This window comes from Columba livia, chromosome 4 (assembly GCF_036013475.1).
Source record: "Columba livia isolate bColLiv1 breed racing homer chromosome 4, bColLiv1.pat.W.v2, whole genome shotgun sequence".
NCBI classification, from domain to species: Eukaryota; Metazoa; Chordata; class Aves; order Columbiformes; family Columbidae; genus Columba; species Columba livia.
This window is the reverse complement of record NC_088605.1, coordinates 61,005,835-61,150,013: the sequence shown is the minus strand read 5'-3', so window position 1 is coordinate 61,150,013 and position 144,179 is coordinate 61,005,835. Positions and strand designations below refer to the sequence as shown.

At 35.2% G+C, this 144,179-nt stretch overlaps 1 long non-coding RNA gene across 1 annotated transcript; it reads right to left on the bottom strand.

The window, feature by feature from the left end:
* Positions 1 to 55,007: 55,007 nt before the first annotated feature.
* LOC110357083 (uncharacterized) lies at positions 55,008 to 58,011 on the bottom strand. The gene is made up of 3 exons (XR_010472624.1): positions 57,022 to 58,011; positions 56,149 to 56,248; positions 55,008 to 56,032 (listed from the first exon to the last, which is right to left on the bottom strand). It is a non-coding gene; the product is annotated as an uncharacterized LOC110357083 (long non-coding RNA).
* Positions 58,012 to 144,179: the final 86,168 nt, after the last annotated feature.

Genomic DNA, 144,179 nt, shown 5'->3' with positions numbered 1-144,179 from the left:
TGAAAAAAGGCCCATTTGTGTGTTTCAAGTCTGGAGAGCATGTGTTGCTGCGCCAGGGTCCTAGCACAAAGAGTGAGACACCACACATCTTGAAATTTTTTCCTGGATTACTTTAAAAAGCTTTTTGCAGATGCTTTCTCAAATAAACCTCAGATCTAAAATTCAAACAGTATAATTTTAACCAGCAGTCCCAGTATGCGCTCAAATATGCTCAATCCCTGAGGAAGATTTTTAATAGAAGTACATATGAGCAAAAATAAACTGTAATGAGGGACCTACTACTTTTCAGTTACTGTCTAGCAGATTCAATCCAATTCTACTTGTGCCAGCAAGAGGCACAGGAACTATCTTTATCCTGCTGCAACTTTTTCACATTGTATTTTTTCCATAGCATTTTAGACAGATTTTAGTCTACCTGGCTGATGCAGGACCCTCAACTATGCATTCCTATAGTCACCTTGTTGTCACAACAAATGCTACTGTGACTTCATAGGATGTCAGTTAAGGGAGCTTTTTCTAGATGGAAATTGCTTTCTTCCTCCACCAACAGAGACACTCTCCACCATCATCCTCCTAAAGCAAACACGTGTTCAGCTGGGTAGCTTTCCTGAGCTGCCTCACGGTGCAGCCACACAAGTGGTGGTGCTAACACATGCTTCAAGGTGGAGATGATCAGGACCACAGAAGTCCTGTAGAAGCCCTCAGCTAAACTGTCTTCAGTTCTGCATAACCATATTGTCACACACGTTTTTGCTGCATCTATGAGGAACTAAACCCCCTACTTCCCTCTGGGACTTCCATTCTTTCTCTGTCTACCAAGTTCCCTTCCAGCTCTAAATCCTTATTTCTAATTCTATGATTATAAGTTGCCTTGGAAAATTGTTCTATGGTGCTCACACCTCCATGCTAAATCCAGGGTGGAGGTTAACTCATTCAGCCTTACAGCATGGAGAGTAGAGAAACTGAAGTCTGCATAAACATCAAAGCAAAGTATTTAATCTTCAAATCATTCAAAACTTTCATGCAGATGATGGCTAATCAAGATCGCAGTTTTAGTAGTTCACAATAATAATAAAACAGCTCATTAGCCTCTGTTGAAATCAAAGAAAGGCAGAGTACCAGAAGAGAAGAGGATATTTTGAAACCAATACCTTCTTTAGATCTTCCCAAGTAACTGTCAATTTCTTTTCAAAATTTGCTATCAAAATCTCTGGTTTTTCATTGATAGTAATTCCGTACAAAACCACAATAATTAACTTAATAGAATCCCTTATTACTGATTAGTGTTCTCCAGTGTTGTTGATCTGTTCTTTGTTTAAAGCAAGCTATATTTTATAGAGCAAATAAAAAAGCCAATATGGGTTTGTTGAACAGAAATGGATTTCCTGAGTTACTGTGTCACATCAGACATCCATGACACAAAATTGCCTTAGTGAAACGATTGATCCCTGTCTTAGAAGTCCCTTATTATTTGACTTTTGCTTCCTGTATTTCCAGTGAAATACAGATTTTACTTTCTCAAAAGCTTTACTAAGACACTAAGGGCCTTTAATTTAGTTCTTTTTGTTTATGACTAGATTATAACTATTCATTTTTTAATTATTTTTTTTGTTTAGTTCTTTCCCTTTCTCAGTGAGTAATGCTGTTTGTATTTATAGACAGCAACTATTCAATCCTTTTTCCTACATCCATCATGCCAAGTTATTCACGTATACAAAAGATATTTCCCTTCTTCAACATTTTTGTTAGCAAATTTCACTTTCCTAGGGTGTCAAGACTCTGTACACATTTAATATACTACAGGATACATCTTGATGAGGTGGGGAAGGAGAAATCAACCACAAGCCCCTAATCTTGGTGCTTGGACACCTCTCTATAATTAAAGTTTTATGCAAATTTCTTACCCAACTGAAATGTGACATCTCACAAGGACATCACAGATGACAGTCAAGGAGCAAGATTTTGTGAAGGAAGATGGTGAGTAGACTGCATGGACTGCAGATTCCTGGAACCAGCCTACTCCTCTGCAAAGGGAGGGCACTGGACCTTTGGTTGGTACAAGTGGCAGGTGGCTTCTCCAAAGGCCATCCTCCATCAACAGCCCCTGTCACGAGCGGCAAGATGCAGCCACAGAGTGCAATGACCCTGAAAGTCACAAAAGCAGGTAAAAAAAAAAAAAAAAAAGTTATTTCTTTCTCATAATTACAGCTCTTAAACCTACAGCTGCTGTTGGTTGAAGTGGTGGTTCACAGGTGTCAAATAGATTTGAAAATCTATTTGCCTTTGAAATATTCTGAAGAAGCTTGTTTTTTTCATTGGTGATAAGCAGCCTTAGTGAGTATACCTGTGTTGACTTTAGCAGGTCTGATCTCATTAAATTATGCCAGATTTTACAGAGACTTCGGTGGTAACATATTTCATTATCTTTTTTCTTTTTTTTAGTCTACAGAAGATTAAAAAACAAACAAGCAAACAAAAAAACAACACGAGCAAATATACAGTTTATCCTACTCAGAAAAGAACACTCTCTATATTTGTATCCAGAATAGAGAAACTCAATTTTAATAGTTCCAGCCAGAAACAGGTCATGATAGTCTGTTGTTTTGTCATAAGCCTTATTTTTTAGAGGAATTCTTACCACAAGCAACCCCTTCATCTTCTGCAAATAAATTTTGATCACTTCCAAAATTATGGTGATAGAATATTTATTATTTTTTGTGATCATCAATCAACAATAAACAAGTCTTGATGCAATCCAGCTCTCCAGAGGTACAAGTGTATTACAGAGAATAAATATTGTGCTGTTGCTACATTATGAATAATTCTTCAGGAACAAGATCTCTTCATCTTTATTTTCCACTATGCCTCTTACAAAACAGTCTTGAGAACATAATTTATCGGAAGTATACATTTCTTATGAACTTCATCTTACTCTTTGTAATGTCACTCTACTTCAAACACTGAAAATGGTAAGCCCATTAAATTTAATTATAAGCTATCTATTTTGATAAATATATTTAGAATCTATGTGTTTATCAATATGTTATTTGACATTATCAGCTAGAGCAGTATGATACTTACGTGTATGACCATTGTGTTTCGTATTCTTTCTTTACTGACAGTGCCCATGAAGAGCACAAAACCACACATAATATAGCAAATAAAATAATAAACATAAATTTACTCAGCATCTAGTCTGTATGCTACCCAAAAGAGAAATGCATGTCACTTAATGTAATGATAGTTTTTAAATATTCCAATAAAGGAAAACACAGTGAAATTTAACTTGTGCCATTATTTTAAATTCTATACATATTTTCAGAAGAGTCATTTCTTGTCTTTACTTAGTGAGCTGTTTATCATAGATTCGATTTTTCACTCTCCAAATCAAAAATGCTTTTTATTGAAAGTGAGATTTATATTGTTACTCTTCACTTAGAAGATCTAAGTCTTCTGTTTCCTACATCACAGTCTGTGTTTGATCAGAGGTCTATTATTAAAATGCACTTTTGTTTTATGTAAAATACTTGCAATCATAAATAAAGTCACAGATATTTTACTATAAAACAATTACTCCGAAACAAAGGTGCTTTTTTGTTGTTGGTTTGTGGGATTTTGTTTCTTAATGTAATAAACAATAAACTTACCTGTGCTGAATTAAGAAGATTCAGGTTTTCTATAAAAAGAGAAAGAAAACTTTGATGATATTTCAAACAAACCTTCAAACCAAGATTGTATCAATTTTTATGGGAGAGGTTATTAGCTGTTCAAGCTGCATATCTTGTTTCAGATTTGATGACTCACTGAATTAAAAAAAACAGCACCACAGTTAATGATAATTGCTCAAAAGCTTTCCTCATTTTTGGCTGCAAATATTTTAACTCATGATAAAACACTGATTAACTACAGAGAAAAATTTAATCTAGACTTCTGTCCAGGACAATGGACTCTGCATTTGTACTTATGAGAAAACAAGGTAAATTGCTTCAGGTATTGGTACATTTGGAAACTGATGCTTCTAAACTAGTGCATATAAGAGAAATAAATGAGAAATACAAGTGATTTTTGGTAGAAACTGTAGGTTAGTGAATTATCTGTGTAGGTTAGGAGTGCTACCCTATGTTTGAATTTGCCTTTGGTCCTTAGCAGAATGTACTGATCTCAAAGCTGTCCTAGGCAAATGAATAAACAAGAAAAGAAAGATCAGTGTGTGGCATTTGAAAGTCAAAGTACTTCATTCAATATAGCTTATGAACTCAAAGGGGAAAAAATCAGAATGGAAAAGGAGAAAGGAATTTTACTTTCTGCATTGAAAAAGTAGCAGAAAAAAGAACCCAGAGATGTTTTAAGACGACACAGTAACTACCGATCAAAGTACTGCTGGGTGCATGGAAAGGAAGATGGCATTTAATTTTGAATGAAAATACTAGAAACAGGAAAAGAAAGTGCTTAGAATTTACAACAAATCTGAAAAAAAATGCATTTAATGAATGTCTAACAACTAGGGAAAATTCAAAAAGGAAACGTCTTCAGAATCTTTCTACAGTCATTAGGTGGGAGTTTCAAAGAAGCCAGGTGGCGATTGTTGCTTTTTTTTTTCCTGTTTGTTTAATAGAAAAGGTATTTAATTCTGCAAATGTATTTTAAAATCACACCCAAGAGTTTTTCAGCATGTTAAAAACTAAGACCAGAGCTGCAGACAAAGATCTCAGCAATGAAAAAAAAAAATGACAATATTGAAGATGAAATTACTAAAAAAAATAAAAGTAATTAAGTGTACTGAAAGCTATCCATAGCTGGGCAGACCTATTCTTTTGTATATGATAGTCTTTTGTTTCAGGAACTCAGCCTGTACCAAGCAATGGAAAATCTGACTACCCAAAGGATGTCTTCTTGCACTTTTAACTGCATTTTAAATAATTATCTAGTAAAAAAAGTCTATACAGCACTGACCTACACTTGCTGTCCATGAGAGTTATTTAAATAATAAAAAAACCCCACCAACTAACAAACATCAAAACAAAGCAAAAAAAACTAAACCAAACAAAAAGCCCCACCAGAATACAATATGGTCATGAATAATTTTTCAGGGATATCACTATTGTTCCATGTTAAATCTGAATATGACAGTTTATTTGTGTAACTGGAGAGATTCCTTATGCTTATAATCTCTCTGCCTTTAACAACTATTTTATCATGCTTCACAGGATGGGGGTATTGCTTGCAGCTGTGTTCTTGATAAAAATTTTACCAATATATAAATATATAAATATATTTTACCAATATATAAAACAGTCTTACTGCACATGCAGCAATGGCATTCATCATGATTTTCTCATCTGAGCTGATGAAAGCCTCATCTGTACCATCAGAAAACAACAATAATCAATTATGAAATCCCATTAAAAGTGAAAATGAGGATTAACCTCATGTTACAGCAGCCTCTCTGACTCATACAGTTAATGACATTTTATAAACAACTGCCAAATCTATGGTCCAGTATGGATGTGGAAACCTCCTCACAAAATATTCAGTGTGCTCACTAATTTCTTTCCTTCTGTTCTGAATATAGGAACATGTTCATATTCCATGTTTTATAGATTTCAATTTAGAAATCTGGAAAATCCTGGGATAAAACACTAATTTGAGTTAATGAACCAATAATCTGTTTATCTCTTCACAATTAAATAGTGTGGGTTGTATAATATTGTTTTTGTAGACAGAGATGTATTTTTAACTGGATGTCCTCAAAGGAAGTAAAAGCTGTACTTGACTTTTCACCACACTTGGCTTTTTGAAAAGTTGATGTAACCATGTGTGAGTTCAAATAGCTCCTTCTCAATCATTTTGTGCCTCAATCATAAAGGAGCTATGATACAGAATTGTAATGCTAGCAATTGTTAATACCACAGTGGAAGACCTGTTACACATAGACCAAGGGTGTCACTATGAGCAGGCAAACATTGAAGTAGTGAAGGGAAGGTAAGAGATGCCTCAATATAACATTTTTGATTTACTCTTGCCAATTTATTGGGAATGAAACAAGGGCAGAATTTACTTGGTTTTCATAGGAATTACAATTCTATGAGAAACTCAAAATCTCTTTCTACTTCTAACACTGGAAAAAGTGAAAATGATCTGTATCTCTTTGAGGTCTTCAAGCTCCAGGTCAGCCCACCTACTTTGGCTATGGCTTTTCCAGAGATAACCTTAAATAACCTGCATAAAGGAAAATGGAATGCAACTGAGAGTCACCCAGAAAAAATAATACTGGATTTTTACTTGCAAGCTAAAAAGATGCTTTGATTTTGGTGGACATCTTCATGTAACCATTCCTGTCCAGCTGGATGCCATTAAGAATCACAACCAGATTGCCACAGGGCACCCTGACAATGATATTTAAAAACTCATTAAGACAAACCTTTAGTGCAACAGTTTATGGAGTTAAATTAAGAAGAAAAAAGGCTCACTTCCAAATTAAAATAGCAGAAAAAGAGCTTATTTTAAAATTGTTCCAAATATGTTTTTATGAGGCCATTAGTCCTGATTTTTAACTTTTTACAGTTATGAGCTTCTGAGGAGGGAAAGTGAGGGGAGAAAGGGAAGAAAAAAAGCCTAAAAGTATGTTTCAACTTTGTAATTAATATTTAAATTACAAAAATACCCTGAAAGATATCATTAATTACCAAGAATTTATTTAAATGAAAGAGGATTATTCAATTATTCTTTTCACAAGACTATTATAGAAGTTATGGTCATACACTGTTTTTATACGTTTCCTCACAGGTAAACTATATTACAACATTATTGGATACATGACAAGTCAATAACACAGAGAAAGATGTGGTAGATTCAAAAACTTGAATTTATGAAAGTACGATGTAAATTTCTAGTATGGGTAATTTGAGGTATAGGGACCCTTAGTTTGGCCCATAACTCTTCTCTTTCTATGCTTTTTCAAATTTATTGTTTTTTCCATGTCAGGCTTAGACTACATTTTCTCCTATAATGTTTTTGGATAACTTGGATAAGAGAGCATACCAGAGGTTCAGCTCTAAAACACAGGCAACACAAACACATTTAGATGGATCTACTTCATACATAACATTCAGATTTATAAAGCTAGCATAGTTGCATTTCTTTATATCAGAAGCTTCCCCTGTAAGGCATTCAAATCACAAAAAGAAAGAGCTCTCTTTGGAGCCTTTTCTGCATCCCCTTCCTCAGCTTTTAATTCATATTAATAATATTTACCACAGAGGTTTCTACTGATTAACAGATAGCCTGCAACTTCTGTTTTTAGTGAACAAATGAACTCACAGGAAGGAAGTAGTTACTCAGTCTTCTGACTTCATTAGCACACACACTGCATGGAAGTGTGAGATGTAATATTTACCATAAGAATGTTACAACAGGCAGAAATAATGATGCTCTGTTTATGCTCTAGAACTTTGAACACAATATGGTAAATACCAAGGGAGGATAAATACACCAATGAATTGAAAATAAAGAAAACATGAAAAACATAAAAGGGCAAAATACCAACAAAATACTGAACTTGACAACAATCTTTATTTATATATATAATAATCTATTTATTCTGAAGTGTGTATAAAAAAGAATACCCATTATTATTTGTCAGAAAACTATTTTAAATTCATTTGTGATTATTACTAATAATCAGCACTATTAGAAAATGTTGTTGGTTATGTCATTGAAATATATTTCAATTAAACATAATAGGTTGAATATCATTCGCAATATGAAAATTGTTTTATTCATGTCTGTCTGTGTAAAAGCAAGTATGCCTAGGCCTACTAATTTCAGAAGCTGCGTAACTAGGCTTTTATTTTGTCCAATTCGCTAAGTACAGAAAAAAAAAAATAATCATTTATTTGTATCTAAAACTAGAGTATAGAAACAGCTTAAGCTGTGTATATACATAAAATCAGTTTATGTCTTGCTACAGACACAAATTTCAGTTCTATTAGACAGTTTTAGCTTAAAAAATGATGTGGAAATATCTAGTTTACATTTTCAAACAGATTTTTGAGTATTCTGCTTCAGTATTTCCAAAGTGAAACTTAGCTATTTATTTCAAAGCATTCTTCTTTCAGATCCCTGACTTAAATTAGAATAACAACACAACATGCAAACAAACCAAACTATTTTAAAGAATTGGTCAAATACTTCATTACATCCCCTTCTCTTTTTTTTTAAACTGTACTATCTTCCCCTTCTCCTACAAATAGCCTTTACACCTCCTACCAAAACTATTTTCTAACTTTTCTTGCTACCTATATTTACCATAACCTCTGGTCTAAAGAATTGCTCATCTACGCAGTTGTCCAACATGGTGAACTGGCAAACAAAAGTTTGAGGTTACAGGCAAAGAAATAAAGATAAGATGAGCTCTAAGTGTCTTTTTCATTTGCAATGACTTGTAGATTTTTTTTAATACTCTGCCTTACAGCATTCTAATAAATGCTTAATATTAGCATCTTTTATGCTGTTTCCAATTAAAAAAAAAAATCCTATGAAAAAGAAAAAGCTACAAGCGTTTGTCTATATATGTTACATATATATACATGTATATATATTTTTTTAGTCCAGTGTGTCCCATTTAAAACTATAATTTATGAAAATAAGGTTTCACATTCGCTGGTTGTTGTTGTTTCCATATTTTCATTTAAGAGTTTATATTTTATTATTTAAGCCCTTTGCTCTATGTGTTCAAAGGCTATGTATAGCTTTCACAGATGGAGACAAGAAGCAGTGAAGCATAGAGAGAAAGCAGGAGAGATTCTCACATGACTGACTCTGCTCTGCTTCTCATTTCATGTGAAACATCCCATGATAAGTAAGAGCTACAGAACGTGCACATCCATATTCCACTTTGACAACATCAGTATTTTGATCAGCCCACAGAAAATTCAAATACAATTCAAGAAACTGGATCCCCAGTGACCTATGGTAAGGTGTCAGCATTCCTGCTGTTTATTGGCATAAGACACTTAGTTGAGTAAAAACAACAGGATGTTTTCAGTGAAGACAATAAAGTAAGACAGTAAAAACTCTGCAATTAATTCAGGATAAGGCCCCTAGTTTCAGATATTTTGGAGGCCACAAGCCATTCTGAAGCTATTTATTTTCTCTTTAGAGTGCTAGAAAACATTGGCTAGTCCAAAGAAGGGTTTATTTCATAGCAGAGAGCATTCAGCAAAATATGGCTACCACCACCAAAGAGCTTGTCATCTAATTTATCAAAAGATGTAGCAAATGAGAATGAAAACAGTATGAGCAACAACATAAGTGAAGATGAGAAATAATTATAAGGACAGGTTAAAGTTTGAATGACTGACAATACTATAAATTACATCTTAGAAGGTAATAATTTGCTACGTACTAGGATATGTTTCAGCTATAAATAGGAAAATAATGAATGTCAAGACTGTTTTTCATCTGTATAACTCCATTTTACATCTCTTTCTCTTTTTACAGACCACAGCTTGAGCACTGAAGCAGCAACCTCATCTTCCACCAAAATGACTTTATACAGTCTAGTAAAATAACTAATTTTCAGGGACAGTGAAGTAACAATGCAAGTCTTCCTACATTTTTATAATTGAATATGACAAAGTCCACTGTCTTTAGTGAAAATTTCCTTTATCACCCCTTGCCAGCCTCCTGGAAAGGAGACCTTATACTGTGAAAGACATATTGTATCTTATTTGAAAGAATCACTCAACCTTTTCTCATCAGTCTTTCTTGCTACCTGCATCCCTCAGGTCATTACCAATATAAAGGGAATTTCCTACAGCTACATGAGGAATGACAAACAGCGGAAAAATTAAAGGTGACACCTAAAGAAAGGAGTCTGGACCTTCAAGGAGTTTACCAAATGGAAGTCCACCATTTTTTACAGATGGATTGTATGACAGAAAAACCTTATAGCTGGCTGCACATATGTACAGGTATTTGGAGTTTACTGAGTACCTTTTTAGATTGGCAGTGGGGAGGGGATGCAGGAAAGACTAGAGCTGAACTTTTCCATATCCTCATGTACTGTTAAGTCAGATCCTCCAGTAGTGTAAAGCATAATAACCCCCTTTATGGCCACAACATTAAGCTGTTCTATCCCTAAAAATAACCTAACCTCTTGTTCTCATTTATGTTCTACATTCAGAACCACAGTCACTCTTAATTTCTGGTCATCAGGAGATTCCTACTATTCTCTGTAAATCAGAGATTGGTTAATTAGACTGAAATAATAAGAACACTGGTACTACTGATTTTGAGACTGATCTTCGATGCTTTCTTAATTTCTTTAGAAAAGGCAGGGGGGACAAGTATCAATGACAATCATTGTTCTCAAAGAAGGATGTTTCCCTGGATGCAAGTCAGGCCCAAGTCTCTGCTGACTTTCAGATGGGATTCTATAGATGAAAAAGGTCTCAGGGAGTGAAAGGTTATAGAAAAACTAGTGGGAAAACATCTAAACTGACCAGATCCACCAAATAACCCAGAAAAACTCAGTGGCTCTAAGAACATTGAAATAATTTTATGGTGACTTCCTAGTATGTGATGGAGTACTTACATTAATACAACACAAACATAACGTTAATATTGTATATCAGGTTTAGACAGTGATTGAACTCAGAGTGATGACCAGCATGGACAATTTTTCCTAATTAATTCATTAATTATGGCCCCTAACACTAGCACTTTTTCAGAGGCTTCAGTCAGGAATATATTTCTCAGTTTTGTTGATTTAATGACAAAAAATACACTGACTTAATTATAGAAGATAATTATAACCATACATTAGAAAAATAGGTTTTAAACGTTACTGCTGTCTAAATTAGTGCCTTCAGTGCAGTTAAAACAAATATGATTTTATCTTTTCTGGTGTATTTTCTTGTTTTATCTTCTTAACGTGCAGTGTGCATACACAAAAGTTTCTGGTAAAAATATGTAAACCTGAAGTTTATTGCTGCACTTTCAATTAGTATCTTCAGAAGACTAATGTTTTATCTGCCTGTATGAGTCCAGTTCAACAACGCACAGGGTGTATCTTTCTCTTAACTGACAACAGAAATATTTGTTTTACTAAATGGTGACTGAAGCACATCTACTTGTTGTCCATTAAATCTTTTTTCAGTAACAGAGTTCTTTCTATTCTAATTTCCCCATAAAATTTCTAGAAGTCAAGACTTAGGAATAAACTCATTGTATCAAAGATAATCCTTCCTATTCAGTCTGTGATAAAGAGGTTGTGAAATTACCCACTATATAACTTTCTCTTGATTCCTGAGGGCTTAGACTTTTCCCTAATGTTCATCTGTTAAATCTAGTACAGCACTGAACCCTTATAATCATAACATCTATTTCCTAAGGTTATTTTCAAGTGTCTTTGTTATTAATCATTCAGACTCTTGAGTGCCACTTTCTCCTCCACCTATTCAACACTCCCACACACACGCACATGGCTTTCACATTCCACAGTTTTGCTTCAGTGTCTATTTTTTTAAGTTGCCTCATATTTCTGACTAGTTACTCTTATCTTTGATACTGCTCTAGTCATTTGCTGAACCGCATCAACTTACTGGAGTGAACACAGGCTATCAACTTGAAACCTCTCCTCCTCTGAGTTTATTTCAATCAGTTTTCTTCCACTTGGCCTATGGTCTAAGTTTTTTCAAGTTTAATTTCAGCTTTAATATTACTGTCTCAGCAAAAACAACAAAATGTATTTCTAAAGGGAATAAGAAACAAAACTGTAGAAATCGTAGAAAAAAAATGTAGAAGGTAGATGGATGATAGGTAGGAATGATTCTTCTTTGGTTTGCAACATGTCTCAGCAGGAAATGTGAGAAAATAACTTATCTTAGCCTGTGTTAATAACTGCTTTTCTCTGTGTCTGGTGTGTTTCGGTTTTAGTTTTGTCTTTTCTTTACAATGGGGGTTTTCTTTTTCCTATCCTACCCGACAAAATGAGAAAGGATAGCTGGAGGATTGAAGTAAACATTGCTTAAGACAGTAAAAATGTAACGGAATACTATTCTGGCAAAAGAACCAAACATCACACAGCTGATGTAGACATCAAAAGTTACTGTTATGTTGTTGACAACAAGTATTACCCTCTTTGAAAAACACTGACTAGCAAGACAAGAGAAATAAAATTACTTTGGGCTACTTGCTGTTCTGATGTTGTGTGCTACTTTTCTCTGACTGGTTCACAAGAAAGTCCCAGACTTTTCTACCCAGGAAGAAATGTGTGCCTTCTTTCACCTATACTTGCTTCACTGAGCTTCTGACCTTGGAGTTCAACACCATATCCCACAGCAAAGAAACACAAAAACCAAGCTTTGAACATCCAGACATCACACAGCAGTGCTTTTTATTTTAGACTCATTCCTCCACTGGATAGAGTAAGCAAGAAGAGAGAACAAATAAATAATTCTGAATTGGAAGAATCAATCAGGATTACAGATAAATTCAAGCCTTATGTAGGAAAAAAAGACAGAACCTCTGAAATTTTGACTAGGGATGGGAGAACCATACATGAATCAAGGATATATCTGATACTTTGCAATGATGAAATTGCAGGCAAAGGAGGTGGGTGGGAAAGGCTACAAGGATTCCCTGAAAAATAAGGCAATAAAAGATTGCATGCAAGGGATCTGAAGAAAGAAACATGGAAACAGAAATCACTGGTATGTACAACCAACCTGACATTAGGAAGCAAAAGCCTGTCCACACCTTTTAAAAGGACATGTATGTTTACCAAAAGGTTGTGACCTTCAACCATATTTTATATGAATATTTCAGTGAAGTAATTGGTTTACTTTTGCAAAATGGATATACCATTATGCACCAAATTTAGTGGTCTTGTTTCCCGAGAAGTGATTTTGTTTGATTCTATAATGTAATTAGATCAATCCAATATTCAGGTATAAATCCCTTTTCCCTTTTTAATATTTGTACATTCATTTGTGGAATCAGTGTATGCAGCATGCTTTTATCCAAAGGCAAAGTAACATTATTAAAAAGACTAAGCTGCCATAGCCTGGAAGGACTGTTGGAAACCACAGAAAACTAAACAAGCGTCACTGTTTATTCATCTGCGTCAAAACTGCAGGCATTAAAACTGTATTAAAGTGCATTCTTAATTTTTAATTTCCCTACTATCTGTCAATACATTAAAAGTCACAACTTTTTTTTTTTTACCAATACAACAAATATATACATAAATACTGGAAGAGTCTGCCTATATGTAAGTATATTTAAAACTTCTTTTAAATATTGGCCAGGAAAAACAATGTTGAAAAAATCCAAGGTTTCCGTGACAAAACAAAATCTGTACAAACCAATTTTGTTTTGCATCTCATTTAGAGATCTATATGCCCTAAAGTGCAAAAATGCAAGCAAAGCAACAAACTTCACCTCTGAAAAATGTCTATTGTTTTGTGACTTGCTTCAACAGTAAAATTTATGCCTTTCTTTTTAGCTTTCTGACTACTTCTTGTCTCCCATTCTCCATCTTGTGTGAGAAAAGATGACAACTAGGGTGCAGCAGGCAGGAAAGTGAATGTTTTCATGTTTTCATTGCAGTGTACTGTACATACTTTCTGAGGTCTCCTTAATTGCCAAAGGAACGTACTCAGAGGCTGTGACAACACTGCAGCCTTTTCTTCTGTCAAGCACATCTGAGTTATCAAATAAAAGATTTGAGATAACTGTTTGAGAAAGAATATGAAAGCCTTACAGAGGAGCAGATGCTACAGCATTATATATTCCAACTGTAAACTGCGCTACGCATGGCCAGTTGTAGCAGGAAAACTGCTTATTTTAATGTAACACATTGGTCTCCTGTGCAGTGTCACAGCATTACAACAGCTGGCTTTCCTCCCCTGTCTGCACTATTTGCTATAGCCACCCCATACGCCTACTTATCAACATTTTCTGCTCTCTGGAAGTAGCTTTTGTTGAGGGAATATGCATCTTGTTCTGTTTGTTTACAGGCACTACACACTTCATAACCACAGTTGCCCCTCAGCACAATTCAATTTTCTCAAATAACCTTAGTGCTTGAGCTACCAGTTAGTATAGAGATCATTTTTACTGTTTATTGAAAAAAAACAAAAATAAAAAAAAAAAAACCACAAACAACAAACAAAACTTGACATTAAACTATAGTATTTTGAGGAAGTGTTACAACAGGGAAAACTGAATATGAAAGCATGTAGGAAATAGAGAGTTTGCCTATTGTTTTCAATAGTAATTAGGAAGTGATTCTGCTACCTTTTTCCACTGTAGCTATGTACAGTAAAGAACATTACGCATAACCCTGCACAACCTTGAAACAACTGATTTTTATAAATTTGAATTCCGTCCATGCATGGATAAGCTTAATGGCAATTTTCTCAGTCATATTACAATCTTAAATAGGAATTTAAACCAAACCTTATTTAAATAAGATGAAGAACATCACATATGCATTTTGTCTTGAAATTTCTCATCATCTTGTTCATAAGAGTATAATCTTTTTAAAGATTATCATGTGTGGGTATTGTAATCTAGAAAATAAATAGTACAAAAAGCTTTTCTTTTAAAAAAGCTATGATCATTAGCCCTGCATATGTAAGAAGAACTTTTTGTTTTACTTACACCATGCACCAGGTTGGGTTGTTATTATTATAATGCTTTAAAAAATATATCCTGCCCAATTTACTCTTTCAAAGTACTTTTGCCAAATGAAAACTTTCCTGTTAAGTGATGTTAAGAGTGGACACCACCTGCAGCAGCTCTGGCCCAGGACTTGCTCCTGTCCAGACACTGGAGCCAACTCACATGTGGGACAGAGAGTGAGATTATGCAGAGAGACAATTAAGAACGGATGTAACAAGAAGACAGGACAGGCAGTGGTGACCAGACACATGACTTTGTCAGAAGCATAGTGACTGGCCCCGTTATACAGGCAGCCCCTTCTATCCTCCTTTCTGCCTATTTCTCCATTGCTCCTCTTACATTGTCTTCACCTGCATGTTCCCTCATCAGTTTTCATAGTCCTGCTGGGCTCCCTCTGCAACATTTTGAACCCTCATTTTTCTATCCTAATTGGTTTACACACAATTTCTTGATAGCCCATCAATTAGTGTGACTGACAAGGTTCCATGGTTTTGTCTCCGTTAAGTTTGCCTGTCAGGTTTGTGTCCTTTTGTCTATGCCTTATCCCTTTTTCCTTATTATTCTATTCCACAAAGTCCTCGATCAGATATCTTGTTTAAATAAATATTTCCACATGTAGGAAGGGGATGAAAGGCCTGTCATGTGCTTACACTGTCACTGTCCTCTGGCATCCAAGCATCATGAAGAAAAACGTTGCTCAGTTCAAACGGAAAGAATAAAAAAATTGGTCATGGAGAGGAACACAAAGGTAAATGGAATCTATGGGAAGAAATCTGGTGAATAAGAAAGAAAGAGAGCAGGGAGCTGATGAGTGAAAACTGAGACAGACTGCAGAGGAAGAAAGCTGATATTCAGACTAAGGAGAAGCAAGGGGAATGACAAAGTCAGTATGTAGCACCTGTAACCTTCTAATTACACTGAGTTCCCCAGTGAAACCTGGTACTCTGAAGTCCTCCATCAGCAGTGAGGATGTGTGAATCCTTCTAGCAACATATATAGTTCATGACTGCCAAAGAATGGATACACCCAGAGAATTAAAGCCTCTGGCACTACATCTGCTCTGCTAGCTCAAAGGCCAGAGGCCTATGTTGGGGATTTAAAGACTCCAGTGCTGTCAATGAACTGGTTACAAGATATGATGAAATGCCTTTCTGTGTCCTGTTTCAATATATGTCCAATATATATTTATTGCACTGACTGTTATTTGACATTAATGTAACCAATAAATATAATAAGCCCTTCTGTCCCAGCCATAGATACAAGCTTACTCAAAGATCTACAGAAAATCAAATGTAAAGCAATAGAAAAATTGAGATAATGTCCACAACTAAAATTCAATCTCATTGTATGTATTTGTTATTAAGCTACTTCCTGTTGTCTGTTGATATTCCCTTTACTTCAGAAAAGCACTCTTATTCACAAGATCTTTACCAATCATAAGCATACATGCTCTTTCTTCAATCAATTTACTTTTTGTTGAATATGTAGTGAATGGAAAAAGGTGTTTCAGAATAAGAAAATAGGGCAGCTGTATCTGAGCTGGAGATCTGGATTAGATGGTAGCCTTTCCTTTAGTGGCCCTGTGAAAGATTTTATTCCAAACTATAATGACTTTTAAAAGTCTTTGCTTGTTCTTACACTTTTGTTTTGTAGGTTTTTCCACTACACATCCCAAAACAAATTCCTGAGTATGTAGAAGAAACAGATAATTCAGGAGAGCCCATAACCTGAGTGTGTACACCAAGCACCCTGAAGAACAGGAGGTTACAGACACACAAAACTGGGCACACAGAACTAGTGAATACATGAAAGCTTAATTTCTCTGCATGGCCATTACCCGTCTTTAAAATTGAGATAATAAAATCCTTTAAATGTATGAGGATTTTGTGAATATAAAGTAATGCCTGACTTCATATTAATGAGTTCCATTTAAAAAATAGCATAGAAAAATCAATAACTTCTACTTTAAAAGTACAGTCTGAGCAGTTTGAAGTCACTAAGGCGTGTTCACACATTGAACAAGAACAAAAGAATGAAATTCTAAACATTACTAATTAAGGAAGTACCATCCCTGACTGAATGAGTCAGAGATCCCATGCAAAAAAACCCTGACACTGTGATGATGTAATTAAAGCCCATTGAAATGCATATGCTCACGGGAGCCAAATGAAGGTTGCACTGATAACTTTAATTTTAATATTTTTTAATTTGAGTGCTTGACTTTGTGACCTTAATATTTTTAATACAATTTTATGAATATAATAATAATTACTTGACTAGGAAGAGATAAATTAAAGAGTTACACAAAAATTTCAGGTGTGAGCTAAAAAGCAATGAGCCCTAGACAACAATGAAGAGAGCTTGAAGCTGGCAGGCATTTCAGAGACACTGAGGAGACAGCAGAGTTGCAGTTAGAAGATAAGAAAAGGGAAAAGGGTAAGAAAAAGATCTTCTCAGTCACCTGAGTTTTAAGTGTTTATGACAATGACATATGAAGTATTTACTGATTTTTCTTTCCCAACCACATCACATTCAGTCAGAGTCCTGAAGCTTCATCTGAAAGTCAAATTAAAGGCTACTCACACTGCTATAAAATGAGGCATTTTCAACAAGGCTTTTTCTGAGGGGGGAACAATTATTGTTTGTCACTAGTCTTGGTTACCTTGTAAAAATGATGGGACACTGAGGAAATTTTCATTTGTGACTTAGAACATTAATGATGAATGGACCTTACAGAGGAGTTTTCATGAACTCACGATTAGCTTCAGATCTTCTTCTCTGATATATCACAGATTTTTATGTCTCACCACAAATGTGATCTCACTGCAAAAATGCAAGGTGGAGTGATCAGTCCACTTTTAGTGGCTGTCTTTTTTCCAGGAACCTAAAAAGACAGAACAATTTATTTTTAAAAGTATCTTATATTTTTTCAAGGTAAAAAACTATTACTTTGTAGAAGAATAAACAAAAAACACAGTTATGCTACTCTGTATTGTTCAAAGTTCAGATGAGGCTTTAAAAAGAAGCAGATATTTAACAGAAGAGTCTCAAAGCTACTTCTCAAACATGTCTGGTATTTACAATACTTCCTATATTTCCAGCACCTTCAAATGCCAACAGCATATGTTTTTTTCCACTTGGTTCAGAACTGTACAGCATATATTAAAGATCAAGTCTAATGCTGATTCCTGGCACACCACTGCTAGCTCCAGACAAACTGTGTAGATCACAAGCCTTAGAAAACACGAGTCTGTGCGACATCTGTTCCCCAAGCAAAGTCAGCCCATGGCTGTGCGAACAGTTGTGCCGAGACTAAGACAGCAATGCTGCACATGACATGAGGAGAAGCCTGTATTCCTGTAGTTCATTTTGAGGTACAAAAAGTAGCCAAATCAGTTCTTTCACCTTCCCTTCTCAATTCCCTGCCCTGTGTCCCCCGGCCCCTACTCCTCCCTCCCAGCAACTCAGAAATTATTCTTTCTTTCTTCTATAGTACCAGATTACACTGCATTAGAACTTTCACAAAAACAGACTGAGAATCACAGCACCATGAAAAAAAGCCATTAGATTAGTTGCTATGATTCATTCTTTATGAATTCTCTGCACTAAACAAAGATTCTTGTACAGGAAATAGTACTCTCAGCAGTAAACCAGAAGGGTTGCTACAAATGTTACAGGTGAACATCACATACCTATTGGATATGGCAGAAGGAGATTCCAGATTTGAAATGGGGTGAACTCAGCCTAGACAGGCACAAATCCAACTACAAGCAGCACTCAAAATGCAATGTTCACTCTTGAATTAAATTGTGCTCACCACATGTGTCTCCTAAGAGTTCTGTACTTAAGATTTGTGCTTCTATTAGCAGATACTACTGAGGTAGAAGAATTTCCTAAACAAACTGACAGCATACACAGATGAGAACATTGCATTTGAACATCTGTCCTGGTTTTAGAAGCTAGGAAAAGTAGCTAGGGAAATATTTCAAATATTACAGAAATTATATAGAGGATGTTAAGACCCCAATGTAGTTATACACTTACATGTGTCAATGCAGACACAAATTTAGGTCCTCCAGCTTTCGACAAAAGTGAATTCAAAAGATGTCCTGAATCTCTTCCAAATAGCGAAATGTTACTGACATGTATTAATGTTCCTATTACATTTTCCTCTTTAGGAAAAGGAAAGATGTGGCTTTCAAACCTCAACAGACTTAAGCTGTTTAGAAATCGCCTCAGTTCTCATGAAATATATTCATTATGACAGTGGAATTCTTAGAAGCCATATCCTAAAGAAAAAAGAAAAATCCACATTGTTTTGACTCCTGCACAATAAATCCCATCCCAATCTATGTCAGAGCTATAACAGGTAACTTAAGATGTTAATTCATCTCTTAATATTAATCCATTTCTCTTCATGAACAGTGTGAACAATGCAGAAAAAGACTGGACTAAAAGACAGCAGTTAGAGGCATAATCCTGGCTTTGTAAATAATGCACTGACTGGCCATAAGCACTTCTCTTAACCTTTTCACAACTCATTTTGCCCACCATTTAAAGAACACCAGAATACTTACTCACTTGTTTTGAAAACAATGTTGCAACACAAGCACTTAATATTTTCTTTCAAATTTCGGCACTGTTTCCTATTTAGGGATAACTATTTTTTTTCTATTATGCTAAAAATGTTGTGGGAGCAGAAGGTGTACTCCATGAATAACTAAAGACTCAGGAGCAGCTGGTTTTATCTAAGTGAAATCATACATGAAGCAATTCATGTCAAAGTCACATAAGATAGTTTGTGAATTAAAAATTATTGCAATTAAAAGTATCAAGAAAGTGAAAGGAATACAGTTTTCAGGATCTCCTAAAGCCAAAAGCATACAATATGCCTTAGACAGTTTTGAAATCTTGGGATGACTACCAGCATGGCGAGGCGAAGCGTTACTCTCAATCTTCAAATACAAACTTTGCAACTGCACATTTCTTGCAGTTTGCTCTTTCTGAGGAAGGCATCTTTACAACAGCAACATCTGATAATTAATTCAGATGGTCCTAATTGAGAACACTATCATGCAGATAGAAAACTAGCTAAAAGGATGTAACCAGAAATAGCACTATAGCCTGAACAAAGGGGAAAACACCTTTCTGATTTGTGTGAGAATTGGTATCAGATTTTAAGTCCTGCAATAAGGAGTGAATAGCATATGTTAGTGACATTCATAATTGATGCTAAGCTGCAAAGCTATGGGATCATTACTGAAGATGGAAAAACTGTATCAAATAGATCTAGTCATATTGGAAGCCTGGGCAGATAGTGAAATGGGAATTTCTTATGAGAATGCAGCTATGGAATATTCTTAGTTCTATGAATATATTTTTTAGAAATAGTAATTTATTAAACGTCAGATATGATTCAAATAAGATAGGATCCAAATAACACTAGCTGCTTTCACTTCATTTATCTCTCATTTGTCACTCTGACATATTCACAAGGAATCATAAGTTTACGTTAGCAGAAACCAGAAGACAGAACTATCTTGAAAACAAAAACAAACAACAAAACAACAACAAAACCACAAAAAAACCCCAAACAACTGCACACAAAAAGACCCCCATGTGTTTTCCATTGTGGTTTGAGCATTTAATCTTCTTTATAATAGTCCACTAGATTGGGTTGGCTTAATCACCTTAGTTATGCCTTTTATACCTTTGATTATCATCTTTTTCAAGGATGATACATATCTAACTCTTAATGGATACACAAACCACTCAGTTATACTTATGTCAAATTTAATCAACAAACATTACCTCAGCATGATTACAGTATTAGAATTGAATTTTACAGTTAGCCAAAATTAAGTCTACCAAGCAAAATAAGTACTACCATATCAAAAGCATAATTCCTCATTTTTCTTTTCATAATAAATAAAGATACCATGTCCTTCTTAAATGTATACATTTTTCGATTAATTTATCCATAGCAAACTACTTGGATCTTTATTTCTTTTGCTAAAAATGAACAAGAGTATACAGGATCACGAAGAATATTAACAGTTATCTTTGAAAATAACAATGGGATCCAAATTAGAAATGCAAATGAGCAAAACTAATTAGATGATGCCATGGGTACTATGTAAGGTCTTGTCTAGTTGATAAAATAAGAGTATGTACGTTGGACTGACTAGCCCAAGTGGAGTTGCTCAGGGCCTAGGTCTAAACGTGTCTTTTACATCATATGAGAATATGCAGCTTAAATAATAGTGGTGTTACTGCTAAAAATTGCCTAAGGCCAGAAGTCTCTCCTGTGTAGTGTGGCTAATAGGGACTGTGGCACTGAATTATAGAAAAGGATTGTGAGATTCTTTTCCTATCCACTTCTGTTCCCTAAGATGTCTTATCTAAGACCAATATCTGCTTTTCAGTTCCTTTCCCATGCTCGGATAGTAAAAAGGAGAACTTGACAAGAAAAATACTTTAGTTAACTTGGCAGGTAATATTTTAATTTCTAGTTTCCTGTGGCTTATTTACACATTATAAATTATAAATACATAATTAAACCGCAGAGGATCAGGTACAATGTGATTACAGTTAAGGATGAGACTATAAGGCAAGAACCTCAAAAACCGCATATGTAATTTCAAGATTAGTCCAGTGACTTGTAACAGCACAATATGTGTCATGTTGGTCCATCCACTCAGTTCCATGTTTTAATTTTGGTTTCCATTTAGAAGATCTTTTAAAAATCATTTCATTTTCAAAACAAGGCCAGCTGACCAACAATAAGTTACATATTTTGTGTTTGCTTTTGACCAGAGTTTTGGACTTCATTGATAAAATTTGTTTTCTTTGTGGCAAAGAAGGTAATTAAACATTTGTTTTGTCTGTGCTTAACAACAACAAAAAAAGATTGGGTTTCAGCTTAATTTAAAAAATGTCATAGAAAGATCTTTGAAAAACATTATCTGAACTACTATGTAATGTAGGCTGCTGAGAAATAATATATTATCAAGGCAATAAGATTTTTTTTTTTTCAAATGCTAACATTTATAAGAATTATTGCATTGTTTTTATCAATTTGTTAAATCTAAAAAAATTTTTGCTTCTAAAGTACCTTGATGCAAAAAACATCAAACAAGCAGGTAATAATTACCTTCATTATCATGACACTTTCATTTCACAATTTTGTATCACATTTCTCTAACATCCCTTTCCATTACATAACTATGAGCTAGTAGGTTTGCTTCAAAGGGCTTTTTCTTTTTTTTCTTTTTTTATTTATTTATTATTATTATAATTATTATAATTATTATTATTTGGTACTGGATTCAATGACACTATATGGATTTTTTTTAATCTAAACTAACGCAACGACAATAAAAACCAATTCACAGAATTTTTTTCAGCTGATATGCTGAGGTTAGTTTTCAGTAAAGACTGATCTTAAACAAGACCATTTCTACCTTTTACAGACCCAGTAATCCAAAATCAGATAAATCTCAGTATCACAAACAGGATTAAAATCTAACGCCTAGCCTTCAAGACTGTAATAATAGAGTCTCTGTACATAAGGAGACTGTTTCATCTCATTAACTGTAACAAGATGTCTATTACCGAGATCATCAGCATTTAAAAGGATTTAGGGTTTCCATATCCAAGGTGGTTGGTTAATAACAGTCCTTAGAGATTATGTTAACTAAAACTACAGTAGTGTAGTCTTCTGTTAGTGCAAGGAGAGAAAAAGGCACTGTGATTCACAGGATTAAGGACTGGGCATAGTTTAACTTAGAATTTTGGTTCTGAGGCTTTTTATGAGCAATTCTGTCACATTCTATTGAAGTCTTTTAACGTAATTATTATTTTACCAAGAGGACTCTTTTGAATAACCATCAGCACTATGAATCCCCTCTAGCTCTGTCTTCCTGAGAAAATTAATATGAAGTTTCAGAAAAATTTCTTCAACTGTTTCTGATTAACTACCAAGTAGGCATCACATAAATGATGTCTTTATAACACTACATTTTACATTTACGAGAGCAGCTCCTCCTCAACAATAATTTAGCCTGGTGACTGAATCAGGCTCTGTGGTAAAGACCTTCATTTTAGCCCATCTACATCAAAACTCACATATAATTAAGCAATGAAATAGACTATTGTAACACTTTACATTTAATCACGAACAACAGCCCTGGCTGTTAGTATGTGGATACCTCTCTTTAAAAAGCTTTTACTGTTCACAATTCTGAAGAAATATCTAAAAGCTTTGCACAAATGAATCTAGAATTACAAGGAATTTTTAACATCTGTTTTCACAATACTGTATATTGATCATGTACTATTACCAAAATCACAAGGAAAAAAAAAGTGAAAGGGTATGTTTGCTGGAGGAGGCAGAGCATGATGGCTTTAAATAAGGGCCACAAAGATTCAGTTCAATGCTTAGTCTGGAAATTCATGACATATTCTTTCTTGGGAGATACCGTTACCAAGACATGGTTAAAAAAACCCCACAAAGCACCTCCTACTTCTATTAATCCATATAGCCTGTTACATTTTCTTAAAAGATAATGTAGTAGGTTTAATTTGATTTCTTCTTGATGTTCTCTGCTAGCTCTTACTCAGAATCCTGTTTTTTTTTCCTAGGTGCTGGCAAGGAATTTAATTGTTCTCATAAATTAAGTTATATTGATGGGACTATAATTTTCTTGCCATTCCTTTTTAAATTTTCCTTTAAAGAAAAAAAAAGAGATTCTTCTTCTAGTTTTCTGGAACTTTTCATTTTATCTTTGAATGATAAACAGCCTCTGAGACTGTTTCAGTCATACTTTGAAAACCTTTGAATCAATTTAAACAGATGTAGCCCATTCAAATCACAATTTGTTCAAGTATCCGAATCTATCTTTCTTGAGTCTGATACAAAATATTTGTCATTTTTAATAATTGTGTTACTCATATTGTGAATGTCCAACTGCATTATTTGGAGAAGACTGAACGAGAAAGTATTTATTCGTTTTGTTGGCATTATCCTTCAAGGAGCTTTCCTGGACCACTGAGCAACAGACCAACACTTTCCTTAGATTGCCTTTTACTGCTAATGCACTCATAGAATTATTTATTGTCTTTCATGTGCCCTGCTAGTTGTATTTTATTTTGTGCTTTGGCCTTTCTTTGACTTTGTCCATGCATGCTCTTAAAACAGAGATAATTCCAATACCAAGAAGAGTTTTATTATTTCTACATGGTCTACTTGCATTTAGGTAGTGGTAGGGGGAACAGCGGTGAGGTGAGGCAGGGAACAGGTACATTGGCTGTGTCCATCAGAGAAAATTCTCTTTCCCTCTGAAACAAGATAGTTGTATCTGAGCTGCTTACTGCAAATGGTCCTTGGCCTGTGCTAAACCCTCATGATTTATGACAACGGCCACTGGCACAGGCTGCACCTATGGCTGTAAAAAACAATTTAACAGATCTGTATTTGTGTAGATCACCATATGTGTGTATTCTGGACTATGCAGCCTCTCACTTTATTAGTGTAGAAATAAGTAGTTATTTTCTTATAAGGATGTTTATTTTTACAGTAAGAAGTAAGAAATAAAGAAAATCAGATTTAAGATCACCTTTTTTTTTTTTTAACTTATCAGGCCTTACACCTTGCAAGAAGAATGAAGGACCATTTTGAAGGCTTTTGATTGTATATTGTATTAGCGAATCTGCACTGGAAGTTTACAGAATTTCTGAGACTCATTCTTGAAAACCAAGGCTGAACAGTATGAACAACTCATTATTTCTAGGTTCCATTTACAAAATCACTTATTCTACAAGTTGAGAACAGAGCAGGTTATTTACCTCTTGTGTCTTAAATCAAACTTTAGGTCCCGAAGGACCTCTTAAGTAAAAGAAAAAAAAGAAATAAATTACACTTTTAACTTCAGAAATCATTAAATAGCAAGAAATGAGACTGTTATAACACCCTTCTGCTTTACCACCCTGGCCTTTTCTGGAAAGAGTCTTACAACTAGAAAAAAATTAATTAACAGAAACAAAAAGCATCCATACATCCATAGTATGACAATCCCATAATTCTCACTAGATTTCTGCCAGAACTGTTGAAGAGCAGAATGGATTCTATATAATGCAGTCTAGAAAATATTTCACAGACAAATAGAAATTATCCCCAGATTTCAGCTTCAGGGAAAAATAAGCATACAAAGAATAACAGAAGGAAAGAAACCCAAACCCTCAAATAACCAAAACCAACAAACAAAACAAAACCAAAAAACCCTACACCAACCAACAAACCCAAAAGCTAATCTAAAATACACATCAATGGAAATGGGTAAACATAGGTCAAAAACCATAGTGTGGCCACTCAATTTGGTCTACAGTCTGAACTGTCACTGGACCCACTAATCTTTCGTTAGGTACACCAAAAAATCATTAGTTGTCTAAATTTCAGCTAGGTGAACCTACACGATGCACACATTTCTGCCACAAATCATATGGATAACGCAACTTTATGCTGCTGACACCACTGAGCAGCTTGATATTCATCTTATTGCTAAGTCTCAACAAGGTTTGAAAACCAAGTTACTGTCAAGTACAGCACAAGTCATTAAACATTCAGAAAGTACATTTAATGTCTTCTATCCCAGTCTCCTTCTACACCTCTCCTTCTGGAAAGCCAGAATTTAAGTGGTCATTCAAAATCGACCTCAGGGGAAAGCTCAAGCCTAGCAGCAGGGAGATTGATTTTTGGTTGGTTGATTGGTTCATTGCCAAGGAGAAACGAAAAAAAGTTCCTTGTATTAGGCTGAAAGAATTTCACAGTGGTGATTTCCAAAGTGGGAAAAGCATTTCTGCATGCTCAAAAGAATGAATCTTGTCTTTTGAGAGTATTTTGCTGTTTCCTCCTGACCCCTATCTTCAAAGGCTCTCTAGCAAGTTCCTTGATTTCCATGAACTCTACTTAAGTTTCCCATGTAGTGGATAGAAGAGTATGGGCACTAAACATAAATTTAGAAAACAGTTATGCACCTGAAATTAAATTTTGAAATGTAGAGGGTTTAATTCTTATTGTCCTTCGTATCAACCCAGTCCATAGAACTTAAATACTTGATTTGCATAGATACAGGTTAATAAATGGAAAAAAGTGCATGCACAAATTGAGGCAAGCTTGGAATTGTCTGAAAATTGCTCTGTATCAGTAGAAGTTAGACCCAGACAAAGAAAGTAGCTGTAGGAAAGAAAACAGAATGGAAGCATATGCTATCCAAGCGCATTAAAAAGGCAGACACAGAGATGCTAAAGGAAGAGAACTTAGTTATAAGAAAAAAGCAACAGAAAAAAAAATCAAACTGTAATTGAAGGAGAAAAAAAAGTTTTAATAAGTTAGGCAAACAAGATCAAAGATGGTATTAATTATGCCTAGCATCATAAATGGCAATTAAAAAAAGGAGAAACGGTGGATGTAATATAATTGTTTTAAGTTGATAGTGTAGCAGAAACTATAGCACATCCTATCATCTAGAAACAATTACCAGCTGTTGCCATCAGGGAACTTATCCTTTCTTCACTATCCTACTGTACAAAACTTATATCCAAAACAACAAGCTGTGATTAAGAGGGAGAATGGAACTCAAAATAACTAAGTGGTTTTTTGTTGTTGTTGTTGTTTTTTGTTTTTTATTCTTTCTGCAATCAGAATCCCATCCCTTCTTTTCCTCTCTGATACCTTTCCCAGCCATTTCTTCCCTAAACTTCTGATTCACCCCATCTGCCTAACTACTGGGATTACATTTTATTTCTATGTAAAATGTTCTGGATGGATTTCTAAGAATTATACACAGGAGAAATTAAACAAAACAGATTGCTATATTTTGGAAATTGTTCTCGTTTATGTAAGGCAAAAATATATTTCTACTGACTGGAACAAAAAGGAGAGGGCAGACTGTGGTGGAAAATAATCTTCATTCTGGAGCTGACATGGACCTTGACAAGAGTAAAAACTATATTGTCTCCAAGTTTTAATAAATGAAAGTCCTTTTGAGGGCTATGATCTATGATGGTATTTTAACCATTATTCAGCAAGATATACAAGAGCATAACAACATAGGGCAGGATGTCACTGATATAATCACCACCATTTATATCACGATGATCTGACATTAAATGCAATTAGGAGGGGAAATTTTTATGCTGCTTGCTTTCTGTTGTTATCATTAGTTTAACAATCTCATCTTTGATAGGCATGTTTACTCATGCAGACTTTGTGTCTCTGTCCTGCTGCATGGGAATCTGACATTCAGACACAAATCCAGCCTCCTGCATTTTGATCTAATGGAGACAAACCTAATATAGTTAAACAGTCATCTGCCAGCAGCCTTTTCAGATCAATTTATGATCTCATACAGCATAACTTTAAATAAGATACATTTGTATTCTTTCATTGAATCTGCCTTCTAAAACTAGTGTTTTATTTTCTATATATAGTGGCTTAGTGGAAAATGGTTGAAAAAAAAATTGTTTACATAAGGTGGACTGCATTTGAATATTTAAGTAATTATAAGAGATTGTCACAGCTAGACACAAATATTAAAAATAATAATAATAATTAAAAAAAATAAAAACTTTTCCCCAAAATAATCACTCACAAAAATAAGCCTGAGAACACGACTATTGAACACACATGTGTATACTTTTTTTTCAGAAGTAAATTAAACATTGGCCATGAACTATAACTGCTGCTTATTTACATTTTATTAATAATAAAGGTTAAAGACTTTTATATGTAGTAACGCATGTAACAAATAACAGCCATACCATGCAGGTTAAAAAAATAAAAAAAAATAAAAAAAAATAAATACATATTGGAAAAAAGTTAAGCACATAGGAAATTATGGAAATAAAAATTCCTAGAAATAAAGAATAAGTCTTCTAGACAGAAGAAATAGGTTGAATATCTGGGAACCTTTAAGTACAACAAAACTCACTGGGAGATTAAACTTGGAATCTCAGACTAGCAAGAGTCAGTCTGCTCCTAAAAAGCAATTTAGAGTATTCTGATTGCTCTGAGAAGGAATTAGTCAGGCAGCCAGGGATTTTCAGAGCATGGTTATGGGCTTGGGCAATGATGTAAAGCTGGCTATATTGCCTCTGCAGCACTTGCACATTCCCTTCCGCTGAAGAATTTCACAACTAGTTACAAACTATTCACCTGAAAGCCTCCTGCAATCCATTCCCATTTCTATCATAGATTTCCTCAATGACTGCAGTCTGCTTGGTCTACAGGGTGCATGTAAAATGCAGAAAATGGGAGCACTTCACAGCTGCCAGGTCCAGAAGCATCGTGGGAAGTAAGGTGGGACAGTATTGCTCTGCTGTCCAGCCTGACTCTCCAGAAGAAAGATTGGAGATGCCCAGGGTCACTATGGTGGCAGAGGAACCTGGGTGTGCTGGCTCTGTTGTCTTTCATCGCAAACTTAAGGCCATAGTCCAATGCACACTTCTGGGGGCAGTTCCCAGCCCTTTGCTGATCTAAGTCTCTTCCTTGCCATAGTGCACCATATATATCTCCATCACACTGTCACAGTGTCAACGTGAATGGGATTGGTGAACTAGCTTGACACAAAAATAACCATTTTCTTTAATCTGTTTTAAAATTAGAGCATATCCATGATCAGATGCACAAAACAATGTGCCAGCTCAGCCAGAGGTAGGGTTTCCAGGCCATAGTTGGAAAAAGAGCAAACCTAAGAGACCTTAAGCTGTCTGAGGACCCACTGCCACAAAAACCTTGAGTGTCTCTCCAGAGTCTGTTTTTCTCAGATACAACACTTTCAGTTTTTAGGTTTTGCCCTATGGACAAAACATCGTGGTAATAGGTAGGAAATAATGCAGATACTGATATTAATCTGCTACAAAATGGGGTTTGTTTGATAGGTTGCAATTTCCTTTTTATCATGGGACATCTATTGTGTTGGATATTCTCACAGTTGCAATAGCATGCCTTCACACAAATATTTGAAATCCAAGTATGAAATAAAACATGGATAAAAACCTAAACCGTTCAGGACTATGAACGGAGTCACAAACTCCTCAGATGCTAGACACACCCATCTAAATTTATTACAGCTACACTAAGATACCAGTAACATCCACAGATGGGTTTGCAAACTTGATGCTGGATCAGCAGAAGAATCATTCCCCCTGGTCCAGTTAATATCTAAAATGGACTTACTGTGTTATGTAAACTGGAGATAGGTACCTATGTTTTGGCACCCACATTGCTTCAACCATATCCGAATTTCATCTAGCACTATGTGCTCAGGTAAGCTATTGCTCGTCTCTAAATCACTCCTATATACGATGTATTAAGAGCGTAATTTTGGTTTTGGCCTTACCATGCTTACCATTACATTTTCTCTTTCAGTTATAACAAGAGCAGTTATACCAGACAAGAATGAATATCTAAGCAAAATTTTTCACTTTATGCTGCAGGTTTTCTAAAAAAAAAAAAAAAAACACAACCAACCAACAAAAACCAACCAACCAACCAAACAAACAAAAAACCCTTCATAAATTGCAATATAATTTAAAAAACCCAACTTCTTAATGTAAACATACTTTTTTAAAACAACAACAAAAACAACCCATGATATTTTCTGAGTTGGGTAACAATGCCTTTTTACATATTAGTGAAGAAAGTCAGAGCTGGACTTTCAATCTGCTTGTGACTGAAATCCACAAAGCACTGTGTATATTCAAAGGAAAACAAACATCTTTGTGATATGAAGTCTCTCATCCTTGTTTCAGCTGTTCTTTCTAATTAGTTTGTAAGACTACACAATGATTTTTTTCATTTTTTTTCCCCTCTACCACCATACTTTTTAGAGGTGTTTTAAATAATCCTTATGTTCTAATGGAGGGAAAAAAAACATTTTAAGACTCAATCATACAATCATATTCACACAAAGTCCCTTTTTAGTTGATTGTCTGCATAGTGGCTGAGCTTTCCATTGAGCTTTGAGCTTCAGGATCTGTGTTTATTTGACAAGGTATGCAATCTCATATCATGACACACAGACCCGCGGCTTGGTAGATATTAGGAAGGGAATAGATATGCCAAATATTCTCCAGAAAAAGGGAAATAAAACTGCTTTATTTCAGAGCACACCTGATTGTTCTGTATTGTATTCAGAAGTGATTTCCTAAATGTTTTATTTTAAATAACATACTCTCTTTATTCCATAGTACTAAATGTATTCACTTATTTTCCTATAAGATTTTTTTTTTTTTTTAATTTCAAAATACTACTATTGGATTTTAGTAGAAACATTTTGAACTGTAAACTTTTCCAAAAACTCTGTCTTTAAAAACAAAGTATGTGGTATAATAGTCTGTCAAAGTGGTATTTAAATGGAAAGGTCTCTGGAACTGGAAAAATTCAGTTTACAAGTAGAGGGACATGCACCTATATGTAGAATCATTAACTTCAATGAAACCTTCCCTTTGAAATATAATTAGGAGATCAAGGACTGTCTTGTGTAGTGTGAGGGTGGTCAAGGACTTTTTTCATTCTAGAGACCTAGAACGAGATTATCAGTCCTATTGTTTGAATAGTAAACAGTTATCTAAAAATTCTACCCACTTTGCTTCAATCTACCATCCAGTTCTAAGCAACTAATTACCCATTATCTTGATTAGCCTAATAAAAGTGATGATGAAATTATGCTTTCACTGGAGCATGGCACTTAAAACAAATTTGCCAATGTGTTTTGTAAAGAAGAGTTCCTCATTTTACTCACCTTAAAAAAAAGCCAGTTCTTATCTTCATTTTTACTTGTTGCACACTTTTGGTTATTTTGTCATTCATTAGAGTATTTTTGAGACAGCTGACATTTTTCACATGTCAAATAGTTCTAAGTGTTTAAGCTTTAAACTCATAACTAGACATAGAAGTAAATTTCCTGGCAAAGCTCAGTATTTTTCCCACTAGAAAAAAAAAAAAAAAAGCTAATGAGAAAAAGTTACATTAGCCTGAAATGTCTTATATTTGCCACCATTTAATAGCACTCCATTAGTACTTAACGTGGATTGGCTGGCATATGTTGACTTAATGCTTGGTGACAATATTTTGTGTCTGCAGGCCAGGGTAATCTTTGGACAGCTGAGTATTTCCTGAGCAAGAGACTGACTTTGTAGAGCTTCCTTTCAGATGCTGGGCAGCTGGACTCCTGTTGGGAAGATTGTCTCACCTGTTACAGAGGAGCTGCTCAGCTCTTCAGCTGTATTAAACAAGATCCAAAATCAGGTGTCCCACAGTCCAGGATGTCCTAATTGTAGAGACAACAGCTATCTACTTTTAGAATGACAAAACTGAAAGAGCTTCATTTCATCTTTGGCATTATTTTTAATTGTTACCTTAGGCAGCACCGAGTTACTTACAGTCTTCTTGTTTTCTTCTGATTTTGAAGCTTCACTAATCCTTTTTTTCTGTGTTTTTCTCTTTTGGCTTTATCATTTTGAGCATTGGTTGCTGAGGCAAATTAATTTCTCTTTGCCTTCCTATGAAGTCCTTTGATGGGTTCCCTATGGTATCTCTGGTTGGCATATTATCTTAAATAGGCTTTCTGCCTTCAAATTAAGAGACTATAATCTATCTCTTAAATTGGTATGATACAGACTCTACCCTTTGAAGCTTGTAGAAGACAGAATTTAGCACCCCAATTTATCTTCTTCCATAGGGGCACCATCTTGTTGAGGGCAGGCAGCACGAAATTATCTCAAGTGATTTTTTTTTTCCTCCTGCCTCAAAGTTTCCTGCCAAAAACAGACATTAGCAAGACAAGTTTTTGTGGCACTCACCTGTTACTTCAGTGGCATATGAGGAAGCAAGTGCAGGGAGAGCCTGAGAGCATTGCTTCTCCAATTCCCATTAGATTCCTGTTTCTCTGAGAATGGCAACCACCTTGTGTTTGCAGCTGTCCCTTGCAGCACAGAGCTGAAATGACAGTCCAGCTGAGTTGGTGACTGCTTCTGTAATTTATCTGATGATAAAGAAATGACAAAAATAAAAGCACTTTTTTTTTTTCCTCCCAACCGCCCATGTATGCTGAGGCACGAAAACACCTGGCACCATCTTTCATCAAAGTTTAATACAGCCTCTCTATCTCTTTTTGCCTTCCCTTTTCCTAGCTCAAGAAGTGGTCTCAAAACAGCACCCAGTTCCTCTCCCCAGCCTCTATTATTTACTAGTGTTGTCTCTTCATTTACTGCAGAATGCAATTTTTTGGAAAAGAACAGAGAGTTCCACCTGGTCAAGCCACCCCACTAAGCACAGCTATGTGAATTTTAGCACATTTTATACATCCTAGAACAAATAGGTAACTGTAATTGCTGCTAAGCAAGTTCATATTTGATAACTCTAACTTCAGAAACATTTCTGCAGAAAGTTAATGATCATTTAGGAACTAGAATAGTGTGCATATGACATCAAAATATCAAAGTTTTATTCAGATAGAAATGGAGAAGAAAACATTTCGACATTTTTATATCTTAGTAAGTTGAAAACTTTTCAGAACTTCTAATTTCAGATAATTTTACAACAGAGCCTGGAGCCTTTTGGATAATTCAAAAGAATTTAAGCGATACTGTGAAATATCCATATTTACAAATGTATTATTAAAAACCGCTAATCAAAGTAATTTTTCCTCCAATGTTGTAATTTTTTAATGAGTAATAGCCATTATGATATTTATTAAATGCCAGAATAAAATGGGAATTCCATGTTCTACAGCCATGTACTAAACAAAGGCCTTACCTACTGCTTTCTTTCAGATGCTTCTCACAGAAAAAGAACGTAAAAAAGCTGCATATATTTTCAGCTAATGAAAAAAAGGAAGGAAGTCATAAACTAGTTCCAGATCAAATAAATAATTAAATCATTAATACACTGCTCTTGTCACGTAAGTTTGTGAACATACAGATGTGTTCTCCTACTAAGTGGTTCTGGAGGGAAAAGAAATTGCTGCTCATAATGAGTATTAGCCAGTTCAGCAACTATGTTCATATACAATTCATATTGGTTCCAACTAAGTATTTAGACAGACTGGTTATTTTAATTTTCTTGTATTACGTGGAAAAGAGCTTGCCAAGCTTTGACACTTTTATTTTTGGGGCAAGAATAACAGTTCCTTCTGACTCAGTGTCACATGAATTCAGTAAATCCAGTGTATTTATTCAAGGAAACAGCATACAGTTGACTTCTCCTGCTGACTGTAGGATGAAGTTGATGGATGCTTCAAGCACATTCTCAAGATCAATCATTCTATATCCTGTGAAAAAGAAAGGCAGCATGGTCTTATCTCAGAACGGCTCAGATGACCCCTTTCTTTTTCCCCCTGAATTTTTAATGTCATGCTATAAAATAGTGTTAAAACATTAAAATAATTCAGTTATTAAAATATTCAAAATGAATAATTATTCTTCCATAAACAAAATTCTTTCAAAAATTCAGTGACAAGTAAAACGAATTTATTTTTCAGTCTGCTGATAGAGTTTCTTTCAGAAATTCTCTATTGCAAGTCTTTTGATAGCTTATGTCATAATTGGTAACATATTTGACTCTACTTTCATGACACCAAGGCATGATTGCTGGTAAAAAAACCCTAAAATTGCAATGGAGAGTTATAATTGTTTCTTTTTCCTGCAAATCATGTAATCTTAGCTATTTGGCAACATAATTTCTAGATAAAAACATGAAGCCTGATGTAAAGCCCTAATGAAGAAACCCTGAGGGATATATTCTATCCTTGCCTCAGCACCTGCAAGAAATTTTCTGGCATCTGTATGAGTATCTTTGAAACACAAAACAACTTCTTGGTCTCCCTGCATATCTTCAGACAAGAGAAGAGAAAGGAAGGAAGGATTAGAAATTACTTTATTAATAAATTAACTTACATATAGTTCTAAACCAATTTCTTACTCTGCACTTTTGTATTTAAGGACATAGTGGAGCAAAGGGGTTTTTAGAGACTTACAATGAGAGGGATCTAGTTTAAGAATTGCTCAATCTCTGTTACTGTTGTGTAACTGAAATATGAAGTGTGTGGCCTGTTGTGTAACTGAAGTGCGAACTGTGTGGCCTGAAATACCTCAGGACTCAGTTCTGCTGCTGAAATCATTTGGATCTTCCTTACGGAATCTTCAGTTACAGTCATACTTTTGTGGTACAACATGTTGGAAGTTGAAGAGAAACAGTTTTTCACAAATTAAATGCCGTCATTTAGTTTGCCTAATATCCCACAGGTTATCTAAATTAAAATAAATAAATAAATAAAATCTACTTTTACAGTTTTAACACATCTTCCAAGCACTATATATTTTCTGAAAATCAAAAAGCCATCATATTTTGTCTCCTGTGACTGCTAACAGGCCTTTGTCTTTAAATCCTATGGGAAGTGTATCAGACATCTTTTAGCTACCACACAGGACAGCATCATTATTGATGCAGACAATATACTCAAATATCTTGCTGACTGATCTACAGCACATTAGGCAGCATAAATTCATGATGCCCTCAACAAAAGACATTTTGAAAATATATTCAGGTTTACAGATGAATCTTCTAACTACTTGCAACCATTTTCCTTTCTAATAAAGGAAAGAGCTGAAAAACAACTCTATGCAGAAGGTCAATTAGATTTAACCCCCAGGTTCTGCAGGAGAGATTTACTTTAGCTATAATAAATATGTTGGGCTTGGAGCTTTATTAAATTTATTAACTACGTACAATACTTCAGGTGAAGGAGACATAGAAACTCTTAGATATTTTTAACACTCCAATATTGTAGGTAATGCTAATATAGAGGAGTGTGGTTTCTGATAAAATATCATTTTAAACAGAGAAGTAGACAGAATGTTTGAGAAGAAATATCCGTTCATTACTTCTCTCTGATAAACCTTTTTTTACAGAGCAGTGCAAGTGGAAGATGTGGGTATTTTGTGAAAGTTTGGGGTTTCTTTGTTTGTGGTGATTATTCACATAACAGTAGTTAGCACTTTATAAATATGGCTTATTCCTCTGTGGCTTGTCTTTGTTTTGTATATAACAAAATAGGCATGAAAAAGTAATTGTCATTTTAAAAACAATTGCAGGTCAGGGTTATTAGAACATCATATGATGAGTGTGTAATACATCTGTTCAACATTTTCACTTAAAATACCGAGATGCAGTCACCTTCATTCACCATAAATGGAGCCAGATGTGTAAACTGCATCTAAGATGAAGTAAATGTGAACTCCAATTCCTTACATTTCTTCAATGTACTGCAGCAGCCACTGGGGTGCCTACAACATTTAAATATATTTTCTTTTCATTTGGCACTTGAAAGTATCCAACTCCCATTAAGGAAGCAAGCTGTAAACAAATTCACAGAACAATCTGCCAGCTTAGCTATTTAGAAAGTTGAAGATATTAAGAGCACTAATACATTATAAGGACACAAAATCCATATGATGTAGAATAAAATGAGCATATGCCAACTAGAATCATGGTCTAGTGGTAGCAGGACACAGGGCCTAATGTGGAGCCACAAACAGAGAGCAGCCGTGCCAAGGAGGCTGTGTATCTCTAGGGAAGGAAAGAGATCGCTAATGGGAATCTGAAATCTTGCTGACTGAAGCAGTGTTGTTGACATGCCAGCGGACAGAATAGTCTGGTTTTAAACCTAACGGTAAGCAAAAGAACTACGATGTTGGGCCTTCGAGGTACAAATGACAAAAAGACGTTTTAAAAAATGGGATGTCTGCTACTCTCCAAAGTAAATATGTACTGTGGCAGGAAGACTTTTATTTAGAATATTTGCACATTTGTATTGGTCATTAGAATTGAAATGGTCTTCATTTGAATAGCATAAGTTACAATTTGTCCCACAGAATTTGCAATGGGGACATAACTTCTTAAGAAGTGATAGCTAACATTTTCCTTTCTTTTGCAATTTCTAATTTCACCCACCAGTGGAACAAGCATTGTTTTACTCACAAAGCAGGGTCACAAAGTATTTTCACAGCTTAATCTTCCATAACATTTTAACAAGAAAAAACATCCTTTATCTCCGTTCTGTTTCTGTTATATTTTATCTCACAAAAATATCTGTAGCTTCAGAATGGCTGAAGAAGTGTTTAAGATGAGCAGTTTTTCTTCATTTCACAAGAGTACGACAAACCCACACACAGGGAAAGTGTTCTGTGTTGGCACAAGACCATAAAATTGTTTGTTTTTACTAATCTGTAGGATTTTTTTTTCAGAACCAAATATTGCAGCATTCACACCCTAGATATCATATTTAAAATGCGGACAGCCTGAGAATCACATTGCATCCAACATAATGAAATTACATCTTGGGTCTGTTCTGAAGTTGAACAAGCTGCTTACAACCTTTTACAGGAACATTCCTAAGATGGGGCATTAAAGCTCATGGTCCAGTTCATCATTCATTAACAGTGACACTGAGGGCATTTGTGTCCCCTCAGTAATTACCAGTATTTCACAACTTCCTTTCCATAAGTACCATCTGGTCATTATCTGGGTGAACGGCAGCTCTGTGGGAAAGGTTCAGATTTTATCTTCCTGTAAAACTGCATGAAGAAATCTTACAAATCATGACCCCATTGGGGAAAAACTTCAGTCTTGTGGCCAAGGCAGCAAATTCCATTCCCAAAGGAATGCATTTTCCAGGAGTCTGAGACCTACAGTGACTCCTGTCCCAGCATTATATTCTCTTCAAAGTAGTGACAGTTTTTTCAGACCAGTGCAATCAATAGCTCACTTGAAGGATCCTTACCTGAGCATAGGTGGAACAGCTCTATAGAAAAGGACAATGAAGATTTCCCCTCTGAATCTACCCCTATTATACTTTGTCTCTTGTGCTTCTCTAGCGATCTGCAGAGTCTGGAAAAGGAGAGAAATGGAGCCAACGGAACGCAGCTTTGATTCTAGAGGGTGGTTATCTGGGTTAATTGCTTCAGTGGGAATTATTGTTAGAAAGATGCATACATAAATCGCTGGGGATATGATCTGAGATAGAGTAGCCGGGCTGTCTGTGACTCACCTTTGTAGAGAGGCTTTCAATAAATACAAAAATAGCAGAGTTTGTGGTCCTCCTAAGACTACTTAAATTATGGGTGAGAAGAACCAACATCTCAAAACCCCAACACTATTATCTATTATGTCACACAAGAACCATTTTAGCAGAATCTTCAGGGAATGACATTAAGCCAGTTGCTTAAGGATAGGACATATTCCCTTAAGTACAGCCAAAGAGTAATTTAGCAAAATGATATAATCTTTTCAGATCTTCTCTTGGTCCCTTTCCTGTGAACTGGCTTGCAATAGTCTCAGGTAAAAATGACAATAAAATCAGATAATACATGATTGCTAGATTCTTATGCAGCTGTCTTTGCAGTGGGATTTTCCATTGGAACCAACAGAGTTAAAAGATCCTGTCTTGAAACAGTACATAGCTTGTGACAGCAAAGACTCTGTGTGTTTGGTAAGCATAATTTGCTGATGTTTTTTCTAACATGTGGAGTTAAGCCGTCACATCAGAATGACACTTTCTTTGTACTGACAGCTAAATGAGTACAGAAAGTCAACACCGAACTGTTAGGCTGAAGGCAAACAGAAGATGTTTGCTGTCCTCTCATAAAGCTCCAAATTAATATTTTTAAATATCAACAAATATGTCACTTAATGCAATGCAGTTAAAGATAGACCAAGACTGACCCATTTTATATTCCACAGAATTTTGGTCAGCTTCCTCTTGCAGTGGTAAGTGGAGTTTGAATAGAACCATATTTTAAAAATAAAAGATCAGTTTCTGTAATTATTATTTGTGTGTCTTAAACCAGTAAGATGATATAATAAATGGATTCATTATTGTAACCATGGTACTTAAACAACAATGACAAGCATTTTGGAAGTGCTGATGTTTTGATTAGATTGATGGCCAAAAAAAGAAAATACTTACATGGATATTATCTTCCTGAATATTATTGTCTATCGTAATGTGGAACTTCATACATAAAGTGCTTAGCTATCAGCCCCACTACACTGATAACAGATTTATGCAGAAGGTCACTTTCACTTAACTGTTCCCAAGATCTGACAGACACAGTTGCACTTTTGACATTTTTAAGATGGAATTAATTCCTCATGAAAATCATGCTAATGCTCAGTTTCAGAGCTCTAACTATACTCTTCGAACTGTCAATATCTGATTTCAATTGTACAGCTTGTTTTTCTCAGTTCTTCTGAATGTTAAAATTAGAACCTAAAAATGCAATTATTATTTTGGTTTTTTTTTTTCCTCAAAACCCTCTGTTTGTACACTGACATGGCCACGAGCATTCACCTTCTATTTTAACTTCACCCAAAAGGAATCCAATTAAGGTCTGGGGTTGCTGGAAATTTTTCCTGGAAAGTACACTCATGCACCAATCCAACAGCAGAAGTCTAAAATGTATACAGTAACACCACCAAAGCCAGTCCTGATTCAGTGATAAACTATGTTCTTCAAGCACCATTTTCCCAAGATTTAACAGTAACCTGATCTTACCTCTCAAACTAATGACATTCAGGACACCTCTTCTTGCAGGAACTCTGTCTGCAGCCGGCTCTAATACAGGCAGTCCCACTGGCTTGTGAAAATAGATCCATGGCACTGAATACGTAGTTCTTGGTCAAACCGCTAATATGTCATCCTTAAAATAGTAAATAAAGTCTTCTAATTGTTAGGATGTATCTTCCCTGCTTACATAAATACATAAATCTGTGGGGTTACAAGTCATTTTGCAACTTGGCCTGTGTAGAAGAGCAATTAGAAACTGATGAATATGAATTGGCTCTCTGCAGACAATCTCACCAAATAAAACAGAAAATTCTTTTAACTGTACTCAAGCAATTTCTATTTCAGTTTTCAAGAGATGGCAAATTTATAGTGATAAGAAATTACATAATGAAGTTCATACATAGAACACTTAGAGTTATTCTCTAAAGTGTCTATTTCCTTGAGTGACATTGTTCTGTATATACAAAAATGTGGAAGAAATGACTGCTTATTATCCCTAACAAATACTTTAAAAAAAAATAAAATAATCTTAACCTTCTAGTATTTTTCCTACTTGTTTCCCCAATAAGAAAACCATTTCAAGATTTAATAACACAAAGAATCTTTCAGCTATTTCTAAAGGTGTTAATTGTTTTTAAAATTAATTTATCTTGATAGTAATTTGTAACTATTAACACACATGCAACTTCATAGAGTTTTCAGTAACTACAAACATGACATAATAAAAATCTCATTGTTTTTTATTATTAATCAGAGAGATCCAAAACAATTTATAAAGCAATTTAGCTTAAAAGCAGCATGAGTTCTTAAGTTATATATGTGAATCACCTCTGCAGAAACCCAGTGATTGCTACATATAGACACACTTTAAGAGGAGAACAGGGTACCAAGATTAAAATCTCTACATTTTGAAAAACAAAACAAAACAAAAACAAACAAATTATGAGAATTCTGTGGAAGTCAACCAAATTTTAAACAACCTGTTTAGAACAAGGGTGCTCTTTCAAAATTATCACTTTAAATATTGCATTCCTCTTTAAAAATAACCCAACATTTTTTTAGATAAAGGATGCTGAAAAAATACGTTCAGCATGCTGCACATATTCAAAATATAGATGCTGTGTCTTTCATGTCACTTGTGCACTGGTCTGAGAGCATATTGAGATAAATTACATCTATTTCAATACTAATTTGGAAAAAAATGAGCTGCACAATAAATAAATTGACCAAATTATCTACAATGTAAATTAAGTCCACCAAGTCTTCAAAAGAAAATCATGTTCTTTTTTGAAAGTCTGCTTGATCCATACATTCCTCTGTGTGTGTGTGTTTGTGAAAGCAGTGCAGGGGAAACACCAAATAAGTCCAGCAATTCCCAACTGGCATACAATTCTTTCAAAGCATGCAAAAAAGGGAAGGCTATCACTGTGTCTAGGTTGCTGTTTGTACTATTAGGTGGTCCTCTGCCTGGCATTCAAGGTCACATTTATCAAGGCAATTCTACTGCTGCAGTATTCAATACATGTCGTTCTAATAGGTTTAAATAGTAGCAATTTCTGTGCTACCTCTGCAAGTGACAATGCACACCTGCAATTGATATCCATGAGGCATCAGTACACAAGCAAGGTGTTGAGAAGCCAGTCTGGAACTACAGAAATTATTTGGTAAGGACTGCAATAGCAACAACCTTCTAAGCTTTAACAATAATCATTTAACAACTATACCAGATATTATAAATTAGCCATATATTAGAGTTGGTATAGAAGAGGTTATCTTAAAGCTCATATCATCACAATTATGGGAGTCCACTGAAACTTAATCTTACAATGTCTTTATGAACTGACGGAGTCATACAGAAACGCGATATAAAACTCTGGATGCACAAACTCTACCGCAAAATTCAAAAGACACTGAATTTTGTCTTAGAATCTTAAATACACTCTAGGAAGAAGCCTTAAGCCTTATGCAACTCACACATCATCTTTTATCTTACCTGTAGCCTAAAAATGACATAGCTATTTTGAAAATTACATGCATTAAACGTCTCCAGTTTAGTCAGCTGCAGGGACTTGTTAGCAGTCAGTCTGGACTCTGGACACCCAAATACTTGTTTTCACCTTATAAAATCAACCCACTTTCCATTAAGTTTTTCCAAGGGTAGCTCAACCACTCTCTTCCCTGCAGTCCAAAGAACACCTTTTGTTAGCCCTCACTGAAATCCTTACAGAAGGAGTATGTCCTCAAGAAGACTCATGACATCTAAATGTGTGTCTGTGCGTACATAAATTCTGATGTGTCTCCAGACAACCAACATGTTTTCACTTGTAAATGTGTATTGCAAGTAAATATGAAATATGTGATATTAGTAAATGAAATACTTGTAAGAATTGCTAGTATTATGAAGCTCACATCTGCTCTAAACTATCACAAATCATTTGTAGTGTCGGTAGTTTGGTTTGTTCCTGGGTTTTAATTCAGAGCCTTTTTCTGGCTCAGCTTAGTACATGAAGCAGGCTTGCATGCCAAAGCTGTGATTAACTTTATAGATGCAGTGGAATTATGGAAATGCATCATGCAAAAGTGTGCACTTGCCAAAATTATTCCATGACCTTGTGTTTAAGCCGAGTTTTAAATAATTCAGTGATGTATTGAATGAATAAATTTGTGCTCTGCTTGTTACTCTAAACAGTCATGCTTTCACTTCCCTTGCCATTTTTAATAAAGCCTCACTTTCTAATATTCATGAAATATTGCATTTCAATTAAATTACATACATATTGAGAAAATAGTTTGCCCTAAGCTGTTTAGTGTTAACACCAACTGTCGTTTGCCTTTTCTTTTTGTATAATAACCATGGAGGCTTTATGTACAAGCAATATAAAGAACTGTCACACTTTAATGAAAAACTTTTTTGATCATGTGTAGTGCAAGAAAGAATAAACCCAAACTATTATACTCTGTTATTTTTTAAAGGCTACTAATTTAGCTTAAATAGTCCATACTCAATCCAGACTTAAGTCTCCCATTCATAGTTTCATGGAAACAATGCCATGCAAAGTCTTCCAGTGTTTCAGGTGATCACTAAAAACTGCAGAACTCAGGGCTTTGAGCTGGTTCAGTTCAAGCTGAACCTCTTTTTTAAATGGAAAGGCAACAGGAGACACACAAGCTAAAAGGTTAGTATTTTAAGCATTAGAAGAAGGTAAAAGAGCATGCAAATATAAAATTATACCTACATTGAAACAGCAAGATTTTTTACTTCAATTTGTCATTATTTCATTGTAGGTAAATTAAAATTCTTGTAGCTCAGTGTATTTCCCTTTTGAAACTGGAATCCTACCATCTTCGTATTTATAAGAAATAAACTGTTATTTTCAAATTAAAAGTACCCCAGAGGTACAAAGTTATATCATTTTAGATAATAAAACTATAATAATATTTTATATCTATTTATTCACATAGCCCTCCCCATTCTACTTGATTTCATTTCCCACCACTTGATCAAAACAAACAGCAATATTTTAACAAGAACAGCAAGATCTCATGAAGTGCATATTGCGTATCATCCTCTATGCCTAATGCAGAGAAAGAAAAATTGTTACAGAGCTCAACCAGAGCTAGGCTTCTCTGTTTGCTACAGAGACCTGAACCATAGCTACAACACAGCTGAAATGTGCCAGCTGTTGTAGGTAGCAAGTACCACAGAAGTTTATTCCCAGAGTGCAAGTGAATAGACTTTGTGAAGAGAAAGCAAACATGAAATAAATGTCCCATTAGCACAAGCTCAAAAGGCCAGCAAACTCCTCACAACTCTTCTTTTGTCATTCTTTGCTGTTCTCAAACAGCAGAGGGAAAAAAAAAAAAAATCTTTGCAAGCTTCACCTGCTAGATAAAGATTTTTCATTAACACCTGTGAGTGTGGATATAGTTACCATGCTGCATCTCTAGCCATCTTAATAACTTTAAATTGGCCTGAACATACTGATAATCTTCACCTACTACTGAAGCAACCACCAGCACCATTTGTCATAATGTTTTCAGCAAATTACCCCAAACTGTTACAGTTGCCTCTGTGCAACTAAGAGGCCACAAATGTTTGCCCTGAAGCATTTACAATCAGTGTAAGGAAGACAGTAGCAGAATTACTCTAAAGAGCCAAGCAAAATTAGTATGTTACAGCAGCAAAAGCTTTTAATTACATAATTGAAGCTATTTCGCTATATATAGAAGCAAATTTTATAATTAACTTGTAATAATTTCAGGAAAGGAGATTGTCTTCAGCAGAAGTACCCAAACTACCAGTTGAAGAGATGTTTCAAGTGAGCCAGATCATGAGCCTTTTCATACAGATGTCTTCTGTTTGATGCTTTTTGGAAAATGTGGGAGTTTATTTCGCACAATTTCTCATTTACGTGTCACTGACACAATTACTCATGTAATGGATGTAATAAAGGCTGCACAAAAATGTTTAGCGTTTTCAACTCTGGCTCCACTTTAACTTCCTTTAAATAAATAGGGACTTTAACAAGTAGAAGTGCTCAAGAAGGAAAGAAGTATTGACATAATGACTGAAAATAATACAGTAAATCCACTATAGAGTGGACTCGCTCTGCTTCCTTCCTAAATCAAAATGCAGTCTTAAAAACAATGCAATCTTAGTATCGACAGCAATGTTCTCTGGAATAAGACAAAGTTAGGATATTTTTCAGCAGCAACTATTTCATTACAAATCAATAGGGTATCTATAAATATTTTAAACCAAAACAATACTAAAAAGCATATACCTAGAGACATAAGTACATTAAAGCTGAAAGTTGGCTAGGCCTCCAACTTTTGTTTTCTTTATCTGGGATCACAATTCAGAATGATTTTAGAATCTACCTAAGTCAAACTAGCAGTTTAAGCCTAGACACGATGTTTCCCATCTTCTATAGATTTAAGTTAGATCATTAATTTTGCTTTCAAATTTTTGTTGACCCTTAAATAATTCCTCATTATCCAAAATTTAATAAATGAGATTGTCTACCATGCATTTTAACACCTTTCAAGAACCATTGTGATCTCTGAAATTAGTAGTTATTCAGGTTATTTTTAAAGTATTCTTGAAGATTTCGGTTTTCAATACAAATCTATTACATTGTACTTTAGTCACTGAGAAGAGAAAAAGAAAACTTACTTAAGCATCTAACCTTAAAGACCAGATACTGGTAAATCACAATATTAATGCTTATGATTCAAGCACCGAGTCTAAGCCCATCCTTGTCTCTAATAGTCTTACATTATTTCATTTTCTGTGTATGTCACTGAGACCGCAAAATTAAGCCTTATCTTGATGTATCTTCATGTATATGATTATTTTCTCATGCTGTAAAATCTTTTGTGTGAGTAGTCTGGAGTGTGTGCCTTCCCTTCTCTTTGCCTACAGAATCTGTGCAAATGTAAACCCAGCATAGCACCTACAGCAGCTCCAGTCAGCTTTTTTATGTCACCTTCTCACTATAATGTCTGACAAGAATTTAATGCAGTTTTACCTGGTATGAACCTAAGTGCTGGGCTGTGAAGATGTGAAACAAGAATGGGCACTAACACTTAGCTGGGCACATAGGCTTTTTTCATTTTATACACTGTAATTCATGGAAATCTACTACATTAGTTCTGTCCTCTGACCTTCACCATGCTACCCACAAGCATTATAAAGTATAGAGAAAAAAAGTATTTTCTCCCATGCAGAATGACATTCAGTATAAATCTTCTTTTTCTTTTCCTTTTTCAGAACTCTGATGTGGAGTGGTGGGGCCAGCAAGACACTAAGCAAGGGTCTCAGGTGCAGCTTCTATACTATGTGCCAAGTAAACTGCAAGAGAGGAAGGAAATCCAAAGAGACTGGCAGGCGCATGAGCATCATCTGACTTAGATTCATAGAATAGTTTGGGTTGGAAGGGACTTTTCAAAGGTCATCTAGTCCACCCCCCCTGCAATAAGCAGGGACATCTTCAAGTAGATCAGATTGCTCAGAGCCCCATTTAGCCTGGCCTTGAATGTTTCCAGGGATGAGGCATCTACCACCTCTCTGGGCAACCTGTTCCAGTGATTCACCACCCTCATTGTAAAAGATTTCTTCCTTGTGTCTAGCCTGAATCTCCCCTCCTTGAGTTTAAAACTGTTACCTCTTGTCTTATCACAACAGGCCCTGCTAAAAAGTCTGTCTCTGTCTTTCTCATAGGCCGCAATAAGGTCTCCCTGGAGCCTTCTCTTCTCCAGGCTGACTTGTTCCAGCACCTTTTGTTAAACAACCAACTTTATTCCTGGTGGTCCAAGACTTTCGCAGTGAACCTGAGATGTTCTTTCTTACATAATCAGTGAAATCATTCACATTCTCCTTTTATCTTTCTTTCAAAAAAGCACATACAAAATATCCATTCTCAATGTATTTGCCACACCAATAAAAGTTTGCTATGAATTAAGGATATAACACTCAGTTCCTGAATATGATAAGCACTATTTATACTGAAGGGGAAAAAAAAGAAAAAAATCCAGTCTGTATAAAAACTGTTCCATTACACAATGAGACTAAGATTCAGTATTTTATAAGGAAACAATTAAACAGATTATTTGATCTTCCTTTGAAAAATAGGTTGAATACAGTGCTAAAATAACTTTTAAAATTATGAGTATTTTGCCAACATCAAAATATTGCCAGAAAATCACCTGTATTTGGTAGAAAATATGCTTTAAATCTGGATGTTTCTGTAAACAAGGTTCTTACTACCTACAACCATTCATCCAAGTTACTTTGTTACTTTCAAAATCTCTGTAGTCACAAAACAATGAGCAAGAGATAATACAGACATATGTAAGCCTTATATTTGCCAAACGTCAGGACTAACTTACCTTCACAGTTCTTTTCTGCATTCTTACAATTTCCCAATATAAATAAATATAAAACAAGAAAATACAATTTCAAAAGTGAGATTGTTCAAGCAATTCCAAACATGTTAATGGAATTAGTAATTATTTTGACTTTACAAACAAATCTTATTATTTACTGAAGTTTCTATGACTAATAGTTGGTTCTCCTTGGTTACAAAATCTCCATAAAATTAAAAAAAAAAAAAAAAAAAGGTAGAGCCAAATACAAATGTAAGGCAATATAGCTTGTAACCATGCAGCCCTGCAGTACAGTATTGCAGCAACAAGAAACAGGCCATAATCTCCATACTGATTTTGTGAAGCCTCAGGACTGAAGCTTGTCAGACCTGCTCTGTCTGAATTTTTCTTGACCTACAGCAGCTTCTCTTGGTTGAGCTGTGACAGCAATTTGTCTAACTGACCAGGTGGTAATGGCTAATACATACTCCTTGTACTTGTCTTTGTATAGTATGACCACAGAATTATACAGACAACAGTGACAGGCAGTTATTCTGCACAGCATGGGACACTTAGGGCTATAACAAAATGAGGCAGTGCGGAAGAACAAAAGGCAGCAGCCTCAGGACATGGGGACAGAGGACATGACACAGAGGAGTTCAGACATGGGAGATACCACGGCTATAAACAACTCACCCACAGTCAGTCAAAGAAATGCAGACCTTGGTCTGGACAAGTCGGGTTTTAGGGACAAAGAGAAAAAAGTAGTAGTATCTGACATAAATATAAGGCAACATGTTGTGCAACCTGTGGACCACTGAAGGAAGAGGGAAGTGTAAAAGCATGACAGCAAACCTATAAAAATGACTCCCAGTGGATCCTAAAGAGAGGAAGAACAATTCCTTGAAGTGCACATCGTATTACTCTTGGTGAAAGATCTCTTCTCTTCACCACTTGCTGTCTACTAGCATGAAACCTCCAACTTTATGCACCAGAGGAGCTGGAGAAAGTGACCACAGCACCAGGAGAAGAGGTAGAAACTAAGTTATTAAAATATTTTCTGCATAGATGTGTTCTTTCTCGTTCAGTTGTAGTTGCGTCTAGACATTATGATTCTTGAATTAGACTATTAAGGCTTAAGTTAAATTATTTTCAATAAATTCTTGGATTTATGTGTTACATGCGATTCCTCTGTGTTACATGCGTGTCTAGGCTTCATGGCAGGGTAGAGAGGGGTGGGGAGAGATTTGTATTACAAAAACATTATTTAAGAGCTTTTTATTTTTATATTTTTATTTTATTTTTTATTTTTATTTTATTTATTTTTATTTTTTAGCTTTCACAGTTAATATTGAGAGGTTCCATGAGCCTGCAAATGGTCTGGCTTCATGTTTTCATGGAGTCACTGCTTCTTTTTAACATATCCTGCAGCATTGAACTAATCGGTGATGCTTTATATGGGGCATTAGGAGAATCTTCACAATCTTCCTCTGTTGGTCAATACTGGAAATTTATGTGTGGAGATAAGACAATATAAAAGACCGTTTCCTTTGATAACAGAGACTTCAAAAGGAATTTCCTGATGAAAATATCTCTGAGGCCAGAGAATGCCACCAAGTGCCTCTAGCTCACTTTCACTTCAGAGCTGCATTGATATAACAGAACAAGCTCAGTATTTAACTTCCAAAAGGGATGAAGAAATGAAGCCCATCTGAAGTACCCCTAATTAAAAACAAAAAAACAAAATTAAAAAAAAAATCCATATACACATAAACTAATTGAACTAATTGAACAACCAGGCTTTTTTATTTAAAGGTCTGGGCTGTGCTATAATAGCGGCTACTTTGGAGATGGAATAACTAATGTCGTCAATTGTATTTGTAAAAACATTAGAGAGGAGATAATCAAAACACCATGTTCTTCTTTGTAAAAGTGCTCTGAAAAGTATGACTCCATTGTTAGATCAGAAGAAGGACTGAATATGTAAAGAAAAGTGGCAACACCGCTGAAGTTAAATTCTGACATATTTGTCGTGACCATGTAGGATTTGTAGAACACAAAAGCCTCAAGGTGGTATTTGCTTGTAACTCAAGTCTGTGTAAGATGAATATTGTGGCATGGTGGCACTTGTTAAGTCAAGTTCAATATGTTCACTTTCATGATGCTCAAGTAAGACACTTGCCAGGAGTCAGTATGGATCACAGGCATAAAAATATATCAGTGCTTTAAACATGTTAAAAAAACTGTTTGTATTTTTTGATTTAAAGTCTTCAACATATATTCTCAGTATTTGTTCATTTTTTAATCTTAATTACTATGATATGCATGACTTGGACAACTTACTAAATAACTGACTCACAGAAAATTTGAAATAATTAATAAAGTATGACACAGAATGCAACATCTTAGTTTTTGGAGAGGTACAAGTTCTATTGACATGTCACTTATGTACTGGAGTCTCACAAAGATTACGGAAACAAAGTTTGAGAAATATCACATTCTATGTGTTAGCACTGCCCAAGACATCCATAGTCTTCTGTGCCTGAATGCAACAGAAAGCCATTTGGCCTTAAGTACATGTAAGAACAGTTCTACCAAAACAGGCCAAAGGTCTATTGAATCCACTATCCAAGCCTAAGACCACAGTACATTTAGAGAAACCTCTCCAGTGTATTTTCCCATTCTCTGATATCTCCAAATTCAAGGCATCTTACACCAGATGTTGGATTGTGTAAAAATTAAAATACGTATTTCATGAAACAAATACACAAATCAAGACTTTTTCTATCTAAATATTTCTCAGATTTAACTTTATCAGTGTGGTGTAATTTAAAAGAGCAAACCAAGAACAGCTGTCCAAAGATGCAATTGTCCGATACTGTAGGAGGAATCTTTGGTATTAAGGTTTGTTTCTTCTCTGCATTTTTGTGAATTTTAATTTTCATGATGCAACACACACTTCAGAAATTGATTCCACTTTTAGAAGTATAATTTAACAAAGCACTCATAATACAGTAATATCTAAGCATGTTCATATACTTGCTTATATTGAATAGTGAAGTTACCATGCCTAAATACTTTCCTGAACTAGGTCCATTTAAAGTGTCTGGATGCCGAAAACCTTTCACATGATAAGACCGAAACATATACAGTTGCATGGTAAAAATGCATTGTCACAGTAACAATAAAAATAAACAAAACTGAAAAAATATTTTTTTTCCAAATAAGAGAAGAAAATACAACAATATGAAAGTCTTAGAATTTTGAAGGGTGTTTGAAAGTGGAACAACCTTGACTTGATTATTTTAATTAGATACCTAATTAACTTTCATCATTTGATCCAACTTCTTTCTTTCCTGTGTCTATATTGTTCATCTTAAAATAATACCAGATGACTGGCTTGTCAAAAAAGCATATTTTTAAAACAATCCATTCTAATATTCTCCATGAATAATTATTTTTAAAAGAATCTTACCTTTTTTGAAGTCAGTGACATATATTCTAGTAGAGTGGGAGTGAGGCCTTGATTCATGCATGTGCATACCATCTGACAAAGACACATGTTTTTGAATGCAAAGTGAAAGAAATCTGTTTTTCTTTGCAGTAAAACAGGATAAAGGACTCCCTGGGCAAAGAATGGATGAATAAGGTTTGTTTGTCAAAAATTAAATTACTATTGAAAAATAAAATTGCAAACTGTTTTAAGGACTGCAGCTTAGTAACATTTTCTTTATGAATTCTGACTTTGCATTTCATGTAAACAAACTTTCCTAAAGTGATTATTGGTGTGATACAAATAGCTTATTACCTCTTTGCAGATGTAAATGATTTCCAATGTTTAAGACTGTAAATAAAAACATAGAATCTAAGGAGTAGAATACCCAGCAATTTAATGAAAATAACTTGAGTAACTACTTGGAGAAGAGCCTAACTTTAGTGTGTGACTGAAGTCACAGAAACTGAAGTCACCCTCTGGCCTAAACATTTTTCTCGGTCACACTAAAAAATCCCCCACAAAAATTAGGTGCAAGAATAGCAGTTCTTTATGACTTTTTCATAAGGCAAATGAGAAATAAATGGAACTGTACATACGTGTATGTGTGCATCATTTATTTTTCAAAAAGGAAGCCAATTTAGAAAAAAGTCACATAAATTTATGTTAGTTCTACTCAACTTCAAAATAAAAATGGCAATAAAATAAAATACGCACCCCGATTACCCAATTAAAGTTGCTGGAACTTGAGAGCTAAAAGATTAATACCTGTTTTTCAAGAGCTGTCTGGTTCAATTTTCTAGATTGGTAAAATTGAAAAAAAAAAAAAGACAAAACACTGTATAATACAGATTAGTAAAGGATTGCAAATCACCTTTCATTAGAACAAATTTAAGGGACAAATAAAAAAAAAAAAAAAGAAGAAACATTTCAATTTCTCTTCTTTTTCTGTGATTTCATAACTAGCAGTAAGCAAAAAGTGATTTTAAAAATAGAATTTTAATGCATGTGGGCAGCTGGAAATGTTATCAAGACAAAGTCATTCCATTCCTACTATTTGAAAGTATTCTCTGCCTTTTAGATATCAAGCACATGCTCTGTCTTTTCAAAGAGCACTGGAGGATATCATATAGATGAGACACTTCCTGATATCCTGGACAAGCTCCATTGATTTTTCCAAATACTCTGTATTAGCACTGAAGAGTCAAGAAAGGTCTCTATGTCAGTGTTACTTTTCCTAGTGTCCTTTGAGCAATTTATATAGTTTGTCCAGTGAAACATCACAACATTAGGAAGACAGAAATAACATGCATCTACAAGAAACAAGACGCTGATCTCAATTGTTCTGTTTACAACATACTGAACTTAAACGCAGCAGTCTAAGATTTGTTGGTCTTAAATAAACAAACAAAAAATACCAGACAAAAAATAAAACTACAAAACAGGTGTTCCCTTGTCTAGTAACAATTGTGACACTTCACATTTTATCGGTTTTATTTCTAAGCAGAAGTGTGGGAGTTGCATTGTAAACAGTGCAGAGGTCAACAAACACAGTTCTGTCCTGGCTTCCAGCAAACCCTCTCCGTGAATGTCCGTTCTGCATCTGTTCAGACTGTCTCCTCACCATTTGCAGCATAGCCCCAATACTTCATACATTGCATCTCTTTGAACCTTTTAATCCTCATAACTCTGAAAGACTCTGAAGTGTGCTGGACTTTCTGTCCTGAACTCCTTCATTTTTTCCTTCTTCATGTATGTACTCCTACCCAACCAACCCTTATAAACAACTTTGTATCCTCTTCCAATGCCTGTCTTTGTCTCTTGTGTCAAATTAACACTACAACTCTTTTTCTCAAAGGGTATTTGTCCGCTGTGTAACCCAAGAAGTGTTGTTAAAACTATATGTACAGACCTACTTATATAATACGTATGTATATACAAACACCAATCCTCATAACTCATCAATCTCCTGTAGGCTTCGCGTGTTATGTTTGAACATTACTGATAGATCTATAGGTATGCTCTTGGAAAGAGAGTTTGTGTCCCCCTGTTCTGTGCAGAAATAAAAATTCCACTAGCATTCAACTGATAATTATATACTGAATTTAAAAGTAATCAACCCAATGTGCCCTAGAAATTACTCATGAAAAGGACTATTCATGTATTGCCCTAACACTTGTCACTCAGCCAGAACTGATGTCTGACTTAACTGAAAGTATCGATTTGCTACTCTGAAATTTAATTTTTTTTTTTCAAAAGTAATTTACAATGTATTCCGTAACACTAGTCATAGAAGCGAGAGCATTTGAGCTTTAATCAGCAGTTAGTTCACCCCTGTTCTTCTGTCATTCTATCATTCATAGATCTATGAAGACAACGACATTGCTTTTTCAGGAGCCCTTTAGAAGAGTTGTGGTTGTGGCTTTTAGAGTCAGTGCCACAGACCAGAGAAACTTTTAATCTTAGGCATCATTGAGGCCGAGTTGCGGTAGTAAACTAAATAACAGTTTAAGAAATTATCATGAAAACACATGAAGAATCTGTAGAACAAAGCAGGTTTCACATAAGTCTGCACATGCTAAAGTCATCTTATGATGAGAAATCTACTTCCATAAAGAACTAAGTAGTTTTTTGAACTAGGAACCCTGGAGTCTAGACAGACCGATGGCTATATTCAGCAATAATAAATTCTTCTAACAAACTCCAGGATACTGCTGCTGTAAGTGATTTACTAGACAATTAAATAAATTAATAACTTGGTGTTTAAACCTTGCCTTACTTTTTATGGTTCTGATATCCAATATTCAGACCAACACACATATGAAGCTTATTTCTCACTACACTGTGTGGGAAGCCTAAATACATAACTTCGGGCTTTCTCAAAATTTTAAAATGGATATCCTCTGTAGCATTCTCCTCCGAGGTCTGATCTCCCACGCATCAAAACAGTATGCCTGGTTGTAGAGTGCTGTGGGTTTTTCTAGGTATACCCTGAGTTTCTATCCATGGAAACACAGTATAACAGAGAATGGTTGGGAAATTACATATTAGAGAGCAGTGTAGGGGAAAGGGACCTGGGGGTCCTGGTGGGCAACAGGATGACCATGAGCCAGCACTCCGCCCTTGTGGCCAGGAAGGCCAATGGCATCCTGGGGTGTATTAGAAGCGGGGTGCTTAGTAGATCGAGAGAGGTCCTCCTTCCCCTCTACTCTGCCCTGGTGAGACCACATCTGGAACATTGTGTCCAGTTCTGGGCCCCTCAGTTCAAGAAGGACAGGGAACTGCTGGAGATGGTCCAGGGTAGGACAACGAAAATGATTAAGGAAGTGGAGCACCTCCCTTATGAAGAAAGGCTGAGGGAGCTGGGTCTCTTTAGTTTGGAGAAGAGGAGACTGAGGGCTGACCTTATTAATCTTTATAAATATATAAAGGGTGAGTGCCACAAGGATGGAGCTAGGCTCTTCTCGGTGGCAAACAGTGATAGGACAAGGGGTAACGGGATCAAGCTGGAACACAAAAGGTTCCACTTAAATTTGATAAGAAACTTCTTCTCAGTGAGGGTGACAGAGCACTGGAACAGGCTGCCCAGGGAGGTTGTGGAGTCTCCTTCTCTGGAGACATTCAAAACCCGCCTGGACATGTTCCTGTGCGACCTCACCTAGGCGTTCCTGCTCCAGCAGGGGGATTGGACTAGATGATCTTTTGAGGTCCCTTCCAATCCCAAACATATTGTGATACTGTGATGAAGAAAGGTGGTATACCAAAGCACGGAGGATCAAGACCAACACTGAAGAGAGACATTTCACACACCCTGCAGAGCGCAGCTTAGTTGAAGTTACTTTTGAAGAGGTCAGCACAAATCTCAGAGACAATGAATGCACAATGCCCTGGCATCCAGCTCTGGCTAATAACTGCATGACAATGGGCATTTTGGGAGCAAGAGAGACAGCTGAGGAAGCTTTCTTCAAGGACTTTGTCTGCACTTGCCTGCCCATTCAGATCATAAGCTAGCATTAGCAAACACGATTTTAGCTTGTCAGTAGCCAGTAGCTGAAAGCTGATTTAGTGAAGTGTGTGTTATGGTCAACCACTTTTGTCATGGCAAGGAAAACCTCCAAGAAATCATATGCTTTGGGGTGGTCTCACTCTGGTCGTAGATCAAGGATTTCTGCAGGTTACAGCAGGATTCACCAAACAAGGAACATACTCACCAGATGCATATATGCCTCTGATACTAACATAAAAATATTTCTTTCCTAGGAATATTTCCTCTGTGGCAATGCATATCACGTAAATGGGTCCATTACTCAATTATAAACTCTGTTTCCTCTGTCACAATATTAAAAGTACAAATCATAGTTATTCATATAAGAAATTTCATTTACTTAATAATTTAAACCCAAATGATACCTTGTTTAACTAGGTAATAAAATTAATTTCAAGCTTAACTACCACTTTTTTCTTAGTTGTACTAAAATAGAACAAAATCATAAATTAAAGTTACATTAATAAAATTATTCAACACCAGACTACTTCCTTCCTTAATATACCTTCACCTTTTCCCAAACACAGACTTCTAGGTCAGGTTTATATCACTACATACTTAGTTTCCACAGTAATTTTGTTGAATAAGTGGCAGATGTGAAAATCTCCAGTTCCTACCAGATGATTGGCAGGCATTCTGAGACTGAGTAGATCCATTAGTAATGTAAAGTGATCTAGGAAATCAGTTTCTGGTATATATGTTCAAAACAATGAAAAAGAATCAATGCCATTTTAAAAATAACTATTAAAAAAGGAAAAAAATATGTTATCGGGCTTGAGAAAGATGTGTGCATACTATGTATTAAGCTAATATGTGAATTTGGACTTTGTATCATTCATATCCATAGTCTAGCCCATAGTTGTCCTGGATTCTAGATTTTACAGTTTGCCACTAGTTGGACAGTCTGTGCAGGGACAGCAATGCAGGATAAGACGTTTGTCATGAGCAGCCACTGGAGAAATTGCTCTTGGGTGCCTCTCATGTCTTGGTTACTTTCCAGCCACATGTGGGCTCAATAGCAAATTCCTCTGTCAGTTTCACAAAAACAAATATCAAGAGTTTCCTGTGGATTTCCTTGGAGGCAAATTGAACCAAGAAAAGCTTCAATCACCAACTTCAACCTGAGCTGTGATAGCAGTAAGTCATTATGCTTACAGGTTAAAGCCCAGCAGTTAAACATCTAATGCATATGTAGTATAGGCACAAGCCAAAGACATTTGAATAAAGTTACATCACTCATCTTTTTATGTCTTGAAAAGCAAACAAAAATCCCAGGAGACAGAAACAAGGATGCCACAGGACCCTGATTTTTAAGCTGCATTTTAACATAAGCTCAATATATAATACAGTCAGTATCCTACTTTTACTTCTTTTGTTTGTATGTTTTCAACTGCAGCAGAGAAGCACATAAAAGGATTTCCACACACAAACTTCACGTTTTCTGCCTAGGACACCAACAGATATTCTGGAGAACTGGCTGGCAAAAAGGGAAACTGAAAGAAGGGAAGGATTTCTGATGTAGCCTAACATGAAATCATTTACCATTTACTTCAAATATTCAGCTTACCTGAAGAAAATGAATAGTGTCTCATTATTCCTAATGACAAATTATTCTGTAACACTGAAAGAAAAATCTAAAAGCACAGGTAGGTGATTATTCCTTAAAAGCAATTGAGATTCACATTTATAAGTGACAGAACATTAATCACATGTATTCGCTGTAAGTTAAAAAAAGTGATGATTTAAAGCAAGTGTTTTTTATGCATGTGGTTACAGAGTCAGCAAGCAGAAATTTTCAGAGCACAATTTCTTATTTACAATTACATAACTGTCCATCTTTCATTGCTTTTGACTGTTTTCAATTGCTTTCCATTTCTACATCTAAGTGCCACTTTGAGATGGTTACACTCCCTTCTGGCAGTGAAGATTTAAAACTTAACATGGCTTCAAATGCATACTTTAGACATTTGAACTGTTTCCAAATATTTAGCTAACTACTGTCATAAAGCAGGTTAAAAAAAACCCCACAAAAACAAAACAACAAATAAACAAACAAACAACAAACATATATGTAAATATAAGCCACATCCAATATAAAATAGTGCATTTGTATCCATGTTTTCTTCCCCCACCTTTTCATTCAAACCAACTTCGGTGTTTGAATCTATTACACAGCAAGAAAGGTTGAGTAGATAACTAACTATGCTCCACAAAATACTTTAGTTAAGCAGCAAGTTTTCACTTATTTTATTTTCATAATATCTGTATTTTGGCGGCCATGCCAATTTCAAAGGTGAAAGTTTCATGGCTAAGAAAAGCAAACTGCATAAATTTCAAGCACATATAACGGAGAAAAGACAAGGCTCCACAAGCAATATTAAACCTTTCAAAAATTACCATGTCATTTTTATCTATAAGAACTTCCAGGGCTCGAGTTATGTTAAAGACAAAAATGCTAGAAAAAAATATCCTTCTACGAAGACTTTTTTAATCCTTATTATTTATTTTTCCCCCTTAAATACATGCAGGCAACAAAACAGTTCTGTACTTAAGCACTAGTGATCAAGGCAGAAGACTGTACAAGTTTGTAAAATAAAAACTTTTGATTTATCTCATGATTACTGGACTATCATCATTACGAAGGTTGTTTATTTCAAACATTTAGAAAATATGCAAGTTTCTAATAAAATTGTATTTACTGGCAGAAATTTTGTTGACAAGAAGTACAATTCTTGTGTGAATTTTGAATATTTTCTGTATGAATACCTTGGAAAAAAAACCAGTCCTATGAGGTTTCAGCACTTAAAGGAGAAAGACTAGTAAGCAGCATAAAGCAGTTTATAATAGAGCTTCTACCTGAATGGCATGGGCAGATTTTGGAGATAAGAATGTGGATTCTGTGCTCTTAAGAAGACTAAAAGACAGCAACGGTTTGTAATGTGCATTGCACATGAACTGACATAGATAGAGCCACTGCATTTGCCAGGAGTAAAGGACCACTCAAGAAAAACTTAACAGGCTTTCATATATATTCATATACCTTTAGGAACAGAAAATTCTAAAAAATAAGTGACAAAATGACTGAGAGGTGTCTCTGGGAATACATATCTATTTTGCCTGCATGCTTATCCAACCAAGAACAAGAGAGGTGTGACTCAGAAGCTATGAAGCTGCAGTTATTTTGAGAAGAGCATCACCCATGACCACAGAGCCTCTGTAGCACATTCAGCTCATGTGCTGCAGCCTTGCACGGGCTTCTGGCTCCAATAATCTTGCGGGCACCTGGATCACATACTACATGAGTCAGACCTGGAAAAAATAGAATGAGTTTGTTTAATCACATCCTACTGCATGGATCTTTCACTGTCCTAAGCAACATAAAGAAAGGCAGTGCTCCAGGCAACACAATCCTCTATTTACATTACCTGAGTTGTAGAATTAGTCCTAAAACATTTAGCTTGGTATAAGACCTGCATCCCACGTAGGTTACGAAAAAGAGGTGGGAAAAAGATAAGAAAACCAGTCCTATAAAGGAAAGGACAACAGTTCATTCAAAATAAGTGACCAGATTATACATATACACCAAGTCATACTTTTGTATTGCCATTGATCTGTTTGGCAGGAAATACAAAATTCCAGATAAACTTCCCAAATGCAGATGAGCAGCAATCAGTAGTTGCACTAGGTACTTCCAACAAAAGTGAGGTAAGCAACAATTCTGAATAACTTATCATGACAAGAAGAGTCAGTTTGAAATAAACCCCAGTACATTTCATTATATGACAGCAGCAGTTAATTGATGAGTTGTTCCTGCTATAAATATTTTAATTTTGGGGACAGCAAAATAATAGAATCCCCACTCTTGACTAATACTATTTTTATTCAGTGAGAAAACAGCATAAATTGTGAAGGGCCACATGTTATAAATCAAGTAATTGAACATTATCTTCCATTATAGGTCCTGAGAAAGGAATTACTATAATCAGTTATTTTATGTGGAAAACTCTGGTCAAATAAGTTCTGACATTCAAAATCTGTTGTAAAAAATGGTTGCTTTTTTCACAGGTATGCATGAAGTGCTATAAGTAATACCAAACCTTCTTTTCAGTAAAGCCAGATGTAGAAAAATATTTTAGCATACAGTTGTGATAAGATAGCTGTAATTACTTTAGTGCCCTGAAGACATGAATGTGCATAGATATCACAAGTGATATTTGTTAATAATAATGACTTAAAAACTACAATGAGCTTTTGTGTATATATATATATATATATATATATTTTTTTTTTTTTTTTACCTCGGCTGTAAAGCAGTAGTATAGCTGGACAAGAACACGATTCTTCAGCAAAACTGAGGGATTTTGGTAACTTCATAGGGAGAAATCCACTGAGGGAAATACAGCATGAGACAGCTGTCATTACTAATGTACAACCAAAGGTATCTTTTTTTGTAGACTCTTGGTGCAAGATCACAGACTATTTTTTGGATTTCAAGTTAAATTTCAGGTCCACTAGTTTGATCACAAATCTTTGTTCTTTCTAATCAAGACAGATTTCAAACAGATGTCGCTGTGAGACAACTAAAAAGTAAACTTCAAGTGACTGTCCTCAGAGTCACTATTCAGTGTACAACAGTGCTTGACCAGTAGTTTAAAGCATGTATTTTATTTGACACTGGACTATCACTGGATATGGGAATGCGAGACTGAAACTGGTTCGTTGTTTGATGTATACACTGTAAAAGTTAGGCATACATTTAAACTCAATACAATCTATTTACTATTTCCATTCAGCATTTATGTGAATTGTGTAAGAACATCTGCCCAAAGTGGAAGGTGTTGACTTCACCTCAAATTCAAGAACAACTTTGACTATTTAACCAAGTGAAGAAGGAGGGAATTTTTTTCTGTCTATAAATGATTACAATGAGGTATAGGATTTCCTAGCTTTCTAACAATAAGCTCTGCTGATTAAATCAACATGCATACCTGCCAAAACTGTATCGCTGAGCAATGTCCCTTTTAAAATCATCACAATGTTCTTTCAATGTATTAGCAGAGAAAACAAGTGTGCTTATAAAGGGCTTATGTCTTACATTGTAATTTCTGTGTTAGGTCAAAACCAGTAACATGCAGAAAAGCCCTCCTCAGCAGTATCACAAACTGTGAAAGGAAAATGTGATAGAAGATATTCAGTACCATCTCCACTGGATCAATATCTAGGTCAGTTGTTCGTCCTTTAAAAATGTCAAAGCAAGTCAAATGTTCACAACTGTAGTCATTTTAAATAATATGCCACATTTAAAACCTAAAACGTGCCTTACTGTAGCTTAGCTTCTGAGATCAGTTGAAGAATAAGTTTGTCCAGTGTGAGAAGAGAAATATAAAACAAAAATACAGAGTTCTCAGGTACTGTGGCTCTGACATACAGCAGCAGAAGGATCACTGGTGATCTCACATTTTCAGGGCAAAGGATTTAGAGAATGGGTCACTGCTACCTGCTTCTTTTAATGATGCTGCTGCTGTTCATTCTGTATACTACTGCAGAGCTTTTACCTATTTAAGGGACTAACTCTGTTTGGGATCACTTGTAACATGGGTAATTTGAGCTTTATTAATTTTTTTGCAGGAATTTCCTCCACTTGCACAGGAGCTAACTCATTTGAGTTCTGAAACAATCTGGAGAAACACAATAGTTTTTCATTGAGGTAAAAGAGCAATTGCTTCTGCCCACGCTAACTGCTCCACAAAGTTAAACAAGGTTAGGCTTCTACTAAAGAAGGCAGGTTCTTCTCCGAAAAACCTGGACAGAAAGTTCTGAAATATGAATACAATCCAAGTGAGGTAATTGAAGCCAGGTGTTAAACAATGACAGTGTTCTAGACGTGGTATCGGCACATACTTAGTTGCATAAGGATAAATGAGACCCTTGAGAATTAATGTATTTCTATGTAGTTCTAAACAACCTTAATCTCATAGATACTGAATGTCCTATTGACCTAACAAAAATACTTACCTTCTTTCAACATTTCATGTTATTCCACTGCCTGCATACTAAGGGATACAGTATATTTAATAATTACCTGTATTCAATGTCACTTCTTTCAGCCTCATGATATGTTCTTGTATTTTCTTTCATGGTGATCTGCAGACTGGGTAGGTTTTTATCAGGAAAGAATTAACACTTTGCACCACTGTCTCTCCTACCACTCTCTGCCCCTGCAAAACTGATCCACACATCCAGCTTAACCATTCCATGAGGATCATGCCAATAAAATAAAATACCTACAAAACATACTTTAACTCACTTTTTATGCAATAATATCTTCATGTAGCAACAAAACCTCAGGATCTGTCTTGAGCTGAGGAAGATTTTCACAAAGAAGAAAAATACATTGCATAGGAGGGTTGGCCAAGTGACACAAAACACCCTGCTTAATCTCTCCAAACATTTCTGTATCAAGAAAACTGGGGACAAAGCCAGCTGTTAGGATTGCTACTGCTGGACAGAAAGAGGACAAAAATAAGCACTATTTTACTTTATATTGTTTTTTCCATTGACCAAGCATTGACTTAAATATTGAATTTATAATAAAAACAAGATACATATTAATTCAGAGAAATCAAATATCAAGCATCAAGTTGTGCTTGTGACAGAGACAGCTTACAATAACTCAGTCTCTGTTTATGCACAGCGTAATGAGTGGATCCTGAAACTAATATGCTCTTCCACTCCAAACATGAATGACATCAAGTAGGATGATAATTAAGTAATGAAACAATATTGTAATATGAAGGTACTGTGCCATAGGACAATGTAAACAATACAAGGACACTTGCCAATACAATAACTTGCATTATGTAAGCAAATAATTTACATTTTTAATTCAAGGTAGGAAATAGCATTGTCTTTGTTTATTAAAACAAAATGAAAACAACAACCAAACATAACTTGTCTTTGCTATTCAAGTGGAAAAAAGCAGCGAACCACAATCATTATGACCAGATTAAAAATCAGCATGTTATGAAAAAGTGTTAAACTGCAGGCTTGAAATTTTTATAAGCAAAACAGAGCTAGAAATGTTCTGTTGTCCTTTTTGATTTCTGAGAATAAACTGGGCATCAGAGTTGCCAAAGTTGGCAGAACAATAGATCTTAACAAGAGCTGTGAAAAGGTCAAAACTGACCCACTTGTCTCAACACAGTATGAAAACGATATTTGATGAAAGCTGTTAACACCTACACATAAGAGCCTTCATATCTTTTATACATTGAAAGAACAAAATGATGTTTAAACTGTCAGTTTAAGAAGAGTTCTATGAATACACTTTATTGCAGGGTTTTTTGGTTTCTTGGTTAGCATCCTAATTTGAACAAAGAGTACACTGCACTTCTTCAAGTCCTAGTTGTTCAGAAATTGAGCTGGACAGTTCATGCAGAACTGAACAGTTTGGGAATAATGCATTGCTAACAAGTAGAAAAAGCAAGTTTCAAAAAAAAGTAATCAATAAATGGTGCATCTAAGATCTCCTATTAAAAAAAACAATTTAAAGCATTGCTAAACTCTATTTGACAGTCATTTTAGTAGTTACATGGAATATTTAGTATTTTCATGCTTTCACTAGATTACCCCATTTCCTATATTCTATTTCAATATAGTATCATCCACTAATGTGCTAGAAGAAAAAAAAAAAAAAAAAAAAAAGCACACCTCTGTAAACAAACAGAATTTGCACTAAAGATGCATCAACTTGAGCAGAAACAAATCTACCAAATCTAACATTTACCTCTGGATCTGAATGTGAGAGCTTATCTTTTTAGTGCCATTCTGCAAATCTGGTCTCTTCAGGATGGGATTCTGGCAGAATGTTCATGTGAAAGATGGTCCAGTGACAGCTGTGTGTATAGGTAGGGTCAGACTTAGGGGACATGGAAAGAAAACAGCAGTTCAAGTCTCTCACAAGCTTCTTTCCCAGAAACCTGAGGGGAACGCTTGTGATCACAAACTCCCACCCAAAGGAAAGCAGAAGAAACACGCTGCTCTTACTCTGCCCCGGGGTCAGGGAGATATACTAGATCTCAATGTCACCCCTCTTACTCCCTGCCTGATAACTCCACCAAAGTTTTTCCTCCCCAGCCCCTGAGCATAGCTGTGATACTCTGCGGGTGAAGCGGAAACTACTTGTTTTGTCTTTGGGATGGAAGAAACAATCTTATCCATCACTTTGTACCATTCAGGCCTCTAGTACCATCACCAAAATGTTGCCCTGGGAAAACATTCGCCTATTGTCAGTTAACTAACACCAGCTTTGCATTTTGCATTTTAAAATTATTCAGAATATAGGATAGCTGTCATTAAAATTATTCTAGAGCCTCATAGCTACTTATTAGAATTTAAAACTGGGGTCAAAGTACAGTTTGCTATATTAAAAATTAACTATAGCTATCTTAATCCATCAATTAATCTTTGTTGTTATTATTATCTTCAATTTTTCACATATTTTGGCATCACTGCTGATTTATTCAACTCAGAACTACTTTACAGCATGTAGATGTACTTTGTATCACAGGGATGTGTTAATTAACAAAAACATTTATAAAAGTTTAGTGTCTTTTTATATTTTTGACATTTGACTAAAATTTAAATACATATATAAGGGTAGCATATTGCATAAGATACACATGCAATTAAGATAGCATGTAATCATAAAGACTGTAGAGTATTATCAGATCCCTTTCTTCAGTCCCTTTCGAATTCTCATGGCACCCTACCAACCACAAATATTTTTCAGGCTGTATGGTGTAAAAAATAGTTGCTTAGCTACAAAACTGAAGTTTGTTTGAAGTTCATAGTTATTCTAACATTTATTCAAACACATTTAATTTTCCTATATATCCCTCATTAATACTTTCTAGAATTTTGAGTGTAGACACCTAGGTTTCTACAGCTTTATATCCTAAGATCATGAAGGGTAGTTTTTATAGTTATTTAAATAAATTAGTTATTTAAATATGCAATTATTTCTTTGAAAGCTATACTTTGTTGCATTCTGATAACTGACATTCATTATTCTCTGTCAAATCTGCAAGCCCTCCCATATAAACACATACATCTACAGAGCTCATCTCCATACAGTTTTCTTCAATGTTTTACAAAGGATTCTTCTGCTTCAAGAATATCTGTGGAAAAAATACTCTTCTAGATTAAGGTTTTTTAGAGCTGGTCAGGGCCTCTGGATTAATCTCTATTAAATTCTATTAAACCTTTTCCTAAGGGTAATGTTTTCATATAATGAAATCTTGTAAACACAAGGTCAGGCAGTGAACCATGGCTAAGCTGCACAAAATTAAATTCAGGAAAGACTACATGCAATCTAATCCTTGGATAACTCATGGTCAATGCTACAGAGGAAATACTTGGCAGATTTGTGTCCTTACATGTTTGTGCAGCAAAAACCTGCCATCTCATCTTCTTGGCCATGATGGGACACTTGCCTTCTTTGACAGATTTCAGCCTTTACATCCAGGCTTCTTCAAGGAAACCATATGGTTTAAGAGTGGGAAGGTCACCATTACCACATCTCTGATCATTCCTTGACAGGGGCGTAGAGAGCAGCTAAGACTGAAAGGCCCCACCATTTTCGCACTAGCCTCCAAAATACCAGAACATACTGATTTCCAAAAGTGCAATAAATACATCAAGCATGACTACAAAGTGGTTACTTACTATTTAAATACATTTTTAAAACACTTAACATTATCACCAATAAGAAACCACTGTAAGGTCAGTGGTTACAACAGAAGAAACAATCACAAATCAGTGTCTGAAGCTCTTCATTTCAGCTATCTTCATTAATTAAATGTGGTATGAAAACTGGCATTTTCACAATGATGACAGTAATCTTGGCTGAAAATGATCCTTTATTTATTTTAATCTCTCAAAGTAGGATCAATTGTAGTCCTCAGAACAGTTCTCTTTGAACCATATACCTTATCTAGGAAAGCCGTGTGCTCTAGTTCTAGCACATGAGTTGCTGTTCAAACACCAGTTGAACAAGTTCTCTAGCTGAAACTCTTCATTCTAAAAGTGGCTTTCCTGGATGAATCAAGGAACTCAGCTACTTTTCTTATATGTGCCATTCTTGGCAGAAGTGAAAAAGGCATTGTGAACTGGCAAAGAGCAGAATCAGATTTTTTTCCTCCATGTTCATTAGCTAATTAAAATAAGCATGACTGAAGGAAATATCCATGAAAATCTAAATGAAAAAATATTCTCAGAATTAAAAATTAAATGCTTTAGGGCACTTTTCTCATATTCATTAGTTCCTTTAAACAAGTACTCAAAATAGTCCTCAGTGCTCTGATCTCTGTTACCATACAAATTATATGCATTTTATTTCTTAAGCATTTGTCTATTCATGACATTATGTATAAAAGAATGAGGTCTTCTGAACTGGAAGACTATTTTATCTACAATAGAAAACAGACACCAAACCAAACAAACAAATACACCAAAAAACCCCACTTGGAATGACGAAACTAAAGAATTATAAAACTTTGCAGAAACCTTATGAGTTTTATCTTTCCTGGCTTTTCTAGTGGCTGGGACAGGTGGAGGAAGACAGAAGTCAGTGTTGAACAGTAAAGAACTCATCAAAAGGAACTTCAACCTACTGAATAGTTTATTCTGGTTTGGAAAATAATATAACTAATACCACTAAACAATGAATTACCTGCATTAGAAAGCAGATGCAAGCAAAAAAATTTGTGCATCAGAGGTTTTGTACCTTTGTTTAAGTAACAGTTTTCAACTTCAGTTTGTACTTAAACTGTCTCTCTTACTCTGGCATAGAAAAATAATGGTCACATCTCAAGTAGGAAAAAAAATGTGTATATGAGGAAAAATGCGCTTGGGGCATTAGTTGTCAAGTACAGATGAGACATCTCGGAGATCTATAGTTAGAACTACAGTCACAATTTTCTTACCTGCTCTTCAGAGAAAAGAGACAGAATGCATCAGCCAGTGGGTGCAATGGTGGTTTCAGCAAAAGGTGAGAGCCGTGGTGGTAGCATCTCACCAGGAAGGCCATTCAGAATCAGTTTAAAACAGGAAAAAGTGGTGTGCGATGATCCAATACTCCTCTGGCACTCTTTGTGGTGCAACTGTAGATATATTTTCGAGTTTTTTGCATCTAGAGGGAGCGATAAATTGAGGTTCATGTGTCTGATCCAGGAGCTTCGTTTACTATTAACAGAACTTTCCTGAAAATACCGCACGACAGGTTTGGAGTACAGTCGCCCTCCATCGGCAAGTAAAGGAAGTACATGGACAAAATCATACGTGCTCTAGGAGACTGATATTTTGAAAAGTACTCGAGTTATCCAAGAAATATGGCTTCAAACCAGTTAGCAGATATATATTTGATAAAGGTAGCATGCTTTAGACCTGTCGTTCCTGGTAAACTGGCTGAGGTTGAAAAGAAGCTGACTTTTTAGGAATTAGATAGGTAGTATGTGTATTCAGTGCACCCAGATGCATTGACTCCTTAGTAAACCAAAATTAGAATATTTTTAAGCAAACAAATCTGAAATGCTAACAGCCAAAGATGGAATCCAGCTTCTGGAGCTATGAGGGAATAACCTTCCCTTTGGTTCCACATCCAAGGAGCCTGGAACACTTATAGCAGAATTAAAGGATCGAAATTACCAGTAGTAATAAGATTAGATCAACTTTGCAGGAGACAGAAATCTGACATCAGGGATTTTTTCCTAACAGACAGAATAAGTAGTGAAACAATAGCTGAAAAGTACAAGTTATTGCCAAACAATTCTTTGACCGGTTAAAAGAAACCCAAACCTGGAGACTGAGTAAATCTTGTATCTTCCCACAGGTCTGAGACAGCAGGAATTAGTCCAACTCTGCCAATTATCTTATATTTCTTTTTCCATAGGGAAAATTATGAGGTCAGTACAGACAATTAAAATACATTTTTAACTGATTAAAATATGTATTTTATGCAACACCCACGCAAGGAGAAACTTTGCTTTAGTAGAAAAAGGGCAATTCAGCTGTAGGCTGGTTTTATGTGTATAGCATGAGTTGGCAACAGTCTTTGATCCATATCCTTCGGTCAAATTTGACATCTATATTACCTGAGGCAGACACAGATCTTTTGAAGGATATTTCTATATAATGAATGACTGACTGCTAGAAGTCATGTCATTGTCCTCCTCCGCCTCTTCAGATCTGATTTGCAGGCCAGGTGAATCTCATGACATGTCTCCAAGTAAATCAAGCAGTGAGAAAAAATGCCTGAAACAGTCCTCATCATGCTGACACCATAAAATCTAGATGATGAGTGATTTTAAGAATCTGAGGAGAAATCCAGCTTATCCCTGCATTCATTTCAGAACAGGGCAGCAATTTGAAGAAAATTCAGTCTTTTAAAAAGCACATTTAGATTCTATGCAGAAAAAATTCTCAACAACTTTAAATAAAATCTATTTTTCTTTTTTAGTTCTCTTCTTATCTCTGCTTGTGTTCACTCCTGTTTCCCTTCAATAAAGCAATTCTCTAACTTCATATGAGCTTATTTTAACTATGAAATATTGAGTTTACTTCAAAAAATGCTATGTGACCTGTTTGTGCAAGGTGACGGGCACTTTCTAGGTACCTTGGCAGATAATGAAAGTAAATCATGGACATAAAAACAGGACCAACATCAGGATACCTGTGAGCTAACCATTCCTAACTGCTACCTTAGCAGAGTTATCACACTGGATTTCTGTTCTGGTGATTATCGGGTGAACTTCTTAAGCTATTTATTTATTCTTTCGTACCATGCATTCTGCAGTAGCAAAAACCCTCTATCTATGAAGAGCTAATCAATTAAGAATGAATAAAGGACAAAATATTTCTGGAGGTAAACAATCTGCAGTAAATAAAACCTGCCCTTTCCCCATGCAATTCGATTTGCTAAACATCTGAAAACATTTCCACTCACAAGGCTGCTACCGCAATTTGAATCCTTTTTATCTTCCAAAGAGCAGCTGTTCAAGGTTTTGTTTTGTGTGAAATCAGAATAAAAACAAGAAATAAGTTATCCACCTTTTTTTTTTATTTTGCTTTTGCAGTAGATGCCTTCACTAGTTGCCATAAGTAGGTAGGAATATGGCTGTATATATAATAAATATAATAAATAGTGCGGTGCTGCAGTACTACTGAATGAAAATAGGGAGTTAAATTTTCACTTTTTCTCTGGAGGGGCAAGGAATGTTGCTTATCTCCACCTTAATTTTACTGTTTTTTGTTTGTTTGTTTTCCAAAGCTGAAAATTCGTTCCTTTTAGCCAGAGTGAAATAACATACTGCGATTGCAGTGATGATGTTTCCTGGAGTGCTTAATAATGAATATATGACTGCATATTAAACATACAAGGTAGCTGATCACTTGATGCTAAAGAAGAATACCTAGGACATGAAAATTTCTTTATGAATTTCTACATAACATGGAGCTCTTCTGGAAGTTAATTTCTCCTAATATACACAACAAAAAATAATTAAATCTTATACAGACATATAGAGGTATAGGGATACACAAACACATACTGTCACACGCATACACATGTATAAGTATAGGTACATAGAAACCTGTATTAAGAAGGTCCAAAGCAAGATTACATAGAATCTGTGTCATAGATGGCTACATAGAATCTGTGTCATAGACGGCTACATAGAATCTGTGTCATAGACGGCTAAGAGTTACTGAGTAGCCACAGGTACAAATTAAAAGAGATTTTAAAAGAAATATATTATGCACTTACATTGGGTATATTAAAAGAGCCTTAAGACTGTGAACACACATCCTTCCCACACTGCAGGTATTAGGAACAGGTATGTGCAGCACTTTCCTTAACACCTATCAGAAGAATATCAAATATTCTACATAATTAAAAGGCCTCTGCCAAACCAAAGGCAACAGAGTGGACAAACTGGCAACTTACTTGATAGCAAGGAAAAATAACTTGTCTCAACACCTATATCATACATCTTAAGTGGAAAAGGAAGGCTACAAATGTCTAATTAATTCACCTTAGTAAATCTGAAAAAAAGAAATACCATTGTCTTTTCTGGGGAACTCGAAGAAAAACGTGTAATAGAATTCAAGAACAGTATTAAACCGCATGTTTAATGTATCCAAATATATTAACTGTATTTATTCTTTTTCTACAATAACTCACAGTCTTACAATAGGGATTCCTACTTCTTCACCCATAATGGAAAAATCTCTACCTTATAGAAAGGCAGAACTTGTTCAGTCGCTGTTCTTTTGATCAAGATGTGTTTTCTAAGGTGAAATCTAAAGGTAGCTTTGAAAAATCTAAAATCCTACTTGTATCTTTTCTCTGTGTTTTGAAGTGTATCTTTCTGCTCTGGCAAAGGAGACCCACGAATCCAGTGAAAAGACACAAAGTAGCATCTGAAAATCAACAGAAGTTAAATAAAATAAATAAAACTTAACCAAGCCCCTCTGTTTCTGTCTGTGTTATGGGTTAACCTTGGTTAACAGTCAAAATCCCACCCAGCCACAGTCTCACTCCCCATCCCCAACAGGAAAGAGAAGAATATAAAATTGAAAAGCTTGTGAGTGAAGATAAAGGCAAGGAGATCACTTACCAATCACCACCATGGACAAAAAAAGGCTTGACTTGGGGATAATTAATTTAATTTACTGCCAATAAAATTACTCCATGTGTCCTCTCCACAATGCTGCAGTTCCTTTAGGAAACACACACCTGGTCCCGCTCCCATGTGACGTCCTCCAAGGGCTCCAGTACCATGAGCAGCTCCTTCTCCCCCTTTTTCACTTACCTTGGTGTCTGAAGGAACTTTGGAACCTTAGTGTCTTATTTTTCCCCTCTCCTCCTCTGGCATTCTTTTACCTTTCTTAAATGTGTGTTCCCTGAGGTGTCACCAGCTGGCCTGAGGGGCTGAGCTGTGCCCTTATGTGGGTCCATTAGAACCAGCTGTGATCCGCACAGGACAACCCCTGCCACTCCTCACAGAGGCCCATGCAGTCCTGGCTACTAAAACCCTGTAGCAGCCCTTACAGACAGAGACAGCTTGGTTTGGAGAAATGCAATTGTTTAAAGGTTAGTTTATGGTGGGTTTGTGTTGTTTGTTTGTTGTTTGTGGGTTTTTTTGGTGTTTTTTTTTTTCAGTGTGTTGGGGTTTTTTTGTTTGGTTGGTTTGGTTTGTCTTTGTTGTTTTTTTTTTTTGTTTGTTTGTTTGGTTGTTTGTTTTTTGGGGGGTTGTTTGTTTATTTGTGTTGTTGTTGATTTGTTTGTGTTTTTTTTTTTTTAATCCACCCCACCCAATTTAAAATCTGTGTTTTTCAGTTTGACAACCACCACAACATGTTTATGAGTGGATATTAACAATAGAACAACCTTGAAAGTGATGGTAGACAAGTGCATCTCTGTAATGCCCCACTGAGCTCAATGATATTCTTAAAACTCCTGCTATTCCTGACTACAGTTCTCAGCTATAGTCAAGCTGGAAGCCAGCACCGTTAGCTTACACAATCACAGCAATTTCCTCTTAACATTTACTTAAGTTTATGGGGAGTTAAAACCTGTGATACTCTCTTCAACACACTGGAAAATGCTTAATAAAGTATTCAACTATTGAGGTAACCATCAGAGCCATCAAGACTTTTTTTTTTTTTTTTCTCTCTCTTTCCAGCTGTACTGGTAATTTTTAGTTTAATTTCTGACTTGTAAACACTGGGGAGGGATGGGTTTCCCTACCATGATTTCTTAACACCTCAGTCAGAATATACTACTGGATCATTTGTGAAAAACATTCTAGGACTTTATTTGTATCTGTTAGCTATCTCTAACACTTCGGTGTTAGAATGGCTCCATTTAACTGTGGTTGAGGCACTGATGGTCAAGTCTAATAGAATGGTGTATAGTAATTTATCTTTTTTTCCCCCATTGGCATGATTGCAGAATATTCATTTAAATTTTGAAATATATTCATCCCAGCTGCCATGAAACCATTTATGCTTTAAAGAACAATGAAATGTTCCAAATTGCTTGGAATCTATTCAGGTGGTTGGCAAACAGATCTCGCTGCAGGTAGTAAACTCATTCTGCTGAATTCAAAGGCCGGGTCTCTACATTTTGTTGTTCAATAAAATTATAATTCACTGAGATGCTGAGTGAGAGAATTAAATAACCTCTCCTGTGGCGGTGCATGCTTCTCCCTCTCTGGTTTGTTCACCACACTTAAAACATTTGAGGACTCTTGGATCCTACTCAAGGCCTTACCACTGATGTTTACTTACGCATATGCATTTCTAAGGCATTCAGCACTGTATTATCAAAGTAGCCCATTGAGAAAATAGTAGAACAAGGCTCACAACATGCTTGAAAATTAGAAAAGGGTCATTACAGGATTTTACAAGTAGAGATACTAAGTCTAAGTACACAAAGAGTACTCAAGAGTACACGGATTACTTTGCTTACTCACCTGAGAAATATAATTTATGATTGATGTGAAGGCATATGGTAACTAACCAGGGGAAAATTGGAGGTGGGTTGGAGAAATGAGCTTTCAGTTTATTAGAGGAGTCTGTTTCTATTGGAGCATGGACAGAGACCTCATCACCATGTTCTAATATTTCAAGAGTGGCTACAAAGAGGATGGAGACTCCCTTTTCCATAGAAAAGATGAGGGGCAATGAATATATTACTCCTGGCAAGATTACAACTGGACACAAGAGGGAAAATGTTCATATTGAGAACAATCAGCCATTGGAATAATCTTCCCAGGAATGTGGTGGATTCCCCAAGATTGAACACTTTAAATATTCAGCTGGACAGATTGCTGGACCATCTTGTCTAGACTATGCTTTTGCCAAAAAAGGTTTTACCAGATGATTTTTGTGGTTCCTTCCAACCTGGTATTCTATGATATTCACATATACACACACAAGCTAGTGAAGCTCCTGGAGCTACAAAGGCTGTGCATCACAAGAGGTCCCCATGGGGTCTCTGCAGAGCAGAGGATGCACTCTGAAAGACGTGTGACAAGGCTGAAGAGAAAACTGCATTAATGTCCGGGTCCTAATCAGGACCCTTTCAGTATGACATAGAGCAGTGGGTGACAAGGATGATCTCACAGGACATGACATGTCTTCCAGAGTTCAGTAATGCTTAGGAACTGCCAGCATTATGAACCACCACAGTGCAGAGGGTCTTTGGGAGTCTGGAGCTGATTTTATCTTGGCCAAATTCTTACACTGGCTATGTCAACAAAATTCCAGTTACTTAACTCTGAAGTCCAGAGATTATGTACCCTTGACATTAATTTAATCTTATTATCAAAAGCTGAATATGTCCATAAGAGTGCCTTTACTGTGCAACTACTGGTTGTTCTGAGAACTGGTTGGTTGTTTGGTTGCTGGTTTTGTTTTTGGTGGTGGTGGTGGTTTTTGTTTTGTTTGTGTGGTTTTGATTTTTTTTGTTTTGTTTTGTTTTTTCTTGTTTGTTTGTTTGGAAGGGATTAGAAATCTATATGTAGTGGCCTGGATTAAATATCTGCATAGTCAAAAATCTCAAGTAAAAAGATCTATGCTTAATATATCTGATTAGACACTTAAATATGGTTCTTTTTTTCTGAATTCAACTCTCACTAGTTTAAGTCATGCTTTTCATCCAGTTTCTGAGGATCATTTCATCTAGTGCCTAATTTTCCTAAATCTCTCCAGATCTCAAGAAAGCTACAGTTTAATTCAGAAACTGAGCTTGAAAGAATAGTGTATAACCCACATGTTCTTAGCTATGGAAACTGAGGGACTTATCCAAGGTCACTCAAAACACAGAAAACTTTAAACAGTTTAGCAGCTTTACTCTTTTTCAGTCTTATCACAAGACTTCCCTGCCATATATTATACTCAGCCTTAATGACAGAACAGAAAGCAGTACTTTTTTTCTTTTTATGTAAAGCATTTAAGCAAATGGCCAAAGGGTACTGCTTGATTACAATAAACAAGACTGAAAAAAGGAAACACTTTTGTATGTATATTTCTTTCCAATATTCTTGTGAAGAAGCTGAACAAAAATCTAAACCTGGGATTCTTCTGACAAATAGAAGAATTTTTTCAAAAATTTCTTCAGGTCAGCAAACCTAGGCTATTTCATATTTGCTTGAGGATTTAGCTGAAGACTTACAAGGCCTTCTGCACAGTACTTTGCTGTCATCCCTTCCGCATCTGTCTTTTTTTTTCTAGGTTAAACAGAGCAGAAGCGAAGAAGTAGTCTGAGAGTTTCTTAGCTGGTAAGTTTGCAAACAAATCAAGAGGTGTCTGAAGATGTAGTATACTCTGCTGCAAAGAAAGTGAAAAAAAAATAAATAAAAATCACACATACTATGAAGCTTCTAAAATAAAGCTCCTAAACAACACAGAGTCATGTGCTGTGTTTCTAATGAAAGTCAGCATAGAGCAAACAAACAGAAATAATCTTCTACCTCTATGAACTTATAGTCAATACAACACCTGTTATTTGTCTGTAACTGTAAAGCAAATACAATGCTGACATTTCCACTTTCAATTGTAGTTCCTCTCTTGCAAGACATAGCAGCAGAACAGAGAACAAGCCTTCATACTTTGTCTATGGAGCCTTTACCAGGATAACAGCTGCCACCATGCTGACCTAGTGACTTGCAAGGTGACTCTTGAATCTTTTGTCTATTTTTATCCCAGGAGATATTAGTCCAATTATATTGTCGTTGTTTAGTTTAGTTTTGTTTTTGAGGAGGTAATTTTTTGCTAAATGTTTCTAGCTTGAGGGTGTGCAAAGAATGTAAATACATTGTTTAAATGTATTTACTCTTTCTTTTTAAGCCAGAATTGACCTTAAAAAAGAATTTCAGCTCCATGAAAAAGGTGGTTTTGAAGGGAAAAGAAAGTATTCTGAAACAGGGAGGAAAAAAAAAAAAAAAAAGTTAAAATCACACAATTTCTTGTAGAAGTGGAAATCTTAAGTAATTAAATAACAAAGTCAAGAAGGTGTGCAATACTGAGACAGCAAGATATTGGGGACTTTTATAGCATACTAGATAAGCTATTGAGGAGTTTGGGTGCAAAGTAGGTGTGTTGCTCAGCTGACATGCTGCTAATCTCTTGTTAGTTGAAAGTTCAGACAAATCTTCAGAATACTTTTGTTCACTTTAGAAAAATACCTTATTTTATAGCTCCAGCTCTACCTAAAGATATGTTTGAATTATAAAAGCCCCAATGTTTATATCCATACAGATGAAGACATAGTTTCCTAGAGCAAATGTAAGCAAATACACTGAAAAATAGCTTGCTTATATGTGAAATGAATGTCTTTCTAAAGCCCTGAAACAAGCCATTTTCCAGCCCCAGAAACTTATATTTTATGCTCTCTAAAAAGAAAACAAAACAAAACAAAACAAAACAAAACAAACTCTTTTGTCTTTAAAAAAGAAAAAGAAGAAGAAACATGTTGGCTTGTGTGAATTTCAATATTGACTATTTTAATGCCCTTTTGTTAACCTAATTATATATCATGAATTCTTCTAGAACTGTTCAGAAGTAACCCAATGCAAATGTGGGAAAGCAGGGTCAGGCTTTTAGGCCCTGACTGACCCATAAAAGGGAGCATTTAATTATGCAAATGAAATTAAAATAAAAGCAGACACATGAACTCACACTGTCTTTACGCAAATATGATGTTGTATTTTTCACTAAAGATTGTGAGTCAGAATAAACAAACTCATGACTTCGTCATCTGTTCACCCATATTTTCTGTAACTTCAAGGAACAGCTGGCCACCACAGCATCCTTTTTGTCTCTTAAGTATTAGGACTAATAATTTAATATGGTTGTGTTGTGTCCATGCTTAGCCACAGCAAAATAGGAAAGTATTTTGCTCACTAAGTAATGGGCCTTTGGAAAGGTACTAAGTAAACAAAACTAAAGTATAAAAATATTTTCTTTTACTCTTAAGATAATGGATTTTTTTCACAAGATGCCCATAAGAGGACCATGAGTCATCATTTGAGACTTAAATACAAACATAACCTTGGAATCATGCTATAACCTAAGTATACAAAGCTGAGGTGAGTCTGTGTGTACTTTAACACTTTGCTGTACATTCTAATATAAGGCTTTGACAGATAAAAGCCTGAGGCCCTTCACTGGACAAAAACCTCACAATGAAGTGGCACAGGCATTTGTTGGGAGAATTTGCTTAATACCTGAAAAAGATTAAATTGAAACCTGTGCATAACTAAGAACACAAAGAATCCCAGATGAGATCATTTTCCACTCAGAAGACGTTTATATGGTCTTCTGAAAGAGCAGGTACAGGCAGCAAAGCACACTGAAGTTCTCTGGTGGAAGTAAAAGGTACATGCTACTTGATGATAATGTCAGATCAATAAAAGCCAAAGTACACAGGTCACTGATAACTGAAATAGAGTGCACCTAAGCTTCATTCCAAGCATCACTTTTCTATGGAGCTCCCAATAGAAGATGAAGTCTCTCTAGGGTACAGCTGATAGTAGTTTAATGCCGAGGATTGTAAAACTGGTGTAATTGTAATATGGCCTGAAATACTGTAAACAGTTGTCATGTATGGATAAGGATAATGGCCAAAACATTGTGGCAAAACCAGTTCATCCAGCCACAGGAGATGATACATTCAGTATAGGGTGAATTGCAATTTACATATAAACAACAAACTAATGAGCCACAGCTAAGGCAGGCTGGCCAATACAGGAGGTGGGGGATTTGCCGGAAGGCACACAGCTCCACCTTCTGATACATCCAGCATGGCACTAAGGGAAAAGCTGAGACCCTTCGACATGGCCCAATACTTGTCGATCTTTTGCAATCACCCCGTCCCTCCCAAACTTTTATCTTTCACAATAACACCTCCACAAAAGACCAGAAGTTATGCAAGCAGGCAACCCAGAGGGCTATAAAGGCCCACGTTGTGCAAGCACTGGCAGCACTCACCCACCATCCTGAGGACCATTCTGCCCACCAGTCTCACCACATGAACTGAATAAGACTCCAGAGGATGCCACTGTGACAGTTGCACTCCTCTCCTCTGAGAACTGCTGTGGCAGTTGTACATCCCCCTCTCCTTCAATGGGGCAGTTAATGTCTCTTTTGTGGGACCCAGAGTAGGTTGGACAGGGTGGTTAGCAGAGGAGGAGGAGCCCAGAGAAGCCGAGAAGCTTCTGGAATGCCCACAGCCAGATCTGATCAGACGATAAAACAGGGTTCCTGCCGAAGATTCCCTCTGTGTGGTCTTCTTGAAGGAGCGGGTCTGTGCTGGGGCCCTCCCCTTAGGCGGGAATGCCATCTAAGGAAACTTTTTGGGATTCGAAGCACCTTACCTCCTTGTTTAGGTGAGTGATAATCTACTGTAGTCCTTGCCGACCAGACATGTGTAGTCCTTGCCAAATCAGGTGAGTGTAGTATCCCGGAGACAGAGGGTTCTGGCTTTGTTTGTTGTGAGTGTGTGCACTCACGCTGTGGATCCTCATTGTTCTCATTTGCTGCACCCCAATAATCTCCTCAACTGATATCCGAACCTTTATCTTATGTTATCAGAGCGCTGACTAATTGTTATAAACCCTGTTTTGGTCGGTTCCTTGGCTGTACTTCTCTGGCCAGAATAGAGTCTGTTTTGGAACTTGTTTTGCCCCCTAAAACTGACTTTGGGGTCCCTCCGTGACAGCCACACATCGCTGGACCCAAGGCTGTGAACTCCGTCACACATAAAGCAGAACCATAAAGATGGTAAAATCTTTCTCTCTCTATTCTTTCTTCCCCACAGTTCTACCTTTTTGCTTTCCTTCTTATATTCAACATGATAGTATAAGATTTACAGCCCTGTATATGCTGCAAACTTTTAATGTTTACCAGTTGAACCTACAATAATGTAAATTCTTGTGCTATCAAATCATATACCATTTTGGATAAGCTGCAAAATAAAAGCCTTTTGTTTGTGGACATTAAGTACTGTGTGTACTGTATTCCAACCAAAGGGGACCCATGAACCCGAGTCACTTCTCCCTGCCGCCATACCTGAGGGCAGGACATGACACCAGTTCAGAGTCTCAGTTTCATATATGAAACTTCACGTGATTTTGAAATTAGAATTTGACAACTATATTTGAGAAAAACAACAACAAAACCCACCCAAGCAAAATTGCTTTCTGGCATGGATGGAGGCTTACAGGATCTGCAAGAGGAAGTAATACAAGCTACTTATTGTTATGAAAAATTGGTTTCAAAATTCTTACTTCTAAAGATGACTTTTTTTTTTCCCCAAAAAATATGCTTTACAGTAAAAATTACACAAGCCATCTCAGCCAACTTTATGGTTCAATAATACAGATTGAAGACTTCAAGTTAGTCTTTTTGCATTTTCTTTGTGGCCAAATGGCAAGAAATAGCCACTTTCAAGATGCAATTAATTTAGCTTCTTTCAGATATCTACTTCAGGATGCAAATAATTACCTTAGATGATACTGATTAGAACTCTGCTGATTACAACAGACACTTGGAATGATTAGCTTAGAGATAGATACTCTCTGAGATTAAGACATGTAAGAAATCTTATGAGAAGGCAAATAGAAGCATTTTAAATCTAAAACAGAACGAATCAAATTAAAACTTGGTGCACGGAATGAAAAATGCAACTCTTACCCAGCTAACTTGCACTGCATGTCCACGTGCTGCCATGCCAGTGGGGTGACAAAGTGGCAGGTGGGGTGGCTGCAGGACAGGCTGGAAGGTGCTGCCTTGCAATGGGCACTGCACATCTGAGCTGCAATTCCTTTGAACAGATGTGACAACTGATCTCTGCCCTTGATCAGTTTTTTGGAGCACTACACTGTTGGTTAAATAGAACAAATACTGTCATTGCTTCCTTTTTTTAGGACATGTTTTCAGATCCCAGTTAAACATCAAATTCCCACTCTTCTGGTGATACTGACCAGACCTCAGAAATTATAGATTTTGGTGGCAGCATAGCATATGTCTAAGTTAGACACACCTGTATTCTTTTCCAAATTTGTCCCAAAGTTCCAGGTCTGGTAATGCCATCCAGATATATATTCAACACAAGGACATAAACTCTTCAGTGTGGGATATTTGCTCAGTAGACAAGACTGTAGAATCAAAAGTTAAAATATGAAGGTCAGATTTTACCATAAATCATAATATCTCCACTTTAACCAGAATCTACAACATGCAGGTAGGACAAATTTGGTTTTACCCAGTGCTTTTGTACTATTCATTTGTCACCTGAAACTGGTTATATGTAATAATTACCAGAGAAAAATTGAAGTGATCCTTTGAAAGTATATTTTCTATCACATCTCATATGCAGAATTAATCTCCTAGCATTCATATCATTAAATTTTTATTAGTACACTATTTACTGGCAACTGGCACTTAATAAATACCTAAGTAGAAATCAAATTTATTTTTATTTGCTAAGGCATTTCATTACATTATATCTGGTTCTAATTTTAGTCATCACTCTTGAGTTTCTTGATCCTCAAGCAAGAATTGTTATTTATTAATAAAATATTTCCCTATGACTAAGCTGTAAAAGGATAATGCTAAATAATGAAAACTTTTTTCATCAGCGATATAAACTTGCAGCATATTTCATGTTTGATACATTTTCTAGCATTAGGTGCATCATTTTTAGACAACTCTTTGCTGAGTAATCATCATTTCTCTGATATTTTTCAAGCAAGCAGAGAACTTTCTGAAGCAGTTTCAGTAAGAAAGAAATGAAGTTTGTTGGCAGAGGCAATATCTTTTATTAGACCAGCTGATATAATGGGGAACAATCAGGCAAGCTTTCTAGCACACAGTCATGTAATCAACTCCTTTTGAAACTACATAAGCACAAAGGAGTAGAAATTGAAATCTTATTTTCACAGTTCATGTGTGGATTAGCAGGAAAGTAATTTTGAAACAGAACAGCTTTGAAAGATACATCTTCAATTTGCAGATTTAAGTATCCATGAATAATGAAGGGCTTTTTTTTTGTTTTGTTTTGTTTTGTTTTTTTTTTTTTAAATAAGGCATTACTATCTATTAGTGTACTTCTAGTAGTGTACCTTTTATACCTTTTATAGATATTTAATGCATCTTATATACCTTAATAAAAAGCATAAGATATATAGCTGTTTTATGTGCATGCAGAAACAAATTCCAGGATCATCAGGAACAGAGAATACAATAGAGCAAATAAAGACACCTGTGTACACCCAATAGCTACTTAATCATTTTCTATATAGAGTCTTTGTACATATAGGCGAAATGGGTAGTTACAGCATTTATATTCCGAGTCTTTGTACATATAGGAGAAATGGGTAGTTACAGCATTTATATTCCATAGAAAGAGCCATGCAGAGGTCCCATGAAAGCACATTCACATAACAGATTCTGTATAGTGGCAGCAGCTTGCTGCGTATAGCAGTTCAGCTGCTTAACACTGGACTGCCTCTAAACTTAGCTCTGCTTCACTAGGAAGCTCTTTTATTTGGAGTCCTAGAACAGGCTCAGCTGGCAACAGCTCAGAGTTCTCAGCACACAGTGCAGCTCTGACATACTGCAGTTATTCAAACAAATAAATAAATGAGAAAAAAAATGCATAACTGTTCACAGAAGTATGGATATTTGGCTCAATAATGTTTCGTCCTTCAGTGTTAAACAAATACTTCTAAGTAAGTAAAAAAATAAACTGTGTGCAAGTAATACAGTAAACTACAAGATTTTAAGGGTAAAACATAACATTTACAATGCATGTAGTAAAAATCAAAGAAATTCAGAATTAAGGTAGGCCTAAATATGCAGATATTAGCTTCAATATATGAAAATCAGAAGTAAATATAATACATATACTACTTGAACTGTAGTTTATTGTGGTGTAATGGTAGAGTCATGTGATTACATTGTCAACTTGGCTATCCCAGATCAAACTAATTTTAAGACAGTAGTTCTTTCTTCAAACCTTTCTGTGTGAACAGAACCAACACCATAAGCTTCTCTGTTCTCTCTGTAAATGTTACCTGTAACAATTTGAACAGAAACATCTCCCCAAAGTGGAACTAAATCTCAGCTTTATCTCAACTATCAGACTCTAATCCAACAAACAGCTGCACACTCAATGAGCAAGGTTGATCTTCTTATGAATGGTCCACTGAGAAGGTAACTCATTCAGGCTGTATTATAAACAATGGATTCATTTGTACTCTTTTCCATAAAAGAATAATGGTGTATCACTTAAAATTATGAGACAGTCAGTTCCAAATGAACTAAAGAAAGCACATCTTGAACCAACTTGCAATTAATCTTGCAAGTCCTTGACATCAGATTTTATGATCATTGAATGTTTACAGATGTTGAAGAAAGTTACTACAAATGAAGCCATGGCTGCTAGACACAGGAGTTATCTATGGCCAAGCATTTCCCCGAACTGCACTTTTCAGAAGGATGGGAGGATATCTGGGGAACTTAGCAGTACCTATTTGTCTTGTTCACGCATCCCTATGCATTTGCTGTAAGCTGCTGCTAGACAGAGGATACTGGTCAAGCTGAACTTTTTATATCCATACAGTCTTGTGTTCTTACGATTTACCTTACAGACTTGAAGAGCTTGAATTTAGTGCTTTGAACGTTCCACAAAGGTAAACACACACATATATGTTTGTGCCTATATATACATATATGCACACTGAAGATATTAAAAGTTCAAATATATTCCATATACATGGGAAACAACACTGGAATGCTAATTAAAAATTATAAGTTCACTGTACAGCACATTTTACTTTCAAAATACAAGCTAAATAATAGGCAAATTAAATAAATCTGTCTGTAACCAGCACACTCTGAAGCATGTGGAAAACTGAGAAAATTACCACTCTCATTAGCTAAAACAATAACTGAAAGGACAGTGAGCCAAACAGACTTTGGGGGTAAAATCCATTCCCTTCAATCCTGCATCAGGAAAGAGTATATCCCTTCATGTTCTATTAATATTTGGGTCATTTTACCTTATATTTTTCTAAGAAAGTTCTCTATAGTAACATGCAATGAAAAACTTCTGAGAATTCTGATTGCAACATAAACATTGAGGAAAATAAATGGATTTATGCTTCATTTAGGAAAATTTAACAGTATATTGATGCAGCTACACAGCAGTTCTGAGCTACTAACAATAAAAAGCCAAAATTAAAGCAGTAGACAGAAAATTAAAGGTATGGGAAGTTATATTTACAAGCTACAAAGAAAATTACTTTAGCCTGTGTTTAAGGAAATATTATTCATAGTTCATAGACCCTTTGAAGTACAACTCCATAAATGCCAGATAGAATTTCTAACAAAAACAAACAAATAAACGAATAAACAAAAAACCACAAAACCAAACCAAGCAAAACAACAACAACAAAAAACACAAAAAACCCATCCAACCAACCAAACAAACCCGCACACCAAAAAAACACCACACAAACCCCGAACAGTAACAAACAAGAAAAAAAAAAAAACCCAAACCAACAGCATATTTCTACTAGTAAACAGCACTGAAGAACCAGAAAATGTACTAGTATTTTTCATTAACACAGGTCTGAGAATTCACAAGACCTGAATTGTAATCATTAGTTGCAACTAGTAAATTATAAATTACACAAAATCTGGTTGCTTTTCACCAGTAAAATTTCATATGGAAAGGCATGCATAAATTGCATAGTGCCAAAGAAAAAATGAAGTAAGCATTTAAGAGAGCAACAGTTCAATTTGGCTTTTTCTGTCCTCAAGGCTCATTGCAGAACTTAGAATCTATGCAATTTTCCTTACTTTCACGAAAAAAATAAAAATCCAGAGAAATAGCTTAGGCATTTCCTTCACTCCAAACTTCTCTAAATATTTATTTTCATTTATATTAGCATGATTAAGTGGGGAATAACATCACTTAAGTGTACATATAAGTCTTGGGAACAGACGTGCTGGAGACACAAAGGGAACTAGTGTCAACTCTGAACAATTCACTGCTTTAAAATTCTACTCCTAATACTCACATTGTTAAAATAAATAGTAGTGCTCGACAACTAAGAACTTATATTCTAGGAAAAAAAAAAAAAATAACATGCCATTAAATTCTTCTGCTTCTTTTTTTTTTTGGTCTGAAAAGATGGAACAAATCCTAAACCCTTTTTTTCTCTAAAATTCAGTTTCAAAGCTTACTTGAGACATGGTGACTTCCCCACAAACATTCAGATAAATTATTGGAGGGCTGGTCTGAGAAATAGAAAGTTTGGAGCCCAGTGAATACGGTTTTGCCATCACTAGTAAAAAAACACCCATTGGTGTTGCCCTGATTGTGCTAAGTACCCAAATTTGTCTGAGCTTATCTTAGGCAGACTGATTTTAGCTCATTTCAATAGGGATGGCAAAGTGATTGCTGGTAAGGTGTTCTGGGTTAGCCCTGTAAATATCAATACAAGCTGCAGAGGTCTAATAAACCTTCACGCCCACAAAGTAACTACCAGCATCTCCTTCTGTTAGCTGGGGCTGGGTGCTATTGTGTTACTCTGCATAATAGGTTATTGTCTAATTGCTCATTTAAAAACTGGTGACCAGTTTTGTTTATACTCTCTCTTTCGCTTGCTGAAGGTTGAATTCAGCTGGGAATCCATGAAGAAAGTAATTTGACCATGCTAGAAAACAGAAGTGCACCCTTGAGCAGACTTAAATCTGATGAGGAAGAAAACCTTTAGTGTGAGCTGAACTTCTCCTGGGCTAGGACTCAGACTGCTGATGATGGCTTGTCACCCTCTCCCCCCCAGGCACTTCTCCTTGAGGAAAACCAAAAGCTGAAGGACCCAGGGGAGTCTTGGGCGGTGAGTTTACTGGGAAAAGGGCCAGATTTGAGGGCCAGATTTGAGGGTGTGAGTGTACCCTCTGGGCTTAACTGTGTCCTTAAGTGTTGCAACTGGACTAATAATAATATATATCTGTATCTTTTGATTAGATCATTTCAGAATGAATTTATCTAAACAGTTCTTGACTTCGTATTTAAGCTATGTGTCCTTTTGCCTTTAACAAAATTTTGAATGCAAAAGATTTGTCAGTCCAGTTGTTCCTCAGCTTTCCTTTCAGTGAGACAAGAATAACCACAAAAAGAAGAGGGAACAAATAGGACAAATACTAGCCCTTGTAGCTGTTAAAATATAAGCGTGTTTTTACTTAAGTTGCAAACAAAAACAGCAGAGTTAACTCATATATGAACTGAAAATAAATTCTTAAAATAAAATAAATTTCTCTTTTTCATACAAAAGCTATTCAGTTCCTTGTGTTTGTTCCCTCTAAATTGTCTGTCATTTAGTTATTGTTTCTGCCTATGGATTATAACTATATGAAACGTGCTAATGAATAGTTCAAGTGACAATGCATTTTCTTCCCCTTTAGAGTCAGAATGGTTACCTCTCACAAGTTCCAGTTTGTCTGTTTGCACACATTCTCAAAGCAAAAGAAGTCATAATAACATATTTTAAAAGTACTCAGTCCAACATTTAAAAATATTGTTCAGCTTCCATCCTAACTTATATCCAAGAATCTCAAGCAACATAAAAATATAACTTAATTAAGAGACTGACAGTAAGATGGAGATCAGAAGTAGTAATTATTACTGTAACTAAAAGTAGTGTTTGTTTTGTTTGTTTGTTTTACTGTTAATTGGAGGCACCCCTACTTTCTAAAGTTCTATGGGCTCAATCTTGAAATGTTACTCATTTGAATATTTTTATTTTACTTACTCTTGGATAATAAGAAAATATGGCAGATACTTTGTCTTTATAAAACAGAAGAAGGTAGTCAGAGGAAGAAGAAATAAGGTTTCCAAACACTGTACTGATAAATATAAAATTACTTCAGTTTATCAAATCTATATAACACATGCATTTAGTTTCTGAGCAGTTTTCTCATCTGAAATGTAACATGGGTAATTAGTTGAAAAAGCAGTGTGCTGTATTATGTCATTGCATCATGGCATAATGTTTCAGTATTATGGCTTTGACAAATGCTACGAGAAAGACTATCATAATGCCATTTTTAAAAAATGCAATTCTAAAGGAGGTATGTAAGAGAAAGAGGGAGGAGTTTTTTAAAATTTGTTTTATCTCTTATGTGACACATTTTACTACATACCTTTATACAAAAGAGTGATTTGGCACATGTAGATATAAGAGCTCAATCAAAAATCCTGCATTTTGAAATTAAAAAACAAACAAACAAACAAAACAAAACAGAAAAAATGACTGTACATTTTTAGGAGTCCTAAGCAGTCAGCAACTTCTCTTACAACACTCATATACACTTTTCTGAATATATACAAATTGTGCATTCAGAAATTATAAGCAAATACCTCGTTCTCTTATAGCTCATTTAGTGAACAGAACTACTGTAAATCAATTAAAAAATGTACTCTGCCTAATATTTCTGATCATTCCATCCCTGAATTCTTATATATTGCACCAAGGAACACTTGCTCTAAGGAGTCTGGTATGATAGACAATGTCAAGGGATGCCCACCAGGTTGAACTCCAGGCAAGATAAAGTTAAGACTGCCATTTTCTTCTGAAATCAAACCTGACTAGACAGAGAAACCTCATGGCTACTGCCTGTGTATTTGAGTTCCAATGCTCATTTCCAAGATGAACACCCTTACCAAAAGGCTACGGGCTGATTACCAAGAGGGAAGGAATAAGTTCATTCCCTTGAACTTATTCTACTGTGCAGAAATTAATTCATGCTTTAGTGGGTGAAAGAGGGAATATAAACAAAACTCTTCACGGCATTTCTCTAATGGGGTGGGAGGAAAAGCTCTCTTTAGGTCCCTAAAACAACAAAGATTTTGTATTTTACCCACTCAGTGTGTTTACAGCAGAAATAGTACAAAGATAAGGATTATAACTGGATTTCCATTATATGAAAATGTGAACATAATGTAAAAAATAGAAGTGCTCTGGTGTTTTCACATAGAAATTGGAAAAGAGTTTAAACTGGTCCTTAGATCTAACATTTACTGCACGTTTCAGTTGCAAATACACATAATGGTTCATGGCCAAAGTTTCAGTTCAAACAAAGGTCTGAAAAGTTAGAAACTGATAATAGGTATTTTATAAAACTTAGCTGATTTGATTGCCAAAGAAATCTGGTAATTTAACTATGTAACGCAGCTTCAACTGTTAAATTTCAGCCATTTACAGCTCTATAGATTTTGGCATAAGTCCTTCTTTTTTCTTATACATCTTTTTGTTTATTGCATGTTGTTTTCCAGGAGTGGTTTCGTGCAGAGTAGCAGTAAGCACTCCCTAGAGAAAGAATTTCTTACATCATACCGAAGAAAAGAAATTGAGACCTTCTCCACTGAATACTTGAGGAAGAAATCCCCGCATTGGGGTGTGCCCAACCGAAACACTAAGAGAAGGGGCCTGGCTAGAGAATGCTTTGAGTGTCTTCCAAACTGCATGACAGACCTGGAAAAGAACCAGAAACTTCTATTTCTTTCAAATAGTAACCAGAGTACTGAGGAAGAATGGTTGATCATCTAGTTGTCACATGGAGTTAGGACCTACACAGGCCACGATTTACCACAAATATCCTGAATCCTGCATTTATTATAGGTGCCAAATAAACTCCAAGTGAACTCTGTTGATTATTTCATTCCAGGTAGTATTACTATAATCTTATTCTTATAGCTTACTTTTGATTGTACTCTATTTCTTCTAACACAGTGAACAGTGCCAAGCTCAATTCAACACATTATATGAGCCTCAAGATAAGGATGTGCAATATATCTCCAGTGAGGTCACATTATTTGAATATCTCTGAAAAGGAGTAAGCATTTCAGCTGCATTTCTCACATTCTCGGCAGTAGTCTTCTCCTTTATTGCCAGTTTATGTCAAAGACATATAGTTTAGGAGAAGTGGCTCCCTTGGAAATACTTTTGCTTTGAGTAAGAATTAGCACTCCATTTCTTCTCCAAACTATTTCAAGGCTTTGATGTCTTAGCTGAGACACAGCATTCTTTCATCTTGATATTCCGTAAAGGAAAGCACGTTTTTATTTATTGAAATATATTTAGAAATAGCTTAGGTTAATTTAATTAGTTGTCACTTCTATCTTGACATTCAAACTTCAAAGGTCATATTTTCCCAGCTGTAGTGGGATGTATATTTTTTAAATCAAAAATAAAGTAAAAAAAAAAAAAAAAAAAGGCAAAACACTCCTCAATTTTGAGATTATCATTTACATATATATTAACCATTTTAAACATGCATAAAATATGAAAAAAAATCCTAAGTTCCTTCAGTAGGTTCAGTCAGCAGCACTGGCTGCAAAGAATTATCTTTCATAATTTGAATTTCAGGCGTGCATCCCCAATACAGTTGAAAAAAGGAGGTTTATAACCCAACTTAACTCATGGAGATAGATCTGTCTTAGAACCTAACATCACTCTGCGTAAATTTCAACTCTCTCAACATCATCAGCCTCTGTTCCTGGTATGGTGTCTGTGCAACAAGGTAGGAAGTAGAACTCTATGCAAAGGTTGATTAGACTGTCTTGTCCTGATCTCGATCAGTAGAAGATCCCCAGAGTGGTGATAACTCTGCTGCAAAGGTCTAGAATACATATGGTACTAAGTTTACAGCACCTGCTTTTTTAATATGTCTTTTATTTCTATAATACATGGTTAGAGGCCTATCAACCTAAAAATGAAACAACATGCTTTCCTGAGTTGATATTACCAGGTTCAATTTTAAAATAATCTACAATCACATGGTAAGGTTGTCTTAATACCATATTTAACCAGAACATAGGACAGGGAAATCCATTGTATTGAAACATTGTACCTCAGTGATTCACAGTTTTAAGCAGCTCTGAAAATTATAATAAAAAATGTTCATCTCTAGGTATAAAAAATATGTAATAATATACGTAAGTGGCCTGGTTTTGAGAAAACACAATGCCCAGTATTTTAGTCAAATCAGTTGTCCAGATATCTAAATATGGACATATAATTACAGTCTTCCAATTTAAAGACGTTTTACAGTTATATATGATGCGTTTGGCACTAAAAATATTTTCTACAATTTCAATTGTTTACAACTTAAATATCTAAAGTGCTTAAAATTTAAAAATCTTCTATTTAAAATATTTTATGCACATTCCCAGCCATTCCTTGTAGAAGAAAATAAAACATTGAGCTAAACTTTTTCATGCCAAGTTTGAGAAGTAATTCAAGAGACACATTTGAAGTCTTATCTTTTAGCTAGTTCACATAATTTTCTCCTAAAATAGATTCCTTCCTTCTTTTAAGATAAATTCAGTATTCTTATGAGCAGAGCCCTATTAAGGACTCCTTTCACTGCAGTTTAATTTTCAGTAACCCAAGAAATATTCACCAGTATTGTTACTGCAAACCACCGAGTCCAGCTGCAAATGAATGAATCAATACCATTTAGAGAGAGGAAACCCAGTGTCCTCAAATAGAGGTTTATCAATTTATTTCGTATTTGATCATCTCCCATTTCTAAGCATGGCATTCCATCTAGGTTTAATAAAAAATTAAATTACCATTTTAATAGATTGAGATATGAGAGTACACAAAGTTAAAAGCAGTGAGCTAACTCTTTTAGATCCATTTTAGAGATATGCAAGTCATTTTCGATTATTAAAAAGAGATGGAATCAATTACAACCAGCAGAATCAATATGTGACAGTTTATGAAACTGCAATGAAACAGCCAAATTAAATAGGAAGAGGAGTTAACAATTGACCACACATCATAAAGTATTAGACAGAGCCTTTCAGATCTACTTTCACAGATCAGATGCTTTATAAAAATAAGATGATTATTCCCAATTTCCATTATAGGTCATTCTTACTAAAGAAATAATCTCAAAATAAGGTTAAAATAGTGTTACTTCACTGAAGCATAATCATTTTCTTTTTATACCAACCACTGGCAAGCATAGACAATAGACACAATCATTTGAAAGACACCTTACCACAAAAAATGCCCTAAAACATTAATGTAATCTAGAGATGGTTTTGTACTAAAAATCAGAAGATCATCCCCCAAGACTTGTTACCTGCCTCCTTCATAATAGCAAATCCGAATGAAGAAATAGAATGGATCACATACCAGACATGAACAGGCCTGGAGAAATATGAGAAAATATAAAAACAAACACTTGTTACATAACCATTTGCATGTATCTAAGAAAACCTTTTATATTTTCTGGTTTGGCTGTACCTCTTCTTAGTGTTAATAACATCAGTTTTGTTACCATAAACATATGTTGTGGGTTTTTTTATTTTTTATTTTGTTTACACTGAATGCCAGAAACTGTTAACGAGAAAAAACACTCAGCCCTTCGCATAGCTTCTCCACGACCTCAGTGAAAACTTGCCATTTCTAAGATGCAGCAATGACACATGAACTAGGATGAAGGCCCCACATTCTTATGACCTGCTCCCATGAAAAACCTCTGTCATACCAAAAAATACAAAATACCTTTCTCACTTCTTCCTTAGTTTCTTCTCTTTCATAAATGATTTCTGACAGTGATGATGATTATTTACATCATGAAGTTAATGTGATCACAAGTATTTTTTATTAAGGATTTTCAATCATTAAGCCACATTTTATTAAGAATTCCTGTGTTTCTGCCTGTGATTCAATTCACTTTCAGGACATGCAAAGAGCCCTAGGTACTCTACCCTCTGTATTCCTGATCTGTCAGCACCAGATAACAGATGCATTCATCTGAGTGGCACTGATTCCCAGTGGCATATTTCCAAATAATTTTAGGTTCTCAAATTCTCATCACACTGGCTGATCTTTGGACATTCAGCTTTTGCATGAGTGGCTATTTTCAATACGACATCAAGAAGACTGACAGCCTTAATGCTTGTCATCACACAGTACAGTAGCTGACTGCCCCAGGATAAGGTGACCCCAGGCTTCCCAGTTTGACTAAGCTAGTGTCTGGTCCTGTTTGCTTTTTCAGGATTTTTCTACTGCCATGATCAGGTTTACTGGGATACAAAAATTTCCTTGGTTTTATTCTCCCTCATCCAGTGTATGTCACATTGCTGTATTGACCTAAATCTGGTTGTATCTTTACAAGCTTGTCTCCATGCATTTGTAGCTCTGTTGCAGCTGATCTCAGCTGCAGGTTTTCTGTAAACTCAGATTAGTTTGTTACTATTTCCGGTTTACAGCAGTGTAATGGAAACAGAATCAGACTTTATAATTGCGTTGAACTGCAGAATTTAAAAATAAAAACACATTAAAGGAGTTGTGATAACAAAAGGAAAATACTAAACAAATTGGTTTTATGCATAGTATTTGCAACGATCACCTCTTCTAAGCTGAACATACTTTTGTACATAGACTTCAGGAGCACATACATTGTTGAAGTAACAAGCAAAGTTCATGATGATATTAATTGTAAAGCCCACAGCTTGCATATCACCTGCTCTGTCCTCCCTGCTCCTTTAATCTATCCAAGCCATAGGGCTGGAGGATGAAATTCTACTTTCAGCCTGGAAACACCATCTTTTCTCCTTGATTTCTCTTAGAGACTGAGTCAGTGCATGTTTATAACTGCTATGGACCTCCTCATAGCAGGCAAAGAAAGAAAGTAGAAACACCCTTCACAGTTCTTGCCCCCGTTTTCCTTATATTTGATTTAATAGCAAACACTTAGAAATTATTTTTTCTTATTTTCCAGTTCTATTTTTTAATTTTTAAATTTAAGCAAGTATTTTACATCTCCTTCCTTTCAAAATGACAAGACTTTGACAGTAATTGCTAAGACTATATGATTCTATCTTACTTAACTATGTTCCCCTTGAGTATCCAAAAAAAGATTTTGCATAAGCTATTTTCAACTTCGAGTGGTCAGTGAAGAGATAGATAGTGCAATCAACGTTTCTAGAATATACGGCCTACGCAGCCAGCTTTTTTGATATTATTTCATTGTACAGGATGCAGCTTAAGGATGCTGGCAAAACGAAGTAGCATTCCTTAGGCAGTACTGTCTCAAAGTAGCCTGAAGATGTTAACATGTATGTTAATCTGTATCAATCGGAACTAAAACCAGACAAGTGTTCAAGTTTACCCTTTTTATCACCTTTCCCCAGCTACTGTGGCAGCCAGAATAGTCCACAGCATATTAATTCATGCATTGTTTCTGCGCCATTCCTGCACAGGAATCATCTTTTTTGCCATGTTTACACAGCTTTTGTAGTAAAGTCCATTTGTGCTTTAATGCTATAGAAAATTATTTTACTTCCACTTAATTCTAGATGTGACATATAAAAATAAAATATTTATAGAATACCAGCCTGCTAAAACAAGGATAGGAATCCAGATTGCCAAAACAATTGTTTCAAATAAACTGTTTTCAATTACCTGCTTTGGTACAAGTGACTGTAGAACATTAATCCCATGAAAGACAAATCTGTCACAGCTGGCAACCAGCCTTGCAGGTTGGAATGGCTGTTTGTGACCTTGCTGCCAGCTGGCTACCTCTATTACATTAAAATGCAATCGTCTGTAAGAAGCAGAATCCCTTGGTTTTCTACAGAAAAAATATAACATAATGCACTTTTCTGAAGTATCCAGTGACAACTTGGAAAATGTTTATTTTAACAAAATATACATTCAGTTTACAATCTGGCTGCCTACTTACTGGCACACATGGAAAAATTGGAAGAAATGGAAATGTAAGTGTACTAATAGAATTGGCCTGAGCATGGTGCATGTGAACTTGACATATGTGCTTATTTACTCTGTGCAGATACGTAACTCTATGTGCAAGGGGGTTATGTAGGTAGATGCTTACTTGCTTATTTATCTACTTTCCCAGTTCTAATGTAATGTAATGGGCCAAAGCATCTTTCATAAGAAGAGGTGACTTAAAATTGTTTTATTTTTGCATTAGCTGCCAACACTTCTGATGGTTATTGAGCTGTCAGTGGGATGTTCTATGGGCTGTTCTGTCCATGCCCTTTAGACGCTGATGTTTACTGGGTACAAAATATATATTGGGCATATGTCTTAATAGCAAGATACATTTATCATACAAGGCAATTCTTTGGGTTGTAGGGTCTAGTGTTGTGAAATGATTCTTTTTCAGCTCTGTTGTTGCATTAATAAGTAAAAATGATTACTCTTTCCTAATGTATTTTGTATATACATTGTAAGGCTGGCATTTCATTGGAGGTAGTATGGGTTGATTTAGCCTTTCCACAACACCTTTAGAGTAACAAAAATAATGTTAGTGAAAAGACCAGTTAGATTGTGTTGTTTCTTTAGGGAAAAGTAAAATCAAGGAGAAAATGATAAAGGTTCAAATAGACATGTGGAGTTTGTAGACTGACTAGGCAGACTGTGCCCATACATTTCATGCAATTTCTGGAGAAAAGGAAACAGAAGCTATAGGTGTAATTGCCTACTTCTGATGTAAGTGTTTAACTTTGACATACTATTATTTATCACAGATAATAATAGTGAAGCTTGATGTATTACTCAAATTATGAATGAACAGAATAGCAAATACTATTAGTACTAGTATAAAATAATTAGTATTCACCAAGACACAAAATGAACAGATTACATTTTTCATTCCTATGTTTTTTCATCACCCTAACGTAACACAAGCAGGTGACAGTTAATAGGATAGAACAGCGGGTATTGTAATTTCCCTTTGTTAAAGACTGTAGATAATTCCGGAATCTGAGATCTTCCAGAACATTTTCTGTGGGTTTTTTTTGGAGGGGAGAGAATGTACATTCTTCGTCTTTGTTATTTCTTTTAAAAAATATTCTGGAAACTCCATATGCAGGAAAATAAAAATTATGAGCATCTTTTCTGTACAAAAAAAAATTTGTGACTTTTTTCCTCCATTATTTTTCCTTTAAAAAGAGGTAGAACAATTACTGTTGTCTTATTTTTAGAGATCTCAGATGGGATGAGACTTATATCTCACATAATATTAATACAAAATAAAACATACAAATTATATTTTTTTCAGCAAAACCAAGTTTGGCAGAAAAACTCACAAACATACATACATTCAGCCAATGAAGTTCTTCTTATCTCTTTTAGAAACCTTAAAACCAGTTTAAAATAACTTCTCTCTACTTCATTGCATGCCTGTTTGTTAAAAGGCATCCAGTACAATTTAGATGGTAGGCATAAAGTAGTAATGTGAGTAGAATAGACAATATCTCAGTACCAAACACATATGTCTTGTGGCTCATATAGGAATCCCTCTTATTAAAGTGATATAACATCCTCACCTCTAAGGGCCGAAAGGACACAAACTGCGTAACCTTAAGTTGTAGCCTGTGAAAGATCATTGTTGATCCTGTATATGAAATGAGGACTACTCTGACATTTGGGACCCTAGAACCTTAATTTACTTTTTCTCCCCCTCTATTTCTTTCTTTCTTAAAATTATAGTTCCTTCAGAAGAGTCGCAATGAGGCAAGTCATCATTGAGAAGACGGATAATTGAGATTCATGCAGATGAAGTAGTCAAATATGTAAATTAAATGCAATGTAGCAAATGGATGTCATTGTGAATATGCACAGTCTGAAAGAGAAAGACAGAAAAATGCATAGAAGCTTTTTCCTTCTACGCTGCTTTTTTATACATGTCCCTTGTGGCAGAAGTACTGCACAATTTTGGTTCTCAATAAATATTTATGGGAAGCATTCCTTAGTTCTTGCAGTTTTGTAAGAAACAGCATTTATTTTGTACCACTGACATCTCTTTTGCACTCTGTTATCTCTCACAGGCCTAATTCAAGTATTTTGTATGGATAATCAGCTGCTCTAAAGACCAAATTAAAGCATCACATTTCAATGGACAGCAGTAAACACAAGCATTACAAAGTAATTCTCCTAGCACACCCATTACAAATTTTAAATGCATGTAAACATTAATAAATTACTTTTATTAATAATCATGTTTATCGTGACCTACTTGGGATAAAAGCTGAAGGAAGAATAGCAGTGACTGCGAGAGAAAATGTTGAGATGGGCACGACTGTGACAATAAAGATGAGTCAAAGCCCACAGTAACTGAGCTTACCTGACATTTCAGAGACTCTATCACTTCCTGCACATGGCAAAGCAGATACGCAGTATATGGAGAGCCAGCCTGGCATCCCCGCTCAGGCTGTTTCTCACCAGCTGATCGACCTTCCGTGTGCACAGCAGCCATTTCTTCCAAATGACTTTGTCAGGTGAAGTCAGAACTGCTGCTTCCCAAATCCTAAGATAAAAGAACTAGTAGCACTTAATAAAACTTGACTCTGTAGCACACTTCTCATGTGATTACAACCTTTATTTACTGTTTCTGCTGATTTTGTGGTGGGGAGTAGTTGTTTTGGGATGGTAGAAAGCTGTACATCAAAAATGGCAGTTCCAACAGGCTGGAAGTCTGTGGTTGTGTACACTACATTAAATGTCTGCACAAGTAAATCCCTGCTTGCCCCAAGGCTTTCTGAAAATGAGGGCTTTGTCTATTTTTCTGTCATCCTTAGCACAGTCAGCCATCTTGTCATCTTTATCTAGATTTTATGCCTGTACTTCCAGCTGGTTCACTGACAGAGTTGCTGGTTGTAGAATATTTCTACTGCCACTACTGTTACATCCACAGCTTTCCCCTGACTAATCTCTTTACTTAAATATTATTGTTATGGCTTCAAGAGAAATATTAGAAGCTTACAGATAGTAGAAGCCTTCCTGTATCTGAGTATCTCAGTAATGATGTACAGATCTTGTCTCATTTGGTGTAAACAGCATTCTGTCTAATGAGAAGTGTCCCTGTATTATTTTTTGCCTTTTATAGCACTTTCCCCAAAATATAGGACATAAAATGAAAACTGTCTTTTATCTCCATAAGGAGCACTTTCCCATTTGTATTCTTTAAGAGAAACATCTTCGATTCAGCTGAATACTTTCCATTGCACACTTTTTGCGTACAAAAAAAGCATCATACACTTGTGGCCACAGTTATCTTGATTATATTATAGCTCAGGTATACTATGTGGTACAGCTAATCCTATCTCCTCTCTCAGATATTTTGAAAAAATATTTCTTCTCTACTGTCAGTATGAAATGAGGCTACCACCATAGCCCTGCAGAGGTGACACAGCAAACAGGTTGGCTGGACTGTACACTTCCCACACACCAGCAATACCCATTTTCTCCAAGATCCACTCGGGTTGGGTCAGTCCCAGAATGGGCACCAAAAATAGGTGTAGTACTCAGCTGCCTTCAGCAGCAGTTTGTAGGACCAACAGCCCACCTGGTTTGCCTGTGCCTGAAGAGAGAGAATTTACTGTTCCAGCCTTGAAAAGCTTATTTCCCAGCTTGCACAACCCTTTTGTTGTTATAGCTGAAAACCAGTGTGGCTACATACACAGGCTGCAGTTGTATGGGGAGTCTCCTAATCATAATGCTCCTACATTTCTTCCACCCTCAGCCTTTTCAGCACATGAAAAACATTGAGGTTTTTCCCATATCACCCCTGATTTCTTAACAAAGACCCTCAGGCTCAAGTCTTGCCCTCTCCCTTGGAAACAAACTGGAATTTAGTCCCTGTGCAATGTGAGGATAAGGTAGTAGGAACCAGAGAATGAAAAGGTTTGCTTTGTGTGAGGAAGCAGGGAAGGCATAAAAAAGGATACGGGCACAAAAATAATTTCCAAATGCAGTTATTGTGCTGGAAGAGAGAGAAGGCTTTGCATACAGTTTAGTTGGGGTATACATAAGTCACCTGGCATTATGAAAGATAGGTGCACTTTAGATCTACCCTCTTGTCTTTTCCCTCTGATTAATCTTCCCTCCATCTCCCCCTGTATTCAGAAAATCCAGTGCAGCATGTATTAGAAAAGGAGCAGCTATTTATCAAATTAATCTTGCTTGGGTGTAAGAAAAAGTACATGCAAGTGTCTCACACTTATCTTTTCCCATTTGTGCCAATTTATTCTTAAAGGAGTGATGTCCCTGACAGTTTGCCACTCACCAGCAATTCCTAAATAACAGAATCTGAAATATCTTTTTTTTTTTTTTGTTTCCCTCCAATTAATGGAAGTCTAATATAGGACCCGGAATGGCACAGTTTTGTAATTTTACATAAACAGCAAATGGTTAATAACTGTTGCTACAGAATTTACAGGCAAATCCAATACCTTCTCTAATTAACCTTGGTGTAACCCAGAATTAGGTTCTAATTTACTGTAGCTTACTGAATGCTTTGTGGTAGAATAAGTGACAAAGAGATCACAAAATGAATGTACATTTCAGTCTCTGAGTTGAATTAACATTATGGCTTTAATTCTCATGTTATTTACTTCAGTTTTAAGCTGACATGTGTCCATTATGACCAGAGTTGTCTTAATCCACACTAAATTATCTAGAAAGAAAACCAGGCCTGCAATGCTGAATTAAACACTTGTACGTATAGACTTTGCACTTTCTTTCAGAGATAGGTGGGTTATTTCCAATACCTGCCGATCTCTACTTTTAATCAGATCTCATTTCTGTGAAATTATCATTTCAGGCTTCTGTTGATTGCTTTTGCTAGGCATAATGAGTAGAAAGAAACACTATCTCATTGTGCAGAATATTGGATTGGTTAGTGTAATAGACTCAGTTCTATTTTTTGCCTTGCTCTTTGAAAAGTTAATTTTCTCTTTCATCACATAACTAGCAGACTACTAATAGCATATAAGGTTTTAGAGGGATTTGCATTAAAGAATGTAGCAGAGTGCCTTATCTACTTTTGGAACCAGAGTGACATATGGATGCTCTTTTACTATTGAATATCTAAGGTGAAGTTTAACGCTTGCTGCAAGCCCCCCTTAGTTTTAAATTCATAGAATAAGAATATGGATTAGCTCTCCCTGAAGCACAGCCATAGCTTGGGGAGTAGGTGGTGGTGCTAGCACAGGCTTTGCAAGCATAAAGTTGCAGGTTCAAAGCCTCGTCAAAGAAGCAGAACCCTTCATTTCAGTTTGAAGCTCAGAGAAATCCTCTTAAAGTCATATGCCATACTGGGCCCTTTTTCACAGTGAGTGATAAGTGCCTTGGAGAAGAGCTGAAATAATTTGACACACAGGATGCATCTCATTTGGTGGACAGTGCCTGGGCCTCTACTTGCCACAGAATGTGAGGGACAACAGTACAGAGACTCTGTGACTAAGATTTTCTGCAGTCAAAGTAACAAGGGAGGGACTGCTAGGTGTGACCCTGTCATGTAGCCCGCTGTTTTACTTCTCAAATAACACGTCAAGACTGTGCCCAGTACACAGGCAGTCTGCCTCGTTCAGAGAGCATAACCTGTGTAATCTGTGTAATACAGCCCTTGACAGTTCTGAGCACTCATAGCAGTACTGCTGTGGTGGAGAACCCTCCAAAAAGACAGATACTTCAAGGTGCAACCCAAAATCTACCTTAGACTGAGAAGCTATATGTCTAGTTTCTCCCCAAGAAAACTATTGAATACTGTCCTGCAGTAATTTGAGGTACATACTATCAATTGATAGTTACTATTTTATTGAATCCTAATTAATAACAGAGACAAGGTTCAAGGGTACTCCCTTAAATGGCATTTGCAGTTCACACATTGAATAATCTGATGGCTCCTGAGCCATATTACACTTACACTAGCTATTGTGTAAAAACTACTTTGCAGACTTTCTTCATTGTCTATCTTGAATTTTACTGAAATATACTGTACATTATTTTTACTGAACTCATTGGTTTAAATCCTTGTTTTACTAAATATAGCACCTACTTCATCCCCAACTCCTACCTATGATGAGAGTTAAAGGCCCTTCAGTAGCTCCCAGGGAAATGACATTCTTTATTTTCTTACAGTGTATTGTAATGACAATTGTCCTAAAGTAACTCAAGGGTTTCTCCTCTAAGCGTTTCCATTCAAATTATATACATGTTATTTACTGAGCCCTATCTATTATACAAATGATAACATTAATCTGAGACTCGATTCTGTGATTCCAGAAAGAATGGCACAGTATTTGAGTAACATAAGTAACTTATAACCTTTAAAAGATTAGAAGAAACTCTAATACCCTAGATGGTCCTGACCACAACCATCAGTTTTTTCCATCACTGCTACCATGGCACACGTCAGCACAATTAGCTGCTGAACTCCAAGTGACACAGTAACAGTAACTGTGCTTCAAGAGTAGGCAGAAAGCCTACAGAAATAAATGCAATGAACATTTGCTCACTACAAAATCATACTTTGGGAAAGTGTTTGTAGTGTTACTCTGTTTTCACACCATGCTAGCTAACAATTCACATGCTAAGCAAAACTTCACATTAAGCCAAGACTGAAAGATAGTACAAGGTAAAAAATCTGAATTTCTCAACAATTAAATTAGCGAATTCTCTTCTGAACCTCAGAGAGAATTGCATAGCATTGTATTTAACCTTACAGATTACTTTTCTAAACCTTTATATTTAGGCTATTCCTAACCCCAATTTATGCTAAGATGGCCTCAATGACATTTAAAAAATAGAGATGACAGTCACTTTTTTGATTCTGACTTGTCTTAGTTATGGTGGGGAAGAGGGAGTTGACTGAACCCAATGTTGCCCAGCTGTGGTAGAGATCGCCTGGAAGAAGACAAGCCAGGTACTCTATGTATTACAAGACTATCTACAAGTAAGTATTTATTAAGTTATTTCAGCTGTAAGAGGCCTGACAATTGAAATTATAAAGTAATATTTTGCATTCAAAAAGGCCAGCAAGCACAGGACTGACATTTGCTGTCAAAAATAGCACAAAACAAATCAACACAGCTAGAGTCTTTCAAAGCACAAGTGCCTGAAAATTATTGTCTAGCTTTGGAAAGAAAATAATGAAATTTTAAAGGTCCCTTGGTATTTTCTTTCTTGCCTTCTTGAGTTTATTGACATATGAGCATTATGTTAATTTGACTGAAAGAACTTCTATTATTATTAATAATAGCAATTCAATATAAATTAAAGTTAAATAAATTAGAATTAATTACCTTCACTACTTATGTACACAGTGATAAGTGGGACATTGATTTCTGGTTCCTAGTTTTTAATTTTCCTTTTTAAAATAACACTTTACTTTTTTTCTTTTATTTTTTTTCTTTTAATTTTGTTCTCATCTGTTACATGTTTGGAGACTATTGTCACGGTAATTTATATTCTTTAAAATAATAATATAATAATAATAATAAATGGGTGAATTCTGCTTGTATAATATGATGTTTATATTTATTGTATTTCACATGTTTTAAAGTTTTAGGTAATCTTGGACTCATTGTCCCAAATTCTTCAGTTTTTTGGTTTATTTCATATAATGCACAAATAATTAAAAGGACTGTAAAATATTTGAAAAAAATATTCTAAATGCAAATAATTTTACAATTACATTACAGGAAGAATGTGTCTTGTTTCTCTTTAATGAAGAATATTTTCTTGTATCTATTACTTCTATGCTGCTTGCTTAGAAATTTCCCTTAAGAGATAGAGCATAGTAATGTTTAATTAAAGACTTAGATATGAAACAGGAGAAATAAAAATTAAAAAGCCTGACAATGACAAATAAGTCTTACACAGTTGGAAGACGTGTGTTCTAAGTGTTCTTAGACTGCAGCCATCAGGTACCAAAAATGCAATACCTTGTTATTATAAGATATTATTGCTCCTCAAAAGATGACAATAAATTTATGAAGGCAAAAAGTATCTACCATATGTTCTGGTATATAAAAATGTTTAACTGCTAACTAAACACATTAATTCCTTGTGAGATAGAACATTCTCTTCTTTTTACAGAATTATGATCTAATTAAATGCTTTGAGTTGCATTAAATCTTGAAATTGTTCAAGAAGCACTGGAAGAGGAGTTACTAGGAAGACTGTTAGTAGTTGGTCACATTATTTACTTTACCTTAAGTCTGCGTAAAGGCATTCATGGTCAGTTATGCTGAATGGAAAATTTTATATTGTTTCCTATACAGTTTTTTTTCACAGTATCACAGTATGTTTGGGATTGGAAGGGACCTCAGAAGGTCCAGGCAACTGCTAGACCTTCTACTTCTGAAGAAGCATTTCGTATTTTCTCAGTGGAAATGAAAGTACAAAGCATTCCATGAAATACAAACAAGATACTATCGAATGAAAAATATGCCATGCAGATAAAGGGAAAACTGGACTTTGAATAATTCACTATACCAGTAAAACAATGTCTGTTAAATTTTTATCCACTTTTTACAACACAGAGATGCTTAACAATACGCATCTTCCACTATTGTAGAAAAAATGATTTCTCATACAGCCATGCCTTCAAAAATTTAGTTGCAGCTAATGGGCTGCAAAAAATGTGTTTGAAAACATGAAGTGCTTAGCAGAGTGGGATACTAAGGGTGCTTAGGACATTGCAATCTCAAGGTGCTTAGCACCTTACAATAGCAGAGCCAATATTATTGCTTTTAGATTTATGTATATAAGGAGTTTATTTATTCTTTCACAACTGAAAAGTAGTTAGAAAATGCCTGTGCACATTCAGGGAGATGCTATTGATCTGTTCCTCTTCTTCAGGGACTAAAGGACATTCAAATCTGTTAGACACTCTAGTGGTGAATGATAGAGATCTTATGCCCTTTATAAGATATCTTTTGGGAGGAGTAGGAAAAAGGTGTGTTTATTTGCTTTCTAAGTGTTTTACCACCTGTAAAGTAGTTTACCTGAACTTCAGAGTGAAATAACAAAAAAAGTAAACAGGCACACAGAGGTGAAATGACCAAACATTGCCTTTGAGAACTGAAGCTTACTTCAGCTTCAAAACTCATTCAGACAGAAAAGGACAGACACAGATACAGATACAGATACAAAAGGCTGGTTGGTGTTCATGGCACTTTTACAGGATGTAGAGCACTGAGTCTAATAGTATATTGAATACTCTGACTTTGACTAGAGATTTCAGTGAGATCTTGATGAATCCTTTGTTGAAACTATCGTATTAAAAAAAGTCTCAGATTTGACAGACTTATACTTCTAAAGGTAATAATCTAACGTGAAAATTTCTACCTAGTCCTCTTTAGATGTATGAATAAATGTATAAACTGTGGAAAGCTTAATGTAGTGCCTATTAGGAAAAGGAAAAAAAAAAAGGGGGGTAAGAACTGATTTCAGGTATTAAAAATCTCATGACAACTATTTAGTTCCTCCATAAGATACTTCGTTCAACTGATAGCCTGTCATTTTACAATAACATAGAACAAAATATTATTTTAAAAAATTAGGAAAAGTAATTATGATATTATGATAATTGCGATATAGTCCTGACATTATTTCTTTCTGTCTTCTACTAGTGGAAAATAACTGACAAATTTTCCAGGACAATGAATTCACCTATTAGACTTGTGTCATTCCCTGTACTCACTAGAAAATCAAAGGCATGGTATCATGACCCAATAAGGAAAACAGAGACAAAGCTGATCTATATTACTGTTTCCACTTAAAGCAATATATAAATTAATGCCTTTAACACCAAAAACTTTGGGTTTTTTTTTACTAAGTCATTAGTTTAAGTATGCGTCGAATGTGTATTTGTCACTTTGTTCTGTTAGTCTGGCATTTGAAAGTATAATCTTGCTCTAAAATAAGACATTGCTAAATTTATACAAAGTCAGTAGCACTATAGGACATAGAGTATTTTATATTTTTCATATTTTTTTTCATTTGGAAGATTTGCTACACTTATTAGCTTTTTCTTGGTAAATGCTCCTTGTGAGATTGAACACTTTTCATTTCACTAGTTCTCTCTAGACACATTTTCAGTGTTTTTATGTGATGTTAATAAAAGCTGAAACACTAGTTTTCAGAAATCATGGCTGGCACAACCTATAAAGACGTCGATTCCAAGTGACAGTGGAGACATCACAGGATGAAACCATATGCTTATAGAAAAACAGAGGAATTTTTTACAACAAAGTTTGTAAGCAGTGAACACACTTGACTAAAAGCTATTGCCTATCTTTAACTAGATTCAGTGAATTCAGATAGACTTAGTTATTAAATCACAGTTTCAATATCAGCAAACCAGATACAATCTTATGACAGAAGCAGCTACCATACATACGTGACTTTTCAGCAACAGTGAAGACAATATTTTCCAATAAAACTGCATGGATGATTACTTTTCTCTTAAGACAAAGACTAAAGAGTAGCATAAGAAGACTGGAAAAACACATTCCAATACTTTAGACAGGAAAAATTTAAATTATTATAGTCATGATTAACTGATATTATATAAGAAAATTATTTTTCTAACTGTAAGTGGCATTTGTTGAAATTTTACTACTTTAACTTTTCTGAGCAAAATAATTAGAAGGATAATGGCTGCAACATTAGACTGTACATTTTAATATGTTTGTATACTGGGCCTCTGTTGAATTTATTCGAGACTCCACACAGAATTTGATCTCCAGGCATGTTAAGTTTCATAATTTCCAGCTCTGAGAAGAAATGCTGGTCTGAAAGTAAGGTAGACCACAAATTCAAATTCAAGGTCTCCCAGGCTGCCAGAAGAAATTACATTATTGTTATAGGTAACCCAAACAGCATTCCTCTGAGTTTAAAGAAATATGTCACATAGTTTATAAAAGGATATATCTAAAGACCTATGAATACTGGCCCCCAGCTAGTGATGTCGCCAAGCCTTAATTACCTTGTGACATCATCTTTCAAGAACAATGTTCTAGCAATTCATTATCTTGACTGTTATTTCTGGAAACTTAGCTTTTGTTTCTAGAAAAAAACATGTAGGAATAGCTTCAGTATCTGATTTACTTTTAATTAGTAATCAAGGGAGACAGGCAAAAAATGTTCATTTTATCTGCTTTAGTAGTGGTTCCACATAAAGAATTAATAAAGCACTTCATTTGTTTGAACTCGAGAAGTATATAGTATTCTTCTATATATATGTCCTGATTTAAACCCATGCCAGGCCCAAAGTGTTGATTTTGGTTGTGAAGTGCATCTGTATAAATTTATTTTGCTAAGTTTGTGTAGTACCCTCAATAAATACGAGGCAAAGCACTGTACTCTAGAACTTGACATTTTTAAGGCTTTTCTTGGTAGCATGGAACTTTTCCTAAGTTTAGCGCTTTGGGTAGGTCCATCCTAGTTAGTTACCTGTATTTTCTTTTTTCCTGGTGAAGGAGTCAGTGAAGTTAAGGTACTATGAAGCTTCACAATAAGTAGTTTGCCAATCCTTTTTCTGAGCAGTTTTATTGCTTCTATTCTTTTTTTAAAACTTGTCAGTGAGTTGTCAAAGCAGAGCAGAACTTGTGTCAGTCCTGTGAAAAGTCACCTAAAATTTGACAAAAAGGTAATGCTTAAAATCAGTGAGGGAGCTGCTTGAAAGTGTTAGCTGGTATACTGTTAGGGACTTTGCTACAATTTTTCAGTTCAGTAGTACCTTCAATGTCTATCAATACGATATATGCCTTATGCCCAAATTAGTTGGTTGTTTTGTTTGGTTTTTTGTTTGTTTGTTTTGTTTTAATCCAGTTTAACCGTAAACTCCAAACATTGCTCTTGTAATTCATGCATGGATTTAAATACTTTCATTTTTAGACTATTCAACTGCTGCCTCTGTTTTCAAGGAAATTAAGCTCACTCTTCACCAAAGACAACTCTGGGGTAAATATTCAAGTTTATCATTATATTGTCGTTTAGAATTTAGGGTTTAATCCTATCAGAAGTAAAACTTCCAAACAACTAAATGAATTAAAATACAGCCAGTAAGTTTTTCAAATTACAGGATATCTAGCTCCTATTCATCCATTCCTGTCATTTCCTAGTCAAAGCTGTACTGAGTGATATTTGTGCAGTCTGTGTGAGACCATGAAATCAAAGCTTAGTGCATCATACATCAGGTATGCTGCTTTCACAGAAATGCATTCCTTCTACTGAAGCACATCTTCATAGATTCTTCAACCATAGAGTAGCTTCCAGATGGAGTGGAGGTTTCCAAGATAAGGCAATAATTTCTCGGGTTCATAATAAAGCAATGTGTAGATGAAAGCTCATTTTTTCCCAGGCCTTCTACATATAATTCATTGCTTTTTTGCAATGAAGCTATCATTCTTATGACCCAAAACGAACAGTGATATTTCATAAAAGTGTGAAGCTCATGACATTGACAGTTTTTACTTCTTCTGTCCTTGAGTAGTGTTATTTTTTTCTTCTTTTGTGTTACGGTTATTCTATTTTTTTAAATAATGTAAATTTAACTGGTATTATGAAAATAAATCTTCATTTTTACAATATATTTTTTAGATTTAACACATTTCTTGTTGAGAAGCCAAATAAGAACTTGAGGACCCAGAGTCTATTAAAATAGGACAAAGATATTCCTTGATAACTTTTTCACCTGGATTTTCCTAGCTTTCCTGTCATTATAAAACTAAACAAATTAAAACAAGGGGAAAAAAAAAAAAATCAAAACATTTTCTTTCTGTGATGACTTGTTTGAACTCATCCTGCCAAATATTGTAATTTGTAATCCTGGTCTCAATTTCTGTTACTGTTTTTTCTCTCTATTACTGTGTTAGAGATCCACAAAAATGAGGAAATGTTCAACAAAATTCGAACAAAAGATTCAAACTTCTACAGCAGGACTTCATTTTGTTATCGAGATCTGAATTTTAATACTGACAATCCCATAGGTTCTACCTAACATGGGTGGTAATTGAAAACTCATTTAAGCCTACTGAATGCTTACGGTTTTGTGTCTATGAATATCCCAGCATAGGTCTCTTTTTTTTTTTTTTTTTTTCCAACATCAGCTCAGCCTCTATGTTTTTCCCAGTAAGGATCAAGGAGCTACGGATGTCTGTTACGTCTCCTGGGGTCATGAGTAGCAATTTTCTGAATATAACTGACAGAGTTGATTCCTCACATAATGAATTCATTTGCTTTTTTCAGTTTCAGACACTGAAGGGAAAAGTGGTTTGGACATGCTCAGAGCTATGGGTTTGACATATAGGAGGACATAAACGAACCCACAACTTCATCTTCCTTTCCAAGCAAGTCCTTTCAGCAGAGTGGAATGTTAACACAGAGTGTTGATAGTTTCTGAGGACAAGGGTCAGCCATGTGCACAAAAGAAAGTCTACCCTTCTTTCTTGATCAGGCTCCAGGGTATACGGATCAAAGCTCTTCAGTGAAGTACTTTACTGTTCTCAGTGATACTGGCTGTGAACAATCATGCTAAGAGCATGCATTTGGTTGTTTCCCTCAGTAGCTCTGTTCCCATGCAGAGGTAGCTATGTTTTGTCTTATCTGTATGTAGTTCAAGTGCTTCCCAGATAATACCTTACTCTTCAGGCCTGCTGGACAATGCCTATTATCTCTCTGAATTACATGTTTCATTTTGACTGACAGGTACAAGTTTAAAGTTTACCATACACATGTGGGAGTTGAAACACAGGGATTTTTAGGATTTCCTGGTTTTGCTTTATTTGCTTTAGGACATGTTTTTCTTGACAATTAATGCATCTACTATTATATTTTTAGACCTAATTACAATATTTTCACACAGACTAATTTTAAACTTAACAGAAACTTAAAAAAAAATAAAAATAGTGAAAATTCAATTAATTTGGTTCTCACATACATGTTAAACATTAGTAATGGAGGTACATATTTTAAATGAAATGTTGCCTTAATCTAGGCAATACCATGTTTATTGCCACTATTATAGCTAAGGTCAAAATCTACTCTCACATCCACATGACAGCCTTCATTGTAATGTATTCACCTTCCCACAAGGCTGAATAAGCACATGAGAAGAAGCTACATAGCACATTGTCTCCAGACTTATAAAGTACCCAGAAATATCTAGTGTTTGTCATAGTAAGGGAGGGCAAATATTGTTTATAAAGCTCTGGTCAATTGCTAAATTATGGTAATACACCTTTGAATTGCTTTGATAAACTAATAATGAGACCTCTTGATGCAGGGATGAATTGGGACTAAATTATTGTTTTGTGGTGGGTTGTTAAGTTCTGGAGGGTTCACGTGAACTAATACCTACAGGGAAGACTAATCATCTCACCTGTGGCCTGAACCAGTGACTTCAAAGCTGAATCATTGATCCAGTATTCCAATTAGCACTCTCTTGTGTAGGTGGATAATCCTTTAACACCAGGACAAGCTTGGACTGTCTCAGCTTGATGCCCATTTTCATCACTGACAACACTTGCAATCAACCTACTGTTCCTGCAGCAAACAGTTCCGGAAGCTATTAGTGCTTTTACAGATCTCAATAGACAGTGTTGTTGCACACTTGCAGACAACTGCTACGTATTATTAGTGTCAAATCAACCCACTAAACCAAAATATTCTGAAAAGGAAGATCTAAGGGATGAGGATTATAGTGCCATTGGAAAATACTTACGAAAATACATCCCTTTTAAAGGTAATGTAGACTTTCCCAACATAGCATTTTAATTTTTATTTTACTATAAACTGGAAGTGGCTTTGGAAGGAGAAGTTATAAATGTCACATAGCTCTTCAATATTCCTGAGCATGGAGATAAATGTAAGTACATCTATAAAACGAAAGAATGTTAGCAAACCAAATTCTGCTAAGGTTACATTGTTACACTGATAAATAACTTCACATTTATTGTAATAGATATTATAAAGGAAAATAAACTCCAGCATATGTAATTCAAGAACATTATGCTATAATGTTGAAGTTCTCTCAGTCTTTTTCTGGATGCAATGTGCAGTTTAAAGTTGACATTTTCAAAAGCTCCTTTTTATGATGTTGAAAGTACATACCATGTATAGTGTAGTCCCTAAAAAGCTGACCTAAAAGAAAATTCCTGATTGTTAGCTACATTAGGCTTAATATTAACATATTACAGAGTGAAAAGAAGACACCTGTAGGCATTTTAGTTTGAGGGTGCCGTTTAAGCTTGTGTGTAAGAGCTGTGTTCAGTCTGAACTTCCATTCCTAAAATTATTTTAGAATTTGTTATAAAACACCAGCGTAGCAGGTTTGGATCATTAGTATTACAGCTCTAGTACTTAGGGCTAAATTAGAACCATAATTAGGATGCCTTAGGCAAAGGAGAAATGGAGAGTAACAGCATACCTCATCAGAACAACAGGTTTCCACTCACGCACAGTTCTTCCCATCTTATTCTGCTGCTCAATCCCTTTTTTTCCCCACTGTAAGACTTCATCTGTTGTTGCTTTGTGCAGAGATGAGGACTGGCTTGTCTTTTTCCATTATTTGTCTGGCTCTGTCCTCTTGCTGTCCACTTACGGAAAGAGGTAAAATAAGCCCATGCACTGCTTTTCCTTCTCTGTACACTCTGAACCAGTCTGACCCTGCAAATAAAATGAACTTTGATTGTTTGAGGAATGGTATTACTGAGCTCAATGACTGGTTACTGCTGGTCTTCAGTGTTTTCAGTCTGCAAGCCACATTAGAAAATCTGTCTGACTATATGAATGGTTATACCCTACTATCAGGCAGGATTTTTGCCTTAAACATTAAATATTTGTTAGATGAATAAGAATGTTACTTGCCTCCTCTGCTGCATAATGTCATTTTCATTATTCACTATGATATCAAATTTCTAGTTGTCCCAAGGAATTGCACTTACAAAAAATAAATACTGCAGTTATTAAACTATGGGGTTTACATCATAATAATTCAGCAAAAGTAGAACGAAATTCAACTAACAGTGTGGTTGTGCCACAAGGGAAAAAACAATCTGTAGCAAGACATCAAATTGGTTTTAGGAAAATAGCTGAAAAGCCCATGCCAAAGAACGCTGCTGCTGCATTGTGTTTGCTTTTCTGTGATGGGATTTACATAACTCAACATGACATTATATTGGCTGAGACACAAATCTAGTCTTTAATCCAACAAGACGCACAGAGCTTGCTGTGTTGTGTCACCAAGATCCCCTTTGCCAGGCTTCTGTATCTTGCCCAGCCAAATATGATCTTTATGCGTATTTATCCATTTAATACTTGCTGCATGTTACTCACTGCCTGCTTGCACATAAAGTTACAGTATACAGATGTAAAGTGGTCCCCTTGCAGACAAGTTATTTGCCATTGATACATAAACACCAAAATGGCAATTGCAATTCTGTTTACACAGTCAATGAAAATACCTCTTCCCTCTATTGGATCATCATTGTCCCTTAAATCTTTCTGCTTTCTTTCATTTCCTCATATTTACCAGCACTTAATGAGTTTTTAGCAAGAACACTGTTAGAATCACAATGCGTCTATTGAACATACAAAATATGTACTTTTGCAAAACGCTGATGAAGAACGCAATTGCAAATATGAGCTGTAGAGTTCCAGTTATGCAGGTTGTGTTATAATTTTGAAAGAAAATACTTAACACTTACTTAAGTTTTGCCTAAAACTTCTCTTTGCAATTACTGTTGCAGTCCTTTGTTGATTCTTTGCCAAAACTGCAGCCTCCCTGAGGAAAGGTAGATACACAAATTTGTTTCTAAGCTTATGAGTGCTACAAATAGCAATATCAATACCATTAGGATGGTGTCAGTTTACAACTGGCATAGTCTAGTTTAGTCCTAAGACCATGTTTGCTTTCAAATTTTGACTTTTACTGACAAAATTATCATATAATATTACAGCATTGCAGAGACGTTCCCTATGACTCTGAATACAAGAAACACTTACGAACTCTCCACAAAGACTACAAGCTACCGTGACTTAAAATGTTTAAAAGCAGTTCATTCTCAGTTCTCCCATAAGAGGGTCTTAAGAAATTATACTGTTTTGTCTGACAATGTCATCTGTCATCCGTCCACTCCATTCACATATTTTTGTGAATGCTGTTGTTTTGTTCTTTATAAGACCATTCTTTATGTTCTAAAAAATAGAGTTCTCATGCCAAGTCACTTTACTCATAAATTCAAGTATGTTTGTTATTTTCAGTCCCACAAAATTACCTGAACTTCCTATTCAATCCATAAAATCCTATCACACCTATGAAGACCATCTTCAATCTGTTTCACATTTTCAGTCTGTGTTCCTGCTTGATTCTGAGACAGTTCCTTTGTTTTGCTTTCCTTCCCTCTTCAACTTCTCAAGGCAAATCTCAGAGTTCTTTCCCACTTCATACAATAATACCTTTCTCTTTAAACCAGATGCTCCTTCAGCTGCTATCTGCAATTCCCAGAGTTTAACTGAATTGAAAACTGCCGAGAATAAGGTGCTTCAGATTTAGTCCACTTCTTTGGGAGATCTTTCCTGTCTGAGAAGTTCTCTCCAGTGAGTCTCAGTTGGCAATGCCATTTGGTGCCATCTCACATCAGAATGATCTGGTGATGCTAGGTCAGAATAGAAAATACAAACCTGTGTTGAAAAAAAAAAGAAAAGAAAAAAAAAAAAACACAACAAAAAGCAACAACAACAACAACCCCACACCAACAAAAAAATCCAAACTCAACAATATCCCAAAATTATTGTAATCCATTTATACAACTAGCTTGCTTGCACTTTTAAAATTTTTCTGCAGAGAGTTCCCAACAGCTGGCTGTTGACTAGGCGTAACTGATTCAGACATAAATATCCTGCAAGAAATGCATGATTTATTATGCATTTATGGGATGAGTTCAACTCTGTTGTAGAAACCTCTGATATCAGGAACAGGCTGCCTGGATTTAAATCACTCTGGTTAACCGATTCATTCTCAGTGAAGATTTGTCAGTTGAGGATCCACTTTCACATATGCTCTGTCAGACTCCAAGTCTGTCGAGCATGGTACAAGCAGTCTGTTCTCGCACACTTTTCTCATCTTTGGAATCCTTCTGACTGTTGCCTTTAGACATATCTTTACTTTTTCTGTAGGAATATAGGTATACATTATTAGATTGTATTTATGTACTCAAATGCTTGTTACAAAAGGCAAATGTAAAAAATAGAGTGATTGAAAATTTCCAAAAATCCACGAATCTCTATGAAGCAAAAATTCAACACCCAAACTAGCACTTTCTGGAGGAAAATAGAATTATGTTGTTTCAAACTGATGGAATGTACTACAAAGCCATAATAAAGAAAAATAAAAACCCCCAAATCACAAGCTTTTACTAACATCTGTCACCACACAGTATCCCAGTAACTATACCTTCATAGTAGTTTAGTACATCTTCACTCTAAACCACCATCTGTTCTGATCTATAAAATTACATTTGTAGTTTGTGAGGAAAGGGTGTTGTATAAAATCAGAAAATTTGTATATATAAGCTGTAATAATATAAATGCATATTGAAAGTATTGCATTAATTTATAAGCAAAATAATCAGCTGAAAAGATTCTAAAATTACTTTTGATCGTTATAGTAACTCCTGGTTCAGGAGTTTCTCAGCAATGCGGTGATGACAACTCACTGACACTTCCATAAAGTGGAAGTCTAGACTTCTCTCACACATCCACAAATGCAAATGTGTTTATATTTCAGTAGATTCAGTTTCCAAATGCATTGTTAGAAAATACCATTTTCAACAAACCCATAGACAATGTGACTTTCTTAAAACGATAGTCTGTAACCAGTTCCACCTAATATCATTAATTTCCTCTACACTTCCTATGAAATGGCTGATTAAAACTAATAAAAAATAAGAGTATGCAAGGAAATGTATCTGTTAGCACGACATTTCTTGCTCCTTGCTGCCTGAGATCATCATCTTGGTCACATAACACTCAAAAGTGTAGTGTCCTTGTGTTTTTAGAGTTCAGATTAAAAAAAGTGTTTAATTAGTAGGAAACTCTGCAATAATATAGGGACTATTACAGAGTTTAAGATTTTCTTCTATTACAGTCAATGTAAATGTGTGACATCCTAACTGCTGCTTTGATTGGTGGACTTAGGCTAACAAAAATTTATTAGGGTTTATATACTTGTGCACTGAAAAGATAAGGAAGCAAAAGGGAACTATTAACATTTTGAATTAATTTGGGTTTAGAATTGTCATAAGGAGCATGTTTCAAAAATGAACGCTCTGGTCAATGAAAATATTTCTCTCTCTGTGAAAACAGTATTTCAGCCTTTAGACTGATTAGAGTACTTCCAGAGAGAAAAATACCTACCATTCAGTAAGTAAAGCTTTCAACAAGGATGTGGCTGAAAGAAACATCATGGAAAGTGTGTCATCTAAGAGTCAGTATCTGGCACTATGGCTCACCCTGAGCAATAATACCGGGTTTTTAGCTGAAATTTCTTACAGATCAGGAATGTTTGGGCCACACCATGTTCAAAGCAATCAAATCTGGCAGAACTGAATAAACTCTGAGACATTTTTCAGCACTTTAAAGGAACATTCCCTGCACTATCACAAAAAAATTCATCAAATTCCATGGCTACTTTTGTTGTGTCTGCAACTGACCCTTTATAGAACAACCTGTGTATGTGTGACTCTGTCCTGGGCATAGCCTTGTACTCTGTGGATTATTGTAAGTCAGTGAGCACTTTTTTCAACAATGGCATTTAGTAGGGAAAAAAGATTTCTCAGAACTTTTATGAGACATTTGAGTTATGCCAGAAAATGTTAATTACGAGAGTTTTCTTAGTCCTAGGTAGAATTCTGAATCAAAACTGAAGAGCAACCGAGCAACAATAAATAGTTCAATTACCAGAGTATTTTCCTTGTATGAGAGGCTCACGTTAAATTTCTGTAAGCCAAGGATAATGTCTTTGACTTGTCATACTCTTACAGTCAACACTATGCTATAAATGATTTCGCTGTTTAGAAATTTCCTACTTCTGTCATTTTTACAGAAGACTGGAAAATACTTACTTTTCGAGTACTGAATTGCATACATATAACTGCTTATTAATGTTTGCGTAAATGCTTGTAGATATATACATGCATATAGATATACACATACATGTATACACATATATTTATGAACCTATTGAAAATATCACAGTGCAAAAATTATATCCCTCATCAATGTTTTTATAAAAAGCCCTCTGAAACAAAGCAGAACTGTAACAGAAATTACAGAGCTGATTATGCAAATCAATATAAAATATTTGTGAGGCTTTTTTGAATTATAGATATTAGAGACTGACAAATAACTTGTTATTAATATAAATACCCTTAACCAGAAAATGTCCAACAATAACTGCAAGAAATCAAGATGCCTTGAGTCTTTTCATCAGTGAGATCCAATACTGAACTAGCTTTTCTATGGCTAATAGTCACAACAATCCGAACTTGTGAGCAGCTGTTGGAGAAAATAGCTTATTGATGTTATGCTGGGAAAGAACATCAGTCTTGCAATCTGTGCAGCGACCAAATGCAATAATAACTGTGTACATTTGATTTTAGATGAAATATTCATTTAAAATGTTTACAATTGTTGTACAGGCTTTACTCAATATTTCTTTCATTGCTATAACTTTGTAGAAACAACTTTTGAGCTGTGGGTAAGCTTCCAAAATAAAATAAACGAGAGACTAAGAGAGACAATTTATAATGCATAATAGATGGAAGAACAGGTGCACCAGAAAGTTTTATATTTTGGACAGACTGTAAAACTGCTATATTTCGATGTGACCGGATTACAAAGTCTGTAAGCAGAGGTAACACAAGGAAACAAGTAAACTGTGCTATATTGGGTATTATTGTTCTGACTTGAACTACTAGAAACTATTTAAAAGCATTTGGGTGGGAGGGTGGACACGTGAAAATATAGAGAAGCTTCCCACATTCACTATTTTTATTCCTGCTTCTGTGCTTGATTTTGTTAATATTACCAGTTATGTTACCCTGCATTATGAAAGATTATACCTCTATATGAAGTCAGGATTGTCAGCAAAACAGGGTAGGAAGTTTGGAGCCAGATCTTCAGCTAGAGTAATTTTCAGGGAAAATAAAACACATCTTGTGCATCAAGACTTCTTCAAGGTTCCCTTGTTTTCCATCCTTCTGAGAGAGTTTTTGTAAAGCCTAGACAGATGGTTATAGCAGTTAAGAACTGCCAGAGCATTTCCTACACATTTCTTGCTTAGTGTGCAAATATATGGACTGGATTGCATTCCTTTTGACTGGTTGTGGTCCCTCATGCTGCTATACAAGACTGCTGCCACAATCAGTTTCTACTTTTAAAAACTTGGTGCTATGGAAAGGAAGCAAAATATATCTTGAACTATGTTTTTAATTGGCTTAATCCTACAAAGGGATAGAAATTGCTAAATATCTTACAACCTTCTTGGCTTAGTCAGGATAGAATATATTAAGAAAGTTACAGGAGCTCTTCAGCATCTGGAAGTATCTCTGAAAATTGTTGTGACTAAAATAACATGTTCAAAGCTGGCAGTGATGCTGGAGGACTTCATTACAAAAACTGATATTAGTATATTCTCAGTTTCTTTCTGCTCAAAACCTATGGCATTTCAGTATGCGTGGTGTTCTGTTCACGCCTTCTTCACTCACATCCTACAGCTCACCAGCTTAATGAGTTTTGGTCACCCACTAATGCTGCTGTTCTCTCTGCATTGCCTGCTTAAGTTTTGTCAATCTTGTGAAAAAAGATTTTCCATCTAGATTTTATGTGTTTATACATATAGCAGACCTTTCCTTTTTCTTGACATCTCAAGTCAAATTAACTCAAAGGCTTTATAAAGCCTTAAATGCTTACGTATCCTAAGTCACAGTTACAATTTTAAAATCTCATACTTTCACTGCCACAGTCTGTGGTTTCCCTACTACGTGCTATGAATGAGTCTAACCATTGAGCCCTATAATTTTACTATTGGGATATCCTTGCCATGAGTGACACATTTACTAATTAGAATAACGGGACAAATTTACTTGACTCATTCTGTAATCAAGAGAAATACTCCTGACAGTGTGAGTTTTGTAGCAGCAAAGACTGGCTAGGGATTGGAGGATTAGTCCTGAAATAAATACAAAAACAAACATGCAAAACAGAGAGAGTGGTGAGAATCAAATCTTGCCTACAATGAACAACCTTCCACCCAACCCCTATCAAGGAACTATACCCTGGATATTTATTTAACTGCACACAAATGTACTTTGTACTATAAGCTTTTCTGAATATGATTTATTTTTAAGTATATTTCCATTCATTTTATTCATGATTAACATGACTCTAACTGCTGCAAGCTTTAGCCTATTCTAAATTTTCCTCATCTTCTACCACATGGACTTAATTATTTGGAAAAGGTTTAAATTTATTGACATATTAAAAGCACGGCATTTTTAGTTATGCACTAAGTATGTAAGGTCAACACTTAAGCACTAATGCCAGACAAAAGTGAAAGTCTAATATTTCTTAGCTGGTTTAAGTATAAGTACAGGATGAAGTAAAAGTTCTTGGAATTAAGTAGTGCCTTGAACTCATTTTCCAGGTTATGAAGATTGCTGTAGAGAGCCTTCTCATATAACCTCAGCGTTAAATCTGAAGAAAAATATGCTAGTATATTCACTCTTAATAGACTGCAAAACTGAGTTGCCCTTTAAAAAATCTTGATTTAAAGAAATTCACCAGTTTCATGTTTACTGTATGAAGATAAACCACAAATAAATTACAAAACTTCTTGAAAAGAATGCATTATCATAAGTCACTGAAGAGAGAGAAACAAATGAAATAAGTTTTACAGAGCATATAAATTTTCTTTCACCTGAGCTTTAATTTTGTGTGTTTTGCAAGAATTATTAGGCATTACTCACCCTTATGAACTCCTAAGTTAGAAAGCCTGCAAACAAGTTATCATAGAATAAGAAACAACTTTCAGACTTTACCCATGTTAGTGAAACAAATGGTGCTTACCAGGTACTACCAACCACTGGAATGTAACTATCCAAATTAATAAACTTCAAGAGCTTTTCCAGTACTTTTACAGCCCTTGCCACTCGGTGGTCTCCAAAACAATTTACATATATGAAATGTTAGCCAAAATGTTCCAGCGACCATGCCTTATAGGCAGTTTGCATGCAGTTCCTCTGCTTTGGTGGCTGAGACACCTCATGTCACTCCCATAAAAGAGATTGTTCAAGTCAAGTGGCCTCATTTCCCAAACACTCCTCAAGACAGGTCTATTTTACTAGCATAAACATACCTGTATATTAAGATAAAGAAAAAGGGAATCGGTTTTAAAATAATTCTGTACATTCTAAATAGCAAATGGATCAAAAAACTGGACTTTTGATCCATTATTACATCATATTCCACATGCAGTGTTTAAATGTTGTTGCTATTTCTGTGGAATCTGGCCTGGAATATTGAGTCCTTCACGCCTAACCTCTAATCTAATTTTTATGTTAACTATAAAGGAAGCATTTACCACTACTTCATTTAAAGAAATCTTACAAATTGAAGAACAGTGTTAACCTTTTGTTTTTAAATACAATTCAGTTCATTGGTGTAACAAAATGGGAGAAGAGATGCTCACAATTTATGGTTTAGGTTATTTTCTATTTAATTTCAGTACAACACTGCTCTGTGATCACTACTTCAGTGGATTTTAATTAGAGTTGGACAAATTACTACTTATGAACAGTCTGATAAATTTGGTCCAACTTTCTGCCCAAGACCAGATGTGAACAGATTTTGAATTTTATTAATATTTGCTTAGATCATGTAGGCAAACAAATTTCAGCCAGCAAGTTCTTGATGAATTGCCCCCTTTCCTATTCATTCTTTATTACTGCTGCATGTGCTGTGAGACTGGATATCTAAATTAAAATATTTCTGAAGCAAAGCAAGAAGCAGAGCAATTTTTTTTATTTTAGAGAAAGATTAAAAAACGATTAGCACTGTTCATTCATTCACATACTGATGCTTTTTTCTTCAATGTAAAATTTATTATTGGCAATGGTCTTGAATTCCACAGAAACATTTACACTAAAGAATTTAAACGATTATTACATGCATTATACAATGCATGAATATTGTTAATTTGAACAACTATTGTAAAGACTTTTTCATATGATTACCTAGATATTTTTTTTTTAGTGTTTAAAATGTTGGAAAGTCATTTTTTACTTTTAGAAACAGTGGACAACATCCCTCCAGTGTTGTATCTTTCTTACAGACTTTGAGTCCCAAAATAGTTTGACGTGGTGACATGTTATCTAAAACTGTTATGTCTGGCTGATTTGTTCTTTGTGACTGTTTCTGGTGCGTGGTGTTTATTTATTTATTTATTTATTTATTTATTTTTCCCCATAAATTATTCCTGTTCTGGGTTCATAACAACTCTACAGTGTGGGCTCTGCCACAGCTCATTTGTCCACAGAACACTATGGCCTATCTCTAATTTAAATCATCATATTTTTCCTCACATTTTATGAGGTCACTAAATGGTACCTATCCAAACAGAATTACATGTATGCTTTCAATTCACTGGTCTTGTAATCATATTTTTCTTAAAGATGGTTTTTCCTAAACTTCCTGATTCTCTTTTAAACAAAAACTCCAAACTTCTTGCCTCACTTTGCCCACTGCATGTTTTGAGAGCTCTCCGTTGCTGAAACATAGTTCAGTTAGATCTATATTTTTGCAATATTATTCCATATTATCATTGTACCTGTGGGTTAGATTTAATAAAAATATGTAACACAGTATCTTCAGGAGAGATATTGTCACTGGGAATTTACAGCAAGTTGGAAATCTGCATCCTTGAGTGAAACACAAATATTACTGTTCTTGCTATTTACAATCTAAACTTAAAAGCAGATGAAAACATTTGTAACTAATATACCACCCAGATAGATGTTTCTATAGTCTCTTTACACTAAGTGAAAAGCTAAGACTCCTCAATTCAATGGTCCTGAATCCAAAGCAAGGGAGCAAGAACTGCAGTGCCATAATTTTAGGTGTCTTCATAATCCATTGATTTAGTCCTATGTCTTTTTTATAGTTTCTCTAAGCCAAGCAAAATATTGCAACTCAGCATAACTGGAGCACAGGAGACTAAAATAGGGGCAACAGTAATTACCATTAAATTTAGAAGTATTTCTGGACAGAACATATTAAAAGTGGAGCTTTTAAGAATCACACTGCTTTTTCTGACAAGTTTCTAAAACTCCACAAAAAATCACAAGATTGGAAGTCCTCTAATTTCTGAATTCCTGTCTGAAAAAGCACTTTTCTAACTTTAATTACCATGGCAACTCTCATTAGATATTTTATTAACTAAGTTGGAGCCAGGGAACAGATTAGTCTGTTTCATATAATCATGTCTCGGGTAAGTAAGGTTGAATAATCAATGCAGTGCAATTTTAACCAATTTATTTAAAAGGTTTCACAGCATATTTTTGCCCGAAAAGTATAAATGAACTTTTCAGTAATATCAAGGGCAACAAAAAGTCACCACACTATTTTTCTAGTATTATCATATGCAAATTAATGTTTTAAGTAATGGTCCTAAATGAACAGAAAGAAAGAAAAAATATTATAACGTTCCCTTTTTGAAAAGATGCTGTAATTTTTCATTGCCAGAGCAAATGCATTCACAAAAAAAAAAAAAAAAAAAAAAATATCAATTTTTACAAAGCAGGAACTTAGCTAGGCTACAAATGCATGTTTCACCTACTTTGACCATTATCACTTTGATCTTGTGAGGTCTTCTAATTTCCTCCTCCAAATTACTTAATCACCAAGAATCTTGCATATTATAGCTTTTCAGTTTTCACAGTGAAAGCAAAGGACTGAACAGCATAATTATAGACAGAGTAAGAACATATTCAAATTAAAGAAAGAAATACCGTATTTAGATGTCATTTGATGGGAAATAGTATCTATTAAAATCCCATTCCTCCTTGAAGCCTGATTGCTGGATGTCCTATAGATCAGGAGTACAACTTTAGTGATGTTGTTTTTGAAAGTACATTTTTCTCAGAAGGAGAAAAAAGTAACTATACAGTACTTAGAATGTTTCTCATTTTGATCATACCACTGTCACACATATTTAAAAACCTCCCAAGTAAGTGTCTGTGATAGTACTTAGACTTAAATTTTTATTCAGCAAATACCTAACAAAATACTTTAGTATTTTATTTCAAAGACAGAAGTGATATTTAAGTGCTTATTTTAATTACTTAATGAAGTAGTATATCAATCTGGTTTCAGAGACTATCCTCTTTCCAAGTCTATTTTAAATTTTAAACTACACATAATTTTAAGTATCATAGAAAGAAAACCAATGTGTGTATCAACTGAATTCATATAGAACCCAAAATTCCTGCTTTGAATAGAAAGTATGCTCAAAAAGACACAAAATCAATACAGAAAAGAAACTAGCCAGAAGAATCTTGATTATTCATATGGGGGTTACATGTATTTCATTGATTTCTCTGAGAAGCACTCTAAATGTCATTCATACTATTTGCAAATTGTGAAAGAGCATATAAAAAAGATTATTCTTAAAACCATTTGCCTGTACTAAATCTTTAGGTTCTGTTCAAAACCAAGTATCTCTCCTTGGCTGTGGTGGTTTTGTTGTTGTTTTCAGTATTTATTGCAAAATTCATATATGGGGAAAATGCCTAGAGATATAATTGGGAGAAAGAGTAAGAGGCAGCACTAAAGTACGTGACCTGTATTTGATGAAGAATAGAGATCAAGACTAATGTGATTAATCTCACTAGGAACAGATAACCCTGAACTGCTCCAAATCCCAATTTATTAGTCAGGGAATGTAAGGAGCCCAACAGGCATCACTGATAAGCCTAAACATTCCAAGCTAAGTGAATTTTCGTCCACTGTTGCAAGCAGTTAGGGAGAAAAGTGCAGAGTGCCAATAATTCATGGGCATTTCAAAGAGAGCAAAAATGTCATCAAGAGAACAGAATTGCTTTTCTTTTCTTTAAAAAGACAAGCACAAACTGTAGAACAGCCAGAAGCAAGGAAAAGCTACATGAAGCTACTCTCATTCTTCTCCATTATGCATTTTAAAGCATTAGTTTTCATTAAGCCAGTTCATAGTAATTTCTAGAATGCAAACTTCCGATCGTATCATGTCATTTACAAACTTTGTCAGAGACACAGTCAAAGATTATACAGAAATTTCTTTTCTTCTGAGAGGGAACCAGTGATCACATCAGGTCCCCTATAACAGACCCTATACAGTTCTCATAGCCTTAAGGTGCCACTTCTTGACAGACTTGGTTTGTAGTCAAACCAACTGCTTTAAAACCATGATACACAGAAAAGTAGAAAATATGCTTCCAGAGAAAACTGTTAAGATGGAGAGTACTGAGTTGACTCAGAAGGAGTCAAGAATGCAGCAGAAGTAAGCAATAGACATTTTTCCTAACAGAGCAGTCATGTGAATTATAAACAGAAAATGAGACCTATATATAACATTTATCCCACAATTTTGTTAGCTCATGGGACAGTTTTATCTCTCTGCATTCATTTTAGTTGTGCTTTTTATTGTTTTCATAGCTGTACTAATAAAAATAGACGTTATCAATTTTGACCAGATCTTATGCTTTAGAATTCCTTTAAAGCAGATCTGGATCTTGCAACATGGAATTTCTAATCCACTTAGAGCACATTGCTATCATCATTTATAACAAAAGAACATTTGAAAGTAAGTCCTTTAAAATCATGTGATTCCTTTAATCAACAAAGCGAAAAACCCAATATTTTTCTCAGTGTTTTATAAGTCTGAATTATTAATTGGTCTGAGCTCTCTTGGAAAAATAAATAATAACAGATTTTCAGTCAAGTAATGCATATCAAGGGAAGGAACTTGTAGAAAGTAGAACAATGCTGCAAAAATGTAATCTGTTCATAATCTTACATTTCTTTCTAAAATGTTGCAGAAATAAATAATTCTGAACATGAGCAATGTATTATTTTATGGATATTTAAATTCAAATTAATTAATTAAAATAGTAAAGAATGTATTAAAAGACTTTCTGATGCCAACTGGAACACACAGTTTTGGCAACTTTTCATACTACAAATAGTATGTACTTCAATTTTTAATCATGGAATGAGCAAAAGTTTGCATAAACATGCAGATGCATCTGAGTACAAATATATATTAGGCTGATGGAAGTCAAAATCTCAGGTAAAAGTTACCTTTAAAATATGAACCAGAGTATCCACGAATCACAGCCCGGCTCCCAACAGTACAGCTTTTGATGCTGAAACAGATAGTACAAGCAAGTACATGAACTATGATAACTTCCTCATCAGTTTCTTAAAGTAATTTTAGTTAGAGATTATAAAGGTATTTCTCATGCAATACTAAAGAAGAGAGAGAAAAACAAAAGGAAAAAAAAAAAGAAAAAATAATGAAAAAAGGAAAGAAAGGAAAAAAAAAGGAAAGAAAGGAAAAAAAAAAGGAAAGAAGGGGAAGAAGGGGAAGAAGGGGAAGAAGGGGAAGAAGGGGAAGAAGGGGAAGAAGGGGAAGAAGGGGAAGAAGGGGAAGAAAGGGAAAAAAGGGAAAAAAGGGAAAAAAGCCCCAACCCTATCATGTAGTTTTATGTCCTGAAAGAGATTAAAATGAATCTTTGTCTTTTGCATATCAACTTATCTCTCTCTCTCAAAAAAAAAAAGTAAAAAAAATATGATGAGTATATAAAAAAATCCACATGAAATTAGGAACCAAATATTTGTCAGAAAAAGCATGATGAAAAAAATATGATAGACTTTGGTAATAAAAGCTTGGATTCAGATTATTTTTCAAACATTAAAAAGAACATGGCAGCAGCCTTCTTGTTTTCCTTTTCATGCAGATACTGATCAATTAAAACTCTGATTGTATATTTGCAGTTTATTCATTGGTTTAGGAGAATAAGATGGCTGCCCTTCAGGCATTCTCTAATGGTATTGTTCTAGATGAATTTCTCTTTCCTCAGGATATTCAGAGGATATAAAGTACTCTGAGGGTTGATTTATGCCTGACATGAAGCTGAAGTTTAGAATACTGCTCTACCAGACAAGAAAGATAATTCTTTAACTTAAAGGTGTCTTCATTATTCTGCACAAAGGAATGCTGAAAACAGAAATTTATACTAGTCATTGGAGCTCAGAGATCCCAATTACATTTATTATTGAGATTCAAAGTAGGGAAGAAGACACCAGTCTACTGAAATTGTTTATTGTTGTTGTTTTTCTTCTAATAATAAGATGCCAGATGGAAATCTCTCTCTGTATCAGCCACTTAATTTTAATGGTGTTAGTGAACTACTCTTATTGCTTTTATTAAGTGATAGACTCATTTGGAGAAAATAAGTTATTCTCTGCCCAAAATATTAAACAACTTGATCTTAACTTGGAAATTCTAAGAAGCTGAAAAGCCTCATTAAAGGTTTTTTTTCATAGTCACACTGCTGCAGTAGAGCAAGCATGTTCTCTCCTTAAACCTCTGAGATGAAGTATGTGCTGGACAAACTGGCATAAGTTCCCTGAGAATAGCGGCACAGCTACTAAACTGGAAGAAACTGCAGCCTTTTTCTTGAGAACTTATTCAAAACTTAAGTTTTACACTGGCAATACAAAGATACAAATTCCATATTATTAAGCTCACAATGTCTTTTTGCACAATTTCATAGGGAGACCTGTAATGGTTAATATATGTTCTTTACAGGTTTATTTCAAATTTCTCCTTTATACACTGTATTTTGAAATGCAGCACGAAAATGGCAATCTACTTAAGTTTCACTGGCTGTGATCTTTGAACTACATACAATCTACTGGAAAGGATAAACGCTTGCTCTCTGCCTTGGAGCTGCAAGTGAACACGTGGAGCTGGTGCAGTTTTCTCATCTACCTGCAAAACTGGCATGATGTGAGACACAAACTAAACAAATAGCCTTCATGCAGAGGGTGAGAGTAGAAAGCGAACCAGGAGGAAAAGACCTCACATAAGCAAATGCATTAAGCAGGTAATATTTTTTACTTGTCTCTAGACTCCCTCCCAGTCTTTTCTCTTTTTAAAACTTCTGTCCCACCAAACAGTTCAGCTTGCTTTGTTACTATGCACCAACTTATAACCCATGTTTAAAGCAGTTGGAGACTTTTCTTATCCTTTGGGACGCTATTTAAGAAGTCCTGAGATGGTTAGCTTTTGCTCCTCTAAGTGGTTTCTGAAGTAATAAAAAACCTTATATAATTCGAGGAATGATGTTAGTAACGGATTTGAAGTCAGTGTCCTGGGAGAAAATCCACAAGAAACTCACCCTCCAAGCACAAGACAGAAAAAAAAAAAGAGTAGAGCAACAGTAAATCTAGCAAGGAGACAGCCAAATCAGTGTTATTACAAGGACAGCCCAACTCCTCTGATGCCATTTCTGATCTGTTTGGACAAAATCAAAATAGTGATCTGAACTTATCAAAGAGCTCCACCAAAGTTCCAGCAGAGATGTACACAACTGGCACACACAAGTTAAATTTTCCCGGAGACATATGGCAGAGGACTACACAGGAAAGATTTAACTAATGGCTCAGGTGCAGCATGTTCAAATTCTGGTGAGTGGCTGCCAACCCAAAAGCCCATGTAGGAGCTATTAGATAATAGGCTACAGGTGTAAACCTGGGCTGAAACTGGAAACAAAGGGACTGAAGCTGGAAATGACACTCCTGTTGCAAAGAAAAACAGTTATATCACCTTATAAAATGGTAACAGAAAAATAAACATGTTTGGAATTCTAATGGCTCAGTTGCTAAAATGCTTTCCAGAAGTGAAAGAGGGTCTTGTAACAACTTACTTCTTCAAGCCTTACAGGCCATGTCTGCTGTATAAAGTTGAGTATAGGGGTAAAAACAACCACATTTTTTGAAAGGAGAAGCTCTAGAAGCCTACTTAGCAATGAATTTATAAGATAATGAAGTATATACCAAAAGTGAAGAAAATAATTCTTCCTGCATAAATTTGAGATAACCCCAGAATATTGCTCAAGATTCAGAAAAAAGGAAATAAAACGGCTCATCCTCAAAGTACTGATTACCAATTTGTTCTCTCATCTCAGCAGGTGGTTTACAGAAGAGCCGATTGTATGGTGGAAGCAGTCAGGCTGCTTCTGAGGATTTAAAAAGTTTTATATTAACTGCCCCTTGAAAACATGATTTACAATGAAAGTTATTCTACCAACATATTGGGGTAGAGGAAGAGGCTGATAATTTGAAGGTGAGCCATGACTCCATGAGTTAAAAAGGGAACAGAAAGGCTGAGAGGTCAGCTAAAGGAAACATACATCTATTTCCTACATACGCGACCTCTTTTTCCTAAACAAAAATTTGCCCTTGGAGAGAAATGGATACAGCCTGACGCTGGAGAGAGTTAATCCTTATTGAGGATGTTAGAAAGCTAGGGAAGAAAAGGTAACGAAGATCTTTTTGTAAAAAAAACATCCCACTGAGATTAGAATTAGAATGTGCTAAAAGAGGAGCTTACCATGCCCTCCAGCCTAAAGCCAGAAAACCAAAGGGAGAAAGCAGTAATGCAGGCAATGAAATTTAGAAGTGTGGACTTTAGAGGAGGTCACAGGACAAGTAAAGCAGCAGAATTGCAGAAATCTGTCCATCTATTATCCTGAATGGCCCAACATGATTGAACCTGAGTAGGGCAGGAAGTGCTTTCAAACCAGTTCCATTGTCACCTTTGAGCCCTTTTAATATCACACCTGTGGCCAGGCTATCAGATCTCTCTGTTGCATGTAAGTTCTTGCTCCTTTCAGGAATACTGAAATCCACATTTAAGCAGGTTTCTGTATCATTTGTCATTCACCATCTTTCTACTGGTACCTGTAGAAGAGAAACCAGAAAGTTCCTTAAGCCTTTAATTTTTTTCCTTTTTTTTTTTTTTTTTATTTTTTTTTTTATTTTTTTTTATTTTATTTTCAGGAAAAAAGCAAAATACTCCTCCCTTCACAGGCTTTCATATTTCACAATCCACTTCATAGCATACATAGGAAGACTTCCTTTGGATCCTCAGCTATGCTCTTTTTATAAAGTATAGAATATAAAACATTTCTATATGAAATTGTGAAATGGCTGTATCATCCACCCAAGAACCTAATTTATGCTTGGATTTTATGAGTAATTTAGTTAGTTATTAAGTAAAGAATAACAAGCAGGTAATGTTTGCTACTATGTTGTCACAAACGTTCTTAACAAAGCAAGAAAATAACATTTTTTTAATGGTGCCGTGATTATAAATTCACTTTTCAGATCAGAATTGCACTGTAGGTAGGGTTCTGAGATTGTTCGCTGTTTTATATTTTTAACGGCAAAAATAGAAATTAAAAAATGAAATGGGAAGTTAGAAAAAACATGTAGTTGATAGAGTAAAAGTACCCAGTGGAATACATTATTTTGTCAGAAATATTACTTATACATACTCAAAGGATAATTGCATAGGCATATTATTAACTAATTAAAGTCATATTATACTTACACTTAATAGAATTCTGTCTGGTGAGTATTATATTCTGGTGAACACTGTACATAATTGATGGCTTGAATGTGAGGTTGATAAAAGCCAAAAGTTTCAGAGTTATTTCATATATACTGGATGACATTAAAAAGCTAAAAGTGTGTTATAAGCCCTATTCATTAAATATGCATTAATATTTCAATTAAAATCATTTAACTTGGGAAATACAATTGTGGAAAGCATATAACAGTAGCAGAATTTAAAGATACTAGTGGCAAGCTAAAGAGTTCTACATCCAAAAAGAAATTATATAATCATTAACAGAAAAAAGGCAAGGAATGGTTTTGGAGAAATGCATTTTTCTGCTCATGAAAAGATAGATTTACAGACCTGCTGAAGTTGTTGACCCAGCTGGCTTCAAATTCTCCAGTCTTTTCAACAGATCTTGTCAAACAATAGGTCAACTACACAGACTGCTAAAGCAGCTGAGGGATAGGACCGGATAGTCAGGCAGCTCTGTGTGTCATGAATTTCAGAGCCAACCACTCATGTGAAATGACAGAAGAGTACTTCAAGATTTACCTTGAGATTTCTCACCTTTCATGATATATTTAATTTTCACTATTAAATGCCTCTGACCCAAATTTATGTGGATCTCAATGGCCTTTAATATGAAAGGTAATAGTTTGTCACAGTTTCAAAATCTTGCTGAAGATGCAGGAAAAATGCTTTCTACAAATTAGTTGCTCCCAAGATTGCTTTAGATCCCTCTTCTGGAGGACTCTGAAACAGATTCTTGTGGTCAGATACAATACCTGTAATACCACCCTGTGGCTCCTGGATTGGTTTCGGTATTCATGAAAATTTGCACTTTTTTTAGATTTTAAATCCAGTACAGTAATTGGAATAACACCGTATTATTCCTAAATATTCAGAGGGGTGATTGTGCTGCTCACCTGCAAATTCCAGGTGTTCCTGTTCAGAAGGAAAGGACAACATATTCACAGTGACAGAGATCCATTTTACCCCCTTCCTCAGATCATTTCTCAGATCAAAAGACTTGGATTTTCAGGGTAAACTTTTCTCATACACAACAAAAGAATAGCTCAGTGTGTGAAACAGGACTTTCAAACATTCTGCTCTTGAAACAGAGATTGAGAAAGACCCTTTTCTAGAAGAAAAAGGAAGCAACAGATTGACTCATAGATCCTCTATTCTTATGACTGTTACTGTTTATTACTTTAAAGTTTTTATTTTAGTTTTTAATATACAGCACTGTTACAATTAAACTACATGGCTAATAGCAGAGTCACCTGTTCTCTCAGATCCCTGCATTGCTAGAGTAGAAATCTTCAAGGACAATGCCATGAAGGAGGAAAAATGCATAGACAATAAATATAATTAATACAGTCTTTAAAATATTACTTGAAATAAAAATAAGCGTTATGAGACATACATACGAAATGACTCATACATGTCTTGTAAATTAATGACTAAAAATATAAGTTGCAGTGAAAGTTATTATCCAATAAGAATAAAAGCACCTTTTGTGACATAATTCATTTTCTTACCCTTAATAAAAATAAAGCTGGAGTGACTTAAATGAACACTCTCTCAAAGGTTAAATAAATTGTAATGCCATAGAACTAGTGGTGTTTGGAACATTTAAAGATCAGCTCCATATTTTTCCATAAAGTTTAAGCTTATTTTATTATTTACAAAAGTGGTATTTCTTTCAGCTGAGAAAGTTTTGGAAGGTCCATCCTAATATGGTAACACTGGTGGAAGGGCACTGCTAGGTTGAATAATGAGGATGGCACAGAGGCATTGGCTCTTCCCTCTGTCAATCTAGCATCAGCACAAACTTCTTCATACATATATAGCACAGCAAAACAGCAGGAACAAATATTCGAGTTTTGACCTCAGTAAAGGTTTGCCAAAAACATTATGCCAGAGCTAACACATATCTACCTCAGGTGTTTCCCACCTACAGCAAATAAGAATCATCTCAATTAAATGTCTCAAGATCAGGACAAAACCATATTCTGAGCTCTTGTGCCCCCTTTTTTCCATTAAATATCCACACACAAGCAGATCTGAGAATATTATAGGAAGCAGAATGACTATTTTTTGATATGAACTTACAAATGCTAACATACGGATTTGTGACAATGTAAGAAATTGCTTCTGTAAATACGAGACAGGGTCCTATAGAGAGAGGTTTAAGAGGTAAGTGAACAAGCATCTTCAGATAAAAAGTTAATGCAATTGCGAATCTAATTTTTTAAAAATAATATGCCTTGATTTCCAATCAATTACTTGAAATCTTACCCTTCAATTTGTGCTAAAATAGAATTTTAGGTGCAATATATCATTGGACTTACTTAATTACCTCTTCCTTTCCTCTAATATATGATTCTTTGTATCACTTGGGCAGGCATTGCTTCTCCCACTGTCTCAAAAAATGAGTGAGCATAGTTCAGGCTGAACTATTTGTCGATGCATAACAGACTGATGAGTTCAAATACTTTCACCTCTCTTTTTCCTTCCCATTCCCTTCCCGAGGGATGCAAAAATGAGGAAAGTAAGCAAAGTTAACATTGTTTAGGGAAACATTTCATTTTCTCTTTTGAAACAATGGAACACATTCAACTTTGCACATTTCAACTAGTATTTTTTTTTTAATTAGTGCCATTTTTCATTACATTTAAAATCCATTACTTCATATTCTCTCCTTTGCCATGTGTTATATCAAAGAAGAAAAATAATTGATTTTTAAAATCCCAGAAAGCATTTAGGAAGGGACCGGATGCAGTGATTAGGTTAAACATTTAGTTCAATCCAAATTAACTTCATAATTTAGTATTCTGTTTTGTGAAGTAAATTGAAATTTTTTTGTAAATCTAGAATATTTTCAGGTGGCCAGAACACTGAGTCATCAATTTGATGATCAATACAGCAATTTGTATCTAAGTACAATAGTTATATTTTGTACAGTTTGTGATTGCTTTTTGTTTGATTGTTTTCTTGTTGTTTTTACCTCCTTTGTAGTAAACTCTCATGGCTTCAAGTTGTTTTATCCTGGCTACTGGGATAGGTACAGCTTAAAATGCTTCCTAAGAAACCAAATGAAGGACAAGGTACCTGTTCAATGTTTTAAATATTATCATATTAACAGTTAACTAAAGTTTGAAAATACTGAATTTTAGAGCTTCCTTGATAACAGCTGGAGTGTAATGGTTTTGTGTTGCTGTTTTACAACCCAATCATTGTAATAGCCAAAGGTAAATATGGCAACAAATATACAGTGTATTGGTATTTCTTATGACTTACACATAAAAGTATAGACATTTTTTACAGAGGGAAAGGAAAGAAAATAGAAAACCAAAACAAACCCACACCAGTAAGAACTCTTGTGTCTGACCAAGGTAATAAAATTGCTATCTCATTTGAAATTAGTCACCTAGGAGTGAAATTGAAAGTCACAGGTTTATATAAGAGATGTTACAAAGAAAACATCTACCACATTTGTGCAATTAAAATTAGTATGATCAACACAGAAGTGGTGCTCAACAGAAAGCTGTTGATTAATTAACCAGACAATATCCAACCTTATCCCCTTCCTTCTGCTGACACTTAACACAATGCTGTTTCGCTTTCTCAGAATCAAAATAAAATTACAGTCATTTTGGGGGCAGTGGAGAGGTAAATTTCCACAACCTCTGTAATCCTGACTGTCCTTTTCCTACCCACTCAGTAGGCTCAGTCCTCTAATACACCCTCAAGTAATTTCATTCCCCCTGTAATTTTATTGAGCTGAAGCATTTGCAGGATTTGACCCTTTGTGAGTCATTTCCATCTACTTAATAAATCCTTATGCTGTGAAAAGACATCCTTCAGCTTCTTTGCATGTTAATATTAAGCCTTGAGCTGAATGGAAATGTGTTCTTCCCAGCACTGTCACAGTTGCATATCTTAAATTTTAAGCAGGTAGATTTTTTTCTTCTAAACTACCATATTGGCTAATGGCTGCTGGGCCTTTTCATATTGTTTTTTTTCATACACAGCTTCTCTATTACTGTTGCTACTCCAAATCTTCTGTCGCCAGTTACAGTATGAAAACATCTCTAAGAACGAACTCGTGGATTGAGCCAAATTCAAGCAGGCATTTCAGTAATACATTCAGATTTGTTTAATACCTTCAACCCTCTTTCTAATCCTTAAGTTTAATTAAAGTAATTGCTTTCCATGTACAACCATATACGTAAAATTTTATTCTTCTGGAATAAAAATAATGAGTCTGAATCCCAGTCTTGCAAATCTTCAGAAGATTTGGGTATACAAAAATATACAGCTTGATAAATGGTTTTATAAATATATTTATGTTTGAATGCAAGCAGTTGATACAATGAGATATATCTCAGCATAAACATAAACAAACCAGATCTACTACAAACTTGCATCATTTCCACCTTTAAGATGAGTTTTAGTAGAGGAGGTAGAGACCAGAAACTGAAAAAGTAAGAGACAGAACCAAATCACAAGGTTCTTTTTTATTAGATTTTTCACCTGACCCTTTCTCTCTCAACTGCCATTGAAGATACTAATCATTTATCAATTTGTAGGCTTTTTTTTTTTTCTTTAGACTTCAAACTAGTCCATTTTCATGTGCACTCAACCAAGGCCTTTTAGTAACCTGCTAGGGTTCCAGTTCCTTTTTTTTTTTTTTTTTTTTTCCGTAAATTCAGAGTAAAATTCATTAGAGAAATAAGATCTTTAATGTTATCCTAAAAACTAAGACATAAATAGCGTGAGTGAAACAAAAAATTTGCTCCATAAGGTTCCATGAAGCAGACCCTGCAAACTTACTTATTCCAGCACACGATAAAAATCAGGCATTTACACATAGAATTCTGGAACTTAGAAAATAAAAATATTAAAGAAAAACTGACCATCAACAGAGCTCTGTACTGGGATCCTGTTAACGTGTATAGGATGGAAGGGCATTCAGCAAATGCATTTGCAGGGAAGGTCCTTAGTTACACTTCTGATGTGCATAGCTCTTCCGTGTCAGTTTTCCAGCTGCTCACATTTTTCTTTCTCAGTAATGTTGCCAGAGATTAAGGCATTCACTTAGAAGTGGAGCCAAGCAGCTTACAGTTCAGGTCTTTACAGTCTGTGAACAAGCCTGCAAGAAGCAAAGCTCTAAGTTGCCACATCATCAGTGTGACTCATGCCAGCTGTCAGGTGTCTCTTCTATTTGTTTTAGAGCTCCAGCTTAAGCTAACCTGTTTCACTTGGAATTTGAACAAATTGCAGGTACTTGCATAGCGAAGTATTGGCCTGGGCTGAGAAGTGACAATTAAGAGCAATGCCTCCAAGCAGAATCTGACATTTGCCACCTCTCATCTAAGACCAGTATATGCTGTTCAAATTCTTTTTCAGTACTGCTCCACAGAGAGTCAAAGAGGTTGACAGGGGAACAGGGGAAAAAACTTTCACAAAGGCAGGTGCCAGGTTCATTTGGAACCTGGTGCTCTCAGCTGAGACTTGTGACTGGCAGCATGAAGAGTTTCTCCTTGCTTAAAGGTGTTTCTCTCTGCTTTAGAATATAACGGCCTCTGCCATTTGCTACTCAAGCTGTTGCTTGCCTGTGCTTTAAGTAAAAAAGGTGCAACGAGAATCCAAAGCAGGACTCAGATCCAGCATTACAAGTAAGATACAGGCTGTTTCTTGAAAGGATAACCCTAGTTTAGGTGCAAATAGATGACTCTGAGCTTAAGAGGCTAATCATGGAACTTGAACAACTCCTGGTTAGTAGCTTTTCAATGTTTGAACAATTCACTGTTTCCCAGCCTGAACTAAAATGGCCTGAAAAACACAGTAAAGGCCCATGTTCTCCAGACTGAAATCCAGAAAATAGATTCTCCTAACTGAAACAGCAGATTATCTCCAGAGCATGCTTGACACACAAACTGGACAAGCTTCCTCACAAAATGAAAGTGCAGATGCTTTGTTTTGCAATGAAGCCTGTGGTGCTGCCTGCCACTGGTCAATTTTTCTACAGTATCTTAATGATAAGGCAACAAGATGTGACAGCAGTTATAAGCCTAAGAAGATCTAATGCCTCAGTCTTTTACCTTTGAGCCATGAGGTTTAAGTAACAGGCTTATAGATGTTTTTCACCGTTAGTCTCTACAAAAGGACAGGGGCATTCTTCACCCTTTTACTGAAGTTGTGCCATAATTGAATAAAGAATGAAAAAAGTACTGGGCTGGAAAGAGGTACCACAACTGGTGTGGTTCTGTAGTAGGCTGATAGTGGCGCTTACCTGAAGCTGGAGAGTTCTGAGTTATGGTTTCTTCTTCCAGGATTATTTATTAACTTATTCTTATTTTTATGCAGTATCTGTAATGAGAAAAGTTTAAATAGACTGAGAAGCAAACCTAGAAGTTCACTTTCTTTTTATTATCAGGTAATTCTACTTTAGCTACAAGTTACTGCACCTCATTCTTATTATCCCACTTCTTTATAATATTGAGATGATTTGAAGACATTTCAGGATAACTACTCTGGAATAACATTTTTTAACCGAGTAATTACTGTGTATGTCATTAGGAAACTGTGGGTTTTTTCCTGTTTTTTTTTTTTGTTTGTTTGGTTGGTTGGTTTTTTTTGTTTTGTTTTTTTCTTTTTACCCAAGACTTCTGTACTCACAGATAAAAAACAAAGAAAAGGAGAAAAGAGATGCACACACCTTTCCACGGGAAGAAAGGTAAAAATATTGACTTCTAATTTCAGGGTTTTTAATATATACATGTGTTATCTAAATGAAAACAGGGGAGATCTGAGTTCATAACATACCATAGGTATTAGGCTTGCCAGCCAGGCATTGCTAACGACTGAAGTCTTTCACCTCTTCTCTTCCCATGATTCACCTGCCCAGGAATCAGGGAGCACGCATTTCTGCACACTGCTGGTGGTGTAAGACTGCTTTTCTTTCCATGATTCAAACCTCTCACTGTAATTTATTCAATCATGAAGTTGCAATGGAAGTTATGGCACTTAATGACCTTCCACAAATCAGAAAATACACTGTTTCTTTCCTAGATAATTTGTGATGTTGACCTTTTTAGCTGCTAAGATACTAAATAATTGAAACACAGAAATCCCCCAAATCCTTCTGTTTAGATAACCAGCACATTTTCTTAAATGTTATTTTTGTACTAGTTACTACAATAGCCCATGAAACAAAATATTAGATTTACAATACTTTTTCATTTAGAAACAGCAGCCACTCTAAATTAATGAGTTCTTCTTCTGATTCTTTTTTTTTTTTTAAGAAGATAAATTCTTCTCAAAATTTACCCAGGTAAAACTAATGGAGAAACGTTTCTCACACTAAGAGGATGTTCCACAGAGAGGGTTTATGTAAGTTAGTTAAACCTACACAATGACATGAACATCTAAAGGTTCTGTGTGTACATAAGCAAAGATAATAGTTTTCTTGATTCATATTGGTTCTGACTTGGAGTTATAAACGTCATTAACACATTGTTAATAAAAATATATTATGTGAAGATCCCTGATCGAACTACAATGGAATATTATTGACTAAGTAATAAGTACTAAATAAGTGGGTTAAACAGGAATAAAAGCAGGGGGTTTTGTTTATTTATTTAGTTATATTACTGGAGCGGGGGGAAGGGCTGCAGTAAGAGTCAGAATGTCTCTTTTTGTATCTTCATACAACGACCTCCCACTTCCTGAAAGTCTGGGTGTGAGGAGTTATATTTGGAAGCAGAGTGTGTGCAGGAGCAGAAGACAGCAGCCTCAGAGTGCTCTGATAGTGACATGGTGTGTGTCAGTAACCCTACTGCACCAGTAATAGCTGTCAGAAAGGAACTGGGGAATTCATCAGCGCATTATTAAGGGCATGGGCTAACACAGCTTCTTTTTATACGTACAGTAGGTTTAAATCTAGTCTGGTCTGGATGCCACAATATAAAAAAAAAATAATAAGCTACTCGAGAGTGTCCAGAAGAGGGTTGTGAAGTTGGTGAAGGGTTTGGAGGTGAAGCTATATGAGGAGCAGCTAAAGCCACTGGGTTTGTTCAGCCTGGAGGAGATTTAAGAGAAGACATCATTACAGTCTACAGCTTCCTCACAAGGGGAGTAGGAAGGGTAGGTGCCAAACTCTTCTCTATAGCAACCGATGACAGAACCTGAGGGAATGGCAAGAAGATGTGCCAGGTGGGGGTTAGGCTAGGCATTAGGAAAACATTCTTCACCCAGAGGGTGGTGGAACATCTACCAGGGAGGCTGGCATGGCCCCAAGCCTGACAGTATTCAAGAAGAGACTGGACAACACCCTCAGGTACATGGTGTGAACTGTGGAGTTGCCATATAAAGGGATAGGAGTTGGACTCGATGACCTTTGTCAGTCCCTTCCAACTCAGGACATTCTATGATTCTATGGTCTGGTCAGAATTAGATCTGGATCACACAAATAAATGTAACCAGGTAGGTTACAGTACAGTACTAGCTTATATAAAGGAGACAGATGGATTCTCATTTGTTTCAAAGGAAATTCTAGCTGGTCCGTGACTTTTTTGTTGTAGGTAGATTTCACCAGGAGTTGAGATCTATTTCAATTGTTCAATAGTGTGCAAACTGTGATTAGTTTTAGAATAAGTGAAAGTCAGATTCTAAAATATATTGTTTGAAATGAATATTTCCATCATTTTGAGCTTTTGGTTTCACAGAACTTGAAGAGTGCACTTCATGACACAGTGCTGCCCCGAGAATCCTGAGTCAATCTTCGAACCTTTGTGAGAAGCCAGTTAATTCTTGTTTATTTGAAGGTTTCTGTAAAATCCCAACAGCACTATTTTCCATTGTATGCTTCTGACAACCCGTATTAATGGACAGCTGAGCTTTTAGCAGATCATCACATACAATCTCTTCCTCCTTGCAGTTGTGAAAGGCCATCAGTTGTGGAGGAAAACAAACCAATCAACCAACCAACAACAGCTTCTGTCAGTCACTTCAAGTACATTTTCTTGCACATCTCTCCCAAGGCTGCCCCGTTCCTTTTCTCCCTGTAACACAAAGGATTTTTTACCCTTAGTATGTAATACAGACTGATTGTATCTTTGTCCACAGTATAGGATTTTATGCTGTTAGAGGTCATGAATTACATGTTGAGTCTATACTTACTCAATAAAGATTATTTTCTCACTGCTCCTTTACATCTCTAAAAAGCACCTTTGATCATAAAATTCTCTTTGATCAACTAGAGCAAAGTCTTCAGAGATGTGTTAAATTGTTCACATTGTGTAAAATCCTTACTCTATAGATAGTGTCTCTTTTCTGCTCTTTACTAGTATTATTACCAGTGAGTCAACTCTTGTTGATTTATTATTTATTAGCAGAACAGTCACCTTAATAATTATTTCCTCTACCACAGAATGCAATTCTCTCTGTTTTCCCTTATACCTGATGTGCTATTGAGAATTCTGGGCTGCATTTTTATTGAAATCTTTAGTCTCCCCTGACTGGCTTCACTGTCTCACAGTACATGTTCTTAGAAATTATTAGAAGTTACTAGTTGAGATTCTGACTTCATACACAAAGAACAAACAGTTTCAGTCTGAATAAACCTTTTGCACTCAAATGACACCAAAGTGAGAACAAAAGTAGACCAGAAAACACCCTGTGTTTCTTCACAATAGTAGTCTGTATAGAGCATAACAAAAAGTGCTTGTGCAAAAGCTGACTGCTTGGTTAAACCAGGAACAGCAATGCTGAGACTGATACTTTGCTTAAATTAATGAGCGAGGCTTTCTAGTTGTCTTTATCAAGAGGGCATGAGCACAATATCCACTTACTAGTAGGTTATGTTGACCCACCGTAGTTCAGATTAATCAGACCTCCAATTATGGGATGATCACAATGAACATTTTAAAAGGCTGAGCTGTAGATGTCTACAGCTAAGTATACAGTGCCTACAGTGTACATTAAATTGCCAGGGTTTTCTGTCAGCCTTATATTCTTTCAGACTGGTTTTCAGGGAGCCCTACAAGGTTCTGAGTAAAACTTTTTTTCAGTTTACTATGTTAAAAAAAAAAAAAAAAATTCAAAATGTGAATGGAAATTTGCAATCTCAGTATGAAAAAAACTTGAACAGAATTCATTACAGAAGTTTAATTTCAGCTATTTTATTTTTCATCTATTTTGTTGTCAGTGCTGTTAGAGATAGCATTCTCCCTGATGACTTGTTGATTTATAACACAAAGAAATACAAATATTATTATATTTAGTATTTATTAAACTTTCTCCTTCTAAAAACTGCAGTAATTTTGAATTAAGTCACACACATTCAAAGCTAAATACACTGAACATTTTCCTAGGGAAAATTAAGTCAGTGGTGTTATTATCAAAAACATAATTAGAAGATCTGGTGCTTTTTTTTTAACCTCTTCCCTATCTCTGGCCTTTTTCAGGACAAAAAAACATTTGTTGCAAGAAGGACATTATGTAAAGTAACTTAAAGCACAATGAATCTTATGCACTGAATCTTTCTATAACTTAGGTCAATGACGAGAAACACTTATAATTTTTCCCGCTAAATGACTAAAAGTTGAATTCTGCAGTGATGTTTGGGTATGATAGTTGAATTTATGTCAATCTCTTCCCCATAGTACAGTTCTCTGCCTTCTAACAGCTGCCTTAAATGACATCCTTAGGCAAGTTAGAATCTTCTCTAATGCTCAGAAATCCTGAGCATTGACTGCTTGATGTGAAAATTAATGGTTTATAATCTAGTTTTAAACTCACTGGAATGGAGGAGTTCAAAGAAATGAACACAGTATGTGGGTATCTAATTCAAAAAATACTTCAGAGAATAATGCATTTCCTGAAAATGCATAAAGTATGTGTTTTCTTTCTTTATCGTGGAAGCTTATAAAATTCATATTTTGTATTTTAAGATCATCCAGTGATCAGTGACAAACTCAGGAACAGAAATGGAATCTCATCAAACCCAGCCTCTTGTTGCTAGTTTATGAAGTTTCAATTAAAAAAAAAAAAAAAGAAAATAATTACTTTTAAGACCAACATATGCAATATGCATACCACAAATTAGTAAACAAAACTCCTTTTGAATGTATTATTTTCCCTTTTTAATATTGTCACTCTACACATGGACTATTACTTTTTTTTTGTAATTCCAGTCTTTCAGAAGTAAGGTGTTAACTCTATACAATGATGTGTACTTTATCTTTGTGTCAGGAGAAAGAAGATCTTTCCACTAATGGAACAACCGTAACAACCATATATATATATTTTTTTTTTTATATTGATGCACACGAAATTTATATATGTGTACTTAAGAAAGTTTAGCTTGGATTGGAGTAGTACTTGTGCAATATATTGACAGCAAGAGGACTTGAAGGAGACTTATTTGTGATGGAATTAGTAGTCTAAGTTACATAATTTTGCAAGTAACATTTTTATATATGCAAAGTTCCTACTACAGTAATGAAATACAGAATTTCTGTCCTTAGCATGCAATTGTATAATACATATCCAGAAAAAGTTGTGTAGGAAGATTGCATCTACATGGGATAAGCACATCTATGCAGAGGAAATTCCAGAATCACATGCTGTCAAAGAAAGTAAAGAATTCTTTGTTCTATTTTTTCTAATCATACCAGAACTTAAAATGAGATACCATAAATTATCTGAGAACAATTATTAATCTTCACCTCTGCTGAAACATTTTTAGCAAATAGAATTATGTATATTTTTTTTGAGTTTAATTCTGCTCCTAATTATTATTAATGCCCCTTTACCTGAATTTTATTTCTTTGCTTTTGTGCTACAATACTTCACATTCTGTAATCAGTTGTTTAAGTTGCCTTCTTGTTATTTAAAACAAAATTTACTATCCATCCCTTAAACGAACTCATGAAGTTTTCATTCTTAGAGTTTTTTTAGTCACTATTCTTTTCAGACAAATACATCAATCCTAGCCTTAAAATGTTTATGAAGCAAAATTATAATATGAAATCAGAGAATCAGATTTCCTTGTTAGAACTAGGTTCTTAGAAAGATTTCCTTTTTCAGAATTAGGTTATTAAACTGCTGTTGAAGAGCTAGAAAGAGATAATCTAATTTCCTATGGAGATGGAAACAGGAAAAACAAAGTTATGACCTAAATTAATGAGACTGCAGAAAATACAGGTCAATAGAAATCTACACCAGAGAAACCACATCATCTCATGTCTCCAGATTTATATTTCAAAAACCCTGCAGATACCCTAGGAAGTTGCTCACTTCTATGTAAGCAATGCTGATTCAGAGTTAGGCTGCAGCTGGATCACTAACATCTCCTTTCTGAACCATCAGAAAAAACACAATGGTTATCCAGTCCCCTTTAAAGTAACTACATTACTTCATCTTCCCAGTTTCCATCATCTTTGGAGCACATCCTGCAAATTCCACTGCAGCTTTGCAGCTGCTCAAAGGGATAAATGTATCAAGACTTTTTTTGTTGTACAATTACCACATCTTCTTGGCTACTTTGCAAATTAATTACTCTTACCTGTACAACCACCTTTTTTTCTGAAAGACGTTTCATAAATAACTTTCATGTATCTGTAGACATTTTATTTTATTTCTTCTCTGAATAAAGCTTGAAATGAGCGATTTATTTTCTCTTCTTTTTTTTTTTTTTTTTTTCCTCCCCCTCTTAATTTTCTGACTAGAGATTTGAAGCCTTCAAAAGTAAACTTCAGCTCCTGCAGGTACACTGCTGATGAAAACTATCTCCCCTACCTCTTCTCCCCATGTTATCAGAGCTTTTTAATCATAAAAACACATCTCCTTATATAGTATATTTTGTGGTCCCTCCAAATGCACTAGCCAAAACAGATTTTTCTTCTATGAAGATAGCTTATAGTCACTTATTTTAGAAGTAGGCATCTAGGCTTCTGACATATTTATTATCCTCTGTAACACACAAACACTCCTACAAAGACAAAATCCAAATCCCTAGAAAATATAAGGTTGTTTTCTTTTTGTTTCTTGTTGTAGAACGGTACACCACTCTTGTAAGAAAGAATATGAAAGGCTCATACGGGATATGATATTTACTGGGGTGTCTTAGATACCATGAAAGTCCCTTTATAAAAGAGAAATTAAATTAAGTTAATTTTTAAGTGTTTGAATTGAGAAGTTTACAAGCATACGCTGAATTTCCATCCAGTTTGTACAGGGAAGTGTAAATGCAACTCAACTCCAAACCACTCTCAAGACAGAAAAGACAAATTTGTCTTTCCTTTCTTAGGAGTTCCACTGGTCAGGGTCAGTTTTAATTTCCACTAGAATCTTGACAGTAGCCCTTGAGGCAAAGACTGTCAAAAGGTATGCACTGACTGAGTACAAGCCCAAACTGCTCCTGCTTTCTGGACAGCGCTGCCTTTCACAATTTTTCTCAAGGTAGAGAAGTGTGCTGCTTTTGATGGTTTCAGTCTTCCCCAGAGGATTTCTGCAAGACTCTCCTAATAATTAGATTTATGTCAGTATAGGGAAATTACAGAAAAAGTATGAAACGTCTTATAGCAAGATATGTTACTGAATTAACAATAAATATTTCAATTAAAGATTAGACATGTCATTAAACCACTCAACCAGCACCTTAATAGGATATTACATGTCCTAAATAGAAATGGTTATGGTTTATAGTTATTATCTGTGACCTATTTTGCAACTGCTAGGCAAACTTAATGCCTAGCTACCAACCCATACTAAAAAATTCTAAAATGCTGAGTGCATTCTCTCTGCACACTCTTCAAACAGAACTTGCATTGACATCACTTGGAACATGGACATAAATCTAGGTCAAGCAGCTAAAATGCGTAACAGAAATCAATGAGAAATGATTGTCTAGCTGTAGAATTTGAGATTTTAAGTGTTCCCATTACAGCAGTATCAAACCATTTCAAATGCTATCACAGAACAAACTGATGCTTAAAAATATTTGGACTGAGAGGACTAGTTTGACAAGCCTTGCTTTCAGCTCCTGTGCCAACTGCAGCATTGCTCACCATGCCAGCCCACCTCACCCTCAGGACTGTCCTTTTGTCAGCACAACTGAGGCTGTAGTCATGTAGACATCTCCACTAGGAAAAATACATATATATACACACACATATACATTACTTTTATATATATATATATAGACACAAGCAATTTGAATCCATTCTGTTACAGGGTTTAGCCTGTGGCTAAATAGCCGTTATCTTACCACAACATCAGAAGTGGAAGAGGTGCACAAAAAAATGGCAGAGGATGCCAAGATAAGTTATGGTTTAAAACCTAGATGTGAATCAGGTGGAGAATTAAAAAAAACCCCTTACATCTCCCACATAACTGATTCATTTCCAATTACTGAATCATTGGTTTTGTTACAGACTTATACTGCTAGAGCTAAGAAAGTTAAACCAAATTTAGTGTATTAACAAGAAATTGTTCTTTCCTAGAGAAAAGATGTTTTCCAGCAAAATGCAATCTCAACAATTAGCAAATTTTGTCTTTGGAGAGGAATGTTCTGCTTGTTTTGAGCTTTCCAGTATTTCATGCTATATGATCAGAATATACAGATTAAGTAGCTTTCTCTAAAACTACTTTATACACAAATGCTGAGTTTAAACAACTTTAAACAGTGTATAGGTAGCTTCTTATGCACACCTACAGTGGAAATTCAGCTTTAAAGAACAACACAAGTAGCAAAATCATTTATCTTGGGATTCAGAAGCTTGAGAAGATATAATCAAATGCCTTACAGAAGCACTGGTGAGGTCCCATAATAACATTAGAAAAACTCCGTAACATTAGATAATTCTTGCTAATTCCTTTTCAGTGTAACTAAAATGATGTAGCAGAGAGTTGTTGAGAAACTATAACCATAGAACTGACACAAATGTAAAACTTCGATGTTACCAAAAATATTTTTTCTCTTTCTTGATATCTTATTATTTGTAAAAAAAATAGATTCTGCAAATTTCTAAATTATTATGAATAGAACAGTTTGAAAAGACCTGAGAAGATATTTAGTAACTCCTTATATACTTTAAAAATAATTCATTCATTGAAGTGTACTTTATTATCTATGAAAAAAATACTAATGCAGGTATGTAAGAGAAGCTGTACATAATAAAAGGCTAACAACCTTCAAGGTGTCCATTCACCATAAAACTAATTTCACACCTAGTCTATTATGTAATGTGCTATGAAAATATTCTTTGCTTCAAGGTATCTTTATATGAGTTTGGACCATACAGAAGTTGTGTTCAATGCTATGTGGATTATCCCTGGAATAATTTTAAAGACAGTGAGATAATGATGTATATCTTTTGGTTTACAAACTGGAAGCTGAGGTGGTTGATGTAAAGAAAGGATTGTAACAACTATTTTTCCCTTGTATCCAAATATTTACCATAATTGCCAATAGGCACTGAAAATGTTGATTGCTTTTATACTTTGTATGCTTTGATAGATCTTTCTGAGATTGATGTAGCTTAATGAATGAATTTTAAACATTTTATTATTAAAGGTAATCAAAAGATAAAATAGAAGAAAACATTACTCATGGAAGCTGTCTGAAAACAAACAAACAAACAAAAACAATCAACCAAAACAAAAATCCCAAACAAATAACCAAAACAAAAAAAACCCAAAACAAACAACCTCCCCACAAAAAAAACAACCCACAAAAACCCCACCAACAACCAAAACAAACAACCCGCCCTCACACACACACTAAAACAAACAAACACCCCACCAAAACAAAACAAAACAAAAAAAACCACAAACAAAAAATCCCCCCACACCACCAACCCAGTAGAGATTGACTGAGCTCCCACTTCTTTTAAAATGCTCTTTTGTTTCAGCTGGAGAAACAAAAGACTCAAATAGCTAACGAACAAGAAACTCCAAGATCTGGCCTCTATTGAGTCTAACAGAAATATTTCCCCTAAACTACACCCTAAAATCCAGACCATATGTGTTACTTGGAATGGCTGAGGACAGACTGTTTTTTTGGATCTGCCTTCAAAAAGAAATGGAAATACAAACACAAGTTCCAATACCCATCTAAATCAATAAGAAGCCTTCTGTTGATATAATAGGGAAACCAATAATTTCTTCAACAATATTCACTAAAGCTCAAAAGGATGCAAAACTGATGTGAAAAATATACAAGCAAATATTGTTCAACGTTTCTGAATTTTAAATGACTTTACTGTTCTTACTGATGGTTATTTCAATCCATTTTAGGTAATTCTAAATTTGTGATTCATCCTTCCTCTCTTTCGTGAAGAAAAGTTCAAGATATACACAAATATCTCTTGTCATGACTTGATGCTTATTTTCTCAGTAATTCCATTTGCTTAAGAGGGGATACTTTGGAAGAAAGCATAATGTAGAATGAAGAAAGATATCAATTTATATGCTAAAAGAAATTTTTTCCATATCAATAACAGTACATCTTAAAACATAATTCATAGAAAATAAGGTTTTCTTTCCAACCAGTTAACTAAGAAAAAAAGCAAACAGATGGAGAATATAATACATTTAAAATCTACAACTGGTGTTTCAACCAGTATCAGTTTTTCTTCTGTCAGCCTAAAATCCTGACATTTGTCAGTTGCTAGGATACTCCAGCTGAATAAACTTTGTTTTCTTATCCTGCTACTTTACTTCAATTGTCCACTATTTAAATGCCTGCATTATGTACGGAAAGGAAATACTTGAACTGCAAACTTTTTTCCAACAGCTGCTAGCAGATAACAACAGAACATGTGGATAATAAAATGTGCTTTTCATTTAAAAAAAAAAAAGATTTTTCTCCATCCATGCCATAACAGAGCTTGTTATGACTGACATGCAACCACTATGCCAGTTTTTCCTTACTTACATAACCAAATATTCTCTGCCTGAAATATATAAAGAACATAATGGACACCAGCTCTCCTAAATGTTTCTAGTTTAAAGAAACAAGCTGTAGCTTATATTAAAAAAAAAATGAAAAATTGAATTTGTATCACATTTCACTATCTTGCAACAAAACTCTAAGATTAAGAATCCTATGCCTTATCATAAAAAACTTTTCAAAAGTTATAGTAACACATATGGGTCTCAAGTTATCTGGAATTGGAAACTATAGGTGTTTTTTATGATCCGTGATAAGATAAAATGTACTATACAAGAGAAATCTCCTTTCTCAAAAATCCCAAAGCCCTTTTACTTTTCACAGGACTTAAAACTATACATATTAGAAACTTTACTTGGAGCAAAAGAGATTAATTAGCCACGAGTTATTATATTTAGCAACCTTAACATATATAACCCTATACACAAAATATATCTGGAATATAAATGTTTCTGGTGATTAACATACTGTATTTCTGGAGTTATATTTTTATCACATTTTAAAAAGGAAAATTGTTTCACAACAATCTCTATTCATCAAGCTTTCAAGAACAGCCATTGTTGTAGATGTTGCCTCATTTGTGTATGTCCCTCTATGAAAGTCATATCAAAATTACAAAGAAGCACCTGAAAGAAAATCAGAATACTTATATTAAATAAAAAAAAATAAATAAACACACTATGTGAAGCATCACATGAATGAAATTCAACAAAGAAATCTCTGCTTGACTTAGAACTGCAATTTTAAGCAAGGGCAAAGAATAAACTTGGCAAAGAAAATATTCAACCAAGTCTATGGAAAATGCAAGATTATAATGAAATATGCTTGAGACAGATTTTTATCACTGTAACTGGTCCCACAGTAGTTTTAGAGAGTGTAAGCATGAGGGATATATTGCAAGAGTAACATTTATCAAAATAAATTTCAATGTTTTCTTGGTTGTTGGCACTGTCTGTTGACCTTCGTCATAGCTTTGTACAATTACTAGCAAGAAGAGGACAAGGAATTCACAAGTTAATGATTAGAGAACAAAGCTCAAAGGAAGCCTTCAAAGTGATTTGTCAGGCACACTAGGAGCGCTCCAAGCAAATGAAAGTTCCTGACTTCATGAAGGTTTTTTGTGATGTTATCACAGTGCAATGAAAAATAATCCTGAGCAGCCTATACCTGCTTGCAGCATGGCCATCAGAATTCACCCAAACTGGTCTGAAATCTTAAAACTTTCTCTTATGCAGCTAGTGCAGAAAAAACAACCCTGAGTTGCAACCATGTGCTACAAAATTTTCACTGGAAAACCCTTATGGACGCACTGGGTACATACATTTAGACAGCCTAGAAAAGTGGTTTGCATTACTAGAGTAGAATTAAATTAGACATAAACAAAATGATCCAAAATATTTTGTAACATCAAAAAGGAAGAAAATTTGGCATAAGTTGTTGACAATTGCTGAGAGATGCAGTATGTTAATCTTGTCAACCTTGACTGAACCATTAATAAACTTCTGCTAATCACTAACTTCCTGGGAATACTAAATTAAAATTCTCAGCTTCTGACTATCTTTTTCACACCCAACAATTTCCACCTCTCAAACAGAGTTTTCTTAAAAGCATCGTTATAAGCAACTGCAAAACAAAGAAATCAGGCCATTCCTAAGTGTTTTGCACTGGATACCCAAAATACAAAGTCTGGTTATTGTTGTTTAAAATGTTGACTTTTGACTAACAAGTTGTTATAAATATATCCCTTTATAGCTTTTCATATTTTCACTGCGGTGTTTCAATATCATATTGAGAAATTCAGAAAATAAGATGAAATAATGTGATTTCGCTGATGATATTTCACATGATAGATCACATTACCTATATATGTTGAAAAAATGTCATGCATTGCTGTATGAGATCTACAGTCTTAATGTGTCTTCCGGCACTGTGCATTTGAGCTTTTATGCTTCATGTGGTTTTCCATCTTTTAAATTCAATACTGAATTTCAGCCTGGAAGTGTCCAAGACTTGCTATTTATGCCCTTCTCATTCATACTGAATAACTAACAAAGCCTCCAAGTTATTAAAATTATGTTTGTCTTTTGTGGTGCTGATACCTTAAAGGCAGTATTTTCCTTGCAAACAAAGGAAAAAATTACAGGTTGCATTCCATCAGTGAAACTGGGTAACTCAATGTATATTGTTAAGGACTGAAATGATCCATCCACTGCACACACCAGGTGAAGTTTACCTTTACTTACACCATTTACTTAAAGCCAGAACCAAAGCCAGCCCAGGTATTTAAACCATATTAAGATCCTTTATAATTAAACGATGTTATGGGTAATCAGCATTCACTATTAATTCTCTCAGTGCAAGGAGAGCAATCTATTCTCTTTCGCAGCACTTAATGCATATGGTTTTTCTGTGAGTCTTTCTCAATCTTACAATTGTTTCTGAAGATGTTTTAACAATTCAGTTATCCTACTCCATAGCAGAAACAGGTGGTATCTCACAAGTAATGACAAGCCTCTTTCTATAGTGAGATTAAAAGGCAGTGGGAGACTGGATTTTGCATCCAAGTTTTACCTTCAGGTGAAGGTAGAAGTTTTGAAAACCACTTTTCTTGCAGCTGTACGCCTACTGTCCTTGACAAATTATAGACCATTAATTAAGCAATTCCACAGCACTGCAGCGAACCAATTTTTCCCTCAAAACTTGAAAAAATGATGAATTGAGGCTAAGAGCTCAATCTAATCCTATAAACTGCCTGACTACTTGATTGGGCACATACAGAAGTCAGTAGCTCTCTCAAGTACCCGATGAGTCACTGGTAGAGACATGATTATATGTAAAAGTTCTGAATTCTCAGATTTCTTTACTTTCTTCTAGGCAACGCTGCCACCTTCTTTGAAGTACAGCCAAAACAGGCTTCAAAAGTACTCCTGCATTAAAAATAGGGATGGGAAAGAAAAACAATTCCACTCTGAAATAACAATTTTTGCTGTAGAAAACATGATTAAAAAAATTTAAGATCCTAAAGATACATTAAAGAAGCATATTTTTACTCCTATATACTGTTGTCATTCACTAGTTCTGATAGGAATCAAAACTTCGTTTGAAGTCCAGGAAGTTCTGCTCCTATTTTTGCTGCAGTTAAATTCTATTTTATTTCTGTATATATAAGATAGACAAAGATACAAGTCGTCACCAGCTGGTGGTAATGACAACATGGTCATCAAATTTTGTCAAATGCTGCTGAAAAGAAAGTACAAAACACTACAGTCTTACTATTTAAGAACTGACAGTTCTGCTGTCTCACCAAGGCAGCACAATTTAGGATGCTGCGGTCCTTTGCCACATTATATTAAACTGCACAGTGCAAAAGCCAGTAATATAATTCTTGATACTACTATTGGAGAATGACTGTTCCCTTAGAACAGAAACTATGCTGATGCACAAAACTATTTTAACTTCTATTCTTTCACAAAAGGAAAGACAAAAGGATCAAAGTATCTTTCAACTTTATGACTACTAACAGCCATTTAGAAATATCCTCCTACTCATGCAGAAACATCCACCTACATTTTCTTGTTCATTTATCAAGAACAGAACAAGTCTCATTGTCATTATGTAAATGAGAAAAAGAAAAGTTAAGCTGTTTGTGAAAGAGCCATGTCTTATAACTGAGGGCAAATTCCATTTGTTAAATGCAGTGTTTTGGGAGATACCTGCTAAATAGGATACAAACTCACACAAGTTATGCAGGTTCCTGGGATATAGTGCTCTGTTCACCAAGAAAATGCTCTTGCCTGAATTACAGGACTTCAGTCACACATTCCTGTAAAAAGGAACATGACAACACTTGTCCCCCTTCTACAAGGAGTCTCAGAATCTAAACATTAGCCAGCAATTTGAGCATGCCTATAGGTTTTGAGGGCTTCAGCAGAAGAAACCAGCAGCTGTTTTTCAGAGTCATTCTAGGGCCACATTTAATGTGCACATTATCTTCCTTCTGTAGCTTGGTTTTCATAGTAATGAGTAAAATTCAAATGGGTGTTTACTGGGTATTCTGATGTATTCTATGATGTGAATGGACAGCTATAGATCCAAAGACTCACCCCAGCCCAACTCAGCATAAAAATTAGTTCTCAGTGCTCTGTTTTTAAAAGGGATATAATTATTTCTGTATCACAATAATATTGTGAGGGAAATTGCACTGTGAGTTGCTTAGCTAATAATGTAACAAGTACCATCTATTAATAAGTAACTTACTTATGTAATGGTGCAATCACTTTGCAAGCATGCTTACTGCAATGTTAGAAAACAAAATATGCTTTGAAATACAGAGGGAGGTCATCAGGTCTGCCATTTTGTATATCTCCCATTCTCACTATTTTATGATCATCTACCAGTTCAAGAACATTTTAAAATTAGTAAGATTGCCATGAATGTTTAGTATTCTGAAAGGTTTGGAGTGGTTCCATTAACCACTATCTTTACCATGAAAGGTTATATAATTATTCAGTGATACTAGTTCTCCTACTGTAAAATGAAATACAGGCTTTTATTTAGAGTAGCTACTTTTTACTCTGTAAAGGAGTTAAGCTACGTGTATAAAGGTACATGACTAGCAGATGCCTACAAAAATACTCTGTTCTTCACTGCCAACTGTAATACCAACAAATCAGAAATTTCAATGAGTTGTAGTAAATCTATAATTGCAGTATTACTTCTACTGTCAGGACACTTTTTAATTGAAATACTGACTTAGAATTTTACCTTTGTTAATAAAGCGAAGAAAATCCAATGAAAATAGTGATATGATAAATTACCAAGTACAAAAATTCATGGGTATTTAAAATCTGAACCATGAGCATCAAAATAGCAAAAAAAAACAAACCCAAAACACAAACAACCCTATAAGATGGTTTCTAAACATTAAAATTGATTTATTTATACTGGAACTATGCAAGTTACATCTGTTATGTAATGTAATTTTGCTTCTATTTATTAATAAATGTATTCTAATTTAAAAAACTTTTCCACACCTATTAGCAGGTGTTATAACAGCCAACTGGAATCAATACAATTTAATTTTAATTTTCTTTCTGCATCTGTCTTTTCATGTTTTAATATTTCCCTTTTTATGCTTTTTTAATGTTATATTTTACAATTTGAGAACATTTTACTTTACTTTATCCATTATAATCAAGACAATTTGTCATAGACCAGGCAAAATTTGCAAGTACCTAAAACCGCTATGTCTGCTTTTCAATGTACAAAGAAAATATTATTTTTCAAGCAACAATTTTATACAACATTAATGTTCTCCAGTAGCCAATTAGTTATAAGGCTGATTCTACTAATACACATTTTGCTGAAGAGTGATTTGAATAGCTATTTTAATTGTAATTATTTCTCTTTAATAAAATTCAATAGTAGCAAACACAGTTCAAGAGCTTAGAGATGAGCACTTGTTGAAGGACACTCTGTAAGACAGGAGGAAAAAATAGGCTGTTTCTACAGTCAAGTCCAAGCAAGACAACCTGCTAATAGATACATCACTATCATTCTCCATTGACAATTGGTAACCCACACCATATTTTTGGAAGTAATGGAATAAGTATGCCTGATGCGTAATGAGTAAAATAGTAGCTGCCACCGAGTCTGTAGAGTGTGAAATGGATATACCAGGCTACAGGGGGAGCAACAGAGCAGCAACCACCAGGGCATTTACAAAGATGTGTCACACATGTGAACACTGGTATGGGCAAGAGAGGTATAATAATATCTGAACAGTGAAGGCCCATGGAGAACAATGATGTTATTTTTACAACCCCACCATTCTAATCCAAGGATGATGGA